At 41.4% G+C, this 144,179-nt stretch overlaps 2 protein-coding genes across 5 annotated transcripts in view; both read right to left on the reverse strand.

The window, feature by feature from the left end:
- Positions 1–7,314: 7,314 nt before the first annotated feature.
- RBM20 (RNA binding motif protein 20) lies at positions 7,315–110,291 on the reverse strand. Of its 2 annotated transcripts, none has more exons than XM_050305330.1 (14): positions 110,164–110,291; positions 33,406–34,585; positions 31,715–31,776; positions 31,467–31,558; positions 31,032–31,123; positions 27,040–27,183; positions 26,002–26,133; positions 24,097–24,176; positions 22,591–23,278; positions 20,629–20,727; positions 18,537–19,206; positions 16,020–16,139; positions 15,160–15,281; positions 7,315–11,408 (listed from the first exon to the last, which is right to left on the reverse strand). In XM_050305330.1, exons 1-14 carry the CDS (start codon positions 110,289–110,291, stop codon positions 11,298–11,300), a joined length of 3,720 nt encoding a protein of 1,239 aa, XP_050161287.1. In that variant the 3' UTR covers positions 7,315–11,297. The 2 variants fall into 2 exon arrangements, with proteins under 2 accessions (XP_050161287.1, XP_050161286.1); XM_050305329.1 differs by having other exon boundaries at positions 31,026–31,123.
- Positions 110,292–137,985: 27,694 nt separating this feature from the next.
- Positions 137,986–144,179, reverse strand: part of SMC3 (structural maintenance of chromosomes 3) — a 24,877-nt gene continuing 18,683 nt past the window's right edge. For 2 of the 3 annotated variants that reach the window (XM_050338652.1, XM_050338667.1), the window contains 10 exons: positions 143,946–144,097; positions 143,563–143,721; positions 143,125–143,232; positions 142,718–142,826; positions 141,962–142,209; positions 141,628–141,840; positions 140,803–140,994; positions 140,470–140,647; positions 138,766–138,872; positions 137,986–138,458 (listed from right to left, as the gene is read on the reverse strand). In XM_050338652.1, the coding sequence (XP_050194609.1) occupies positions 138,387–138,458; positions 138,766–138,872; positions 140,470–140,647; positions 140,803–140,994; positions 141,628–141,840; positions 141,962–142,209; positions 142,718–142,826; positions 143,125–143,232; positions 143,563–143,721; positions 143,946–144,097 (1,538 nt within the window). In that variant the 3' untranslated portion in view covers positions 137,986–138,386. Of the gene's footprint in view, positions 138,459–138,765; positions 138,873–139,406; positions 139,585–140,469; positions 140,648–140,802; positions 140,995–141,627; positions 141,841–141,961; positions 142,210–142,717; positions 142,827–143,124; positions 143,233–143,562; positions 143,722–143,945; positions 144,098–144,179 lie in introns of all 3 variants that reach the window. The other variant, XM_050338660.1, reaches the window with a different exon arrangement.

Genomic DNA, 144,179 nt, shown 5'->3' on the forward strand with positions numbered 1-144,179 from the left:
TCTTAAATATTATTAAAAAACCTGCAGCATCTCAAGTCTCTGAGAAAAAACTTGGCCAAAGGGGATTTTCCTGATAGTTCTAGGGTAAAAACAAGTAGCTCAGTGGAAGAGCAGAAGCAGATTAGTTGGTGTTTGTTGAAAAAAACTTTTTTAACCTAATATATATAACTGTGCAAGTCATCCTTTCTGGTAAACACCCATAAGGAGTTTTACCTCAGCAAGGCCTAGAGACACAGCCAAGGCCTTCTCCTGGCTGGTAAGGTCTAGAGGTCTACCTGCCTCTGTTCACCCCATTTCACATCTGCTTTTTTCTCCATCTGTCCTCTCCCTCCTTTTGCCTTTCCTCCAGGAAGCAGTGCACTGTCACTAAATCCCACCACTTACCTGAAGTTAGAGAAGTGTTGCTTTACAAGGACCTGACATTTTCAGCTCTCTTGCTGCAAAGCCACAAAGGTTTGGCACCCAGTCCCTCCCACAGCACAGCCCTTTGAGCCAGTCAAAGAGTGTAACATCTTACAGATGTGTTTCTGATCTCCTGGCAGGTGACTGAGTGTATATCCAGGCTCCCTGGCAGGCTTGGACTGCCTGGTCTGGAGGGAACCAGTGCTGCTGCACCGTCACTGTAGCCAGGGCTTGGCTAGTGGGAGAGTTAGCAGCCTGGCTGCAGTGCTGATATAAGGAAAACCATCTCTGGTCCTCAGTAGTGCGTTCTGGGGTATCAAGGTTGAATTGTCCCTAGAGATGTCCCCTGTCAAGGAAGGTCCTTGTGGTTTTCCCATGTGCATACAGCCAGTGGGCTGGAGGGATCACGCTGGAGATGGGGGCTGCAGTAGCCATGCTTAGCCCAGGGGCATGGCACACCACACCCTGCCCTCCAGGTCACCGGTATGCTTAGCCACACTCAGCCACACCATGCCATGGCAGGCTGGTCTGCAGCCTCAGGCACAACAGATGCCACAGCAACCCCTCAGCAGTGTGCACAGGGCTCTGGGGGAACCGAGCAGGGCTTAGGAGAGGTGGGTGCTGCTCCCAGCCGGGTGTCTCCAGTGCACTGCCTGGGCTGTGCTGACCCTCTGGGTGGGCAGAGTGCTTCCCCCATCTCTGCAAGCCCCAAGGAGGTGGTCTGGCACTCTTACTCTGGGAGAAGGCGAGGTGTGTCTTCGCGTTGGGGCATGAGCCACAGAGTCAGCACTTCGGGGCTGAGTTCCCACCTCTGACGCCGACTCGCTGCATGACCTAAGGCAAGTCACTTAGCTGCTGCTTTCCTTCCTTTCCTGACTCTGCTAAACGCCAGGGATAATAAGTAACTTTGTGCGAGTACTGCAAAGCTTTGAAATCTTCAGATGAAAAGGTGCTGTATAATTGCAAAGCATTTTTAATAAATGCTAGTCATTCTCTTTGCCCTGCATTGCTTGCCAGTCCCAGGCTGGAGCGCTGCAGCAGCCTCCAGCACACAGTCAGTGAACATCAGGCTGTGCTGAAGTGGAGGGTTTTTCCTGAGTTCGTTTCCGTTTTGACCTCATGCTGGTCCAAACAGGAATCTGAGCTCAGCCCAGGACCTGACAGAAAGCTGCAAACTCAGAACAGTGCCTGGGCCTTGCAGAAAGGAGCTTTCTGGAAAGCTGGGGTATTTGGGGGAAGGGATTTAAACAGCTGTGTTGACAACACAGACAATAGGGATCCGATTCAGGCTGAAGGGGGCTACGTGAAAGGCAGCACGACACTGAAATTAAAGCAACAGTCAAGAGGAATGAGAGGGAAGAAAGGAGGATTACTTGGGCTGAAATGCTCCTAATTTGGAAGCAGCCACAGCCACGTGTCCCAGGAGGTGCCTGGCTGGCACCAGCCTCCTCTGCATCCCAGAGAGGCTTTATCCTTTTAAACGCACTCTGCCAGGGGCGCAGAGGCTTCTGGGGCAGAGATCTTGAGTGTGAACATTAATCCAGAGGATTACAAAGGCAACGCTTTTGTGAAGCACTGCAGCTAGAAAGAGATGAGGTTATCTCCACAGGTTAGGCCTGTAGAGCTCATGTTTAACCACAATGTTATTTTTATTTGACTCACTAAAACGACAGTAGCTAGTGATGCCTGCAGCTCACTGCAATCCTATGCCTCTTCTTCCAAACAGAGGAGACTCTGTGCACTGCTGGCAACTCCTGTGATTTTATCACAACTTTTATGCTTTAGGTATAATATCCTAAAATCCCAGCTCCTTGAAACAAGGGAATTTCAGCTTTCATTTATAAACAAAGTATGTCCCTAGCCCTCAAGGTTTTGTGGATGAAAGATTTGAAACCATGAAACTAGTGCAGTCTAAAAGCTCAAAAAACCTGGGAGGTGAATAAAGAGTTCCTAAAGTTTGTGGGCTAATTAAAAAAAAAAAAAACCTTAAGAAAAGAAATAGTTGGCAAACAACTTTGTCTTGGGAAATGGGGTAGGGCTTGGGATGACTCCTGGTTTTTCGGGACTTGGGGTTGCCAATATGCCTTTGAACTTTTCAGCCATTCATAAATTCTTACATAACAGCAGCCACAACACTGGAGCTCTAGAAATGCTGACACGAGGAAAGTGGTGGGAAAAGATTATTTGAGCAACATATGACAACTCACCTCAAAGCATTACCTGAAGCCTCAACAACCCATATCCCCTTGAAAAGGAGCATCTTCTTGTTCCAGGAACTCATTTTGCACTGCAGTAAACCTCTTGTAGGTAAAGAGGAATTCAAAGGCTCTGCAAGATCACAGAAGGGCATTGAAAGAGGTTGAATACATGACTTGATCCTTTGTGTTTCAGGAAAGTGATTCTTCTTTCTTTCAGTGGGTGATCTTTGCTGAAAACCTCCAGGACCAAACAAGAGCAGATAGGAGATTCAAAATCCTCCTAAGCATCACTCTGCTTTATATTGTCTTCACCTTCAGGCTAGTGCACACAATCACAAGCAATTAAGACACCAGCTGACCCACAGTAACCCCTGGTGCACACCCCTCCCTGCTCCCGCTGAGCTGACATCCACTCGCTTAGACCACCTGCGTGGTGGTTTCAGCAAACAGAATTTACTTCCCACTTTGCTTGGCTAACAAGAAGTGATTAATGAAAGTGAGTTCATGCCATTCCTTGCCATGGTGTGAACATGTCCTGAGTGCAGAGAGATGGAGCAGCTCTGGGGGGAACATATCCAAACTGTATTTCTGACGCGTTTCTTTTACCTCAGGTTTTTTTTCTTTTCCCTGGGCTGGCAGAACACAGTGTTTTCTCACACTGCTAGGCACTGCTTGCACCTGATGTTGTTTTAACTTACCTTAAGGCACATGCAGCCTTCGATTCAGTGAGACTCTCACTCCTGGTTTTGAGATCAGACCCCACAGAAAGGTTTTTGGATGGAGGTTTTGGCGGGGGTTTGGCTGAACAACAGCAGCAGCTCGTGAATCAGCATCTGCCTTTGCAGGAAGAGAAAAGCAGAGGAACATGTAACACACAGCCTCTGAATATGCAGTCACAGGGACATCAGCTTGGTGGTGGGAAATACCCATGAACACAGTCCAACCCATTTATGTCAGATCTCTTGGGTCCGTTTCATACACAGCCTGGCATCAGTCACACAAGGCACCGCCAGGTCTCTGTGCCCCTGTGGCAGCTGGGCTGCCTTCTGTGCCCGGCACAGGAGGGGGATGTCCAATGGCAAATCCCTACTCTGACTCACTAAAATAACGCTTGTCCCCCACCCTCAAGGGTCCCCCACCCCACCCACAGGCTAATTTGTGAGAGAAAAGGAAGGAGAAGTCTTTTGGGATCATTTACAGCATCCTGGATGCATTACAGATGTCTTGGAAGACTAATATCTAGCATATCTTGCCTACCTGAGTTAATCTTTCCCCATTGTGATCAGATGGAAATAAGCACTGTAATAGCTCAGCTGGAGTGGTGATGATTCCCATCAGCATCAGGACAGACCTGGGCTGCTCTTCCTGCTGGTGTCAGTGTTCTTTCTGCTACAAGAACACACCTATTTAAGGTCTTGACTTCTTTCCAGAGACCCTGCACTTGGTGGGAAAGGCACCTCGGGGAACATCAACACCAGTCCCTGTCTCAGTGCAGGGAGTGGCTCAGCAAGCTCCTCATCACAGCACCTACCTACAGTCAGTGCACTGGGAATTAATAGTGATCAGGGTAGATAAGGGGCTTAGAAACTCAGCTTGGGCACACACCAAAACAATGTTATTTGTGATTGTGTGGCTGGTGAGGTATGTCCAATCGCCAGCTGCTGAATGCTAAAGTCCATGCAGGGCAGCACAAGTCTTGCTCATACACACACATGCACACACACAGCCCTCCAGTGCACCCAGTCTTGGGAGCCAGGGCCTCTACAAAACACTAATAGCACAGCTGTGAAACTGGTTTTTACATCTCAGCAGCGACAGAAACAGGCAAATTTTTCCTAGTTCCCCACCACAGGTGTGCAAAACACAGTGTGCTACACCCCGTGAGCTCAAGGTGAAAGTTTGCTGCCAAGAACACGTTGCTATCTGCCAAAGATAAACCAGCTGCAAAAACAGCCCAGCCAGAAAAGAAACCCACAAACAAAAAAGGCTTCCTGTGTTCTCTAAAGACACCAAGACAGTGTTTAAGGAAGGTGGAACTAATATACATGTTCTCAAACAAGGCTCAGGAACAAGGGGAGGACACCTTTTAAACAAGAACCTTTGTTTCTAAGGCACAGGCTGAAAAAGCTGCCTCGTGACCCAGGGCTGTGATGCTGATACTGTCTTACCTTGAGAAATAGTGACCAAAACTCTGCCTGGCAATTATTTAAACATTAAATAGCCTGGATTCAGCCTGCCCTATGCAGCTTTCTAGTTCACAAAAAGCTTTCAGACATGCCCACTCATTCAGATCTCACCCAGTTAATTAACAGTTGACATACAGTCCTATTTCAGTTTAAAGGAAGCTACATTAGGTAGCTCAACACTGCTCCTGACTGATGCTTTAACCAGAACAGGCCTGATGTGAACTGAAAGGAGAGAGCTGCTGGCTTTAATCACCTTGGGTATCTGATTAGAAAACTCACCCTGCAGTAGGCTGATGCAATTGTGTGCAGATGAGCTTTAAGAAAACCATTCTCACAGTGTGGAAGACGGATTCTGATGGCCCCACCACTCCCCTGGCTGCTCCCAATCCCCTGTGACACCCACCAGGGCCCTACTCACCCTCATATTTGCAGTAAAAGGGGACAGCTAGGAAGGAAGAGGTGGAAACTACCTCTGCTTCCTTCACTTTGGCTTGCTGCTGTGACCAGTGCCCTGGGGAGCCTGTTCCAGTGCCCAACCACCCCCTGGGTGAAGAACCTTTTCCTAATATCAGACCTAAACCTCTTGACACTGCTTCATGCCGTTGAATGCTGATCCTTACGGGTATTTCTTTTGTGTAAGGGAAAAGCAGAGACACTTTGTTTCATCTAAGATATTCTACTAAAATGTTTTAGGAAGAATCCCCAGTTCCCATCTTGTGCGCAACTGGGAGAGCTTTTCCTTCACGAATACATCCCACATGCTGTCATGGCTTCATACTGCATTGCATCAGGTGAGCCAAGCACACGAGGAGAGCCCAACCTACTGACACAGATAAGCGGAGATTGGCGGAGTCGGCTGTAGAAAAGGAAGCAGAGGCAAACCTGTTCTCTGGGACTGCCCTCGCTGCCACCTGCACAAACACGGCACAGTCCCAGGCTGTCTCAGTGCTGGAAAGAAGGCAGAGGGAGGCTGCTTCACACAGGGCCAGCCTGTGCTGCAGGAAGCTGCTGATCAGCCCAGCTGATGTACCAGGGCAGTGTCCACCAGCCGACCCCACATCAGCCTGATCCAAAGCAGGCAGAACCATCCTCACCTCCTTGCACACCCCTGCCCTCCTCCAGTCAGTTTCCCAGGGAGGGCTCCTGTTTTTAGACAGCACTGACCTGGTGTGCTCTGTGGGTCAGGCAGGACAGCTGGGTTAAAGCTTGGCTGTCCCACTGAGGTCAATCACAGCCTTGAGTCAAAAGGCCAGGCTGGTGTTTGGGTGCAGGCTGGTGTTCACCGGTGAAGTTTTTCAGACCTGAGTTCCCATTTCCAGCAAGAAAACGAAGTGTGACAAAATCTGCACCTGAAACATTATGTTTGCACACCACGGTTTGGACTTAATTTTTTTTGTTATGGATATATGATGTCAATTTGGCTGATTTCTGGAGTGAGAGATTCACAGCTCCAATGAGATGGTATCACATGAAAGAAGGTTTCAATGAATCTAGGACAGAAGAACCAAAACCGTTTGTGCTTAAAATACATTACATGTGTACCTCACCTGCAAAACAAGAGACACTGATTTAATGAACTGGGGACCCAGAAAACCCAAGTGCCAGCCTTTTTGCCCATGATTAATTTCCTTAGCTTTTCAGTGGGGCAGATGGATCCATTTCCCTCCCTCAGTGGGTGGGTGGGAGTTTGTGCTTTGATAGTGCCCCGTGCCCTGCCTTGCACAAGGACTGGACCTTGCCTTGTCTCAATTTTCCTCTCAATGTTTTCCACTGAATTAATTCAGCAAATTTGGTGGTAAAGACTCCCCTCGGCTTTTGTCCTTATTGCATTCTTTAGATACTTAGTACAAGCGTGTCTCTACATCACCCTGACTTTATTTCCTCCCAGGAGCTCTGGGTAGTGGCAATGGAGGTGGGCCAGAGAGAAGGCCAGAGAGTGGGAAAGGTCCCTGTACAGCTGGGGAGGGGCATCAGGGAGGACGGACTGCTGAAAAGAAGAAAAATCAGCAAAGGCAGAGGGAGAGCACAAGGGAAACCGAGTAATTGGGTAAACAGGGGAGGTTGAGGTGAGAGGTGGAGAAGGTGCCTGGCTGGGGAGGACTTTATATGGTGCTTTCAGAAGGCTGAGAAGATAACCTGGATGGAGACAGAGAAAAGCCAGTGGGGACAGACAGCTTGCCCAGTTCAGTCACAGATTAAGAGAAAATTAAGAGAAAACAGGAAGTGAGGACACATCTAGAGGGACAGGAGTGAGTAACAGCAATTAATAATGATTACAGAATGAACCACTGAGATGCATTTACTTCAACTTCAGCACCAGATGATGGCAATCACTCTCAATCAGTACGGTGGGAGCTGCCTGCTAAGAACCACAACTGATAGAAATTATATTTAAAAGCAAACCTTTTGTACCTCTGTTTCCTTCTTACCCCCCAAAACTATCTTAAATTAATTTGTGATTTTTAATGGATCCCTTGGGAAGCTAGAAGTTGTTGCTGGGACAACTGTCCACCAAAGTATATGCTTTATTATTCTCTTTATTAAAATCTTTCTTTTTAAGAAACACAAATTGAAACACTTTGCAATCAGTTACACAGATCAGTTAATACTGGTGACAGTTCCTACATAATTAAACAAGTACTAACAAATTCCAACTGTTTACAAGCCAAAACTTAAATTAACAAGATTATATAAGCTCAATAAATAGTACATCTGGTCCAGTTCAAGTATAATTCAACAAATCACAGCCTTAATCCTTAGAGAATAGAAAAAACCCTGAATATAACCAGCCTAACACTAATTTAGTGTTAAAGCCAATATGAAACTTTGTCTAATCTTATGGGGCAAATGTTGAATTCTTTCAATTTTTACTTCAAATAAAGTAAATTGCAGATTGACATTAAAGACTATTTGAGATCAATACAGATTTCACAAAGTTGAAAAACATAGTTCCTATTGAAAAAGTGCAATCTTTGGTTGAGATGTGTTGAAATGGTTTGTATATATTAAGGAAGCTCCTTTTTAAATATCAATATTTGTTTGGCTAGACCTGAGCCTGCTTTGTGCTATATATATAGATATATATAGATATATAAATAAACAGCGTGGATTATAGTGATGATGAATTATGCCAACTAAAAAAAGTCAAGATTTTAAATACAATAAACCAAAAGAAACAACACATTTTTACACAAGCTGAGGAAGGTAAGGGGCTGCCTACAGCAGCCTTCTTCCTCAGCAAAATAGGTAGTAGAGAGAAGTTGAGGAGTTGAGTGCCTGTCAGCATTGCATGATGGCCTGTTGGAGAGGGAAGGAGATTATCTCCGAGTTCTCAAAGTGCATCGGGCTGAAAACTGATCATGGGGATCATTAGGAGCTCGTTGAGATTTGGGATTGCTTTTAACTGCTTTCAAACGTTGAGGTTTAGGGGCAGAAAGGACCTTCTCAGAAAGAAGAATTGCCTGTTTTGCCATTCCCAGGATTTTAAAGATTGCTCTTGTGTCAGGACAGAACTCAAAGGGATAGGGTGTCCGATCTATTTCTACAAATGTCTGGGTCTGATCACGTCTACAGGACTGGGCTCTGCTTCTGCATGACTCACCTGAGTCATCTACCTCCAGAAGAGGAAACTGCACAGGGCATAGATGCCATCTAGAGCCTCCTCCTTCCTCAGGGACAAGCAGGGGCCTGTACCCGTGACCACAACAAGGTATCTGGAGACTGGACAGTTCCTGCTGAGCTTGGTCAAGACTCCAGCTTTTGGAGCCCCAGATGGAGACCAGAACTTAATCTGGTCTAACCCTAATCCTAAGGATAGGGAAGGTTTCTAAGACCCACTATATCAAGATGGGATTTTGCACTTCTAATGCAACTGTCCGGGAAAAGAAAGGAGGTTAAATGCAAGCTGTGAATAATAGGAATGAACCTGGTTCAGAGCCAGAGAAGGGGAAAAGTAGTTTGAATCATCTCTCAGAAATCCAAAAATAAGCCCCCTGGTAAACACTCATTTTAATTATTATTCTGCTGCCAGTCAAAATCTCATGCTTACCTGCTGCTTTCCCTGCCTGCCTGTATCCACCTGTTGTCTGTTTTCAGAAAGTGTGATTTAAAGCTCTTTGGCCTGGGAAAGTCTTTGTTGTGGATTTGTGCCTTGCCTGTAATAAAGGCAGTGGACCTGTAGCTTCTACTGCAATACAAATAAAGAATAATAACCGTGATACTTTTCTCATTTGAGGTTACCTGGGGATAAAGTTGCTGGAGGCATATGACTTTGATACACAGTCAGCTATGTCTCACATCCAATTAAGCTTAACCACATGGTCTAACAAGCTCCCATTAGGCCGGTGAGAGCCCCGGTTTGATAGCAGGGTTAGCTTCAAAGATTTGATGCTTGCATTTGTAGTGATTTCCTTCCCCTGTGCTCAGTTTGTGCTGAAGGGCATGAAGGGAACTTCATATTCAGATGATACATGAGAGCTGCACTTTAGAAGACAATTGCACAATCTTTACTGCCATTTTCGTCATCTTTCAGCCTGCAATACAAGCTCTTGTCCTAACAGCCCTGTGCTCAAGTTTCACTGCAATGTGAAAAACAAACAGTCAGAGAAAAACCCAACCCTTGAAGGAAAAATACCTGGTTTGCAATACTCGTTTGATTTTGGGTTGTTTTGGTTTTGGTTTTTTTTTTCCATGGGGGAGAACAACAAAAAATGTAGGTTGTTTTAAATGACAGATGGACCCAAGTCTTCATATACTTCAAGCCTGGACAAAGGAGGATTTAGGCTTTAATGTTTTTCATTTCCCCTTTCTTTTGGATTGGCCCTGTCTGAATCTGGGATGAAAAGAATCCCTCAACTTGCAAGAGGCAGGAATTCCAAATATGAAATCTGAACCTACCTCTGGTAAAAACGAGTGGAAAGCACAGGCCGTGAAATGGAGCAGGGCTTCAGGCAACACCACCAGGCACCTCTGAGACACCCTGCCTGGCTACAGGGTACCTCAGAGAACGAGCATGGCACAAGACATAAGGGCACAAATACTTTGGTGAAAAGAGTTTTGGCAATTTAGCCACTTGGCGATATTTTGCAACATCCGTGTCATTCTTAGGGATAGAATGATTCGATAGGGATAGAATCTGTTTCCTCTGAACAACATCTTAACAGGACATCCAGCACCAGCAATTTTTACAGAACATACTGTGATGAATATTAGAGTCAGGCAGAAATGGAAATGCGCTTGCAACCCCCGTCTGCCCAGATTGCATGGGACATTTTATAAACTCTGGGATCAATTCTGGCAGTGGTTTGCATGAGTATTCACTTTAGTACACAAAGCCCTATTGAAATGAACCAGAAACTTGTACAGTGCATTTCAAAGGGACTTTGCAAAATACTAAGCAACAACTGTGCAGAAACAATAGCTCATAATAATGCCAGAGCTGCTGGTGCATCCTGTGTTCTCAGTGCAGCACTCGTGAGCCATCAGTTGTTGTATTCACCTTAAAAAATTCAGGGAAATAAAATACAAAAACAAAATTAAAATTCTGGCATCTTTCCATAAAAATCAGGAAAATTCAGTGTTGCCAAGCTGAGGAAAAGCAAGCTTTAAAGAAAACAAAAAGACCCCAAAAGCAAGGATCTTGACTAAAATGTCCAAAAGAGACATGGTCCAAACATGTGGCACTTTTAAAAGCCTCTCGTGAGAGTTTCAAGTCTGTAAGACTCAAAGTTGGCACCCTTTAGAATTATCAAAAACAAGAGTTTCAAACACAGTGGTACCTGGAGAGCATCCTGACCACACTATGGAAAATGCTGAAACCAGAGCAGGCTGGCTGTCAGCACGTGCATTCAAACTGCTCTTGCTATGCTGGGTTCAGGCTACGAGGTCCCTGGAACAGACTGTGGCTCCCTCAGTGTTCACAACACCGGCATTGTACAGTCAGTGCTTAACAACACAAACATTTTATCATTTCACCAAGCTCTAAGACATGGAGGTGGATGCTGATGGGGTTTACGTTATGCCATCTACTGACTAGTTTTAACACAATGGCTTTAAATGTCCTATGTAAATCCTACTTCTCACTGGGGCAATGAGTGAAATGGCTGAAGATATTTTAAGCAACATTAAAGCCTATTTATAGTCACATCTCCTTTCCTTCCAGCGTCCACTGGAGGATGCTGAGTGCTTCTAAGTACTCCGCCTGACCTGATGTGTTACATCAGAATTAAAACTTTAAGAATCCCTGAGAATTCTGATTTAATCTAGGAAACCACTCCCAGCACGCAGAGTGTGAGAAAGAATTGCTCCACTTCTTACAGATATGCCAGCATTGCTTCACCGTGGGAAACAGTTTCAGGCATTTTGGTTTTTAATGGCACTCTGGGCATAGATGCATGGAAACATGCTCTTTATTTCCCCTCCTCTGTACAGTGCAAATCGACAGTTATATCATAGAAATTAAAAAAAAAAAATATCAGCATTCACTCATTATAGCTCTTCCAGTTCATCTGCATCATAGCTTTTTCTTTGCAAAGTGAGGAACAATGCCAGTGTCGTCCTGAGGCAGATGGCTGCCTTCTTCCTTCACTTTCAGGCTCTCTTCTGCAAGCTGGGATAGGTACTTCTGCAATCACATAAAAAAACCAAAGCATTGTTACCAAAACTGAAAATATTCAACATGGGATTCTTTATGCCCCTTCAGAGCTCTCACTCTTCCAGCATGTCAAAAGGGAGGAGAACACAGAGAAGCCCCATCAGTCTAACTGTGTAACAAGACCTCACCTATTCTCTACTCCCATGTGCTATAGGACAGGAACTGAGTCAACTGAATTATGCTAGGAAAGTACTGGTATGTCAGAAAATAGATGCAATTTCAGGGCCACAATTTAAAGCATATATATTACATTTTCTGTGTGTCCAGTAAAGAGATACACCTTTTGTACAAGAACATTTTGTTTTAAGGGAATAATCACACACAGTAATAACTGACACAATTTAGCACCTTGGCTGGAGTATTTACATTTATTATGTTTCTCTAAGATAAAGCCTTTCACTGCTTTAAGTACTCAGTGAGATTTCAAAAAACCAGACATGGCCAGTGAGGCTTTCAGCCTTTTGGCAATGCTCTTAGTTGGCAGAGCTGCACACAAAATGGATGATGAATAGGTGTGGGTCTGAAAATGGTGCTCAAAGTATTTATTCGTGGTCAGCAGACATAGAAATGGATGGAAAGAAGCTTCTTCAGCAGCAGCTAGTGTAGAGACACATGGGAAATTCCCACATAATCATGCAGAGATATTCTTATTAATGACTTACACATTTATCACATTCAAGAATAACTGACCTGCACATTATTAGGATCATAAAACTCCCTTTTCTAGTTATACACTCATTTTGATTTGTTCTGAAAAGACCATCCCACATCACTGCAAAATTTTGTCTACTTGCAGGATTCCCCCAGAGTACAGTTTGCTCTTTGGCATTCATGGGGAAGAGGTGAAATGAAAAATGGATGCAAAAACGCTAAGAGCTGTGTTAGGACTGCCAGGTTCTGTCACGTAAATTCAAGTTTTGAATGTGAGAGGTACATCTGAAAGGGTCTCAGTGCTGTTAATGAATGGACATATCCGTGACAAAGTGACGGCTGCGCCCTTGTTGTTCTGAATATAGAGGTTTGGCTGTGGAAATTACACAACCCTCATTCTTGATCTCTGGGTGCAAAATTCCATGTGGCAGAAAGCCAGAGTAAATGTTACAATATTATGCAGAGATATAGGGTCCATAAAAGCTGGAAGACATGTTCTGTACACCATGAGCTGTAATAAATCACTAACGCTTGTCATTGGATTAGATAACCCATGCATTTTTGGTTTTTAATGATTACCAGCCAAAATAAGACTGAGTTTTATACACCACCTTTAGCTATCATGAGTACCACAAACACCAGTTTTGAAGTTCACAGATTCAGATTAATTTGTAGCAAAATGGCAGTCAAGCAAAAATTGTGCATTTTTTTCATTGAAATACAAGTTTTGATGAATGCCACCTAAAGCCAGTGGAAAACAGGATAAAATACTGCACTGAGTTGCCAAGGTAGATTCCACCAGATGATTCTGACAGCTTTTTGTGGTAGTGTTGGCCAAATGATGGATTTTTTTGTACATGGAAACACAGTGAATCTATGAACATAAACACTGACTGGGAAAATAATTTATTAAACTGAAGAGAATTGAAAATTGCAAAAAGTCTGCAAGGCTGACAAAGAAACATTTGATTTTTTTGTCAGCAATTGCTGTTCTTCAAGGGGCATTATACTTGGATGAAGTTGACTTTTTTACTTCAAGACAAAATCGTCATCATATAAAAAAGGCTTTTGGAAGAAAACTGGTGGAACAAACTGTTTAGTTTTGCATTCAAATCCAGACACTGAACATCCATTTTGCATGTATCTCAAGGGGATCACATGAAAGACAACAGGTAGCAAATCAGCTGTAAAAGACTCAAAGCTGTGACAACATTTGGTATTTGGATGAAGGCAAGAGAAGAGAAACACAATCTGCAGCAGCACTCCCATAGCTTCACATACAGTCAGAGTCCTTAGTTCCTATATTGGTGGATACACAACTTGCATCATCACAGGAGAAGACTGACATTTCTTGCAGAGTGCATAAGTGAGCATTATTGCAACTAAAAGGGTTCTAGTAACACAGAACAATTATTTAAAATTTGCTAAGTTTCCACTCGAGCAGGCAAAAGTTGGCTGAGGTATTTACTTCCTGTATTTAGTAAGATAAGAGGTAGACCTCGACAGAACAGTCTGTTTTCATTACCACATTTGACAGATTTAATTTTAACAGCTTTTATAGTCTTTGTTCTTTTATCTCCGCTCACTGTTAGTTATCAACCACAGCCCTCATGGGAAATGTCATAACAGGGAGAAAAAGAGGTTATTTTCATGCTAAGTCAGTTTAGTTGGATTGTTTTTCCTTATGACTTTAACAAAATAACTTAGGAAATTAAAAAAAAAATCCCTCTTCTTCCCATGGAACCGGTTTCCCGGGGCAGGGGCTGGAGTTGCTCTCTTTGCTTTAGTATGAGTTTCTTCAGGACAAACTTGCATGGGATACACAGCCTGCACTGAGTGGTGCCACCTCTGGTGAATCCCTCTGGATTTTTTTGTATGAAGCACAAAAAAGGCATGCAAACCGGGCACCTGCTTTTCAAGCTTGCAGCTGGAGGATCCATTATGAGCAAACATCACAGCTCTATAGGCCCAGTCTTTGTAAGCTGGAGGCCTTCGTATGATTACAGCTACAGAACTTTGGGAAAGTCATGAAGAAAATTCTCCCAGAGAAATTATTTGACTCTGAGCATCACTGGAAAACTCAATGCCTACTAGCCAGCTAAGGAAAAAGAGCTATTACTTGAAGAGAAGCAGAGTTACAGCATTTACTATGGGCAGAGGGGAAGGAACAGAAAGAAGGAGCAGCTGTGCTTTGCTCTTTCATGACTTTTGCTAAGAGTATGAGAATACCAACACAAGTGAGAATGCCAACACAAGTGTCTTCTGCACTGTACACCCCTTGCTCACCTGCAGGGACCGGTGCTGAGAGGCAGAGCCACCTCCTCTGAGGAGTCCTCAGCATGGGGCAGTGAATGCTCATGACTGCTCCTATACACAGTGCATCAGAGCGATAAACGCAGGGTCTTTTCACTGAACTGCAGGCACACGTGGTCTCTGTGTGCTGGTGTCAACTGCTGACATGCTCATGTTATATTCTTATGGAAACAAGTACTGACATGCTTGTGCATGTCCTCACAGAAATCATTCAGCAGTGGTGCTGCGTGTGGCTGCTCTGCAGCGCAGGGGGTGATTTCGGCGGGTCACAGGAAATGCCCGTGCGTCACGGAGCACTCTCTGTGTGCTGAAACACGCTGCACAAATTCACACCAGGGCAAAAATAAGTCTGGCAACACTACTGAACGAGAGGCATGTTTAGTGCTCCTGAAATTAGGACGTAATAAAGGCTGCTGCAGGGCTCACTCCTGGTGACAGAAACGTCTGGGACCCTCAAGAACGGAGAATTAAAGATCTGAGTTGCATGCTGTGCTAGTGACAAGGGTCAAATGTAGATTAGAAGACCAAGTTAATCACCTGACCCCATTTTACTTATGATCCAGAAGTTCATTTCAAGGATCTGGGAGTGAGAAATTAGTGTGCTAACATTTGGAACTACTGAAAGGTTTGCTTATCTGAATTTCACTTCATCCGAATTCTGTTCACAGAGTAAATGCTATTTTTTTGTTGCATCCTCTACCTTACACACAGTCCACCCCATGAGCTCATTGTTAGGTAGCTTCAAGTCTGTTTTTACCTGAAGATTTTTGTAGTGAACAGTGCTCCTGCAGTGACTTGTCTTTGCTGTCTCTTCATTTGTGTAGAAGAGTCCACAGAGCTTGCAGTAAAACCCAGTTCTAGGCACCACAAATTCCACACCTATTAAGAAATTCTGAATTACATTAAAGTGTCAGTTGAAACCCTACCCCTCCCACAATAAACTTGTTTTCAAAGAAAAAAGGTGCTGTTTAATTAAATGACAGGGACAGGAAGACTGAATCCTGGATTCACTTCTGTGATTTCCCTATTTTGCAATACTGAGCTGCAGTTTAAAATCCTGTGCGTTGCAAATACACCTTTCTTTTCTCTCTTAGATATGCATATTTTAAAATGTACTTTCTCACACATAATATTGACTGGAAACTTCACTTTGTAACCTCAAGGGCTAGAAATGCAATAGTACTTATCAGCAGTAAATTAATGCTTAAATTACAAAGATTGCTTTTTAGGATGTACTTCTTCCAGGTGCTTTACTCATTGTCAGTATTTACACAGTAAACCCAATACTTCTGCTTACATTGAAAGTATAGTCAATAATTTTATGAAAAAGACTTTTAAATTATTAAGTGTTTTTTCATGTGCATTTCATATATCGTTCAAAGGAACTTCTTATTTCACCTCACCAGTGACATTAACAGCTACATTTTGCCATTCATTTGGAATGAAATTAGCAATGATCTATAACCAAAAGACCATTTCTTTCAACAGCTGCCCCTCTGTCATATACCCTGTTCCTTCACTCTCCTCACATCTGCTCCGAAAAATAAATATAGCAAGTAGCCTTAAAGTGACATCTTGTTGTAAGCCCTGGGTATTGCAGTGGGCGGCCCAACGTACCCAGGGGAATGCTGAGCTCGGTGAAGACGTCCTCTTGTTCCCAGTCTGGCGGAGAGCGCCTTTGTTTAGACTCCACCTCCGGGTATTCCAGAGATCTCATTTCCAGGTACCTAGAATTTGCTTAACAAATGAATAAATGTATTGAATGAAGGCAGTTTATTAAAGAGACTTTTGTAAGCTTCTTGGGAGCACTTTCTGGGTGGATCTGTAACTGAAGTAAAATTTGGAGAGAGAAAAAAAATGAAGTAAATTTTGGATAAAAATGCTTTTCCATTCAAATCAGAGGCCTATTTAGTGCAACTACAACAACAGTACTACACCGTGCAGTCACCCCTATTTCTCTGAGTACACCATTTTTCTATTTCCAATTTCTTGTTATGTTTAGGTGGTTTTTTTTCCATTATTTTAATCTCTAAGTAGAGCTATAACATTACAGGTGTCTCTGGCACAAGCACGGTCTGACTGCAGCTCTGTAACCACAGCCTGACCAGTGATGGAGCTGGGCTGACAAAGTGGCTGCTGAGATGGTGGGGGCAGCAGGCCCTGGTGACAGCAAATCCCCAAACCTGCCTCTTGTAGGATCCCTGCAGCATCATTGTCATCCTCTCCCTGGATCCACTCTTCTCCCATCCCACAGCCCTCCAAGGGACAGTTTCTGCTGTATGGCTCCTAGCTGCTAAAAGATTTTGGTCCCTGGCTAGAAGGATTGGAACGGCTGGTCCCTGCTGACCAGCATTAATGGATGCAGATTCAAGGTGTGTGAAACACTGGATAGATTTGCTAAGGCAGATATAGCCAGTGAAAAGCCAGGATGCTCTCCTTCCTGCGATTCTCAACATATGATTTACTTTTATTTTAGAAAGAAGAAATTTGTTATCACAAAGCAACAGAATTACAGATAAACTAATTTGAAACCTATTCTTCAGTTCTTAGATCAAAGAATTAGTTCCCTTACCCTGACAAAATTGCTATTGCATTGCAAATTTCACCCAGGTAAGGCATATATTTTCTCATAAAACAAACATTTTTCCCAAACCAAACCCTCCCTTCCTTTCAGGTCTGTAGTACAAAGATCTGCAGTTTCTGGCTATAAGAAGGAATTTTTTCCACTGTTTTAAATATGTTTATTACATGATTGAAAAAGAAAATAATATAAAAGCCTGACTGGTTGGCTTTCAAGTTAATTTTAAACCCATTCCAGGTTTCCAAATCTGCAGCAGAGAACTGGAAAACCTCCAGTAAGCTCTTAAGACATCCAGGGCCTTTGTGGAAACCTAAGTCACACTTAAGTTGATTTCTGCGCTTCTGAGCTGGCAGCTGCATTTGCAGAGGGCCCAGAGTCTTGGACTGCAGATCCCAGATATCAAGTCCATGTCAGAAACCTGGGAGGCATGAGATGCCCTGGAGCTTCCAGGCTCCCTGCTGACAAGCTGGAAGCTGAGATGCTGAAAACACTAAAGTAACTATGCTCCTGAGATACCCAACTCTTTCATCAGCTGGCTGCCTGGGCAGCCCAGGGTAGCCAGCTTTGCCATGCCCAGTCCCAGGGAGTTTGCATGGCAATGTAATCTCCAAATATGCAAAGTCTGGCAAGGTGTCTTCAGGCAAAACAGGTAAGTATGGAAAACCAAGTGAGTTTGAAATTTATCCTGAAGGAAGAAATCAGTTCAAAATCAGACACTGACATTAAATGTTTCCAGCACTGCACCCTCAAAAATCTTCCATCACCTTCTTTTCACAACCCCTTGTCCACCATATGGGCTCTGGTAACAATATAAAAAGAGCATTCCTGGCCAACACAGTCTGCTGTTTTCTACTTCATGTCATTATACACAGCCCATTCACTCAAGCATCATTTGAAAATGAGGAACTGAACTCACTTTCAGACACTCAAGATCCCTCTTTTCCTGACAGCTAAAACATTAATATGTAGTTATGATTATATTTATTGACACAATTTCCCAGCACGTCCTATCAGTTATATTAAAGGCAGAATGCAGTAGATAACAGATGATAAGGCAAGCCCTGACAAAAGGCACTTATTTGTGTGAAAGGGGCCAGAGAACTAACAATCTACAGATGATTTCCATATTACTAATGCTTCAGTACAGTGTGTAAGAATACCCACCTTGTCCAGGAGCCAGCCAGACATTACAGATACTTTTCTGTTGACCTTCAGAGACTGTCACTCATTTCATTGACAATTCAAAATAAATTTAGCAAGGCACTGAAAGACTTCAGCTAAACTCATGTGAACCTTGACATGACAATTATAGCAGCTTATGCGTTTTAGAAAGCTTGCAAGCTGCTTATCATATTTCCTTTACACTATTCAGCTAAGAGGCTCTAATGGTTTAGCTTGGCCAAAGGCACCGTGGTTCTTTTACTGAGCAGCTCCAAGGACAAGTCTTGATACTATTAGCAACACTTATTCTTGTTAGCAATAAATTTCAGTCTAATGTCAGAGCAAACATGCAAGGCTCTCTGCAGGCTGAAGAGAAAAAAAGCAGTAGTTACCCTTGGCCTCTGGACACTCTTGGCTTCCATGTCTTGTTTCTTCACTGGTGTTTTTAACGAGTGTTTCCGTAACTTCTCTGCTCTCAGCTCCTTGTGATCCCATCTGTTTGTAATCATCTATAAATGTATCAGGGAGCTGGAGAGTCTCTTCTTTCAGATGAACAGAAGGTATATGGTGATCTTCAGGCTCTAAATGAGTGTCAGAGCTCTTATCAATTTTTCCTTCCTTCTGCTGGGGATCAGACTCCTTAGCAGATTGGTCTTCTTTCAATTCCAATGGCTTCTGTTCAGGGTCCAGATTTAAGCTTGATGCTTCAGTTACAGAATCATCATTACCATCATCCTCATCATCATCCTGACAGCCGCTAGAAGCCGCACTGCCCTTTGCTGTTCTGAAATTTGTTTCTAAAGCTTTATGGGCAAATTTGTCTTCACTCCTGGTTAAGTGGCTGTGATTGTTTTTCAGTTCTAACACAGTTGACATACAGGGGCACATTTCTGAAGCAGCTTTATTTTTTTGATCAACTGGTACTATTTCTTCAAGCTCAGTTATATCAGGCTCCATAATTAAATCATCTTCTCCCACTTCATCTACTGTCACTAATTCCTCCATGTTAGCAGGATACCAGGTCTCACCTTCTATTTCACTTCCACTCTCCCAGTCTCGGTCCTGTCACAAAGATGTAAAACGTGAGAGATTGGTGATTATAGATCATCACTATTAAAAAGTGGGCTTTGAAACCAGGAAGAACCATGGTCTGGCCATGCCTAACCCCCCTTGTGTTATTATTTCAAAGAACGATATGCCTTGGTGTTGTGATTTTGAACCTTATGCAAGCAATCTCTATTGAATTATCACATAAACTTCACTTTGTGGAGATTCTGTAACTGCCTTGGGGATTACATTCTCTCCGGTTTTCTGCTTCTCACTTTTCTGTAAGCAGTAGAGCAAGGCACAACCTGTTACACTTTATTATACAACTGATGCCATTGTGTGATACTCAAGGAAATGAACCTCTCCCCTTCCTCCACCTCCATATCAGTGCAATGAAAACATATCGAACCCCAGTCAAGCTGCTGGGGTTTTCACTTGGCTGGACTAGATCCTTTAAATTCCTATGGTGACTGAGAAAATGTGGCTTCCTTCTGCAGTCATTTCCTTCCACCAGCAAGAGCCCTCTGCCAGGGACTGTGCTGGTAGAGACTGGCCTAAACCTTCAGACAAATCAGGTTTACAATTATACTCCAAGGTACATATTCTGAAATACCTCATTCATGCAGTTATGGACTTGTAGGACTCAGATACTAATACTGGACTTAAGAAGTCTTAGAATTAAAAGGTATATGTTACTTCTAAGACACACTTGCAGCTTAGATTTCAATTCCCAGACTCCTTGTGTACACATAATCTATTAATAATCCATATTCTCCTCCTGTTTGGCCATTCCCACACTTCCCCTCCTAGAATCCTAAAACAGCATGAAAACTCTGGGAGTTGACACTGTTCTTGCCAGGAGATCAGTTTTCTACAGCAACAGATATCAATAGCTTCCATATCTGACCATCAACCCATGACCCTACAGATATGAAGCTGGAGGAATTCCAAGGACATTGCTCTCCCTGACCGTGATGCAGCAGTGGGGGTTCTGTAAAGGCATTATTTAATTAAAACCAGAAACAATCAGAAGAGGCTACTATCTATAGTTCATAGGGCCAATGCTCTGAAGAGTATTCATCATTAGTCCCCTCTTTCTCCACTAACTGACTGCATCTCCTATTTTTGGGCATGGTTTGCGAAGTTGCACGGTTCACTTGGGCATACGTTCCTTACAGCTGCCAGTGCCAAGGGCTGTGCGTGTGAAGCAATGTACATGGGCAAAGAGTAACTAAAAAAAGAGTTCTGGAGACTTCAGGAAAAGCTGTCCCTTAAAGCAGAGGTCAAGACAAGGCAAGTTAATTTAGACAACCTCCTTCTACAACCCCTTTACATGGCTCTTCACGGAGGGTTAATATTTCATTTGGGAGAATGTGCTACCAAACCTGGGGTTTTACTCATTTGGTCATATAGCTGCACTAACAATGTGTCACCAACCTTCTCTTTTCTTGTGTTTTCCAGAACCTCTCCGTATTCTTTTCCTTGTTTATTATCTGAAGGTGAGCTCTTCTCAGGAACTTGCTGCTCTTTTTCATGCTAAAATAAATACATATACATGTATAGCAACACACAGTGGTGCTCTAGTATGTTTCTATTCTGGGTTTAGAGAATCAAAGTCACTCACAAGGTCACATTCTTTATTTCTAAAGTTTATGCAAGCCAACTAGGCTGTGGGAAAAGGCATGACAATTAGATTCCATTAGCAGAGCTGCACAAATAAGAATTAAGAAAAAGAATTTTAAACAAAATTAGAGAGGTGTAATTTATATCACAGAATTGGCTAGAAGACAGGTGGGGGAGAATGTCAATTCATTAAAATTTCCAGCCTCCACTCCTCTGTTCTCATCTGTTATGTTGGCTCAGACGTGGTAAGGAGAGCAGCAGCGTTAAAACTCTGCAGAAGACCTCAGCAGTTTTGTTTATTGATGTAGGATCAGTTGAGAATTCAACTGCTAGCACGGTTCATAATTTGGAAGAACAAAACCACAGTACTACCTGGCACTTAGTAAAAGAGGGGCAAAGCAACATGTGAGTTCAAGACATTCAAAACTATTTCTTCCTTTTGAAATAAATTACTAGCAGTAGTCCCTGGTGAGGTATGCCTTTAGCAAAGCCACTGTAAAATAACTTGAAAAACATGCAGAGGAGCGTGCAACACTGATGATTTAGGATGCTGTCTGACATTCCTCTCTGACATCTCCTCCCAAGTAACCATACATCATAGTGAAATACCAGCCAAAGGAGGAAGAGGATAAAAGGTAGTACAAACACCCATATCTGTGGCATGAGGCAGTGCTGCAGCTGGTACAGACCAGCAGAGTTACAAATCTAGAGATTTCCATCAATTTTGCCCTCACATGACAAGAACGAACACAAGGTCATCTGAAAACAACTGATGATGGCCCTGGCAGCACAGAAGCACAAGCTGGAGATGGAGCCCTGGTCAGCCAAGCAGCCCTGCAGCCTCCCGTGCCAGCAGCCCTGGGGGTGGATAGTGGCAGCGTATCTCGGGGGGGGCAGCTGGGGGAGGCAAGGTGGCCAAGAGCCAGTAACCAGATCCCCACAGGGTGGGGATATGAGTATGGGCTGTGCTGGGACTGAGCAAATGAGGCATCTTGATCTGTTTCCCCTCCCACTTTTTCCCAGTGGAGGATCAAACCCACAAACATTGCCATTTTACAACTGGAAGTATATCTCCAGAGACCCCGTAATTTTATAGGTAAGCTGATTGTGGTTCTGCCATGGGAGAAGACTCCTGCCAGCACACTGAAAGGAGTGGTATGAATTATCCCTACCACAGTTGAGAGTAGGGACATACGATTAATAGAAACCAATTCCTACGTTGAGTTATCCAGAAAGAAAATGCTCTCATTAAAAGTTAATTCCCCATTTTAGTAGTGTAACAACCACTTCCACGTATTGTCCTACAAATATTGTGCATCTCTGTAAAATATCACTTAATTCTCAGATACCTCAATTCTCATCACTGAGTGGAAGGAGTTTATGGAGAGCAGCTACGGGGTATTCTGCACAGACTTAGAGAGCAGGAGGGCAATTGCCCCTGCACATACAGCCTGCATGCAAACAGCACACTGATCACTTGGTTTTGTTTTCAGTTGTCTGTCCCCATCCCCTCAGTGGTTACCCAAAGATTCTGGGCTTGATGCAGAATGATAGCATACCCAACACTGGGTTAACAGATCTGCATGATCTGGGCAAAGATATGGACGAGAGGAGCTCCAAAGATCCCTTTTTTAGGACTGTGTTCTGTGATTTTATCATGGCAAAACATTTCATGTCAGTGGCACAACACCCACAACAAATGCTCTAAGATATTTCAGAAAATATATTACTTCAGCATTTACTGTCTTTTAAATACACTTTTAGATCTCTATTTACCTCATTCTCTGGTGGTTTGGTTTCCTTCACATCACTGTCTTCAGCAGTAGCATCTTCTTCTTGGTCTTTTTCGCCTTTCTTCACCTTATTCTTCTCACTTAGTTTTTGCCTGGAGCCCTCAGATGCTTTGCTGTGCTTCTGTTCAGACACCTCCTCCCTGGCAGTGTCCTCGCTGTAAGAATGCCTGCGTTCCCTTAGCTTTGCCTCTTCCTTTCTCTTAGATCTCCCAGGTACATCCTGCAGCTGCCTCTGAAACTTGTCAGATTTTGACTTAGAGGATTTTCGGTAATAGTCATCCTCCCTGTTCTTGTAGCCAGATAAAGGGTGAAGGGAGCCAGGGGAACCAGTCCTTAAGTATTTTTCTCGGTGTCCTCTGCCTCCTTCAAGCCGTTCATCCAAATCAAACTTGTCCAGCTGTCGGGAATAATGTTTCCTCTCGTGAACCCATGTGTCAGTCCTGTCCCTCTTCTCATCCCCATTCTCTCGCCATTCTCTGCTATCTCTTTCCTCTTCCCGCCGGGAATACGGGGACTGATCCCATGCCTCTCTCCCATTTCCCCAGTCGGTCCTGCTGGTCCCCATTGGGCTGTGTGGTGAACTGCAGGAGGTAAAGCTGGGAGTGTGGGATCGGGGTGACAGGGAGCGGCTGATGGGACTGCGAGAGCGGGGCCTGTCCATGCCATACCTGCTGCAGAGGGAAAAGGCAGCTGTTAACTGGCTGACCCACAGCTGGCTACCAAGTTCTTGTACACTGGAAGCTCACGGGAACTGCCCTGGAGACTGCGAACCTGAGACCCCAGGCCTTTCACAGACATGCACTGCACAGCTGCAAACACAGTGAACAGGAGAAAAGGCAGTGTCATATCCACAGAGCTTAACTAAATCCCCACAGAACTGTCAAGAATATATTCATTCATTCTTAAAAGCATCTCATAGGGGTTTAGCATTAAAAGCTTATAATACGTTAATACCTTTACAATGACCCTAATGTCTGCACCCTGAATACTCACTCAGCTAGGGCATCTCTGAGACAAAAGTGACAAAGGCCACCTGTTTAAAAGAGATGTTTTAGGACTGTGATTCCTCTGCAATTTTTGCTGGAAGGTCCAGAAGTCAGGCAGATCAGAAATGTACCCAAATACATTTTAATCTGAACCAGTTCCTTCCCAGCAGGTCTCACAGCACCCCCACCCTTTATGCTTTTCACTCAACAGGGAGGAGAGTGGAACAGCTTCATTTCTGCGTTCTTCACATGCCAGGCATACTTTCTGAGTCATCATCATCAGTAGGAAAGAGATCTTTTATTTTCATAACGTGCACATTTTCAATCTGATCTCATTATACAGGTCCTGTACCTACCATTGGACTATATAAAAATATATACTATTCTATAAGTAACATCCAAATTAGAAAAGCAAATTTAATAAGAGAGGGAAGCACAGGGATAATACTTCTTCTACCTACAGGTTTACAGACTTCCAGTTCCAAACTGTGGAGAAACTTTACCTGTCCACTTCACGCAGCAGGTCCCTCTCCCTCTGCGAGTGGATGTCCTGGATGATAGCAGCCACATTCTTACCTGGTTTCTAACAAAACCAAAGAAACTGCTTAGCATGCTGCACTACTCTCCAAGCTAATATATGTGATTTGTCCTTCAAGAAACAGTATCCATGCATTCAATTATATTATTGCTCAAAAATATTTAGTTTCAGTGTTGTGGTTACACTCTTTTCTGCAGCTGGTTTCTCAATAACACGATCAAAGTGGTAAAATGATACAAATGGAAAGTTTGCTCCATTACGTTGTAGCACTGTCTCCTCATACTTGGCTGCTATGACAGGCTTTGAAAACTGGCTCGTCCTTCCTTGTTACACAATCACTACAGAGAATTTTCTAAGAACTAGATCTAAGAGGAGACAAAACAGACAATTTTTCTAGTATAGAATTAAATATGTATAGCAGCCTATCTCATCCTCTGGGAATGAACTGATTCCTCTTCATCTCAGAGTTAGTTAATTCTGGAGTATAGCTTTAAAAGACCATGCTTAGATAGAAGAGCTTCAGAAAAGCCAAGTGCAAGAAAGATGTGTGCTGGAGTGTTGATTACTCAAGATTCAAGATCATTTACGTAGAATGCGCTACACAGGCTGGAGTGCATGCAATTTGTCAAACACTTGAAGCATGCGTAGCTGAGCAACATAATCATGCAGGGGCTCAGCAGTTTGTAGTGGTAAATAGCTCGTGCATATTCCCCCTTCTATATTGTGCTTTTATTTGTTGGCTTTCTTGCTTGTGCAGAGCAAAGTAATTCCATAACCTGAAAAAACTGCCATTGGAAGAGCAGAAAATTCTTCCTGAAATCTAGGCAAACTACCACCTCTCCTCAGTAACTCCTGCCGCTATGTCAAGATGCACAGCCTGCACCACCTAACACCTGAACCCCTCACTGTACCACACTTGGAAAGACTGCCCTGGTTTATGAACTTTTGGCAACTCTTTCAAGTCTCCTTAAACCGTTATACAGATACAGGAGAGAAAGAGACTTCTCCAAAGGTTAGACCAAACCATCTGAGTTCCTTGTTTTACCTCAAGGCTCATAAAAGGCCTCTTAAATTGGAACATTACAGAGCTGTTTTACAAAATAACTTTGTGTCATGTTTGTTAATACAATATGGAGCTTTTAAGCTCTACATTACCAGTTCTGGTCCAAGTTACCATGAAATAAAAATACCCTCTTAGCATGACACATGGCAGTAGATAAGCCTTCATAAATATGCTCATAAGAGCAGTGATTTTTGGACATCACCCAGGTGTCTACAACAGGAGTGTCACACACTCTACAGAAAGTCTAAAGCCTATTGAAAAGCTATATGGAAAAAAAAAAATCTTGTTTTTTTAATTTAGGTCATTCACAAGAAGGAAATAAAAAGAAATCAATGTGGTGGTGTTTAGTCCTGCAATCACTGCTTGGTATCAAGGTTGTACTATGGCTCAAGCATGCAAGCAGTGAAAAAAAACATCGCTTCAGGCTTGATACCTGACTAAAAGGAGCAGACAACCTTATTTTGCTGACATGTTGTATCTTACACATGGCTGTATTTTAGACCTTTTTTAGACCAAGTAATGTGGGGAGCCCATTCAGAGGGAAGTTCAGAAGGGATTTTTGAAATGGTTTGAGAGGACTAGAGAAAATGGGGTCTCTTCCAAGACTTAAAATTTAGAACAAAACCAAGCAGCCAAGTATAAAAGATCATTAACATACATTTGTTAATTTATCTTTCTTAGTTTCTTTTTCCATAATATTAAAGCTTTAATCAGAAATCAGTAATCAGCAAAGATTTTTTTTTTAGATGTATTCTCCAGGACATACCACAGAAACTCAGAAAATTTGATCAGGAATAAGTATCTTACCTTCAGCTGCAATTCCTTGTATCTTTTAGACATCCTAATAAGTAACTTGTCATCATTTATCATAGCAGGTTTTTCTTTGTAGTATTGTACCATGGCTTGAGCTGCTTCACTGTAAGCCATTTCCAGAAAGGCCTAGCACAAATGGGGAAAACTTTACAATCTATTACATTATTAAAAATACAAAGTATAAGAGAGAAAAGGCAGTGAAATAATTTTCCTTTAGATTCCTCCTATGCAAAATGTCTTGATAGTACAAAACAGGGTAGCTTTCCAGCCCTGAAGCTGAAACAGTAACACTCGGTCCATTTCTCAGCCTTCTTTTAACTGCAAGAAATGGTTTCAAACCAGCTCTTAAGGCCAATATGAGACTTTAGAAGCCAGTTTAGTTAAAAATGAAATAACTGGTATCTAATCTTTCTTGACTGTCAGTGTTCAAGGCCAGGCTGGATGGGGCTCTGAGCAACCTGGTCTAGTGGAAGGTGTCCCTGACCATGGCAGGGGAGTTAGAACCAGATGGTCTTTAAGAGCCTTTCAATTCAAACCATTCTATGATTCAGTGATTTTGAAACATTACAACCTCAAACATTGACCACTGGTGTGGATTCTATGTCCATCCATATTGTTTGCTGCAGGTATGTGAGAGAAGATATTCTACTCTTACCACCTTACACTACTGATACACTTAAGCTACTTAGGGTAGACTTCAGCTATGATGAAAAATAAGACAAGTCTGAAAGTAACCCTATGAAATGGCTAAGAGAAGGCAGCCAAGTTATTTCCTTAAAAAGATATTATTAAAAGTACAGTTTTACAATGCTTCTTCATTGAAATTTCTGGGTTTTTTTCTGAACAAGAACTACGAGGTAGTGGCCATGTTTGTGTCTGTTTTCATCTCATCCTGTTAACAACAACTGGTTTTTTTTACTTGAGGAATAGGCTTTATATATATAAGTTTCTATTAAAAAATAAGATATTTTCCCCAAACACTCTGTCTTCAAGCCAATAGATGTCAATACTGGTGCCCTAAATGCACAGTACCTGATTAGTGGATTTCATGAGGATATAGTTGGTGACCTTTCCAAATGGGAGGCCCAGGTTAATGACATCATTCTCCGTGCAGCTTCCCTCAGGGAGGTTGCAGATGTGAACAACTCGACCCAGTGTAGATTTCCTCTGGGCAAACTGGGAAATAAAACAATTCAAACCAATGTTTTTTGTCTTAGATATTCAATCCACTAGATTAGATACTGCATTTCTGCAAAAAATGCTCTGCTCTGTGTACTTGTTATTAAGGACAAATATTCTTCTTAAAGAATGTTTGCATAAAACTTGCATTTTAACATCCTGGTTTAGAAATACAAATGTTTAGAACTACATGTTTTACTGCAGTGCAGGTTGCAATGGAGTCTCCATCTCTAGGTATTACAAAGTCTAGAGAGGATTTCTAGAAGAGATGCTCCCCTTCAAACAGGATTAACGATATTGCTGCAAAAAGTAACTGCTCACTGCAGTCCCTGCTGAATTTATGGATGTTAGAAATCAGTTTAGGTGACTACAGAGGTGTTCAGGACAGCAGGGCCTGAGTTTAAATCTTTCTTCTGCCACAGTGGAAAAGACTGGGCCAGGGGTAAAAGTGATCTCATTTAACTTGTGAGGGGACACACAGCTCTACCTCGAGTCAGAAAACTGTCTACTTCCCCCTCTCATTGCAACAACACACAGTAGGAGGGACTTCTGCCCTTGGGGGCACAGTGACCACTGGACACACAGCGAGGCACATCTCCCAGACTGGGCTGGCACAGGCCCATAGCACCGGAGTGGTAATCGTTTTCCAAGGGTGGAAGTCTATTTTGGAGTGCTGGGGCAGTTCCCAAAGAACTGTCCATCTCTCTGACATGGAAAGCAAGCTCTACACTCTCTGTGCAAAGAAGCCTCAGGGTACACCCGGAGAGAAAGTTAATTTACCCCAGCTAATGACAAGCAACACATCAGTCACACAGGATTAAATCTTTCCAGACTACTTCCATATTTATGACCTCTGCTGTTAGGATTTTGCTGAAGAAGTAACTCTACCGTCAATTAAAATTGTGCCATTCAAGGGAAGATGCAAATCACGTAATCTTGTGGGATCAAGTTCACCAGAGCCATTACAAATGTTTGGCTTGTCAGCAAGTTCACAAGTTACAGAGCTAATGTTATCTTATTTACACCTTCATCCCATTGCCTTCCTTCCAGGCTTCACCACTTAACCATTTGTGTATTTTTACTGCAGCAAGACCCTGCATTATACAGTGGTCTGCTACTTAGCTTGCATCTCACAGAGCCTGCCCACGTGTGTAAGGTAAGTCAAATAAGCGCAAAAGGCCACAAGTAAGATATTTTCTCTAGCAGAAAAATAACAAAGACCTGATCCTGAGAAAAAGATGAAGCAGCTCAACTCCACTTGAACCACAGTGATGTCTGTATGCATCTGTCATGGCAGCACGCAGCACAGAACAGAAGAACACAACTATAGCTAGCAGAGGAAAAGGAAACAGCAAATGCAGTCCCAGTGTATGAACACCCCAGGTTACTGGGCATCTTCTGTTTATTTTGTTAGATGTGGTAAAAGATGGTGTTTAAGAATCTGTGGAACTAGACTTAGCTGTTCTCTGCGTTGGCTCCCGAGCCCGTGTTCCAACACACGCTCCCCAGTACATTAAATCAAACAACTGTGAGTTGTTACCACTTCCCCACAATTGGCAATGGCTTAAATTAAAATGCTCTGCCATAAACCTGCTGTAATTCATGATTAGGAAGTGGTCACATACTCCTGCCAGAAGTCAACAGGCTGTACCAAGCAATGATCTTGTCAGCTGATTGCAGTTAAATTGGATCCATTCATTAAATAGGGCTGTAAATCACAGCCAGAAAAAGAATATACACCTTCCAAATCCAAAAACAGGAAGTTAAAGGAGCTAAAGTCGTGTGCCAGGTGTTGAATGTATTTTTCAATAAGATTCTAAGTTAACTTGCTTTGTAACTGATGTCTAGGGGCATTTACCAATGCAGTTGCATGGCTATTTTGGGAAAAAAAAAAAAAAAAAAAAGATGCACAGCAGTGAAATGGACCTCACATAATTTTAAATATTATTTCACCAAATTATTACAACTTTGTTTGTTTGTTTGCTTCTTGTTTTTCAAGTTCTCTATCCCTCTCTTAAGCTTCACGTGAATTTTTTTTTAAAGATAATAAGAAATGGCCAATCTCGTCCCCCCAGTGCTAATGTCTCTGCATGCCCGAGTCAAGACTGGTAGCACTTGCCTTTTAAAGACGGATAGAGTTATTTGCAGATGGATAGCACAGAGCAAGCTCTTCCAGAAATCTGAACACTTTGTTTATGATTACATGCAGGGTCAAGTATAATCTCCCACTGCTCAGTTAAATGGCAGCAGCTTAGCTGAAAGTGAATACTACCGTGCAAAGGTGTAATAAATTATAAGCCACCTGGGTTGCAGAGTGAATGACAGCTGGCAAACTCAGTCTTAACACCTCTAATATAGCTCCCTGTTCATCTGATGAGCTTCTGAAGAAAAAGAGGATTTACAGGAAAATCAAAGTTATTGTTTCTTTTATCTCTCGTAATACTACAGGTCATTCAGGAGGAGGATTTCTGCAGGCAGCTTAAATGATAAATAGTGACAGATTCTAAGGAGAAATGACACTGGTATTAGCAGTAATTTCATTTGTTGAGAAGTTGACAGACATGATGAAAAGGAACATTCCTCTGCACCCGCTGCTACTCCACCTCTGACCTTGGTGGCAGCTGTCATGAGCAGCTCTGCTCTTTGCTCCCCTGCACACACAGTGTCTGTGACAGGCCAAAATTAAAACCCTTCAAATAACCTCTTGCACAGTAAAACTGCACGGTAGAAAATTGGTTGGATTAAGGAAATCTGGGTGACCTTTCTGTAAGCAACGCCTGATGCAAACTGGAGTGGCACAGGGACACAACCCAGCCTGGCTTTCCAGAGTGTCTGGGACCACATCAGGATATATACACAAAAGCTAACAAGGTGAAAACTTGAACCCCTGGATTACTGCTGCTATTCCATGAACGCCCTAACATGAGTCCTTGGTGTCTCCAGCTTTAGCTGCAGCTTTCTGATATGTGACGAGTTTAATTTTAACCTAACAACTTTGTATTTTCATTATGAATATGATTTGCTTTTATTTTCCCTCTTTTTTTTTTTTTTTTTTCACTTTTAAAATGTTTCTGTTTTGTCAGTGTAAGAACCACTTCTAATGTTGGGGTTTTTTCCTGGCATTTTTTGATTAGAGCTAGGAATTCAAGCAATATAACTGGGGACCTGTATTGAATGCAGGGTGGGGACTACTATACCTAAACCACGGAAGGCTCTACACCAAAGCAAACTTGCTGATAGGCCAGCAGTGGCATCAGTTGATATAAATACTACACTAAAAGAAACTAAAGCAAAGTGAATCCAGTATAATGAACTGATCTGGGACCTCCAGGTGAGTAACACTGAAGCTGCAGCCACTATCTTTGCCACTACTGCAACCTGGGAGAAGGATCCCAGCCTGGGAGAGGCAGAGAACAATTGATACAAATAAATAACCAGAGAGATGGAAGGCTGCTTGATGGGATAGATACTGAGAATAACTAAAGACTAATCCAAATATTCATTCCAAGCTGAAGCTGACCTCCCTGAGTCGAAAAGACTCAGAAAATGGGTGAGAAAGGTCAGTGGGATACACACAAAACCATTTACCCACCTGCCCAAATCTCCCTGACAAGAAAACAGCTTTTAGCACTGGAAAACAAACCAACCAAAACAAAAACTACTATCAAGCTCATATTTGGCCAAAATCAAATGCATACAAAAGCTGCAGGGAAGTTGAAATAACAGACTGAATATTCAGATAATTGTCTGAAATGAAGCCCTCAGGGTTTAAATTCCACTAAGCAGAAGTGACTTCTACAAGAATCTTGACAAAGAGATCAGTTTGCTTAGGTACTCACTCTTACCCCTGATGGAGGAGAAGAAAACGTAGGACCTGGCTGGCCAAAGGCTCTTGCTGGCGTGGCGATAAAAGATGCACCGACATTTGGTGGATAATCTAAACAATGGATTACACACATGAAAATCATGACTAATATTAATCACATTAATGTGCTCGATAAGCAGTGCCTCACTTACATAATAATTAATTTCATAGCCTCTACACCAAATTATACATTGTTTTGCTGTACTGTAAAAAACCAGTCACTGTTTGAAAGAAAAATAAATTCATACTTAGAAAGGCACAGTATTGGCTTTCAGCCTTTCTGTGCACAACCTATCAAAATTTTTCCTTGGAAACTTTTATCACTTTTCATTTAAAAAGTCCACTTCTCCCCAGAGACTGAATTCCCTTTCAACTAAAAGAAGTGTTTTTAACTATTGCACATACAACCATTTACCTTCAATACTAGACGGATTGAAAACTGCTGCATTATTTGGTGATAAATGCAATGTTCCATCTGCTGAGCTTAACATACACCGGATACCAGTGCTGGAAAAGAGAGAAAAGAACTTTAGAAGCATGCATAATGTGCCATAAATATTCAAGCTTAATTATTAGGTAGCAAATTCCCAGTGTAAAGCCACTGAAGTAAGCGATGCTCTGTTAGCAGTTCAGTTTGAAGAGTGACTCTAAAATAATACTTACTTATCTGAAAAAGCCATACATTTTTGGATGTGAAGACTTCCCTTAATGTGCTGATCCCAGTCCTATGTTGAAACAAAGAGATGATGAGCACAGGAAAAATCCTGAGACAAATTTAAAAGAGATTATTCCTCCATTCAGTTTACCTTATTCTAAAACCAATACTGACATGCTGAAGATCAAACCATGTGATGTTGGAGCCAAGCACCCAGTGCGTTATTATTCATCCAATGCATTTCCTGATTCATTATTTGTAGGTTAAATTATATTTTACTTCACAAAAGGAGAGCTTCTCTGTGTTTACTTTAAATTTGCTATATTTCAATTATTAAGTTACTTCACTCCAGCTGAAGAACTCACCCTACACGGTGCTAAGCACCCTCAACTCCTGCAACATCCATCAAGAAGGTGCTAGTACTCAAGGCAGCCACAAGGCTGCTTACTATTTCAATATATTAGCAGCATTTGTCAAGGTACATTCAGCTATTTACACTTCTATGATCCAACTGAGGCAGTGCATTAAACACCACCTAACAGACCCGCTGAAACTCACTGTAATAACATTTCCCCTGCTGTTTTTAAATGTTTAATGAAAAGAAGAACTGCCCAGCATGCCGTACACAGGGGCTGCTTTGGCCCAGCCCTGTAGCTGCAGTAACCACAGTAAACCCTTTTGCAAGCAGTTGCTAAAAGAGTAATCAGGAATTGTGAAAGCAAATATATTCAAATATCCCAAAGCCCCAGGGTGTGTAAGTATCAGGTACTATTTCATTTGCTGTCCATTTTCCTTCCTACACACATGCTGTTGTAATTTTATTGTCAGGCTACCATGAGCATGAGAATACATGCCTTTGTGGTTAGGTGCTGGTCCTGTGATATGATGGAAAAGGTCACAGGGACATGTGCAGGGCTCACCAGAAGAGCAGAACAACTCCAGCCAAAGCCCATGGATTGCTGTGGGGCTCAGAGGGCCACATAAGTGGCCTTCTCCAGACCTGACCTATATAACATGACTTAGCACGCAGGCTCTCTGGGGATCTGGGAAGCTGCTTCTTGAGGGTGAGGCTGAATTTGGAGCTCCCTTGGCAGTATAACAGAGAAGTGGGAACGTGGTGTGCAACACGTGCTAAGCAGCTTCTTTGCTTCCAGGCCAAAGTGGACCTTGAGCCCTAAATTTTCCTGGGACATACTAGGAGGAAGAGATCCCTACAGAGGAATTATTAAAATAATTTTATCCAAAAATGTGCTGATTTATGTAAGCAAGCTGTTTCCACAAGGCTCTTAGGGAGAAGCCCTTGGGATCAGAAAGGCAGAAGCAGATGAAACTGCAGATGTGGGGTTACAAGAGTGGCTTGAGGATTGGGGGATCAGCTTCAAGCTCCTCCCCGCCTCGCTCTGGGCCCATGAGGTGAGCTGTGACCTCAGCCCAGACCTCATGCCAGCGCTGTAATCTCATCATCTTTCACGGCAAGATGCAGAACAAAACCAGATCCCTAAACCCCAGTAACTGCCATGAAACAGATGCACAACACCCTGAGCCAAATTATGACTCTTTGTCTCTGCTTCTCTCAGGGCACCTCGGCTGTGATGGACACTGGCGGCGAGGGGTGGCAGGAGCTGATGACCAGATCAGCCACCGTGCAGCCTGTTCAAGGGTCTGAGCTGTGCCCCAGGGACGCCTTAAAACCACCCACCTTCAGATCGAAGATCTTCTTGTCACACAGGGTGCAGACGTGGGGGAAGTGGAGAGGGGCCACGCCGCGGAGGTCGCCCAGCTGGTGCGGCGGCAGGGAGCGAGTGGTCAGGTCGGGCACGCCGCTGCTCCGCTCCTCCTTCTGCCTCATGCGAGGGCTGCCGAAGCTCTGCGTGCTGTGGTTGAGGCGGCCAAAGGCGGGGGGGGCGGCAGCGCTGAACTTTGTGTCAGGTGTCGGCTCTTCGGGGTTGTACAGCTCGTTTCTTATTTCATACTGCTGCTGACTCGCTGACGGCCACAGGCTGTCACCGGGCACGAGGTCAGGCTTGTTTTGGCTGGGGAAATTAGGGATATTTTCCCACTGGTTGCTTGTACCACTGCCATGCAAGACGGGACCGGGATCTCCTTTCGGATGGGAGCTGGTGTGTGGGTCGCTGGGGAAGGCCCGTCCTGCCCCATGCTGCGCCGCCGCCCCGTAGGACTCCTTGGGAAATGGTGCCGACGCCTCGTGCTGCAGCTGGCTGGGAGCCCCAAAGTGACCCTCATAGCGCGGCCCTGCTGCCGAGGCAGCGGGGTGGGTCCCACCAGAGAGGAAGCTGTGCTGGCTGGACTGGTCCCCCTCCGAGGCATATGCTTGAGGGGTGGCCGTGGCGGTGTTTTGCTTGTTGTACTCGTAAAAGCCCCCTGCAGCAGTGGACGTGGAGGCACCTGCCTTGTTCAGGCCCACCACCACAGGCTGCTGGCCAGAGGCTGGAGCCATGACACCTCCAAAGGGGCTCATGACGATGGCATTGGGGGCCTGGGCCTGGACAGGCCCCAGGCCGCTCCCCGGCGTGGCTAAGGCCGGGCTCTGGGCAGGAAAGGCAATGCCGCCGGAGGGGAACCTCGTGCCGGCGATGCCGGGCCCCTGCGGCGGCCCCGCGGCGTGGCCCTGTGGGGCGTTCATCACGGCGGGGTGCCTCAGCTGGTTGAAGAGCGGCTGGGACATGGCCACTTTGGAGAGCACCTGGTTGAGGACGGTGGCAGCGGCTGGGTTGTTGGTGACGGCCGTCTGAGCCAACTTCAGCCTGTGGAGCGTGAGCTGCGCCTGGAGCTGGGCCAGCTGCAGGCTCGCCGGTGAGGGGAGCAGGGGGCTCGGGGCGCCGACAGAGAACGGGCTCTTTTCCAGGAGCTTGGCAGCGCTGCAAGGGATAAGGATCTGGGTTAGCCGAATTCACCCCCACATCTACCTACACTCATCTCATCTTAAAGCCCAGCATGGGATACACAGCTGCTCCCAGAGATTTAGCTTACCGAAACTCAGGGAAAGCAAGTGGGGTGATTGAGAACACATCCATAACAAGCCATCTTCCCTTCCACATCTGCTGCTGCATCCATTTCAATAAAAAAGCTACAAAGCTACTAGGGGAGAAAATTATGCCAGAGATCTCCCTTTAAAGCCCTCATTGCATCCCTCATCAACCTCTGGATCAGGCCTTCAGCTCATTTTAAGTACCCACAGGATTTATGCTTTTAATGCAGACCAAGAAAACAGAGGGCACACAGGCCCTCTCACACCATCTTTCAATCAACAGGTTTTCCCCTTTTTTGCACTTCATGCAACTTCCAGCCTCCCTGCTGAGACATCACTGCTCCTGACTGGTTTTGTGATGTTACCATTATTCCCTTTTCCCACAGAACAGGGGCTTGTGAGGAAAAGGACATCAAATGGGACTATAAAGCCAACCCCATAGGTACTTCACACCTAGCACATCTGGCTGCATAAAGCAAGATGAAATATACCACAGGCATTTATTTTGTTTACAGTTCTCATGTAATTAATCTCCACAGCAGCCTGTTCTGTAACAAAGTATATAGTTTCCCTGTTGAGCAGATGCAAACATAGAAGAGGGAAAAAAAAAATCTGCCAGAAGCTGAACAGTCTGTCCTTAAGAGTTTCCCCTGTTCAGCTGGAATGTAAGGCAAAATTTCTGCAGTGCTAGCTGGTGAAAATCAAGGTCTTCATACTTTCTAGAAATGAGAGGTACACTCAGTGTTCTCCTTCAAGTCTCATACATGGGATGAATGAATGATGACTAAATTGCCTGCTTGAATTCCAGAGCTGAGAAAATAGGAGATGACATTTGCAGCCATATGGTGGTTCCTTGCTTTGGGAAGCACCTTTGGAACACCTTTGGAGCACCTCACCACTTCACAGCACCACTACCAAACCTTCCTCCTCCCACTCTGTCAAACATTGCAAACATAAACCAGGAAAAAAAATTAATACGGGTAAAGTGAGTGATGAAATATTGCCATAGGTTGGCCTGAGAAGCTGTGGATGCCCCATCCCTGGAGGTGTTCAAGGTCAGGTTGGAGAGGGCTCTGAACAAGCTGGTCTAGTGAAAGGTGCCCCTGCCCATGGCAGGGAGGGTTGGAACTAGATGATCTTCAAGTCCCTTCCAACCCAAGCCATTCTACGATTCTGTGAAAGTCTAGCAAAGTTACAAGCAAGCAAAATGGAAAATACTAGGCAACACTAACTTCCAGGCAGCTGCACCCACCCTGCTTTTACCGCTCTCCCTGCACCCCTTCATCATCCGTGATGCAAAGCAAGCCTGGTCTCCACGCAGCTACACCACCCCATGGCCACACTCCCTCTGTATGTCATGCTCCTGCATGTGGATACCATCAGCCATTTCCATGCCCCTACCAGAAAAATGTTATCTTTCACTTTCCACCACCAAGACCTCTGCTCACAGACAGCACAGCTACTCAGTGCATTACAAATGGCTGTTCGTTCTGACAATGAGAGCAGAGAGCACTTACACAACAGGGATGTGGTCCAAAGCTCAATTAATTTACATTGTAAAAACATATTGAGTTTCAATTGAGGCCTTTCAAAGTAGCAGGAGCTATGCATCACGCAACCCTCACTGTTAATAATTGGTCAATTTGCTAAACTGCATGGATGAAGCTGTAGTCAATGATAAATGTCTTGTCAGCATGCTACATTTGAAAACCACAAATTAGGAAAACATCTGCTTAAATCCAAAGTATGACTAAGAGAAAATGAATGGGTTTCATATTTAACGTTTAACTTCCACTAGCAACTGCAAGGCACATCTGTCTCCCAAAATACAAAATGCTGTTTGGATAAGTGCATCATTATGTAATGACACGACTCCCTGCCAGCACAAACTGACACCAGTGCTCAGCTTCAGAGCTGAGGTGCCTTTTGTTTTCCCATGTGGTTTCCATCGCTTACCCTCTGACTTGCACAACACAGTTTGCTGTAAATTTGATCATGGATGAGAGTCAGGGTGCAAGGACAGTCAAAACAACATGGAAGCTCTCAGAAACCCCAGCCCAAAAAACCTGTGAGATCCTGAGGACCCATAAAAGCTACCAAGGAGTCCATGTGGTGTGAGGGGCTCAGCAATCAGGGGATGTCACGTTGTGACACACATTGTCATGGCTGAGGGGGGCATGGTCTGACCCTGTGCCTGGGCTTTATTGTGCCACCAGCATCTGGAGTGTCCTGATTTATGTTGTGCTGAGTGGGATTTGCCACAGTCCTGATGATTGCTCCATTTTGTAAATGGTTACACCTTTTGTTCTTTAAGTAAGTTGCAAAACTCTTCTAAAAAGTTTTATAGAGCACACAAATAAGAACTGCCTGGTGGTCTTAAAATAAAAAGAAAAGCCAGCAGCATATATTGTTTTCAGGCTCAGGAGCCACAGATGACTCCTGTTCCCAGCAATTCCACTGTGCAAGCCTACGCAGCAGTGAGCATATCCCAACAGCTGCAGCCACTTCCCAACTCTGGCGGCTACCTGCTGGATGGAGGCACAGACTCCTTCTCATCAGAGGAACATCTCACTTGACACTGCCACAAGCTCTGAAGCTGCCTCAGCCTCATATTTTGACCAAATTTGGAGTGCTGTCTCTAAGAACCTCCCAGCACACAAGTAGTGCCCTGTCAGAGCAACCCCTGGCTGGGCATGCCTGGGCACTTGCTGCTTCCCAGCTCTCGCTCCTGGGATCTGCTGCTGGGCATGGGGAAGGCAAGGCCAGGAATGGGCCACAGCTTCAAAATCCATGTCTGTTATGAATTTTCAGATTTCAGGGCGTTTCAGGTTGCAGAGTTTAGCTTCCCACAGCAGAAACAGAATATTTTATCATCTAATCAAGGCAAAGAAGGAAGGGCTTGTTCATGGGTCAGTGGGAAAAGCAGATATGCAGATGGGAGGTTGGGAGAAGAGCTCTGTATAAAAGCATCTTTTAGAGAGACATCCAGATTTGAGGTTTTCTGTTCTGCTATGAAATACATGGCATAAGTGATGCACAAGACCAGCATGCACAGGTTTGAAAGTTTCTTTCCCTCTTTCTGTTCTACAATAATAATGCTTATGTATTTGGTAACACCATTTTGTAAATAACCCTGCTACAGATTTCCTAAACTGCTGGGAAGTGCAAACAAAAAGTGAAGAGAGCACTAAAGCATTTTGTGGGGGCCGTTCACCACTCATACACATACACACCTCCCACCCCAGCTCGTCCTCAGGTTACCAAAACGCAGCCCCCACCTGCTCGTGGGGGGTCTCTGCTGTAAGATGATTGAAAGCAGCTGAATGAAGCTCTCATTCTCCAGGCAGTGCTCAGGGAATTGGCCTGCGTCAGACAAAGTCAGCTCTATCCCGTGTAAAACATTCCCGGTTATAAGGTCAGCAATGCAAAAAGTAAACAGAAGTTGTCCTCTGCAATTATTTATTTAACATCCACTGTACAGCTGGCCTGCACCAGCAGTCTCTTGCACAACTAGGAAAGCCAGAAATGGTCTTTCTTCGCTAAAATAATGACAGGCAGGAGTGCTGCTGTACAGTTTCCACACAGAAATCCATAATCCAGGCAGGTTTTCACACAGCTCAGGGAGATAGGAGTAGATGTGGTACATCGACTATTACAGTACTCACAATGAGATCGCAAACACTGGCAAGGTCATATTGCTATAAATCAGTTCAGCCCACCTGCTATCCCTGTAATCCTTATTATGCTTTTAGCATCCAAAACCAGAGAGCAACACAGTGTCAGAGGTAAGGTATCTAGATGTCTGGATTATTTGAACCATCCTGTCTACAAGAGTGATGAAAAGGCTGACCACAAAACATGTCTATTAGAAAAGACCAACAACCTGGAGCTTGATTTTCAAGTATTAAAACTAAGGGTTTTCAGGTGCTGCCCAGCACCCTTCAAAATTGAGAAATAAATAAAAAATCTAAACTAATAAAGTGATGATGGAACTATTTATTTAGGAATTTAGACCCAAAAGTACCTGAAATACTGCATAGAGTGTGAATTTGAACACTTAAAAAAATCCCACAAAAAGTAATTCATAGCAGTGCAGAATTTGTTTTCTTACATTTTCCATGAATCTTGCACATCTTCTAAGATTTTTAAATTCCCTCGCCTATGTCATATTTGCTTTTACATATAATTACACCTACCTGTCAAATTTTTGCAGGAAAAATTTTTAATATTTTTTGTTCCAAAATGCACACTTTTTTTTCAAGCTGTCTCTATTACTCTGTTAAAATTTCAGAACTAAAGTGGCCAACGACATTAAGAGACCCAAGTATTCTAGATGTATAATCACTTGCACTAGCACAGTACTACATTTGAAACCATGTTTGCAGTAACGTGCTGGTTTCTCTAATGCTGTTTCTGAATCAATGTTTCTAACAGTTAGCAAACTATAAATTTGTAATCCAGGACTCTTGAATACATCCCACAGAGCCATTTCCTAATTATCCAAGCACAAAATAAATTATATTCTGTTATGCAGAAATGTGAATATCTCTTCCCTGCAATGTATTATTTATGCAAAACATACAGGGCTGCCTTCTCTAAACTCACCCAAAACAATTGCCGCTGTATTAAAAAAGCAAATAAGAAAGCCTTAAAAATATACAGATCAACTGTTAGATAGACAAAGTTGGTAAGACAGGTTTCAAACAAAAATATATCAAGTGACAGTACTTCACTGAAATTACATGTTTGTATATGAGGACAGAATTCAGCCTCTTGAGTACAAGGAAACTGCAAAGTCATATTTCAAACACCGGCAGGAATAAAGACAAAGTTCAGCAATCTCAACTACATATATTAATTATAATAGCAATTAGTCACTATACTAATAATTAGTTATTGTTATTATAATTACATTTTATGTTATGTTGTTTTGCTGATCCCATTAATAATACAGGATTTATTTTCATTTTTGCTTGTTGAATAAACCCAGCACATATGTCAACAAAGACTGGAACACTGGTTTAAAAATGGATACAGGAACTTTTTCCTATACTTCTAGACTTTTTCTGGCTGATACTAAATGAGTGTTTACTTTCTCTTCAGCTCTACAGAAGTATTTTCTTTTGGTTTTAGTAGAATTACTTCCTTGGTCAGAAAAGCTTGGAAAGACTGCTGAAAGGAGAAAAACCCTCCACCCTTATAATTTAAGCTCTGAAATCATTTACTACCAAACTTTTTTGTACTGAATTATGGTTAGAAATTATTTTAAAAAAAAAGAGATCATATTTCCCAGCTAATGATGGGGAGTACTAAAAACCTTAAGCTACTTTAATATATGTATAAGCTGCAAGTAAAACCCTTCTTATCCCAAGTAACGATTTCTAAAGCCCTCCATTATACTACTGAGAGAGGAAAATAAAACATCAGCCAATGTATACATGTACTTTGCCAAGTGAGTTTTGCATACGTTTGGCAATGCTAAACTTTATCATCTGGACAATTACCCAGCCTAACAGTTAGCAGGAAGCTGAAATGTAAAATGTTATCACAGAGCTGCTAACCTTGATGTTCACAAAGCTGATAGGAGTTAAGTGCTTGGCTCCTACCAAGAGCCCCTTCTACTCTTGAAACTTTCAATCCAAAATGTTCTCTGCCAAGCAATTTTCACCAAGAAAGGGACAAGATAAAAGGTCAAACACATGGCTCTACCTTGGATAACAGTTCATTGTGAACACAGAAATAAAATAGGAAACGATCTTAGGAGGATGGTTATACCAGTTCCTGAGGTGGGATCAAGCTGAACTCAACTACTCTTGACACATTTATTTCATCTCCTCTTAGGAAGCTTCTTTGGTGGAGATTTCACGACCTCCAGGGATAATTCATTGCTCAACTCCCCTTAGTTTTATAAAGCTCTTCAGCTCCTGTAAAAGCCGATAATGGCTCTCTGGTGACAGCATAACCAGTCTGCCCATGCACACAGAGAAGGGCTTCTCTTACCTTCCTGTAGCTATCCTATCTTCCCTACAATCATCCCAGCTCCTTTCTCTGCACATGTTGTGTTGTGTATTGTGTTTGTTTGTAATGCCCAGTCCGACTGCTTTGCTTCATAAAAGCACAGCCCCTTCTGTGGTTCCCTGTTACACTCAGCCACTTTCCTGAAGGGATATTGCCCAGAGATGCTGGTTAGGAAGAATCTCTGGAGCTCAGCTGGTCTGACTTCCCACACAATAAAGACCAGCTCAGTCCTTGCATCTTTTGACTGTCCAATGGATTAACTGTATCACCATTTCATTTTGTCCTCATCAGTACTGCATCCGGGTTATGTTGGATCCAGTTTGTCAGGATTACTCTGTATTCTCATGCTGCCTCCAGAACACTTGTAAATCCTCTCCTCTTGGCACCAGCTGCAGATTTAATGGATGCTTTGTTCACCCAAATTATCAATGAAAGCATCAAATAGACTAAGGAGTGTTCCCAATAAGGGAACTGTGGTGTACTTTCCATTTACTCTCCAAACACCAGTAATTCAAGGACATCTTGCCCACCTTGCAGCTCTGCTCTGCATGCTGAAGAGACCACACTGTTTCCTCCCTCACAGTCACTTCTGTTCAAAAAAGCAACTGTTCTATATGCAGTTGCAAGAATGAAAGGGTGGATCATCTCTGGTGAGACTGATTTCTTATTAACAGTTCTTGCTCTATAGTTCTGGGAGAGTTGTTTTGAATTGTTGTTTAAAATCAATCCTGGCTCCTTTACAATAACATTTGCTTCTGTTTCATTTAGCTGCTTTCAAATACTGAATCCAGTGCCATAAAAAACATTTGGCACTTTCAACACCAGAACAACAATACCAGGTACCACCAAAGTCTGCGCTGGCTGTCACACTTCCTGTGTATGTTACCCAGTACACACTTTATACTCAAAATATGTCTTCTATATTGTGTAGAACTCCAGATTGTATACTAGGCTTATTTCTGCCTTTGCTCATGCAACACATCTCTCCATAAATATTTAGTTACACCAAGTCCAGCTCTTTTCAAGTAAGGGATATAGTCTAGCAAATGTACCACCTAAACCTAAGGCTCTATGTAATGATTTCCAGAAGTTGGAAGAATTACTATATTGTTTCATGATATTTAAATGTTGTTTGGTTTTGATGATGTGCCACGGTATATTAAAGATGTCTCTGAGAATTAGTGTGCACATCAGAACACTGGTCTACATTTTAAATTTCAGTAGGCAGCCATACTAATTCCTTTAGTTATACTGCAACCATCTAGCTGCAACTGCTTCCCAAGGAGATGAAATTATTTATTTACTGAAGTTAAAAGAACTACATTTTAAAAAATTTTTTTAAAATGTATGCCAAAACCTGTCAGAAACAGCTATAGCACCAGATCAGTGCCCTCGGTAACACGCTGCAAAGTTCTAAATTAGCAGAGAAATCACGTCACAGTTTTGTGGAGCTTTCAGGGTGTGCTGTGACATTCTGGCAGTGCCACACTGCCCGCGCCTGCCTCCCCAGCACCCTTCCAGCTCTTATCAGCCAGGCTTCAAATACCCTTTACCATGCAAAGCCCCCAGATTGGATTATCCCAGCCAACCAGCCTCCCAGCAGGGCTCTGGTAAGGAAGGGTCCCCAATAACCTCATCACCCAAACAGCAGCAGACCCTGTGCAGATGATGGTGTCTGGGTCTGCGCGTCCGTGCCCCAAGACCCTCCTGCAGCCCCCCAGGCTGCAAACTGATGGCGACTTGTCAGGAGGCTGAGGACCACAGAAGACCTTCTGTGGGGTGAAAGACACGAGAAAAGGTGGTATGGACTGGAATGAAAATCCACAGGGTGAGCAAAGAGGCAGGGACAAGGATTAGCGTTGGTAGAGCCAGGGCACTCCGGCTGGAACAGGGCAAGCGGCTCCCCCAAACACACCCCTGCTTCGGGGACAGTGCCTGCTGCTTGGCCACACGGCCCGGTGCTCGCTGTGCTGCTCCAAGCCTCCCCTCGAAAATGAAAGAGATCTGGGCAGAAATTATCTTGAAAGCTTATGTTGACAAAAAAAGAGAACACAGCCTTTAAAAAACAAGAAAACAAGTCAAAAAGCCTTCAAAGGCTTTTTACGTGAGCACATAGGCAAATGCCCAACAGAAAAATAATCCTTGACATATAGTATTTACTAGAAAAGATATTACAGTAATATCTCACTGCACCTCCTGCTAATGTGTTTTCTGCATGGTATTGTTAACCACTACAAAAATAATAAGTTTGAATGTATCAATATCTCACAGTGCCTGGAGGCACAGCTGTTTTCATTTGTATGTTTAAAGTAGGAACCATAATGTGGTAGGCGGATAATTCCTCATTTGAATAAGCCATTTCTATTTCACAGTAACATAAGACAATATAAATGCCCTATTACCAAGGTAATATCTTCAGTTTGTAGACAGGAAAATGACATATAACTGAGGAAGGGGTAAAGTACTAAGAAGGATTTTTATTTCTAAAGTATTTTCATTTGTGCTCAAAGAAAGGATTGTAATTTGTGGGAAAAAAAAAAACCAAACAACAAAAATATTAAACACACTTTTGATTTTTAACCTTTAGTCCCAATGACACGCTTGGAAAGATTAATGAAAAAGCGTATTAATAAATTAAATCTCTAGGAGAACATTAGTGGCACAGGCTACAGAAATCGCACGCAAACCTGAGTTCTTCTGTTTGCACTCCAGATCAGCTGAAAATTGACAGCTTGGGACTCCAAGTCACCCAGGAGCGTCACAATCATTTCATAATTAATCCAGGATCCCCATCTCCTCTAAAAGCTGTTTCCATGCTGTGTGTTACTAACCAACATACACAAGAGCGCACAAAGAGAAAGGCTGAAATAGCTCCTATCTGAAGGGGCCAATATGAGTTACTTTCTCTTTATCGCTAATATCGAAAAGTAGGCAACTTAATAAATCTAACAAACAAACAAACAAAAATAAAAAAACAAAAAACCAAAACCCCACCCCCCACAAAACAACAATAATAAAAAACCAAACCAAACAACAACAAAAAAAATACCCACAAAAATCCCCTCAAAGCTTCAGCTATTTTTCAATCAGATTTCTCATTAGAAAAACAGAACCTCTAAACCTCTGTGGATTTCCTAAGATATATATATTACATGTTATTATTATTATTATGTACTTAGGTGTATTTTTCCATTTTCCTTTTATGTATATTTTAAAACAACATAAATGTTATAAATTCCTATTGTGTAGGTATCCACACGCATTACTGATATATATAAATTATACATGAGCCTTATGAAGCCCAGACCTAAATCAGCTGTTACTGAAGTGTGCTGCAAAGCCTTTCCTGATTTCACTGTAGCAAGAGCAATACTCCTGTATCCCGTTTTGGTTATACTGAATTTAAACATAAAACATCAAAGAAGTTTGCTCTCTTCAGAATACTCTGTGACTCTAATAAACTTTTCATGATCTCTTTGAAATCAGCCTTTAATACTAGGCCATAATATTCACTGTTACACAGAAGTAATACGCAGTGTATTGTAGCCTAGAAGCTTTCATTATCTGTTTTGCAATGAATGTTGCTCACTTTTTTCTTTAATGCATCCCAATTTCTATGCTAAAGAAATTTTAATGTGAATCTTAAAAGATATATAGGAGGTTTTCTTTATTTTTCTTATGTTAAAGGGCAACAGTTGTATGAATCAGACCTGAGCATGTTCCTTCTGGCAGAAAACAGCCTGTGCCAGAACTGCTGCAACTCTTTGGCTTTGAGAAGTTTAATTTATTGTCTTGAATAATAAACTGCCACTCAATCAACCTTGTGAAACAAAACATAAAACAGGACCATGTTTAAATTTTGAACAGTGACCAAAGAGTTTTCCACAAAGGAAACAAAATTGGGAGAGGCATTTTATATTAAATAACGTCAATTATTTTGTTCTCCCTTTCTGTCTGCCTTCAGTATTAATTAGGACTAGCTGACAGTTAATATGCTCTAAGCTCTGCATGGTAAAATTGATTAGTATACTAAGATGGAAAATAAGAATCAGTTTTTGATGAAAAATATCAGGTTTCAGAGCACTGCATGTGGCAGCTGTGAGGAAGGAAAAAGTGTGAAGATATTAACCCATCCACAACACCCAGCTGGGCATTTGCCCAGTGCTGCTGACAGAACTGTCAATGGAGACGGTCGGCCACTACTTTTTGGTTAAGCACTGAGTTATTTCCTCTTAATTTTTGCTTGATGGTTTTGTCCATTTTTACTATAACGAGCATGCTCTGTTGAGTAGCTGTTGTTCCACTGTCTAAGAAGCTTACGCAACTGAGGAAAAATAGCTTTTAATTTATCCCACTGGCCTTCATAACAGATCTAAGACCTTGTGTTATTGACATATCGCAAAACACTCTCAGACTCAGATTCCTTTTTTGTGTGAAAAGATGATTTTTTTAAAAATAAAATAATTATTTTCTTTTAAATTATCATATTTATTTACCAGGCTTTACTTTTGAAAATAAAAAGCTGTCTTGACTATAAAGTATAAGTTATTTAAAAATCCCGAACAATAAGATGACAAAACAAACAAAAAATAGTAATGTTGCTCAGATCCTTCCTTTTTTTTTTTTTTTTTTTTATTCCAAGGAACTATATTCACAGTCTGATGAAGGCATTTCAAAATTCAAACATCTTTGAAATATTTTGGTGGTTTGACTTCTTTCACATTTTGTGAATAATACTTTGCCCACTAGTTGTAAACAACATTAATATTGTTCTGCTTTATGCGTACTCACACAGACTATGAAGCTTATTACAGGGTGGTTAACCATGGCAAATCAATAGGATACAATAGGGTGTGGAATGTCTTTTAAAGTCTAAAAGCCCTGTATTACAAAAAGCTAACCACGATAAGAAGCTACTGCACAAACCAGATCATATCGTTAACTTGAAATCCCAGTTAGCTCTTGCCGCCAGAGCTGCACTTGCCTGTCTTTTCTCTTCGCTATGGAAAGAGCTGTACTTTAAAATTAAATTTTAAAGATCGCTAAGATACTCTGCTTGGCAGATCGGCGTCCCTCCTTGCTGGAGACGGGGGACACGGGCATTTCGGCGCGGTGGTGGGAGGACACGGGTGACGCGACATGATCTTACCTTCTAGCAACATGTAGGGCTGTCGGGAGCAGCGAGCGGGTGCGGAGCAAGCGCGGCCAGGAGCCGATGTCAGCGTGGCGCACATGCCTCCTGGTAACATCCCACTGGCATTCTACCTGCTCTCTGTGCCCCGGCTATTTACGAGCTTCCTTCCAGAAAGTCACAACTTTAGGAATGAAAAAAACCCCACCCCAAATGGAGGACTGGAAGGCGGATCACGTGGCCGCCAGAAGCCGGTCTTGTTGCATTACACGCAGCAAGTGTGGATGGCAAACAATATCAGTTGATGTTTATGCCATATGTTCTCGGTCTCTTCACGTATCGGCACCAAAATCCTGTTTCTGTACAGTGCAGTAGGGATCCTACTGGGAAGAGGGTCACAGTCTAATTAGGCAAACTGTGGATAAAACACGGCTCGCTAATGAAGATCAAGAGGGACTGCCTTTTACAAAGCAAGCCCTTGCTCTGGAAGGCAAGAAGCATTACCCAGCTGAAGGTTTAACAATTTCTTAAAACACGCGCTCAAATACATCGCATCTTATCCCCTGAGCAATCTGTCCACGTTCATGGCTGGCTGCCTCCTAAGGACAGTTGAGGTTTTGGGAGAGACAGTGTTGATATTTGGGCAATTGCTCGAGTCAGCTGTCTGCCTGCTCGGAAACGTTCGGTGAAAAGGAAACTCCTCATCCAGCGCTAATCCACTGCCCTGAAAGCGCACGAATGCTGACCTGTGCCACAGGTTCTGCTGGGACTCCAAAGCAAGGGCAAGAGGCAACACAGAGCCTGCACATCCACAATGCAGTCTTCAATGAGTAATCTCAGCAGGTCTTTTCTTGTTGCAATCCACCTTTTCCTTGAAAACCAAAGCTTTTCAGAATAAGTTCTGCACTTTCCTAAACCAAAATGTGTTGTGCCTTACATCTGGGTGGCAAAATTAATCATCCTTCCCATATTTCATACTATTCAGAAATTAACGTAGACACAAAACCTGCTATTTTCCTGTTCCCGTTTCTAACATGCAAAAGTATATATGTGAATTAAGAAATAAATTCTGTTATTAGGAAATAAATGAGCTGTTCTCTCATATCCAAAGATCAAAGTAAGGCAAATATTCCTATTTTTGCCAAGGGTACATAAGCCTCTTTAGTCCATCAGATGATGCTCCTTACAGCAAGAGCTTTTTAAACTTCCTTTTCCCAGCATTAGTCTGGAAACCTTTTGTAATAGCAGTGGCATTTTGTATGTGACATGAGCCTTCTACGGAAGATGCCATTTCTGAAATTACCTTGCCGTAAGGCAAACTAAATTGGCCTGTGAATATGCACCTCTTACCTTTATAAGAAACTTAATTTATAATTCTGCAATACTTCACACTCACTCAAAGTGGAGCCTGGAAGGGTCTCCATCCATGTTTTCTAATTTTCTTCTTGCCTTCTTCCTTCCTTCCCATGCCACGTCAGAGAGTTCTCCCCATCCCTCCAAAGGAGAAAACTACTGTTCAAGTTTCTGGCTTTTCTCCAAACAAAAACCCACAATGTTTGAGAGATGGCAAGGACCGTGACTGAAAGGGGAAAGGCGCCCAACAGGTGGTCCAAGGGGTTCCTTCCACATACAACTCCCATCAGGAAACAGCAGAAAATTCAGGGGAAGTAGAAGGAATTAGTAAAAGCTACAGGGCTTTTCTGCAGCCTCTCACATCACCCCCCGGCACAGACGCCCTCACGCTCTGCTCTGCATCTGCATTTCATTAAACGGGGTGAAGAAACACAAACCAACTTTCACTTGAACTCTCCATTTCATGTCAACCTCAGGACAGTCATGTGAAACACATGTGGCGAGTTCAGCCTGGGAACCGTGTTGGGACCTTTCCGGCCGGGAGCGGAGCTAATCCTCCCCGCTGCCCGCATATGGCTCGTGACCGAGCGCTGCAGGTTCCTCCCTGCCCGCAGCTGCCGGCCCAATCGGCGGCACGGGCCCTGCTGGCCAACTGCACTGTGTCAGCAGATGGAATTGCATTTTTTCCACCGAGCTGAAGCGGGCCAATGACGGAAAGCAAGGCAAGTAACATGGGTGATTTGATTTCAGAAAGCGCTACCTAGCGCATGGGCTGCGTGGTCGCTGATCTCTCTAGAGAGGGAAAAAATCACTCTCTCAGTTCTGTGGAGTTCCCTAACCTGCACTTTCATCTGTCATCAGATACTTGAGTTTCCCTTCACACCCAGGGAAAGATCTTGCCCCAAAACAATGGCGTTCCAGGCAATCTGTCAAGTCTCATCCCTGTGGCATGGTAAAAAACAAAAATAAAGAAAAAAACCAGCAGCTAGTCCTTTCCCTGCCTCCTCACAAGGAAAGACCTGCCATTCACATTAAATGACTTAACGTTCAGTATTATGTGCTTTTTCAGCTCTTTTTGCAACCTTAATAGCGATCAAAAATAAATATTACTTTTGAAAGCTAACGCACTTCAGAGAGAGACAGTGAAGTCTCTCAGCTGGCTAAATTTCAGCTGGGAGCATCTTCATTGTTCTCAGATAGTCTCAACACCCACCTTATCGGCACATGCAAGGTCTCCCAACTGCCTGATGCCCTCTGCTAAGGTAATATAATGCTCCCAGGGTCTGGTGAGAGGAGAAAGGCTCACTGGCAGTCTTTAAATATTAGTATGGGTAAGGAAAAAAATCATTCAGACTACTTGGATCAAAAAAAAAAACCCCAAACCATAGATGAAGTAATGCAGCTGAGAACAGATTTTAGCTGAGCAGTTGAGAAATCATTGAGTCAAAGGCAACAACATATTTGATGAGGAGCACTAAGTCCTGTGATGCAGCTTTTCAGGAAATTTTGCTCTCTAATATTCTCCTTTGAGATTGTTTAAGCATGACTTTCTAATTGAGAGGTCAATCTTTTCATATAAATTGCCCAACACACCAGATTCTGCCCCTATCTTCGGAGCTTCTGGATTATAGTATTACTATTACAAAAAACATCAGTACGTCATTTGGAAAACATCCTGAGAAGTCAGATGCATCAATGCAAGCCAAGCAGGAATGTGACGGATCAATTTGAATATTTAAACAGCAGAATTTAGAAAAAAAAAATGGACTGAGATCTCCAGATATGGGAGCATCCCCTCTCAGAGAATATTATGAATAATGACACAGCCTGATATTTGGATGGAACGTGAGCCTGAAGATCTCTTGGCATAAACCACCATCTACAGGGTGGGGTTTTGAAAAAGCTTATCTCCATGTTCCCCAAAAATGAGCTTTAGAGTCATGCTCCTATAATACCCAAAAATGAGATGCTGGCAGACAGAACTGCGGTTGGATCTGCTATAAGAATTCCTGTATTTCTGTAACAATCAAATAAGTTTTTTTAAAAGGAGTTTACCTCATCCATCTCAATCTCTATAATGTAATGCACAATAAAACAGTGCAATTATCTTCTCTGCCCAAGAAAGAAAAGCTGAAGAAGCTGTCTTCACAGCGCATGCAGAAAACTCATGTATTTTTTCTGCTCTTACTTGCTCTTTAAAAAGAGATTGGACATGGCCCTTAGTGCCATGATATAGTAATTAGAGTTGGATCAGGGGTTGGACTTGATGATCTTGGAGGTCTTTTCCAACCCAATCTATTCTATGATTCTATGATTCTATATAGCAGTATTCAAAAAAGTGATCTTAAAAAAGGCAGCTGCAATTCTTTTTGCCGCAGCATTACAGCCTGGTTTGGCCAGGACAGGAAACCAGCTTCCTTACTGGGACTGGAATCACACAACTTCATCTACAACTTCTTTATGACAGACAGGAAAACCAAACATCTGTCTCACATGTCTATATCTAAACTAATAAACTGAAGACCAGAAATACTCCACAGATCTGTGATTCCAAAATTTTGGGGCGCCTGGACACTGACATTTTTGGACAACCACCAGCAACCCCATTCAAAGTTCGCAAATATTTTTTTAACATGACATCAAGAAACAGTAACAAACCTTAGCATAGTCTTCTGGGATTATGGGTGCAATTACTGCTAGATACTAAAACAGGCCCACATCACTAATTCTAATTTTTTTTTAATTGCTCAAGTGTCTGTAGAGAGTAAGTCTTCAGAGACTGGCAGCATGAAATCTAACTGCCCATACATACTACTGAGATTACAGCGGAGTGCTGCTGCCAGGGTCAGGGTCACTCCTGCTCCCTGGTATCAGACCTGCTAGGATGAGTTGTAAAAACCTGGTTTGGGGAAGCTAAAGGGTGGCAAAGGAGTTACACCTAAGGACAGAGTCGATTGGCTTTTTCTAGCCAAGAAAACCTCTACTGAGCTGAGATTTGCTCGTATGTCCAGCATTCACACTTCTTCTGCAGCTGGTTCAAGTATTGTGCTAATCAAATACTCTAACCCAAGTATTTCAGTTCCATAGAAGATATGATTTACTGGAGAAAATAGTTAAATTTTAAGCAGGAACAGCAAATCCCCAATCACCCATATGTATAACACAAGCTAAAGACCTTTCCTGCAGATAAATGTGGGGCTTCTGCACTACTGCCAGCTGCTTCCCATCTAAGGGCAGAGGACAGTCACCTGCTTTAATGGTGTTTTTCATAGTTTTCTGTTGCTCCTAGGGGGTTTTGTATTGTAGTCCACAGTGAATGCAGTGGTTCATTATCACACAGAAAAATAATCTGGTGGATGGGAGAGCAGCTGAAGACAGTATAAGTGTTCAGCACAATTATAAAGGGATCTTGAGCAGTTTCCATAGGTGTGTTGGTTTTCAATTGAATTACCTAAAATCTTCCAGCACAACAGATCAGTCTCAAAGTCTCTCTCTCATCAGATTAATTAAGCCTTCAGTCAGGTCTTCTGGCTGTGATCTGGCCCGTGGTCTCTGTGTCCGTAACCCTTTCAGAAGCTTTCACCTCTGACTTCTCCACTGAAAGCAAAGTCTTTGTTCATCACTGGAGCTTGAAAGAGAGTAACACTCACGATAAGTTCTGCTGCCTACTCCAGCATTAGCATAAGGATAACTTAAAGAGGGCTACTTAGATGTAATTGATGAAAACTTAGTAACAAAGCATTTAGTTGAGTTTTGTCCCATCTGACCATACCTCTGGAAAAGGATACGGTTAGTGAGGCTTTCACTAGTACAGTGGTGTTTACTGCAGGCCACCTTGTCCTGCTCAGTTATTTTCATCTAATACAATGCAGAGATGTTGTAGAAATTAAAAGTACTGCAGAGTTGCCATTAATTTGCAGCACAGGAAAGAGTTGTTAATTTTCTCCTCTAGGAATGAGTGTGGCTCAATACATGGGTCTAGGACAGCCCAGCTCTTCAGCAGCTCCGTCTGGAGTATGCAGAGGTACGCAAAAAAGCTCTTTCCCTGTCTTGTATGTCGGTCTTGAGGGGCGTGATGGAGACAGCCAGTCCCAAGCGGCATCTGCCACGCTACATGTGAGCATCACACTCTGCTGCCCCTTCACATGCCTGGCTGGATTAGCTGATGCCAACAAGATAGTTACACCCTTCCCTACATGGGCACATGCGGGGCGTCCAACTCCATGTGCTCCACGGGGGAGGGACTTGAGGATTGGGACAGACAAAACCGAGGCCTGAAGCCTCGGGAAGCAATGCCAATCAACTCCTGACTCTTGAAACAGGATCAGAGAACCTGGGAGCAGAGCCCTGGGGCGGAGGCAGACACGCTGAGCAGATTTTGTCCTGAATAAAAGTCCCCCAATAGCAAGGTGTAAGACAGCCCAGCGTTTCAGTCCTTCCAGCCTTTTTTGGTTCCTCATCTCTCATTCTCTCCAGGGTCGGCAGAGTTGGCGTGGTGAGTACAGTGGCCCTTGAGCATCCAAAACTGATGCTGAGGAGGAAAGCCTCAATGATCTGCCCAGTCTGGAGCATCTCCAGGTGTGGTGCATTTCTCACCAGCACCACAAAGGCAGGAGACAGTAGGGAACAAACCCAGATTGTATCGGGTGCATCCCCTGTCCCTTGCATGCCGTGTTTGCTCAGGAGAAGGCTGTTGATCTGTAGCATGAGCAAGGATGTGCCAGCAGCCCTTCTGCCCTCCTGATCTCCAAGGAGGTAAAGAAGACAAGCAACACCAGGTCTATATACAGATCGTGGAAACAAGAGAAGTATTTCAAATTAATCTGAAGGTGGGCCCCAGGGTGGTAAGTCTGGGCACCGAGCAGAAACTGAAATTGTCAACAAGAGCGCAAACAGGGCGGTGAGTTAGAATGTGTATTCTCCCATCTGATGCATATACCTTACGGAAAGAAAGATACTAAAGTATTTTCACATAAAGCAGCTGAACGTAAATGTGAAATGCTGCATGAAAATCAACAGGAATAAGCCTGAGATTTAAATGCGAATAATAACATCTAGGATGAGCCGTTTTAATAACATCTCCACTCAGCTTCTACCCAGCAAAACATGCTGATGCAGGCTGGGAAATCTGAGGAGCAGCTCATGTGATGCAGACTCCTGACATTCCCCCAGACATGACTAAGCTTAAATAAGTGGCATTATCTGGTGCATTTGAAAGCAAGACGTGAACAGCACGATCGTGGGGCTTTTTTTGGCACCACTCAAAATGTTCCTGTTCAGATGGGGTTTGTGTAGTGAAGGTTACTACGAACAAGTTAAAATTTGCCTGCAGTTTTCACAGTCTTGCCAGCCTTGAACTCAGGAGAGAGTGCTGAGAGCTACCAGCGTGAACATAAAGAACAGGAGTTCTGTGAAAATGCCTATAATCAAGCTGACACCATACCCATGACAAATATAACTACAATTCCTATTACAGAAAACACATTCTTAGCTAGAAATAGAGCCTAAAACAGGCACTCTTAGTCAGTTTTGCAAGTTTTACATCATTACAAATACACTGATATTTAGAGTCTGCTGCTTCCAAAGGTAGAATTAAATAGTAAGTCATCACAAATGCTATTTTCCAGTCATGAAGCTGAACACGTAAATGAGCTTTTTATTAGCTGAAAAGTGAACAAAAGTAAAATGAAAATAAATGTATGACATGAATCCCAGATGCTGTCACTCTGATGTGTGTGCACAGCTCAGGACCACCAAGCTCAAACTGCACTTAAGCCCCTGTGCAAGCACACCCTAAAGGCACAGAGCTCCTGCTTCATTTTATTCTACATCCATAGGTACTTATTAAAGAAAAAAATTCTTGATATTAGAAATGAAGACTTCTGTTTTTGAAGAAATGAAAGCAAAGAGATTACACTTAATTTTGAAAGATTTTCAAAACTTACATGCTATGGAGTTAAACAGAGCTCTTCAAATACAAACTGACACATGTTTTCCATCTAAAGAAACCTGTCATTTCTAATCATTCCTACCTAGACTTCTGCATTTAGCTCAGCAACTAAGGGAGGTGCTTGCTGGCTGATACTGCCACCCAATGGCTTTTTGGTCATTAACAGCTTACCAAAAAAGAAAAAAAAAAGAAAAAAAAAGGAAGAAAAAAAAAAAGGAAAAAAACACCACACAAACCCCCACCAGATGTAATGTAGAACCAAATTAATTAAAAGATTGAGAAGGAACAGAAAACTCTGGCTCCATTCCTGCAATCAAGTCCATGAGAAATTTCTTTGCCCACAGGTGGAAGTGACCCCACGGTGGAGAAAGCAATATGAAGTTTCCTGTGAGGAAGAAGCTGGGGGTTTGCCTTGCACTGCTCCTGACTCACAGCCACCAGCAACACCCATCAGCAACATAACAGTGAGCTGTGGGGAAACCTGCAGGGAGCAGGGCTCCAACAAGAAAAACAAGGGATTATGTTCTTCTCTGAAAGGCCACGAAGGGTTACGTGCAGCAGAAATATGATTCTGCATTATTATACACACTATGAGGTCCCAAAGATTTTACTTTAATGCCATAATTTAATTTGCAAAGTAGTGTCTAGTGACTAGTTGTTTTTGTCATCTTCTTGTTAACAAACAAGCCTGATCCTGCTTTATTTTCTATATACAATTATAATGACAAACATCCTCGTGTATTTGCCGTGTCAGAAACAGCAGTAAAACAATTCCCTTCCATATAGCAGTAAGTTGTTTCCCACATGCAAATTATATACAGTAAAAACCCTTCCTTTTGGAAGAAATTGTTAAGTACTTATTCTGTACTCACAGCATTTTAAGACATCCACAAAGAAAACACTAAGGTATCAGAGGGGCTACAAGTGATCTTACTGCTGGCATCCTTCCCCCCAGACTGGTACTCGGTGAGTGAAGGCGGAATAACCACTAGATGGGGATGTCCGGCTTCAGAACATAACAGACCCAAGAGCAACAAAGTGTAACAAACTGCGATAAAGCTTTTTCAGAGTATTAAGAAAAAGAAGTAAAGAGGAAAGAAAAAGGTGAAAAAGAGGAACAAAGAGCCCGTGCACTTGCCTTCTCCATGTCTTTCTCTGGATTGAGTGAGTGAAAGACCAATGGATTGATTCATACTGTGAAAAGGATAAACAGTGCAAGAGAAAACGGGTAGAAAATGGTATCAGATCAATGAGTGTATTCCCAAACTGACCTGAAAATAGTTTCAACAAACATCAGACAAGAGCAAACTGCTGATGCATCTCCCCTGACTTCCTGGCAGGTTCTCACACTTCTGACAATCTGTCTTCTCTGACAAGGGACCTTCTGTAGTTTCACCTGCTCTTTGTCCTCCTCTTATCTGCTTGTCCTTTTTCCCACCCTGCTAACCTTATGGCTCCTCTCCTCTTCCCTCCAGCACCTGGTGGCCAAATTCTGCTGATCCATGCATTTTTCTTTTCAGATTACAGCTAGAACTTCAACATGCATCTCCTGTCTAAATTAATGGAACCCTTCCCCTTCATAACATGTGCGTGGCCCTCACCCCTTCAGCCCACGACAGAGCTCCTGCACCTACATTCTTCCTCTTCAAATGGCTCTGCAGGTGAGCAGAGGCTTTGTTGAGCATGAAGGCTTTGTTATTAGTCCTCACCCTCTTCACAACACTGGCAATGCAATTTACCTTCCCACTTAATCAGCTTTGTGGACCACTGGCTCACTTGTCCCTCTTCCTCCTCAACAGTGCATTGCCTTTTACATTAAAATCCAAGGCCCCTTTTCCTTCCATCTTCAAACCCTCTCTTCTAATACTACCATTCTCCCCAGCACCTAAAAGCAAGTGGCCAAACAATCACAGAGAAGCAGAGCAGTGGGCAGTGGGGAACTACTCAGAGATATCTACAAAATTTCATACATCACTTTAAAATTCTAGTATATGTCAAGAGAAAGAAGCACACTGAAGTCAGACTCTTCTGTGTTTGGTCTTGGCTCATAATTAATTGCAAGAGAATTTGCTTACACCCTGCTGTAGATGCAGACAATCATATGTAGGAAAGACACATATCTGAGCCTAAGTATTTTCTTTGAAGGAGTATGTGAGAGATTCACAACAGCTTTCACATTAAGAACAAATCCACAAAAGACACCTGGGGAACCCTTTTAGGAATACAGAGAGATTTGGGGATATTTCAAACAAACTGAATCTTTCTTTTTCCACAGCTGGAAACCATTTATTCACATGAAAACTTTCTAACCGATACTTGTTCGCACTGAAAAAGACATGAAGTCTTTTAAACTTTTCATTAATTGCTTTTCCTTGTCCAAAGGAAAAAAGATCACAAACAAAACACCACTGTTTACTGCTTTGAAAGTAGCTGGGCATGTCCTTTTTAAACACAATTGTGTAAGAGTGAAAAATGGTAAAAAACCTAAAGAAAATAGATATTAAAAAAGTTTCTTCCAACTTAATGTGAAAAATCTTGAATTTATTTCTCAAACTGCATTTCAGAGATGGCACATATTTGATCAGGTTTTCAAACTCTCAGAAAACAAACAAAAGAAACAGTTAATGTCCAAAATGTTTTGTCACAACTTTCAACTTAGTGAAAAGTAAAGGTAAATACAAAAAGCACTGCAGGCTGTATTCTTGATCTACCATTCATTTCAGCCAAAGCTAAAACACTTCTGATTTCAGCTGTACAGACTCAGCCCCCTCCGGGCATTTTATGCAACATACTTGAGATCTGAGAAGATGCTGTTAATGGTCACATGGGAGCCTCAGTGCATGTAAATACAATTCTATCACACCACAGTGACGGAATAAAATTTTTCCATGTAATTCTAAAACTTCCATACCTCCTCACTGATAAAGGTTCAGTCAGGCTCATTACAGACTCTGACATGCTTCACATCTGACTGGTAAGGGGCATTTTGCCATTTGCAAGGCACAGTGTTCCCCGTGTTCTGGTCCTGCTCAGTGCTCTGTGCAGCCAATTAGGCTGTGGAATTCCCTCCCATCAGGCATGAAGAAAGTAATTCATTGCATTATGCTCGAGCATACCAGTGTCTGGGTGGGCACTCCCATTTACTAAAAGAATAATTATATGTGCACATCAGAAAAGACTTTAACTACAGCTCCATGAAAGACTCTGTGCAAAGATCTCTTGAGGAGCTGCGGACAATACTCCCAAAAGGAAACCTGAGACCATCCTTGGAATTACAACATCATCCACTACAGCAAGGAAGCATAAAACAGCTCATTAGCAGCCCTATCGAGTGACAGACCTAAAGCCAGCTCCAAAGTTGTCCACACCTGTCTGCCTATAGTGACTGCCAAAAAGCCAAATTCCTCTGGGGAAAGAATCCCTGCCCCTTTTCTACATCTGGATACTATGACCCCAATATGCTCCAGGGAATCACAGGTTTTTAGAGCAGCAGGGTGCACAGTGAGGGTGAAAAGATAAGCAGATGCTGTGAGATCCCTCCTCTAAATGAATGAACTCCACACTATTGTGTTTCAAACATGAAACCCCAAAATGCCATTAAAAATATCTGTCAGTTTTAAGTACCACTATTGTAAGTTAGCAGAACCTTAAGTAGTCCAGCAAAAAATATACATTGGCATTTCTAACACATCTGGTTCACTTATAAGTGAAAATGCACAAGCCCTACTATGATCTTTGGAACTCATTTACAGTAGGCACCCTGAGGTGTTCTTTTGATGGAGCAAGAGCAAACTGTATTAATAATACAATAGTTATTGTACACTGAACTCCAATACCATAGCAAAAAGTCTAATTATGATAGAGCTGAGTAGAACTTCAAAAGCAAGCCAGAAAAACCATTCTTTCCACTTCATCCTTCACAACAATCTGAATACCTCATTAGTGTCCCAGGACCTGTTTTCTATAGGCATAGGGATTTTCTTTAACATGCTTTATATGTGCTTCATATACAGGACTCAGGAAAGATCTATCAAGAAATTTGACAATGAGTTTACAGAAATTAACAACTGACATGCACAAATATCCATCAGATATTCAGTGACTGGACTACAAAGATGACACCCACATCATATGACATTCTACAGAAAGATGGGAACAGCCTCAGTTAGAAACCAGACATATCTATCCTTGTGGAAATCTTCTCCAATTGTTGCAAACTATTAGAAAAACTACGACAAATAAATGATTACACAACATGGTAGAAAGGGTGAGAGGAGAGAGATGCAATTTTTTTCCAGACAATTTAGTAAGAAATTTCATCTCTCTGTAATGATGTCTTGAAAGTGTGAAAAAGGACTACTCCTTAATGCCAGTGCTGTTTGTTTTCTCTCCTGATATAATTAGCATTATTACTATCAGAATTTACTCAGCTTTACACTAAAAGACATAAAACTAGATGCAATAGAGCTGTGGTGCTACATGGTTGTAATAAGACCAGCACCACAGATCCTGCACAGTAGAATAATATTATACAGCAGAAAATTAGAACTCCTCACACTGCCAGAACACTACAAGGTACTGCACTGAGTCACCTGCAAGCCTAGGTATAAGAATTTTTCAGAAGAAATTATAATCTTGCAAGAAGCAAAAGGTAGAAGAAACCTTCCTAGTACTTCCCTAAATGATTCTTGTGCTTCCACTGCAGGAATATAAAACTACAAGGGTTTTTTTCCAAAATATTAAATTTGGTTTTAAGTTTTGATCCCAAATAACATTGAACCTACATAGGTGAAGACGTGAAAAGAAAGCCCTGGATTTCTGTGCTTAGGAGAGAAAAGGATTTAACAACAGTCTGAGTTCCTTGATCATTTCACTAAAGCTTCCCCATTGTCTAGAATTGCCTTAAATTCTAATTCTAACTCTAAGCTTAATTAATTATTAAAACAAATGCATGGTTTTGATGTAAAGAAAAGATGCAATATTAGTGGAGGATCATTTAATCTCTCTTAGATTAGAAAGACTTGTCTAGCAAAAGTCTGAAGCACAATAAAGATCCCAAAAGGAAACCCTCAATGGCAGCATCCACATCTGAACACCCACTTGCTTCTCTCCACTGGACAAGTTGCTAGGGATTCAGCAGCCAGCACAGGCACCCTAACCAGCCACTGCATCTTCCAAATGTTGGAACAAGCCTGCAGGAATAGAAGGCAAAGCCTGAAGCAGGTTTAGGGAGGCAGACAAGAATTCAGTAATCCAAAGGGCTGCATTCCTGGTCCTTGTGAAGGGACCTACTGCCCCAGCTGCAGGATGCAAGTGCTCAGAAGCCCACTCAGTTATGTACCAAGCAGAGATTTACACTGCAGTAAAAAGTCACATACCATGGGAAAACGTGTGAGAGAAGTTCCGAAGAGTCCTCGTTACAGGTGAGAGGGCAGTAAAAAGAATCTCCTCATTAAGTTTCCCTTCCCTGCCACAGCATTGAGACACTTTTTAAATATTTCTCAGTGTTTTGCCTTCTACCTCAACAAAAGAGGCAGAAATTTTAAGAAATCCCTACCTCTGGACAGGAATCTTTTTAGTACAAATCTGCTAAGAGGTACCACCTGCAGTAGGGATTTTAATTTCATTACCTACCTTACAAAGATAATAAAAATCAGATCCACTACAAACAGCTGGGTGTTGTTCAAGCACTTGAAAGACATCTTTAAAGAAACGATTGGCATCTGTAGCTGAAGGCCCTGTGGGACAGCCCAGGGTTGTACCTGGCTACTTGGTCACACACGGTCCAGAAGCTGATGCACAGGCTTCTGCTCTGGACCACTGCCCTGCCATTGCTCAAGCAGAACTTCAAACCTCACCATCTGCTTGGGATAACTCAAATCCTAACCCTTACCCCTCTTCAAAACAACATACATTAACTCAATTCATCACATTTTTTTAAAGTGTGTTATATATAACCGGTGTTCAGCTGCACAGTAGATGGCAGTAAATCTTCACTTGCCATGTTAGAAGCCCTCTGGCCTCCCTTCAGAATTTAAACAATCTGTGAATACATTTATGACATTTTTCAACATGATGTAGAAGTAAACTGCTGCTCAACTACATGTCTTCAGCTTTCTCCAACCTTTTCCCTGGGTGTGCACACACAATTCTATTATTTCACATGTGGTTCACTCTCAGAGTTCTTTTATTCTGGAAAAGCAGTGGGATGCACATGCTCTTTAGCACCCTCAGATGAAGACTGGCTTATTTCAGTGTAATGTAATACAAAAACATACGAAACATAAAACAGGATTCTTCATCACAGCTGTAAATATGTTGACACACACAGGGTGAGGAAGGGAAAAAACACACTCAGTGTTGCTGACAGTATGTCAAACAGCATTACCAGAAAGACAAGCAAGCTGCAGCATGTGATTTGGATGACACTTTGGGATACAGAAATATATCTCGATTTAGATTTTCTGTCACAGAAAAGCATCCTCTTCCTGTCAAGCCTTTGCAAATCCCTGAATCTCCCTTAAATTCTCAAATGATAAGCATTTAACCTCTTCTACCAAAGATGCCATTTCAAGCTGTAAAACACTCCATGTGTCGGTTTGCAAAAGGTACACTTGCTAAATAATGTTACAGCTACAGATGTCAACTCCCAGTAGTTTATAGGGCACATGAACAGAACACCAATTGGTAGAAGTGTTCCCAATTCCCTGCCTTGGTTCTTGGATCTTCATCAAAATGAACAAAAGTTCTCTAGACCAGCTTTTTGATCAAGTTTACCGTTGGTTAATTGGCCATAATTCCAGTGAAATTGTAAAATTCACACCAGTGAGGAAAGCAGCCCTTTAAGTGCCTTCTCTTCCCATACTGTCCAGTGTACAAATAAAACTCATCTCAAAAAATACTATTATGCCTTGCTGTGTTTCAGAGACTTTCATAAAAAGCAGTGAGGAAACACAAAACGATCTCTCTTTACATTGGATGATGCTAATTAAACCACATTAATATTGTACTAACCTGTAACAGTGCACAGAAATCTGTTTTACATCACATCTTTCTGACGGACGGCATTCCAAAATAATTTTGGTGCCAGCTCTCACATTCCCAAAAGTGTTTTAAAAAACCACCTTGCAACCATCTGTAGAGGTCTCATAACTTGCATGCAGCACTTGAACACTGAGTCTCAGGGAATTTTGGGCCAGCATTCAAGATCCGTACCCTGGCATCTGCACAGGGCAGCGGTGAAGCGTGAAATCTTTGGGACTCAAAAACCCCACCAGAAACATCTTCTGACCACATTTAGTCAATCAAACCACTCCTGCAGCTCTGTTTCTCATGAGCAGCAGCTGAACTGCTTACAAAAGCAATTTGCCTGCTGCACTAAAGCAATTGCCTCTGCATTGCTCCAGGGTGCTGGGGCAGCAAGGACAGAGATTTACGCCAGGACTCACAAACAATACGGCCCTTGTGCCCTCTCTGTTCCAGCACGGGACTTGCTTGCAGGGAGTGGAAAATGCTTATAAACAATACAACTTTTCTTCAGCAGAATAATGTTGTAGATTCATTTCTATTGCAATTTTGAAGTGCTCTGTACACATATTTGCCCTTTTCTACTTTTAAAAAGGCTCATCAGGGAGGCCCAGCAGCCATTTACTGAAGAAACAGAAGGGAAAAAGAAAGCTACGTATGAACACTGGCTGCCATGCAGATGAGCTGCATGCTCAACCTGGACTTGCTTGAATCCAGGAAAAAAGTTAAGAGGAAATTATTGAGTGCTGGGGAAAACCTGTAAATTTTGACAACCCACCTGATACCATCCAGAACAATGTATGCTGAGATTCTCGTAACAAGAAGTCTCTGGAGCAGTGAAAAGGAATGAGCCCACTTAAAGATGGTATCAGTAGTATGTGTGGAGGTAAAGTAAACTCTAAAAATGTCCGATATATGTAGTTTTAAATAGTGGAAGTTATTTTAGAGGTCTTTTTTTTCTTAATACTTTTTGACATACACAAAAATGCGTAACTGAAATTAGGACAAACACCTCTTAGAAACTGTAGAAATGAAAGAGAAATGAAAAGTCTCTGTGATGAAATACACACATATATGTGGATGCCTCTGTGTGAATATAAACAACTACACATATCATACACATGTTAAGAGACATACACCAAATTCATGAAGACAATTAGATTCTCCAAATTATTTTTATGACTTGGCGTAGCTGCAAACCACATCTCATGGGCAACCTTGGGCCTCCTAGATAGCTTCACCCACTGCAGTTTACCCAAGGGCAACGATTTGTAGAACTGTCATGTTCTCTGAAGGTCAGGGATCCTGCACCTTCACCATCAAACCTGCCCAACTTCGGCTCTAAGCCCCTCACCACCACTGTGGTAGATCCCTGTGCCTTCTTTTCTTCCTTTAGATGTTCATAGCATTGTTAAAAGAAGGAAGAGGAAGAACTTGCTAGAAGTCTATCAGTTTAGTCCTTGTTAAGAAGTGCGGTACGAAAAAAACATCAATGTTTTCAAGAAGCCTAACAAGAATACGGAGGTTGTACCTGTGAAGGGTCTCAGAGCTCTGAATTAAAACTCACCTCACTGGTCTTCCAATAGCAAAAACATCACCTCTTGGCCCCAGGGCTCTACACCACCAGAGCAATTTCAGCCCAAGACTCCTATTCAGCTCAATGGAACTTGCTTTAGAGGTGAAGCACAGAGGAACCTTGCCAATTGTAATCTGATGTTTCACAGCTTATGAACAACTATCTCCCTTCTCAAACACTGAGCCGAATACCCTAACAGGGCCACAAACTTAAGATTTCCTTGTCAAAGTTTTATAAACCTCCCTCAAAAGATACTCCGGTATCTTCGAAGTGGCATTATCACCTGCAGTTAGAGCTGAAAACTTGCCAAAGAAAAAGCTGCAACACTTTATTTAAAAAAAAAAAAAAATCACATAATTATTTTCTTACCCACTAATTCCTCCAGGCCACTGAAGCATGTGTTTAACATTTAGTGGGCTATTGATGGGTTTAAGGCAGAAGAATAAATCAAATAACCACTTCTGTTGCTTCCAATGTAAGCAATACTGAAATTCTTTGGTGGATTTAGGCCCCAGACACTACAAGTCAATGAAGCTCTGTAGTATGGTATTACATTTACGTATTTACTTCAGGGCAGCATTTGCTGCACCCTCACTGTAGGATAAAGTGTTCAGGAAAAGAAAGCAAAAATCCTTGCTGTGACATGGACACACTCACTTTGGAGGAGCTAATCTTTCAGTATGAGCAAAATGACCTAGATAAACATCTCTTCACACTCCATTAAATTATGAGCCTCCTCTACATCAAAGACAACACACAACAGCTGAGTCATATACAGTATTTGCGTGACATCCACTTGTCCAGTACAAATGCCCCAAGAGAACCTAAATATCTTCTGAGAGAAAACTAAAGACAAGCCTCTGATACTGCAACAGTGAACACACAAGATCCAGACACTCAAAGACCTGTGACCTTTATTAAACCCCATCACAGGCTGCTCACTAGCGTGTGGACAGCCCTATTTATGGTAACATCAAACCACTGCAAGTTATCCCCTGTCTGAGAGCTTGGAGACTGGCATACCTGAACCATCAAATATCTCAGCATTCCTCACATGGGGCTTGCTTTGCTCTAGCAAGAGACAAATCGGGGTCATCCCCAGCCCGTCTTGGTTTTAGTTCTGACATGGCTATGGGCAACACAGCAGGACATGATGACATGGCATGAGCAGGCAGTACTCAGTGCTGACTACTGGTGATCAAGCTGTTTCCATGACTCTAAAAGGAACACAAGCAGAAATTCAGAAAAAAAATCTTTGCTCATGAGCCAGAGACCAAAGTCAGTGAGAGACAAAGCAGTTGGGGATGATGAGAGATTTATACCACTTTTTAACCACTTCTCCCCTTTTAATCTTTTCATTGCCTCCCCCGTGGATAAATGCAACTTGAGTTCCCTGTCTCTATCTGGAAACTGCTTCTTCAAGCTTTTTTTCCTTTTGCATGGTTTGGTTCAATCCTGACACTGCCTCATCTGCCTTTTCTACTTCTCCTCTCATAATGCTGCATAAAACCAGTTTTGTAAAGCTCAAGGCTGGACACGCCACGGGGTCACCCTGCATTGCCCTGTGTGCCACAGCCTGGGATGCTTCACCTCGTTAACCCAGTAACATGCATTTGCTCAGGAGCAAGAATTCCTGCAAAACACCACTGTCTTGATCTAGGTTAGTCACAAGAGGGAGAACTGATTGTGTTTGTCTCCTTTTTTCAATGTGCTGCAGTGGCTAATTACCCTTACTATTGAAATGGAATTTTATTGTAACTTAAATACGTGTTTCTGAACTCACTACTTGGGATTTGGCTTCAAAATATGTTGTGTTAACAAGGACTCTTCTTGCTGCATAAACTGAGGTTACAGTCTTATTCAAAACTCTGGTAATCTTTATGCCTCCATAGTGGACATAATCTAGATTTACTCCAAACTGTTGGTGAAAATGCTGAATAAGACCATTTCCAAGTCCGGGGCAAAAGTCTCTAGGAACTTCGGGATCCAACTTCTCAGATCTTTGGTGCAGCTAACCAGATGGGATGATTTTCAGTGCAGTTCTACCAAGAAAAACATTACCATATCCTTACTAAATATTGACTTAAGTGTGTACTGTATCCTCCTCATTCGATACAACAAGGTTATCCTGCTCTTTTTTAAAGAGAAAATGAAGTATTTGTTGAAAAGTGAGGTATTTATTGAGCAGTTCTGCTTTTTTTTTTTCCCATTAATTCTAGCTCATTTACATCTGGTACTGGGTCTCATTCCTTTCTAGTGTCATTCTCCTGAAACATCTAATTCTTCCATCAACCATGGAGTTTTTTTAACTTCCCAGCCAGAACACCCCTGTTGATTTTTCAGTTTTTGAGTGGGAAGAGCGCAATAGATATTTTGCAAGTGTTTCTTAACAAAACTCCAATTTAATTTATTCTCTTCTATTTTTTCTTCCTGATCAACTTTGCTCAAAAGATTTTCCTGAGAGTGATGAATTCAACATTTCAGAAACACCAAATCAGCGTGTTACCCTTGCAAACCAGCATAAGCCTCTTCATTGGGAAGTAGGTCATGCTCACTGGTCCCTAGGCAACCACCAAATCTCACTCCCTTGATCAATTCATCTCCATCCCTGTTCATGACGTCTGAAATGGGTTCAGCTGGTACTGTGTGCTGTGGTTTTTGCATTAGAAGATTATTATCTGTTTTTAGCAATGCTAAGTGTGCTACTATTTGGCTGCGTCAGATCTCTGGCATATTGAATGGCCCATTTTTAAATATTCCCTATCTGTTTTCCTTCTCCTCCCACACGCTGCCATACAATAGACTAGTTCCCATCAGTCTCTGGTTTTATTTAATGGGTTCTTTTCCAGAACTTGATTATCAAATTAATCCTTATGCAGTCAAAACTCAGTGGATATGAGTTATTCATCAATTCTTTAATACTATAACATCCAGCATCATTTCTCTTCTTTTTTTTTTTTTTAATCTAGGAGTCTGGATGACAATGTGAGCAGAGAGGGAAGTGAATGGGCACCACATAGCAAGTCAAGGACCACAAAGTATGATGACAGAGCCCTGGCTTAGGCAGATGTAAACTTGCTTCCACTGGGACTGTGTGAGCTCCCTTGCAAGATCTGCATCTAGCGCTCAAAGCCACTGCTCAGTCACAATAACCTGCCCTGGCACTGGTTTGACCACTGACATATCTCATGAGCTTTATGACCCTATTCACACAAACAGCTCCCCAAGGGTTCAGCAACATTTCTTAGAATGACTGAGAATATCAGATCCCTCCTGTTGGTCTCCCACAGCCCACCAGTGCTATGTGAGCAATTTCTCTCTCATATATTTTGTAATAGGGGATCAGTCTGTTCAAGCCACCTGAGCTCAGTTTGTACATCTGACTTAGCAATAGCACCCAACCTTGTAAATTAAATGTTAATTCAGTGCCTTCATGTCTGCTGCTTATAATGTCCAGACATGCTTTGCCTTCCAGGTTGTGAGGTACGAGCTGCTGCATGCAGGGAGTTCTGCAGCTCCCTGGAATCTGGTCCAAGAGTTGTGCTTGGGCTCTGCTAATAGGATGAATTTTGTTGGCTTACAAGGAAATATTTATAAGATGCTGCATATCTTTCTTTCTTTCTTTCTCCTGAAAATTATCTTCTGGTTATGGATCAGTACTAAGATGAAAACCAGGATATTTTTCGTAGCTACATCTAGAGACATCTTGCGCGGGTGAGAGTAGAAAGCTAAAAAGGTCCAAGCTGTAAACCTAAAATTAGATGATGATGGAGAGACTAAAGCCAACTACCAAAACATGGATGTTATTTTGTAAAGGTAAATAATTGTATCCCACTGTTACATACTTACAGTGACTGCACCTGTATGGTTAAAAAAAAGGCGGCAAATATAAAGAAATTAAACATATATTTTCCTACTGAAATGATCTATGCTTTGATTTAAAACTGGTGTGAAGGAAAACATAAAAACAAAATTATGTAAAGTCTAAAGGAAAATGAGAACAATGTATTTTTAAAATGTTCTTGCAGATGAGCAATGGGCATGAAATTAAATTTTTCCTATTCTTGGCTGGAAAAAAACCTGTCGCTTCTGGTTATCTGTCTTAAAAGATACACAGGAATAAGGGAAAATTTCTTCATATTGATTAAAACTGCCATCCAGATCCCAGTGCCTCAGAAGAGACAACCGTGACACACCACCAAACACAACCACTAACCCTGGTCATCGCCTGCCCTGGCCCAGCTCACAGGAGGAGGTCACAGTCATTGCAGACAAGCAATGTCAAGTGACAGCAGTTTTTCCTGACACATACTCAGCCAATGCACCAAGAACAGAAGTGAAATAGAGGTAGCTTGGGTTTTCATTGAGGAAAGCATGAGAAATATATCTAGACTTCGCTCCTCACCTCAACGAGACTGCTGCTTGTCTTGGTACCAGCATCTTGCATTAGCTCTCCAAAGCAGCAAGCCAAGAAGCCTAACAATAAAAGGCATTTAGGGAAAGCTGTTTTCATTCCACCATATCCCACCAGTTCCAAGGCCCAGAGGTTTGGGGCCTGGACTTTGCTGTGTGACTGGTGTTCACGTAAGTGCAGCCTTAAAACCTGCTGGGCATGACCGCCTGCAGACACAGCAGATTTCCATCTGTCTTCATCATCAAGCTGTGGCTGTCAATCCCACCAGCCTCACGGGAAACCTTGGTGTTACCAATCAGCTTAGCCTACTGTGCACACGCCACACAGCTATAAACCATAAAATTATTGTTTTTACAAGGGCAGTGGATTTAAAATTGCGTAAGCCTGTCAGCTGAAGAAATGGGAGGCTATTGGACCACCTTAAAAACATATGCAAACAGATAAAACCACAGGCACCAGTGTCTTGGGATATATATGAGCCCTGAACCTACAACACATATATAAGTACAAGATAGGAAAGGTATTTTGTATTTCTCACAGACTGGCAGATATAAGAGCTGCCCTTGGAGGAGCAGTTCACCACGTGACCTCTGAAGCAGCAATGGCAGCAGCATCTTCTACAGATACAGAGAGACAACAGGTGGGAGAAGCAGATGAGACAAGATTTCTTTTAGGTGTACAAAGTTTGTATTTCATTCATGCTATTTGTGAAATAGAATAACATCAGCAAGTAGTCATGAGGCCACAAGTTAGGAAATTACATCATATATTTGGCAATGACTGCAGGATATAAATAACCTGGAACATCAAACCTGCCATAGAAACAGATGCAAAAAGGAATTCACTTGCCCCTGTGCAATTTGCAGTTTGTAACATTTACGTGGGGATGGGCAAGTTGTTTTTTGTTTCCAAGGAGTCAAGACAGGCCTAGCAGAACTGGATTGCACATTCCCACACGAAGGGCAGCAGGTGATTGTTACAAGCTGCAGAGCACAGCACAGAAGCTAATTTGGTACACTGAAAAAACAAATCCAAGAAGGAATGTAAGGAACCCTTTTCTATCTCTCCATTTGCCCATTCAAAGTAGTTATAGAAATAAAAATTACTCTGAGTGCAATAATTTAGTATGAGTAATTCTTATAAAAAATTCTCAGTAGCCAACCTTACAATAAAAACAGTACACCTCCCTTCTTCCCTTTGGGTTATTTTAAACCCATTTGTGATGAGTTCAATGCCTAGAGCCAGACCCTGCAAAGATAAGAGCATAAGAATGATTTTATTCCCATAACCTGTCCTAAGGTCCTTCTTGGAGCGAATGTGCACACATGCTTTCAGAACAGGGAATAGTGAATCATATGTGATTAAATTAAACTAAATTAATTCTATAAAAACTAACATTTATTGTGTCTTAATGCTTAATGACTTAATGACTTAGCTCTCTGGACGAAGGTAGACATAGATAACTGAGATCCACAGGACACTGGACCACACCTATTCAGAACTACTGGCATCCCATACCATTCACTAAAGGGGACAGCATGGATGAACTTCTGGACAACGGAATGAACACAACATCAATTCAGCACCTAGAGAGTCTTCAGAATAAGGAATTTTAAGTAGACAAACCTACCTGTGAGGCCAAACAACTTGGTCAATCTTAATTTCATAATAATGCAAATAAAATAAAACCACTGTTTGGAAATACTCTCTTCACCATGCTCATCTTTAGTAACTTACCTTCTTCCTTCCCACTCTCTCCAGGGGATAAGCACCAGCTTCAGTGCGCTGCTGAAGACAGATGCGAGTGAATCCCACCCCTTTCGGTAACATCCTTGCTTGCATGGGGATAGCACCTTCCAGTGAAATTATAAAGCAGATTCCAGGCAAAATACTTTGTGTTTTAGTGCCTACCAGTCACAGCAAAATGTAGAGGTTTTGGTATGTACTGTGCAAACATACACAGAACTAATTCTTGCTGTTTAGCTCCTCCCCATCTTGAACAACTGTAAGAGCTTGAGAAATCACATCAGTCTGGATTTACTGCATTAAAGATCTGTATTGCTGGCCTTACCTCCCCAAAATGATCCTTTGGTGTTTCAATCTGCAGAGTCTTGTCTTTTTTCAAGAACTCCAAGGTGCTTTAGTAATTCTGCTTTGTTATGTTTTGTGGGTTTGGATTGTTGACTATTGAGCGTGATGTACTTTTCACATGTGAGCAAAGAGAGGGAAGGCAGAGAAATTGAGCAAACCCATCATAGGCAGGACCACAACACTGGCATTTTCTTAAACAAATCATCTTAGCAGACATGCTTAACTAGCAGGAGGTGTGCCCATGGGACTTCAGTAAACCTTCAACAAGTTAAATCAATAGTGCCCTAAAGCACATTGCTCATTTAAGCTTATTGACTGAAACAATGCACAGGTTAAATAACTGTAACTTCTAGAAACGTGCCAGGAAAGGAGGACTGCTTGTCTATTTTAAGGCTTGATGCATTTCTTTGTCTTGCAGCTACAATTCATAACCACAGGCAGAAGTCCTAAGATTTCTAATAATTAATTGGAATCATGATCACATAAAAATAATTATGCTGTAGTATAAAAATAATCTAAACACCAAGGAACAATTTCGAGCATATGGCAGTCGTGCTGATTAAGATTTTACAGATGTTGCAGGGATATTGCTTCCTTGCTTATAGCACTGACATAATTTTAAGATACAAATATAAACAAATCTTTATAGTATTAGCCATCAGCCTTCACACACTGTTGCAGCAATCGCTCCTCCCCTAAACTTTTCTTATTTTCCATAAGGATTTAAACTATTTTGATCATGCCCTCTTACTGAGTCCCTCTTGCAGTGCAGATAGTAAAACACAAATGTTATTTAAGCACAGAAATCCTTAAAGTAGATTTCAGTGGGGTTAGGGCCTATTTTTAGCCCAGCCAGCACGGAGATGCACTGGAGTGTTTACTAGCTTGAACATAGGTCATAAAGTCTGCATTTGTGGTTACCAAAGACCACCTGCAGTTGAGATAATTTATGATCAGTGACAACTGTTTATTACTTTCCAACAGGCAAATAAATTTAACCCTTCTCTATCAGCCATAAAGCTTCTGAAGGAACACTACAGCAGTGGCCTTTGTGGTGTCTTTCAAGTGTGTCTTTCAGTCCTTGTGCCTACAGAAACACACGGGGGACTTGCTGCCCTCAGAGTTACAGGCTTTCCACGCTGCTCAGGTCTTCAAGTGGGAAGTACCAATCAGACATGCAGAGCCAAACACCCCCAGAAACCTCCCAGAAACAGCAGGCAAGTTATCCAGAAAATGTAAGAAGACCTTCTGCAGCAAGAAAGAAGAAAGAATTCAAGAACCCAGACCTGAGAATTGGACACATTACAGAATAACCACCACTTCGAATTTTATCAACTTCAGTGTTATTTCACCTCAAATTAACCCTGCATGTATTCATAAACCCCTTTGAAATATTCAGATATGAAATGCAAAGCCATTGTTTTTGCACAGTATTTTCAAATATCTCCCCTTCTGCTTCTATCATCTATTATGTTTGTATTAGTTTCCTGTTGTCTGTCTTCTTTCTATGTCCCTACTGCAAAATTCATGAAGAAGTTTCTAACAAAGTCCCCTGGCCCACCTCTCCCTTGCTGACTGCCTTGGGTAGGAGGCTGAGGGACATTGCAAAAGGCAACAAGATCCAAATTGACCAGGTTTGGGCAAACACAAGAATTTGATCACAGGTAGTGATGTACAGGATCAGGACTCAATTGCTTCTATGATGGGTCATTTCTGCTCTGTTAAACAGTGACAGCAGCTCAGCCCAGAAAAGCTGCTCTACTGTTCAACCTGGTAAGAATACAAAGGATGGAGGAATTGCATGTTTTTCCAAATCAAAGCAATTCTCCCTGGAAATATTGCATTATGATATTTGCCTACCACAACACAAATACGATAAGCCGAGATTTATAGTCACCTTTGATTTCCTGTACAGTCAATATATAAAACTGATGGTCAACAAATAAAGTCATGTGATGGTTATAATTTGGATTTTGGACTGCCTAGATTGGGAACAAATGCAACATTTCTCTGGCTAATGACTACAAGAAACTATAACAAGTTTGGTCCTTTTTTATAAGCCTAATTAATAGAATTTGAGCTTCTGAAGTCAAAATAGACACCCATTTTTTTTTTCTGTTCATAGTGAATTAATGCTAAATAATGCATAGATCATCTTGCATCTAAATCAGGTAAACAGCCCCACCTGGAATCCATTCTCTAAGCACAGAAAACAAATCTGAAATCTGACTTTCAAAACAGAATGATCACTCCATTCCTCACCGATTCCAGTTTACCATGTAAATTATATTCTGGACGAATTCTCATTTGTTATTTGTGTGCACAGAAGTCTTCTAGCAATTAATGTCCATGAGAACCCAAGCTTAGTCTGCATCACTTGTCATGCTTAGATGAATTCTAATGCAAATGATTTTACACAGTAAATTAATATCTACTACATAAATAGCCACCATGACCTCCTCAACTTCATTCCCTAGGATACTCAGAGCAATTAAAAACAACTATCCTGATGTTATTCCAAACTTTGCTGAAGCCAAGAAAAATATTTCTATTTATTTCCATAGAAAATAATAAATTCTTTTAACCATACACTCATGCCTTTCAAAGTGTTGTCTCTGAGTCCTTAATTCATTTGCCATCAAAATATTCTGTGCATAAGTACTGGGCAAGACAACTCACTGGCAGGTCTCCTGGGGTTTCCTGACAGATTATTATAGTCTGCAGTCCCCAGGGTTGGGCTTCTGGTTCTCCACCATCCAGCAGCCAACCTGGCAAGCCCTGGGAGAACTGGCCGTGGACAGGGCTGTCAGGGCTGGTCTGCTGGATCATCAGCAAGGTGCTGGGCAGTGCATGACTGAGTTTCACATTTATGGAGGCAGGAACCTGAAGCACTGGTTGCAGCTGAGGCTCAGCTCCTGGCTCCATCCCAGGCTGGGTGCCCTGGGAACCTGGGCTTATGCTGCTGAAACCACCAGGAACTCCAGCTTCTCTGCAGGGAGTTCCTCCAGCTCAGCCTCCTGAGCCAAAGGGAGCAACTCAAAAATCTCAGCTGTGAACGATGCAGAGGCAGTGCCTCTCAAGCAGGGAGCTCCTGCTTGGATCATTTGAGAGGAAAAAAACGTGAGTCAGACATTTTATGCCTTAAATGCTTGCAAGAAAAAGCCCATTAGTTCAGATCACACAATATGTGATGTGTTTTTTCACAGAGGGACACTGCTCTCAAAAGCAAGCTGACACATTCTGCACTGGCTTTATCTTCTAAATGATTTCACATTCTGTGCCAAAACCAGCACATTATAATAATCTTGTCCTGGAATGGAACGCGGGAGAAATTATTTATTACATATATTCACACACATATGGACCTCTCAAAATAATCTGATGTTTGCTCATATTAGTAACTGGGACAATAAATAGATTAACAGTTTATTATCTCCCACATCTGTGAAGATTATAGTTATCTACCCCTTGGCAAGCACTTTGGATTGTGCAACAACATAATTATGCATCATTCTCACATACTTTTGTGCAATGGAGCTCTTGTGCGAGGTGTCAAATTTGTTTAAAAAAAATCTTACAAGGGAAATAATTTTTAGGCTGCTTCATTCAACTGCTTATTGACGCAGTTCAGTATCTCCAAAATCTGTGTTCCTGACAATGCAGCTTGAACTGCAGACGATTTTGAAAAGTAAGATTTGCTCACAGTCCTCAAATTAGCTTACTCTGCTGAGCCAAACTGAGCCCAAACTTCAGCCTGGTTGCACGAAAAATACATGTAATTGAAATTAAGGATGCCAGATTTACTGCTGGGATATGCTGCTGCATTCCCACTGATCTCCATAGCATTAGTTAAGAGCGGAGGTCACTTTGCATTCCAGCAGGCTTGAACAACCCCCTGAAGAGCAATGCCATGGGCTCTAGAGAGCTTCTGAAGACTAACAGAGCACAGGAGAGGTGCACAAGGGCAAGAGGTCTGATATCTTGAGGTATATCTTTACAGACAAACAGGGAGACTCTGAAGAAAGAGACTGAGTTCTAACAGGTTTTCAGAGATCTGATTCATCAAGAGAAAAAACAGGGCACTTGGTGCTAATTTTGTCAGAACTTACTGATTGCAACTACCATTTAATCAGCATACTTAATGTCATTCAATGAATATTAACTTACTGATGAACAAACCTGTCGCATTTGCAACAACAGTCAGTTCTTCAGAGGAAGGCTAAAAGCCTCAGAGCCCTCTGATGAACATGCTAAAACAAGACACCTTCAGTCAGTAGGAAACTGAAATTGGGTGCTTAAAAACCATGTTCAACTGGTATGCCTCTTTGGATTCATGATACCTGAGAGACTAAAAACCCTTTTGGGAGTAGGACCTTTACATGTGCAGGGCAATCTGGATCTCCTGCACATCAGATTCCTGCCTCTCTTGTCCCCCAAACTCATTTTCAAGGCTTTCAGTTTTACTCTGCTAAAGATAAAGGGAGTTCAATGCTACGCAGGTGAACATGCAGAGCTCCTGCTGCTTTTGGGATGTGATCAGAACAACAGTGCTACTCCCACATGTTCATATAAAATAAAAGCAGTAAAACTTGAAAGAAAAACTATGGTAGAGGTATGCTGTATTACAGGAAACAAAACAGCAGATAACCCCCAAATTTAGAAGGTTTATCCTGTCATGCAATGAGGCCCCAAATTTCAGGACAGACCAAGAAAAGCTGCTACCAACCCAGCAGAAAGGAGTTCTACAGCTCAAGTGCTGCAGAGCTAGGGCTCTGATATAATCCAGGATTAAGCATTGGGTTTATAGTACTCCTCCTGAAGATTAGTGTAAAATTTCTCTCTTAGATAATGCAGTCACGTCAAGAGTCAGTCCCATTTCTTCTACTCATCAATATCTTTATGTACTGTGATTAATGTATTTCTAATTTTCTGATTCCCAGGGAAAACATCCCATTAGGTTTTGGCGTAACCCATTTTTCTCACACAAGATTATTGTATAACTTGCTGGCTAATGTATCCACCAGGGAATGAAACACAGAATTTATCTGACGTTCCTACATCACTGCCCTGGAGCAGATGCTCCAGCACAGAAGATTTTCAGATTATCAAGATGGGGTAAGAGGAATGTCACGGCCTCTGGTAGTCTGTGTAGGGACACTTATCAAAAAGACAGCTGGTGTAAGGCTGCTATGTTCTCTTCTTCCAGAGCAACAAAAGGTACTTTAAAAATGTTTTCGATAATAAGGTTGAAGCTTATTTTCCAAAATACAACAGACCGAGAAATTCATTGCCCCAGCTGAAGAATTCGTTTCCTTGATGCTGAAATAGCCTCAGTAACATAGTATTATCCTTCCTCTCAGCCTCCACATGTGCCAGCAGGTACTTCCATTAGGTACACTGCTCACAGAGCACTCAGACAAGAGGCCAGAATCTTGGTTTACTGTCCCAGCAAGTCATTAGGCTGTTCTTGAGTCCCTTCTCTGGTAGGGTGGAAGCATCTGGGGTATCTCACTTTGACAAGCTACAGAACAATTAAACAGTTCAGAATAAAAGTAATCTGTCAACTTGTGCAGTAGAAGAGATTCACATTCTGTATCTCAAAATGCAGCAGTGGCAGAAAGTTGTGCAAACAATAATGAAACTTCAGATTGCAGTCCTGTGGTTGCGAGCAAGAAATCACACCTTTTATCTAACAACAAACAAATGCAACTTGTGCAAGAAAAAGGAATGAAAACCACGTGAGAACACAAGCAACAAGGAAAATTAGCCTGCAAAAGCCCAATTCCTAAGATACTTATGTATGTGGCACAGATCAAGCACTAGAAAAGAAGCATGAAAGGGAAAGGTTGTGAGGGGCAATCCGTGTCGCCACAGCTCTGGAATGCTGCAGTGCATGTTTAAAGAAAGCCTCTCTGAGAGAACTGCAGATCCACATGGCACAGTGCACACATGGTGCATAGTACAGCATTAACTGAGCAGAGGATCTGAACAAGGAAAACATCTGCATCTCCTCCTTTTTACATGACTACAATTTTTCATTCACAAGGGAATTAGGTGCCCCATCTGCATCAGAGCTAGCGCTGGCCAGCGCACAACTTTCCTCTGGAAGGGATTCTTGTCTAAGGACAAAAGCTGCTTTGAGAGCTGAATTTGAAGCTATTCTGCTCACAATGTACCTCAGTGACATAAAAAAAAAAAAAAAAGGACAAAGGAACAGGCAAAGAAAAAAATGAAAAAAAATCTATTCTGCTATGACTGTGAGCTTATTAAGGTAACCTTTGCATTTTTTCAATGTGTTTTCAGTGCTGAAAAGCCGCAAGAAGGTGAACAAAATTGATCATGCATATAAGTACCATGACAGACCTGACCAAAATAACGTTTAAGCAATGAGGAGGTGCCCGCAGGGCACATGCACATGGGGTTTACCCATTTCACTGTGCATGACTTGGCTGTGTAATACATATTTTGCCTCATCCTCTGCCCCAATTTTGTTCACATAAAACCCTTGTAAAAAGATCAACAAGCTCTTAGGAGGATATGAAATTACTCACACAACAGAACACACATAAGCCATGGCTTAATTCAGCAGTGTCCTTAGCTGGCCACCTTTTCCTAGAGTATTTCCAGCTTCCACAGAATTTCTGGAAAGCAAGAGACCAATATTTAAGAGTCAGCAACAGTTTAGCTTGAGTTTTACACCATTTACATCTATTTATCTTCTTTTCCTTGTAAGGTTTCCATGTGACAGAAGAGCAATTTGCAACTGATAGCACTGAGATGCACGACTTTGCATACATTACCCACTATGGTGCAGCATAGAGATATTTCAAGATAGCTTAAAATAAACTGGCTTGAGCACAAAAAATGGGTCTAGATGTAACAACCCAGAGCTCTGCCACAGCTTCATCTACGCCAATAAGGATCAAAAGCAACTGGCACAGCTTGTAGATACGTTAGGCTTGGATCAGCGCCCACCTCTGAGCTCAGCTTTGTGAGCAGGCTCTGCCACTCCTACCCCTGAGCAGGCATTTTATTCCATTTTAACAGCACTTCTGCAGAGAAAGTTTAGCCTCCTGCTACCCATGTCCTCATTGCACAGTCACTTGTCACCAGCCCTTGCAGCAACACCCACATCCACATCAAACAGGCAAACTGGCTGTGCCACATATCCCAACAGCAGCTGTGGCATCCACAGAGAGCAGGAGCCTAAACACTCCCTTCCTAACCCTATGGAGACACTGGAGACGCTGCACTGGAACAGACAGCATCCTGCATTGCTGCCTCACTGAGCAGGGGCCTCTGCAAAAGTAAGGAATAGGAGTTTTCATGCTCCTCAAAGGTGATTTACAACGAATAGAGAGGGGGACACGGGAGAGAAGAACATGTTATTTTCCTCCACATTTGTATGGCACATGAAATTGCCTTCTTAGCATTATCTGGTCCTTCCAGGATACAAAAACTGTGGCAACTGAAAGAAATAACAAAATGATAACATAAGAATCAAAACAAAAATTAGGTGTCTGAGACACTAAAGGGTTTTCAAAACTATATTAAGAGTTTTGAATTTAAAAAAAAAGTTTCGTAAAATATTCAACATCCTCTCCTTTTTGGCAAGAGTAATTATATGCTAAAAGTTCTTAAAACTATGAACATCAAACAAAGAGAATCAGACAAGAAATTCCTTATTATGTAGAAAGAAAACACCTAAATCCCAATGAACTAAAAGATCAAATGTTTAGTATTCTTTCAAAGATCAAGCTTGTACTCAATCATTCATCAAGTTTAGCTCTTCCCTTATTCAGGGATCCATTTTTTTTTTGGCTTTAAAGCACTTCCTAAACATCACTTCCACACCACCAGATGACCTAAACAGATGATGCACTTGTATGCATAGTGCATATTTTATGATCTGATAGACCAGGTTTTCCTGAAGTATGTTCAGAAAAAAGGCCACATGGAAGAGAATTTCCTTCCACATACATGACCTAATTTAATTTTCAGTTGCTTCCGTATTTTATTTTTTTTTAATGCTTCAGTTCAATTCCTATTCTATTCCCTCCTCCACTCAAGAAAGGAATCTAGAAATTTAAAGGGTAAGTCCAGGAAAAACTTACAATTTATTACAGAGGCTTACTTAAAAGAAAAAACAGCCGCAGTGGATTAATGTATTTCCTTTCCCACAGCTTTTTCATTTAAACCATAACTGTGCATATTTACTGCAACTCTTCCATCTGCCAGTGGCATTGTGCTGACACATCCAGCACACAGGCTGGGCACTGATGGTGAGGAGACAAGTCCCACCCCTGCTCTCAAACTCTGTGATTAATATGGCAAGAAGCCTGGTGAAAAGCCACACTTATGGACATTGCTGACTATCAACAGTGACCCAAATCCTTGTTATTTCAGCCCTTTATCCTAAACGTGAGTCAAGTCTTTAACAACATAAAATGCTTAAGAACAAAAACCAAACCAGATTGTCATCAAAAGCTTAAGGGCTATAATCAGACTTGCTCCTTTTTCTTACAAATCCTGCATTGCCTGTGTAGGGGGAAGAAGAAGCAGCTAATGGAGGCATTTGCTTTTTCTTTTATGAAAAGTAGTACAGCCAAGGAGGAGGTACTTACCTTTTTACAAGGTCAAATAGAGTCCACATCACTGTCACAGTTTATCCTTTGAACCCGATCCTTTCAGCAGGCATATATATAAACACACACACTTGACAATATGGGAAGTGTTACTGATAGATAAGTTATGTAAATGATACAGCATTACTACAATCACCTCTAAACTTATTCTCGGAGTTCAGAGGTTTCTGGAAGAGATCAACCAGCCACGTTGTCACTCCAGTGCCCCAACATGACAAACTCACTAACTGCAGCAATGTCACAGTAATTCTTCCAACAGCCTGGTAACCTCTTTGCAAGCCTCTCTCTCCAGCCTAACACTGGCCTGAATAAACCTAGCTCCTCCCCAAATTGAAAAAAGTGTGTAAAAGCCTGTATGTTGCTTCCACATAGTGAGCCTCAAGAAGAGGTGATGTTTCTTTTCTTGTCTGTTCTGGGGAGAGGTTGTTTCGCAGATGTCACTCCTAATTACTAATAAGCAAGTTGACTGCAATTCTGACACTAACTTCAGAGGTCTACTGGTTTCAACGGGGGTTTCATCCCTCTTTCATACACTCATAATTTCTACAGGAGTAATGGTGAAGTCCCAATCGCAACCGGCCAAGACGGGCACACTCACAACAAAATGTGGCCACTTCAGCAGCTTGAGAAGGCCACTGAAAGCCACTCACGACCCCAGTTGCCAGGAAAGCTGAAATTCAGAGGTCTTCAGACTACTAGAAAATACAGCTACCCCAGCCACCTGCTTCCTACTGATTCACCAGACAGCAGCAACACAGCCAGAAATGGATAAGTAAACCCACATAGCTGACACACAACAGAGAACACTGGCTCCTTCCGAGAGGTTAAAGCAATGCAGTCTCCCTTTGCTGAGAACAACAGGCAGGCTTGGTGAGATAGATGCTTATTCACTGGGAATCCAAATCACACATATCAGTTTGCTGTGTAAAAATCACCGAAAAGTCCAACCTCAGATATTTCCAACCAGGCTTTACACTAAAAACAGTGGGCCTGAACACAGTCTTTCACTATCTCATGAAGCTTCCAGGCAGGTGTTTTTTCCTTAGAGTTGACTATTACCACTGATGACGCACATCAATGCTTTTCATGTTCATTAAAAAAGAAAAAATGTGCAAGCCTTCTTAATTCTCTGCTATAAAACTTCTTCATTTACTTCTTAGCACAAATAATATTCCCATATGCAGCACTAATCTCATCAGTCGTCAAGCCATGAAAAAAAACCCACCTACTGATCTTAGACTAGAAGGTAATAAAATGACTTTTGGTCAAGAGTGTCAGTTAATATGGCAATCTCATCAAGGAATCTTGTAAGAAATACCACCCATTGCTGTTCATAAACACAAGCCTGGTTTGGATATATTCAATTACAAGCAAAGAAGGATAATTAAGCAGTTCATGATATGGAATGGCAAAAGCATGTGCAATCTTATTTATGTTCTCTGCACCTGTGTTTTCTATGGCTTAAATTATAATACTGATCTTAAACTGCACTCAGGGAGTATCCCAGTTCATTCACATGAGGGAGAGTAATATGTTCTATTTTTAATCAATATGTAAATGAAAAAATATGCAAGGATATTGCAGAGCCTTCCAGTAGCCAAATATATACTGGCAAATCGCTATTAAATTGTTTACTCAAGGCAACCCAAGTACTCCCAGAACAAGTCTGTGTGCCTGGTTTACTTGTCGGTGTCTGTGTGCCCTGTTTACTTGTCGGTGTTATTGCTCTCCTTTGTTCTCTCCACCTTTATCTTGCTCTTTCTGGTGCTTCAACTCACACCATTTAATTCACAGTGTTACAGGGACCTCTTGTAGCTCAATTTTCACACCGGGCTGTAACCTCTACCCGCGTTAAGCCACAAGCACATTTTCCAACGCTCGCAGCACCGAAACCACGCAATCCTTGCTAAAGCCCCCTAATCCTTAACAAAATCTTTGAGGTAGAGGCGACCACTGCTGCTAGACGTGCACAGCACCACGGGGAATGGCACGGAGACCTCTGGGTCCCTGTGCAATCCAGCCCGCGGCGACACCGAGGGTGAGAGCTCCGGCTCTGAAGCGTCCGCGGGACACCCGCCTGCCCTGCTGGGAGCCTCGAGCGGTGCCACTGTGGAGCCAGGGGCAAACCATCCTCACACCTCGAGTCCCACGCCACACGCCTAGGGCCAGGTGGGTCATACTGCAGGTTTACCGCAACTGCCCACTCTTTTCCCAGCGGCGACAAGACCGTGCCATCCCCAAATATCGTGGGAAAGACAACAGCCTCACGCTTTTACTTAGTTATTACATTTTTAATTAGTTATTGCGGTATCATGGCAGATTATTGCACTGTCTGTAATTTCATCCTCCCTGTATTCCAGTCGTCACTCTCCACAAATCTTACAGGAGTTACCGGATAATTTTCAGATATTTTTGTTTTGCGCATCCCTTAAAAAGTACTTGAAAAGAAAGCACCGATACTTGGTTTGGAAATAAAAATTGAAAGGAATCCAAATACAAACTCTGTTTTCTAAAAAAGTCAGCTAGTTTCAAGCCTCCTAAACTCACCTCCTGATGTGTGTGCGTGTTTAGACAGGAAATTCATGATGCATAAGCCAGCTCTGTATTTTACATTTTAAAGTGAAGTGGTAACACACTACAGTATTTTTGTGTGGCAAATACTTCTTCCTATGCTACAAGAACAAAAATGGCTTCAGGAAGGAAAAGTACAGTTATACAATTGAAAGAAAACTAAACTCTCTTCAAGATATTTAAACACATGCAAAGGGAAACAAATTTATATCCTTTGCAATTTTAAAATGCAACATTGAGAACACTGTAAGAGTTAATCATTAGTTGACTTGTCTATCGTATCATGTGGACTAGTAGTAATTAACAACATTTATGTAATGATCTGTTATATATATCCACCCCCCAAAATTTAATGCCAAACACACTGAAGAATTTTCTGACGTGAAAAGCTTATATTGTTCAACCTTTGTAATATACTGACATTTAACTATAACATCAAAATTCTTTTGCTTTTCCCCCCTGTTTCCTCTGGACAGTACAGAACTTACTGAGCTCAGTGAGGATTTCAAGTAAATTTCTTCATTGCCAGTATTAATATATTAACTTGAAAGAAGCAGAAATTATATACTGCTATAACAGCCAACATCTAGGGAAATTAACATTGTACTATATTGCAGCAAGACAACAGCAGAGCAACTTCCAGCTGAATTGCAGCTCAAACTTCTCAGAACAGCAATATAGAAATGCAAATTTCTTATATGATGAATATATGGCCAGCAGTACAGTAATGGAGCATTATTCTAAAAGTTATCGCAACTATGGTACTTTCTCCAAAGTGATTAGAAAATTTGGCTTTTTGTCTATAACTGTTACTCTTTCTTTTCTTTTTCCCTCTAGATGATATTTTATTTCACAAAAAAAGCAGTGCATGGCCAGTTTTATATTACGGAGGATTACACAGCATTAAGACTGTCGGAAGAGAGTGAAGGCAAACTGTGAGCCAGATTAACACAAATGCTGTCATCAGGATTTTCCTTCCACCACTTGACTTTTTACATTTAAAATATTCTCAATTTTTTAAATTTAAAACTAAATCTTGAAACATTCTTATCATTATTTGAACTTAGGAAGTAGATATGTCCAGTGCTATAGTTCCCGCATTTCACAGACTCCTGTGTTAAGAAAGATGTATCCAACCCATCTGAGACATTAAGTGTTTTGTAGTTTGTGGTAATTTCAAGATTTTTTTTTTTAAGAAGAAAATTATACAAGAGATGAAACTGAATATTCGTTCTTATTAACTTAAGCTGACTTCTAAAACAATCAAATTTTAAAACTCTGAGCACATCACTCAGACTTGTACTCAAGAAAACCAACAGAAACTCACCTGACAGAAAAAGCTGCAAACATCTGTAATTGTTGGGATTTATCATAAAAACGAAACAAGAAAAAACATACTCAGTTGCCTTTCATTAAGTACTGCATAACTCCTTTAATTGCAGGGGGGTTTCCATATAAAAACATCAAACACAACTTGATGAACTTTTAAAATTATGTGCTATCCTAAATGATGAGTAGGGACTATAAAAAGCAGTCATTAACATACTTACCTACTAGTCTCAATAACACATAATTACAAATATGATTGTCAACCCTTTGCTTTCAGAGCCTTCCTGCAAACTTCAAAATTCCAGAAATAAAGATGACTGTAACCACATTTTTTTATTATGACTGCTTTGTATAATTTATTGTAACGTATTCTGGACCAGATTCTTTATTTTTGTATTAGGAAACTTTACACTAATTAATATGCAGGCAATTAGGCCACTGATTTAAAAAAACCACAATATTTGAAATAGAAAGCAGATATTTTATAAGTTTCCCAGACAAGTTTTGCTATTGTTCCTTATTACTTGTTATTGTTCCTTAAATCTAGCAGTGTTAGAGCCAGGGAATGGCTCCAACATTATTGTTTCCCCATTGCAAACGAAACAAAAAAACCAGTAGATACCCAACAAATCTTTTTTACATGATACACAGAAACCAACCCCAAATTTAATCAAATTAAACAGCACTAATTATTTCAAATCGACGGAATTCACCAACAGCATCTTTAGTAGGAAACAGAGACAGATGAATAATTAATATGAAAAAGTCTAGAAACAATTTTCCCTTGATAAATTATCTACCAAAATATTTCTTCTTCTTTTCATTAGCTAGCCAATTATCTAAGGAAACTGTTGAAATCAATTCTGTTAAAAGCTGACTGATAATATGATGTACCTGGGCCATTTTTACTGCACATTGATCAGAGGAAACACTTTCATGCTCCACTGAAAACGCACAGACAATTTTTAGCACTTTTTCAAGCATAGATAGAACTTCCTTAAACAACCTGGTTGTGTGCTTAATGTTCTTTGCTCCACTGGACATTTACACAAGTGAAATCAAGTAAAACAGAATGCAATTAACAAAAATAATGGCATAAATTTGATGCACTTGCTTACAAAATTCTGAGCAGGTAGTGAAATGCACTAAAAACTACTCATTTTTTTTATTATTATTATTTGGGGGGTTGTTGGTTTTTTTCTTTAATAAAAGCTAGAAACAGACTAAACAGTCTCCCAGAAGCTATTTGTTGAAATTATTTTACAGTTTTTCAAGTGAGGGCTGGGTTCAGATTTTAGGGTACAGATCCTCCAGTGGAAAATCTGCCTGAACAACAATCTCCCACACAACACAGAAACTCGGCCTCTAAAGGCATTTGGTCTATCAGAAATCAGCTCCAGTGATAAGAATCAAATGTTGGGTCTAGTAATTCCAGGTGTTCTCAAAGCTGCGTTAGCGTCACAAATGGAGAGGATTTTTACCCTTCCCCACATCCTGTTTTAAAAAGCAGATGTAGGGGTTCCCAAGACCCTGACAGACAACTCTTTGTTCCCAGTCTACTGGAGGGCATCCAAGCATTCTCACTAAAGAAAACGGGGTTTCTGTGTCCCAGTTGTGTTATGAAAGAAAAAAAAAAAAAAAAAAAAAACACAACATTAATTCCATGAGCACTTCTCGATGAGAGTGGTCAAGGTTACCAACATCTCCACAGGTTGGACAGTTGGTTTAGTTTAAGGTAGCTTTTGCTTTGGTTTTCTCTCAAGCCCAAAAATGTAAGTGAATGAACTTCCATGAATAACAGCTCTAAAATTTAAGATCTGTTGATGAAAATTAATTGGGCCTGGGCTTCAAACTGTCCCACGTAAACTACTCATAAAGGAGTATTTGGAATCACTAACTGAACACAGTGCGAGAGTTTTCCTGCTCAACAAAGCCAAGATTCCCATTCTCTCTTTACCTTTTTTATTGAGAAATAGAGCATTTATTCATTCTGTGGGCTCTTTAACAAAGATGTTAGTGTCCACGTAACGGATGTAATGTCCAATGTAATGTCCAACTGGACATTAACATCTATTTTGTTTAGATACCAGAGAGCACATGGAGGATTCCCTGACAGGTTTCATCAAAAAAAGATTCAGAAAAAGAACTGCTAATCCTAAGAAAGAAATCTGCATGTTCCAGGAGGACTAATGAATAACAGAGAAAATCACAAACCGACTGCTTTTGGCAATTTTGCATGCAGATAAAATTCTGAGAGAGTTGAACGGAAGTCTCTAAAATATTAATTTTTGGTACAAACTCACTGTGAGATATGAAGAAGATACAGAAAGGAATATAAAATGTATTCATGTCTTCCTGAAACAGAAGAGTTCATGCTTCCTCTGCTGCTCTTTGGGGGTAACAGGATAGGACATATTTATTGGCATAATAAGATTTCTAAAACTGCATGATTTGCTTAGTTTTATGCCTATAATGTATAAACAATGAGTAAAAAGGCACATGTAAAGAACTCTTCCAGAACTAATTATTCCTAAGGAATATAATTCCATCCTGATTTAATTAAGTGTACTTCAACAATGGCTTTGGAGTATTTGAACAAGACAAACAAACCTCATATCCCGTCAACGTGATATATGATGTGTTGTGCAAACGAGTAACTTGCAGCCTAAACTTCCTTCACAGGTTTGCTTACAGTGCTGTACACAGCAGGTTGCTGTCAGGACCGAAAAGTTTAGCTCATAGTGTAGCAACAGCTACGAGATCGGTCCTTCTCTTTGCCACTTCATTTACCGGGAAACATTTTACTAAAACCCTACTGAAGATGAGCAGTAAGGTCTGATAAAAAGTAATCTCTCCAATTTTCACTCCAACTAAAATTAAAAAATAAAACAAAAAAAAAAACAAAACAAAACAAAACGGGTGTCATTGCTTTAGAAAACAAACTGCAAGAGAAGGACAGCGAACATACCACTGAAGGAATGGGTTACATTCAGCATGGTTCTAATACCCTGCTGACTTGTATTACCTGTTTGATACACGGAGAGCCTGAAAGCTGGGCTTTGGGAAACTCAAAAAGTCGCCGTGACAAATTTTAACATAGAAAATATCAATGTGTTGCAGATATTAAGCCATTTCTACTACTCAGAGCATTTTGGCTGTTAAAATCCTTGAAAAGAGGTGGCTTAAAGAAGAAATCCCAACTCTCTAACTGGAGAAGTAGAGAGGATCTGGCTGGGACCAAACCAGCTTTACCATAGTACTTTTTTCTTCTTCCTTTTTAGTTTTTCTTTTTAAGCTTTTTTCCCTTTTTTTGCAATTTCACAACAGGAGAATGACACTACAAAAAGATAAAAACTTCCATTCAACAACCCCACAGATCTCTAACCAGAATGTTTAGCTGTTAAAAAGTGTGCTGTCTGTTTTCCAGTGGATTATGTGTAGTTTCTGGTTAGAGATCTGTGGGGTTGTTGAATGGAAGTTTTTATCTTTTTGTAGTGTCATTCTCCTGTTGTGAAATTGCAAAAAGCTTAAAAAGAAAAAAAAAAGGGAAGAAGAAAAAAGTACTATGGTAAAGCTGGTTTGGTCCCAGCCAGATCCTCTCTACTTCTCCACTGGAAAACAGACAGCACACTTTTTAACAGCTAAACATTTTTGTATCTACTCATCTAGTCCTAGGAGTCACTGGGGACTAATCTACACCTACAATCCATAGGATTACAAAGTGCTTCAGAGCAGTCTGTGCTGCTCAATTTATAATTTTTAGAAGACCACGTAAAAAAATCTGTGAAGTCAGAATTACAAACTCGCAGGGCACAGAGTGTCCAAGTTATCTGATTCTGATTTTTTTAGTTAATAACTAGGACTTTAGTTAATATGGGAGTATCTCTCCTGAGGATGACTACAGCAGAAACCATTGATTGTAACTGCAATTAATAAGATACGCTGTCAAATTTCTCCTAAAGGATATGAAGGTCTTTGTTGCTTCAGGAAAAACAGGAGCATAATTAGGCTACGATTTACTCTGCGCTTTCAACTCCTGGTTTTCACCTCACACTGTAACTGAGAAGCTATGTACAATGATATAAGTAAGAAGTATGATATCAAGGAATATCTGTTCAGCTCTTCTAATTACTTTTCAATCCTACTCAATACCAGCTTGTAGCACTTTTTTTCATTTGTTACAGAAATACTGAGTTAGATTTCATAAAACTCTTTCCAACCATTTTAATAACCCCATGAGATTAATATTGCAGATAACGAATATTTATATATACAGCAGTTAACATATTGAAGATATTCAGGGAAACATTATAAGTGAGCTACTGGACTGTGTGAACTGCCTCAATCATGACTGTTTTCTCTGATTAAGGATTTATTTGGAAAGAATTTCAGCTTTTCCTCATTCACAGCAGTATTTTCTCCTCATACAGAGGCTTGCATCCATTGCCTAATAAAAGTTATACACATGCAGGCATTAAATAGGAGCTTCTGCCAGGCTTCATTAACACAAGTTCAGATATTATTTGTCACCTTCATTTTCTTTGTCATATATAATGCACCACTACTGCCAATTACACAAGGATTGCTCATGTCAGGAGGCATGTCAACAAATAACATAAAAACCCCTCAGTAACCAGTGAAAAGAGTATTCCATATCTTCCATGAAGACAATATTCCTGAAATATATTTTCCATGGATGTTTAAGGTGAAAAGACAGAGGCAACTTAATGATTATGAAGAATTACACTTTTATACAGTCTGAACACACTAAAGAGCATTTCATTTTTCTGTTAGCACAGAACCTCATGAATTTTCACTTTCTCCTTCAAAATTCTCCTTAAATTTTGCAAATGTGTCTTTAGATAGGGAACCATTTGCCAGCTAAATGCCTATATTGAATAAATTGTTCCTTCTCTTTCCCTTTGCTCCTTTCTTTCTAGTAAAGGAAGTTATGATATAAAAGAGAGTGAAAACAGAGGAAAAACTACCATCTTGCCAAACCCACCTATATTTATCCCTAGTGATACCATAACAATGAGAAGCTTTGCACAGTCTCTGATGGGATTTTCTTCAAGACAATATTCATAATTTCTTAAAAAAAAACCTGTGCATTATTTATAGCTGCAGATTTCATAAATTTTCGCAGTTACAGTCTGTTTACATTATTTTGTTCTGGTTTTAAATCCCAACATAAATATATCAGTAAAAACACAGAGTTTCTCAGATATATAATTCTTTATTACTATCCCACAGAGACAAAGTAGTAACTCAGCAATTAAACTGCTCTGCTCTTTTAACACTGCAGGTTCCAAGAATTTGGGGCAGGGGAACAGTGTCAGCCCAAGACACTAAATGGTTAGAAACAATCAGTTAACATAATGTGAGTGAATCTGCCCACTACCACACTCCAGCACAGACCATATCCTTCATTAAGCGTTCTAATGGTTTGCACAAAATTTGATGTGTTCTGTTTGTTGTTTTAAAGCTTCCTTCAATGCCTTACCTTTATGAAGGTATAGAATTGAGTTTTCACTGCTTATCTAACAATAAATCTTAAAAAACAATGCACATATAAATAACTTCTCCTTAAATAAAACACTATGCAATTGCAGTGGTCCTTCTTAAAAACAAACAGAAGAATTAATTGTTTCATTGTAAAAATCCCAAATGCACCAGAGAAACACCCTTTTCCTGAAAGTAACTATTAAATAAAAACAATAAATAAATTAGTCATGAAGTTTATAAAATATTTTGTACTTCCAAGTTAATGCTTATGTAACAGTAATTCATGCTTTTGATAGATCTCTATTTAACAAAGCACTGCTGAGGGCAGCATGATTTCCTGTGGCTTCCTGGCCTCACTAGCAACCTTCTGCCCCAGTCTCATCCCACAGCCCTGCAGCTCACTGAGCCTTACTAGCCACTTTAAAAAGTGCATCTTTAAAAATAGACAAAAGTTTGTGACTTCTCCTATCTAGGTGTTTTAAATACCAGCACTATCAAGCAGTCACCCCAGGACCCAGGAAGGATAATGATATGTTGTCAACAAAGGAAAAAAGAGATAAGGTCTTCGGTGCCCACCCCCTTGACCTGGCAAAACCCAGGGCTTGATACTAGTCTCCAGGTCAAAAATAGACTGTCTGCATCTGAAAGCAGCAGAGAACATTTCCACAGTTATCTCATTCTTAGTTGTTTTTCAAACCGCATTAAGCACTTCATGTAACAGCATCCATATCTGCCATGGAATCATTTGGGAGCAACAACTCTGAATGATGTTTGAGAAAAAGCACGTTTTTCAAGAGCAGTGGGAACAATTAAGAAAAATAAATCCTACCCTGAAGTCCATTCTCTTGTGTCTGTGCATTATGCTTTCAACAGAAATAGGTGTCTTCTTCGCAAAAGCACCACCACCCCATTCATGGTAAACATTAAAATCAAAACACATAGACCTTCCTCTGCCTTTGTTACTTAACACGATAATATTACCCATTGGAGGCACAAATGCTTCTAACAAAAGATTGGATAGCCACACACAGCAGTGAGATACACTGCGTTCTCTTCTTTTTTACGTACCTCGGAAAGAAACAGCATTAACCACCACATGTTACTCTAAGCAATTACAACAAACCAACATCATCACGTTAAATGAAATACGCTACCTTTTCTGATTCATTATCTTTGCTTTTGAGTTTTTCCTCTTATAAAATTTTGTCTGCTTTCCTCTGACACAAAATCAGTAATTCCCCATGTTCTCGCTGAGCACTCACGTAAGTTCGCACAGCTCGACTGCATGCGTTGTCCGAGCCCGTATAGCTTAAAACTCAGCCAGCCAGGGAGCCAGGCAGATAAGCACTGGCCTATGGAAAGTTTATCTTTTGAAAGGGAACAGGGTGCTTGAAACAGAACTTCAGGCCAGGACAGTTTGTAGGTTAACGCTGAGTTACTGTTTGTAGATTAATGACCAAGTAAAAGCGTTGACAACAGGATCGTCTGCCAGGTTCCACCAGGAGTTACTAATTACTGATCAATTCATTTCACCTCTTTCAAATAGGCAGATTTCGAACCCACGCTTTTTCCACCAAGGAGTTTTATAGTTGCATAATAAAATTAAATAAACCAGTTTCTGAGATTTGCAGTTTAATTAATAAAAAAGTAGTGGGTTGCTTTTTAGCCGAGACGTGCAGATTTCTTTGCAAGCCAACAAAACAAAGCTTTTTCCAGTGAAAGACTCTCTTGTGTAAAAAGCTTTTTTCTTTTTAAAGGAAAATTTTTGCTCTTATTTTAAATTCATATATTCTAGAGTCTATAAACTGAGCACTGATAAATTTTTTTCAAGACTACACAAAACATAAATTTTGTCATGTGTTTTAAATTCAAGATCAGAAAGCTTTCGAAAATATTTAATATCTGCCTTTCAAAACCTGTAGTTTTAGTGGAATTTTAAAGCACTGAATGGCTGCGGAGAGAGCAAAAATTTCATTAAATCAAAGGGGGAAATTATGTGTAAATAGTATCTGAAAGGATGAGTATTATTTGGTAGTACTTAACTAGTCACATTTGACAGAGTATCAGTATACAGACCAGGATAACAATCACTACTAAGCCAGATGAAATCAGCATTATTACATTAAATTTGTTCCTGAATGAGCACTCCCTCTTATTTAAAAGACTTGTATTCACAAATTTAAATTAAATTTAATTAATTAATTATTTCCAAGCCTTATCTAAAAAAACCCAAACAAACAATTAAAAAACCAACCAAAATCAAAACAAACCCAACATAATTTAATGGAAAAAAGTTTCAAGATTTTTCCTGTATGTGACACACACATGTATGACACACAATCTTTTTCATGGGATACAAACCAGAATATGTACTTTCCTTCTGCCCTACATATATAAACAAGGATGTTAAACAATTTTAAATAAGAATAAGCCAGTATCTCTCAAAAAGTAACTTGAACTAATTATTTAAATTTCTGTGCTCAACATATCTGGAGAATAAGTAAAAAAAAATGGGATCTTTTTGCAGTTGCCTTGGAAAGAATAAATACACTGATGTAGTACACAAGAATGAGCTACAATATGAGCAAATGTGAGATGCTATTTTGTTTAATCTACCTAGATAGGAAATATTTAATTACAGTAAAACTGTCTGATGTGCCACAGTGTATTACTGTTTACTGATGGATAAACTTGAGTGATTTTCTGTTCTGCTTGTCCCATCCACACTGCAGTGCCCCATCGCTCCCCACGAACCCACTCGAAAGAGTGTCTGCATAGGACAAGACTTCCCGATGGTTCTAGGTTTGATCTTACCTATTATCGATAAGAAGAAAATAAACAATACAGTTTTATATCCTGTTCTATTATTTCTGCAAAAATTATTATTTTTTTTCTGTTATTAGAACAAAAGTCTGAACAGACCATGTCACGTGACTGCTTCATAAAACCTTTAAACAGAAGAAGGGCAAGGTTAATATGTACAACCTGATGTTTAAAGAATAATTTTATGCAGGAGACGTGGTTTATGGTTTGCTCTGTAGCTTTCCTATAGAAGTCACAGCTTGACACAGCAGATTTAGATAAAGAACAGCTCCTAACAAAACGGCTCCTAAGAAACAACAACAAAATATGGTCCCGCACTACTGATTAACAGAAATTGCCCCATTGGGATTGATTAGAAATCAAGGGCTGAGGTGAGAAGAAAAATGTAATTAAGAATACTAAGGGAACATGTACATTGTAAAAAAAAAAAAACCTTGCAGCTGAATAATTTTTTTAACCTATTGCTGCTAAAATGATCTTTTACTATTCCTGCAACTGAATCATTCCATCAAAGTATTTTAACCATATTATGCCTAAAAAATTTACTTCTAGACAGACAGGTTTTACAATTACAGATAATTTTTTTCTTTTAAAATTAGAAGATGACTGTTAATTCACCCAAAAAAAGCATAAGAGGAGTAAAACCTGTTAAAAACACTGTATTTTAATCAACTAACTTTCGTTCTGGGAGTACCACTTTAAACTGTGAGGGAATTTTAAAAGCTGTCCTGAGCTATCAAAACCAAACTCAGGGTTTCCTAACAAATTTCTCAAGTTTCTATGACTAATAGTGTATCACAGAGTTGATAGTTATGGGCTAAATGTGATCCTGACCTTTTGCGCTCATGGCTACGAGACCTGCAGTCTGTGCACTGAGCCAACACAAAATCTACGCTTACAGCAGCGCCCTGCACGCCAAAAATCCTCCCAGGCAGCATTTCGACTCGTTTTATAGTCTCTTTAAAACACAGGAAAGGGTTCCCCACTCCTCCCCAGGAAGGTAATGCCTTTTACAGTTGCTACCACCTTCATCAAGAAAGTAAAATCTTTTTGAGTGGAGACCCTATAGTGCTAGAAAGCTGTTGTTAATAGAGCATTTTCAGGTTTCTGATAAATGTTACACTTCCAGAAGATAAAAGTTTTCTCTTTCTCTCAAGTCTGAAAATCTCTGGCCTCAGTCCATCAAATGCTGAATTTCCATTCCCACCATCTCAAACCAAGTCAGTGGGCTGGATTTCTGAGCAAAAACCCTTCCAGGTGTCAAATCTGCTGTGATTCTCTATGGCATTTCTTGCAAACAGGAAGAAGCAAAGCATAATTCTTCTCTGTGCTTTATACACAACTTTCAGCTGTTGAGGAGGAAGCAGCCAATTATTACACACACACACGCAAAAAAATGTTAAAACAAAAGAAGGTTTGGTAAAGGAGAAGAAATCAGGGGTATGGCAAATCAGAACACAATAGGACATCAGAAAGACTAAAAGATTTTGTGTGAGAGAAAAGCTGAAGGAAAAGTTGCTAAGGAGAAGAGGAAGAAAAGGAGAAGGGCGTAAAAACACCATCCTTTCAGGATTCTTCCCCCTTCTATGTCCCCTCTCCCAGCCCTTAAATCACCAGCAACCTAATGATTTTCCACATACTCAAAAGATGCCCAGAAAGAGGCAGAGGCTACAAGAAACTGAGCATTACAGCTCTTCCCCTGGTCTCAGAGGAATATTTAATGAAAAATGTAATTAGGTCTCTGCTATTCTTCAATTTCATAAGCCACTGTTATTAATTTTGTTTCACAAGACAAGCTGTAGCAATCAGAACAGCAAAGCACATTAATCACCAGCAACACTGTAGTGAGCAAAGATAGCCTGAATCAATAAACAAAACCAAGCTGAGTGACTGTGAACAACAAATGCTCCTTACAAGCAGCCAAACTGAAGATCATCAGGAAACTGTAAAATGAGAGGCACACTATGCAAAACTCTCCTCTTTCCCTCCTTCCCTACAAGGGGATGTTCTGACACTGAACCGTGGAATTCCCCAGAGACATGATAAAAGAAAAATAAAAAAAGCTACCAGTCAGTCAATGCCATACATGATAAAAACCAGATGAGGGAGTCACTGGGACAAACAGCAACACAAGCAAACATAGCACAAGCATCAGAACGACAACTGTGTTGGACACTGCTCTCCTTTCCAGTGTTCCTCAGCTCCTGTTCCAGCCCTCCTTGCCTGAATGCCTACAGTCAGGGTAGAGAGTGCTATGCCAGATCAGATCAACCAGCCCAGTCATCTGAACCTACCTATGGCAACCTACAGGCAGCTGCTCCACAGATGATGAGACAACCACAAAGTACTAAACCCACTTTAGGAAATTTTCTTCTTTCCAGAAGCTAGTTAATACCATATACTTATAACTCTTTTGTTATTCTCTCCTTCCCATTTTTCTGGATTTAACCGAAGGGCAGGATAGCCTAAAGATGTGCCTACAAAACCCACTCTGCAGGATAACTGCCAGCAAGACTGAAACCTCCAACCCCAGCTCTAATCTCCTTTGAAGACTTCTTGCATGTGGGTTCAAGTGAGAAATCCTACACAGCTGGATGTCAGGATGCACAGGGAGTTTTCGTTCCCCATGTACTCCTCAAATCCTCCCTCTGCACTGCAAGACTGCACCTGTCCCAGCACAGTACCCCTGGCGCCTTCAATTAATGCTGAGAAAATCCTGAGTTAAGTGCCTACTTAAATTTGATGGGTTTGCCATTCAAATGATGGTCTGTCAGCCTAATAAAAGCACCAGTTAGTAAACAACATTACTGCACGAACACTGGCGGAATTATGAGCAACTGCAAGCTGCAATTAATTTGACCTTAGCCACCATGCCCACACAACCAGTGATGCTAGTGCTGTGGTTTTAGATCAGATCAATGCAAACAACAACAAATAAACATTCCTGCCACTTCTCCAGAGAGGAATCAAAACTACCCAGTGCAGCTAGGGAAATCTGCAATTGAACAGATGTAAACTACTTCACAGCCCTGAGGAAAATGGAATTCATTCACCAATGTGTAGCTTGAGCTAAGCTAATCCGAGTTGCATATCCAGTTCTCTCAGAGCTTTGAGTGGCAATCAATCTTCCTGAATTCACCAACAAGTGATTTGTTATTCTGCAGTTTTCCTAATGTAAAAAGAACATATGGATTAACCAGCTTTCGTCATAACATCCTGATGAGCTTCTTAAAGTCTCTTGGTTACTTATTTGGTATAGCACTATACAGTTCAGTGAAACAAACTGGGCAGTATGGATTACATCATGTTCCACCATCTGGAAAACATTACAAGATAATCACTAATACTGTGAAGCCTCCTGAATCCGTTCTTCATTTATAACGTAACTGTTTGAGCTTCAGAAAGAGCATCTGAAGAGTGATTTGTAAAATATGTTACTGAAATCCTAAGTAGGATATTATTCTTAATAAAAGCCATATCTAAGTACAAACTTGAATTTCAGTTTATATCCTTAACCAATTATATCCCAATGCAAATCTCCACCGATAAGTTGTCTTGCTAAATCCATTCTTGCGGTGGATTAGTTAGCTCAGAGAAACCACGCTGGGATACAGCTCTCCAGGACCAGCCAGGTGAATGGAAGATTCCCTAGTCACTGGTTAGCACCTTCTATTAGGTATGCAGTGAGATTCAAAGGGGTGATGGCCTTAGACAACAACACAAAGTTAGGTCACAGCTCAGTGGGTGGGTGGGACAGGCTGGTAGCAGGCAGAGCCACTGCAGTCACAGGGGCTATAGGTTATTCCTGGGCTATAGGTCATTCCTGGGCTATACACTACTCCTGTGCTGACAGGGTCAGAAAAAACTGCTCATGGTCAACTGTTGAAGAGAAATGATGCCCTAAGAATTCACCAGAGAAAAACTCAGAGACAAACATTGTGTTTTGTACAGTCAAAGCTGCCTTTAGTATCACCCACTTTTCCCATCAGGAAGGCACAGCATCCTAGCTTATTCCTGGCCCATGATATGCGTGCTGCAGGGCTCACTCTCGCTACAGGATAAGCCAGACCTCTTCCTTGCCAGCAAGGGACTAGCACTGCTTCTGACATGCAAAGCAAAGTTTATACAACACCACTTAGATCCCCTTCTGTGAACCCTGTTCCACGGCTGAAAGCCAACAAGGGTCAACACCACGAAGCAGTTTAGTTTCACAGTGGATCACCTTTACAAATAGCCCTGGGCTGACACATCCCACCGTGCTCCTTCAGATATTTTTTTCCAGGAAGACAAAGCCAAGCCTTTGACAGGGCAATCTGCAGAGAGCTCAGTTATTGAAAACTGGGGACTGGCTTTCGCAGGTAGCCATTCCCGTTTTAGTTTCAAGACTTAAGTATCCCAAAGGAGATATGCAACAAAGTTATTAACCACAGCTCAAGAAAACATTATCTATCTATCTATCTATCCATCTATCCATCTATTCTATGCAAAGCCATGTTCATACAACATTCTGAACTCTTTCACAATCCCCAATGCTCCAAACAATCAGGCCAGGCTAACATCATCACAAATGTATTAATAATGTGGTAAAACTTAAAGAAGGAGTACCTTCTAGAAGTTGCTGTAAAAGTTAGGTCCTGTCACAGCCTATGCAATAATCTGAAATCTCAACTGACAGAAAAGCCAGACCACTAGGGAGGATTTGGAACAGTTCTGGTCTGTTTGTTTTTAAAATCATGCCCTGAAAATATAAAGGCAGTTTCCATCATGTCAATGTTCTGACCCAGGCTACGCCAGAGAAATGGTAAGAAACCAACAGACCTTTTGGACAATATAGTTTATCATACACATCATCATCCTAACACTGTTTTTACACAATTCCCTGGTGAAATGAGCACAGGCCTTTTTGGATGACACATCAGCCGTGTGGGAGACCACAGCAGAGTATTTATATGTTGGGAAAGGTTAGCAATATTAATAGCTAAAATCCTGCATAATCTCTAAAATAGGAGCTCCTTAAAGAAATAGAACTGTATATAAGTGCACAAACACACATAAACACCAAAACACACATGCACACATAAAAATACGAATACATTACATACATCTTAATTATTAATGTTGAAATAGATGCTTTCTATTCCATCTGCATGATATGTTACACAAGAAAACTATTTGCTCTGATTTCCTTATCAGATCACACGACAGGAATCTTGTAATTATTTTTGTTGGTTTCAGTGAACATTGCTTTATGACCTGGCTCTTTAGTTTTACTATCCACTTAAATAAATACCTTGCATGTGCCATTTTTGGAAATAAAAATGAGGATGCTTCAAATTCTTCAGATTACAGCTATTTAAACTATTTAAAGCCATAATATTAAGCAAACATAAGAATTTTTATAGTCATTTTAAAACCAAATATTTAGCTCAGCTAATAAATCTCTTCATGTGAACTCTGGAGCATTCAAACAAATGTATAAATGCTCAAGCTGCTGAAAACCAGATACAGTTTCTAATTCTCCAGTTATATGACCCAATCTATTAAAAAGGGTATTAGAGAATTTAAAGCGTCTGCTTTAAAATAAGACAAAACTGGTAAGGTATTTTTAACCAGGCACAGAAATTACAAAATAGTTCCTTTTGCCACCTTGAGAAATGCACTTTTAAGATTATCTAGAAGAACAGCCAGCAATTCTACTAGATTTGCATCATACCCATGAGACTCTCCTTTCCCTTTCAGTACTCTTCAATCAATTTTAAAGATAACTGCTGTGCTGATCGCCAGCTCAGATTGAACAGATGAGCGCCAGTAAATCAAGAGCTGTCCAACTCTCCTACTGTGGATCAACATATACATAATGGCTGCTTGCCCATGACTGGAAATCCTTCTGATAGCTTAATGCTGTCAGGTGCTTAATTTCCAGTGGCCAAAACATAATGTAACATTCCAGAGGACAAATTCTTCAGGCTTCATTTCAAGCACAGAAGTATGTGGACACCATTAAAACCCACTGATTTTGCCAAGACACTTTTGTCAAGAACGTGTTTCACTAATCCATTTACAAAAACAAACATATAAAACAATCAGTTTTGAAAGCTTAACTGCAGCAGAAGATGCAGACAAAGATGACAGAAGCAGTAGAAGTTCTGCAGACACTGTTAGCTTACCATTTCTAATATGGGACTACAGTCTCCAGCTGGGGAAAAGACAATCTCTTAATATATTTATCATTATAAACAAAACCCCAAACCACCAGCTAGGTGAGTATCACATCTGCATTTAAGTCTTAATATGAAACTTTCCGTTTTTGAAAGAACAAGGGGTCTGTGTATTTCTTTACAGGATGCAAAATGCTCATATAAATCTTTGTGCTGACAAATTTTCAATCTGAAGTAAAAATTGGGCAACAGGACAGGAGAGTATGAACAGAGGAGGCAGTGGCCAGCCAAGGCAGGAGGATTTACAGAAGAGATGGTTTGCCAAGGGTTTTCTGGAGAGGGCAGGGCGGGGGTGGTAGCTTGGAACAAATTAATGAGCAAACTGTTCCAAGCACCAAGATTGGCATGGGAAGATGTGTCCAAAAGACTGGCTCCAGGTTTGTGTTACTTAACATCACTGTCTAGCTATCTAACTATACTGCCACTAAACACCGTGAATAGCAACATGTTTCTCACCAGTGATACAAATGCGCTGTCATCCAATACCCAGATCTATGAAATCTCCGGTATTTCTGGTAAGCAGGAGGTATGTGAAAATACAGCAGTCAGAACAGCAGGTGGGATTTGCCTTGAGGAGATGTAACCACACTTACTGTCGTCCTCAGGTACCAGCCATCCTAAAGACAGGCCATTTACTCATTCAGATATCCAAGGCAGGACTACAAATAGAGTCCCACATGCACGCCTCAGGAGAATGTGGATGTTGAAGGCAATGCCTTTCAAAACTCCCCACCTTACCCAGCTTCGTCTACCTGACAGAACACAAACGACCCAGCACAGTGGAGCCTGAACACTGCTTGACCAGACATGGGAAACTTCAGGAGAAATTCTTCCCAAGATCTCCACACTGACAAAAGCAAAGGAACGAGGGAAACACTGAGAAGGAAAGAGCATCCATTTCCACGTTGTGCTGTGGATAGGATCAACAGCCAGTCCCAAAAGAGTATGCAAAGGAACGCTGTGTTCTCTCAGGAGTGTCCTTTTTCAGTGAAAGGGGTCAGTTGGGAATTAAGTCTTACAGCCTGTGATCCAAACAGCTGAGAGTCAAAGAAATCAAGGCACAGATGCCACAGGGGACAGAGGTGGACACACACCCTTGGTACCTCTGGGTGCAGCGCTGTGCCCGGAGCACAGTGATCATGGGACTGGGTGTTGAGGGCGCTGAGCTGGGAGAGGAGGGTTTGCAGGAGGAAGCACACCCTCTGCAGGCTGAGACTGCGGCTCTGGAAAACACAACTGCTCTATGTAAGCAAAGACAGCTCAATTTGAAAGGCAGTTGCAGGGATTTTTTCTTAGACTGACTGAAATGCAGGAAGAATTCAGTAGATCCAAATCATACATTTGTACTGGTTTTCTGGTTTATAAGAAGTTCCACTGCACCTCCAGTTCTGGGACCACATCACCCCTTCCACACAAACAAAAGAAAATCAAAATAAAATAGGAATGAGCTTGCAGAAAACAAAATATTTGACTAAATGAAAGATTAACAAGACATTTGTTTTCATTTAATTTGAATATTCTCTTTTTAGTGCACTTCCTCATGATATTTTTCAGAAGAAAACATGGAACATATATACAAAAACATTACCCCCTTGCTAATTTTTAATGTATCAAAATAGATTTTAAACACTTACCATGAGGTTTCCATCACTGTAAATAACTACAGAACTACAAATTAAGCATAAAACTAATTAAACAAACATCAAGTAGCAAAAGTGTGTCTACAGAAAAGATTAATATAATTATAGCTCAGCAATTTGAGAAGAGAATATTTTGAATAAGTAGGTAATTAAGTTAAGAGAGGCCTAAAGAAAGATTTCACACTCACATTCATATGCTGAAGCAGTTTAAAAATAGAGAGCAAGAACTGCCTGACTTCACGTTTTAATTTTAGCTGGGTGATGAGCTGGTCCCAAAGACAGAAAGGGACAGCAGGATTTTTTCTCAGCAAAGTGCCCTTCGTATTTTTATGTGAAGGAAATGCAGTATGTGCTATTAATATCCTGTTGTAGCCCTAGATAAGTCTAGGCACCCTTTCAATCAGGAAAAAGTTTGTTTGCTCCTTCAAATCACTTGCACTCTCAAAGACATACAAGTTGGAGAACGGTCTGGCTGCCCTGGCCACTTCAGAGGTAAATAACATCCATACAGGAAAAAACACTTAGTTTTCCCATCAGTCACCTCTTGCAATCATTAAAGCTGTAATTTTCTCTCATGAGCATGGGGAAAAGCAAATGATTGAGTTGGCACCTTGGGATAAGTTTAACTTCATTCTCATTTGAATTAACAGCTGGGGAAAAAAAAAAAGTCAATACCAACCAGAAAGGCGTGTGGGTGTGGGGGGAAGAAAAGTTGTTTGACTTAATCCTGGCACAATGCCTAGGCTCTCCCAAAGCAGCTGGGGAGAAGTACATAGGTATTCCCACATAAAGAAAGATTCTTCCCCTGGGTATGGCTCCCTCAAACACTTCACCTTCCTGACATAGCTCTGATCAACCAGCACAAGCTTTGCCACAGCAAGACCCTGCCCATCCAACACTGTTTGGGGCTGGCAAATTCTCACAGTGGGGTAGGACTGAAACCCTTCCTGGTCAATTGCATCACACAGAGAACTTTTCCTGTCCTTCAGGGAATGGTGGAAATGGAGGACAACCAGCTTGTAGATTATTTTTCTGGCATATTCCTCCTAAAGTGTCAACTATCCAAGTGAAGACCAGATTTTCCCCAAAATCCTCAACTGCCTCAAAAGCACCTTTTCAGCTAAGACTAATTTTCTTGATAGATGGCAACAGTTAAAACCTAGGCAGTTCATCCTGTGGTGAAAACAAGCCTGCTAAACTCTCCCCTCATCTTCCACAATTTCATTTACTTGCTTGTATTTTGGAGCAACAATCAGCAGGAGAATCTTCCCATCCACTCAGCTCTTGAGGAAATAAAGCAGAGCACAGCACTCACACAGCTGACCCTAGGAAGATGTATGTCATTCACTTACACCCACATAACTGATACCTTTTGGTTTTAATCATAACACTGCTTTGCATTTTTAATTACTGTATTTTTTTTTCACAATCCAGCCTATCCCAAATCCATGTTAGAAGTTCCATATAGTTCTAAAACCATTTTTCCATTATGATATATAAATGAAGGGCACCATCTTTTCTCCCAGCAGAAGCATGTTCTGCATTTCATTTGTACACATGAAATTAGCTCATTTACTCATATCACTCCTAGCATTTCTAGTTGAAGTGTCAGATAGCAAAACTGGCCCAGGCATCAAGAGCACTCTACTCCCACCACAAGAATGACAACTTCCACTTGACTTATTGCCTCAAATGAAGCCAAAGCACTTGAAACTAAAAACTGAAGAAATGACCAATTACTTTTGTTTTACTGAATATCCCTCCATTTTAATCAGAGATGCCTCCTTGCAAGAAGGTTGTTGGCTGGTATTTTAACCTTCTCCTGCTGAAGTTCAACACAAAGTTTGTAGGGAGAGATCATCACTCACTGTATCACTATTTATAGTTACTTACTCTACCCTTATCCTAACAAGACCCTAATCAACAAAGCTTCTGATCCTCCTAAATTAAAACTGCAACATGAAGTCATTTTTGTTTGAAGGAGCTGTTAATACGAACAAAACTTCTGCTTTTCCTGCTCAAGAGAAAATTTTGAAAATTTTCAAAGACCAAATCTGCTTAATTTGCTTTCCGAAACAGTTCAGATAATGCTTCTCTTTCATCCTCCTGTGTAAACAAACCATTCATGGGCTACAGTTATGAGAGGCTGGTAGAGGACAAAGAGATTCAATTTATCTTTCCATCTTCTAGAAAAGGAAAAATAGCCCTTTTAAAGAGTTTCCCATGAAGACACACTCCTCCCTTCTACACAGCCCCCTTGTCCCTTCAGCAAGGGAATGCACCAGACTCCACCAAGTGGTGAGTACACCCTTGGCAAAGCAGTTCAGATTTCAGAAGGAAAACTACAAAATACTCATTACTTGCTCAAACGAGCAGCCAAATCTGAGTTTGCTTCCAGAGCCCATATAGCAGGATCCAAATCCAGGGCAATGATAGGAACCTCTCCTCCAGCTTTCTTAGGCTGTCTGGTGGGGCACTACAATGTAAGAAGCATTCTCCAGGGTCTATGGAAAGCGCAACATAGTCACTACAGTACTGGTTTTACTGCATGGGTAAAGAGCAATGAACCCAAGAGGGATGTGTTCTCGAAGCCAGGCTTCCAGCTGGTTCAGACACACTGCTACCATCAAACCCTGGCACCCAAAAACAATGCCTGTTGCTCTCACTGCTGCCACCCATGCACTTCTGTTCTTAGAGCAGTGGTCACTCCTAAAAGCTGGTTACTCTGCCAGCTTTGCTACAGATAAATAAGTACAATTACCTCAGGGAACTTAATTTAAGAGCTGCCTCTCTGTCTCACATGGTTACATACAACTCTGTCACGTTCAAGCTTGAGGAAGCATTTTTTCTGCCTCCCTTAATGATTTTTGTTATTTCTTGAGAACAGGGGATGGAGATGGAGGGCAAAAAATTACGTACTCCAAGTCTCCTCAAATAACAGAAATGTCTAACCCCAGATCTGGGGTCCATTTGTCACAAGTCACACTCTTGGTCAGTCTCTGCTTTGTCCACCGGGAGCCAACCAGTGAGCCCTCCTCCCACGCTGTGCTATTTGTGCTAACTGCTAACTTGGGGAAAAAAAGTATATACAGAGCTGGTTTGCTTCTAGTGAGGTCCCCCTGGCATCCAGCTAAGAGGTGAGAAAACTAAATATAACAAACTTAAAACTACAATTATTGTAGGGGAGTTTGCCAGAGCCGCTCTGAAGCTCCTAATGGTCTGTTGGGGATTTATGGATCAGCTGTGAAAATTTACTCACAGCTAAAACTTGCCAATCAAGTCCTTGGCTTTGAACACTGCTACCAACTTCCACATAATACAGCTTGAAACTACAGAAAGATTAAAGCAAAGTAGTAGGTTTTCATGCTTCATAGAAGGACATGCAAGAAAAAAATCTATCATACTAAACAGATTAATAAGAAATGTGTGGGGAGTCTTTTCTGCATGTTTATATCCTTTGTGTAAAAGAGTCTTACATTGTACAGAGCAGGAGGAGATTACAAGTACTGCCAAAATGCACACTAAGAGACAGTATGTTGTACAGAAAAGGCTACAAACTGCTGTCTTGCAATTTAGAGCAGATTCCCCCCCATAAATTATGCCAGCAATCCAGTAAATAATATTAGCTGCTGATATTTTATGTCCTTGCCGTATGGATGGGGATAAAAAGGGATCTTTGTAAAATTTATAAAAGCTTCTTTGAATATAGGGAGAAATTATATCTGTTATTTTCAGGTTATTCCATTAAAAACTGCAGCAAATGTAACAAACTCAAGTCCTGAGAACTTACAGGGTAAACAAAGCAAGTAGCAAAACTTAGATGAGAGATGTAAAGCCATGCCTTATTTCTCCCAAATGCTCAGCACAAATTGGAAGACAGCACTGATGGCCACCTGTAAGTGCAGCGCTGTGCAGAGGAGCTGATGGGCTCTTTGTAAACCCCTCTCCATCTCTGACTCTACAAATCCCTACAGTCAGTGAGGCTTCAACACTCCAGAGTACTTGTTCTAAAACATGTCAGAGCACTAATATGCTATTAAGCACCACAAAGGAGCACGGATCCACACTTCTTCCTACACAGATCCATGCTCTTTTTTAAAAGAGAAGTTTCAGTGCTGGAACACTAGGTAACTTTCTGTTATTTTCTTTGGCTTCTACTCCATTAGGTCTCTCCTATTAGTAATTACCAAAAAAAACAAGCAGTCATGAAGCCTTGCAGACTTAGATGATAGGATCTGATCCTCTAAAGCCTTATACACATAAATAATCCTCATGTCTATGAGTAAGGCTTTGCAAGATCAGTCTCATAGTATATATACTATATCCAAAGAGGAATTCAAGTCTTATTTACCACTGGCATGCAAACTCTCGGCCACCTAACATATTTATGTTATGCTATTTATTATGTTATAAATTTATAACATAAAGACACATTGCTTAACCCTGCCCAGATACACTTTAATCATCTACATAAAATTACAAAATCACTTTTAGCCCTTGCAAATTTCGATTTAACCCCTTTTTTTTATTTGGAAGAAAATCCAATCCTTTAATACTTTGCAAAGCAGAAAACCTACAAAACCTAGGTTAAAAAGCAATGATCCTACGTCTTTTAGAAGCCTGATCTACCAAAGATACATGGTATGTGACTAACTTAAATTTCATTGTCAAATTTGGAATATTTAGTACTTTTTACTTCTCCAGAAGCTGGAAAAGAGAAGATATGTCCAAATAATATCCAGACCAGTGCAGGAAATACAAGAGCTAACCTGGATTCAAGTACCACAGAATTTCTATTCTTTTGTTTACAGCGCTTTACCTGTGAACCTGTTTGCACATGCTGCCTACAGAGGAATCTATAAACACCATCCCAGTCAACCACTACTCTTCTGCAGTACTTAAAACAACATGCTCACCTAAAGACACATCAGTGACACTTCCCTAAGCGTAATGCACATCCCAGTGACTTGAGGCAGACCCCTTGGGCCATCTCAGAGAGAGACAACAGAAAGATGCCAACAAAAGGGTAAGCCCTGCCTACACCATGAGAATGTGTTGCTGCACAATAGAACAGTGACCTTGAATGAAACAGTAAATAGAGAAAAGAGCCCAGTGTTTGGTTGTGAGTTGGCAGGATGGTGGAAAGCTGTAGATGACCTTACAAGAATGTGCCACGAGTGGGACACAAATGGATGGTGCAGAGGACATGGATAGCAAGGGTGTGAATGTTAAGATGTGTTAATGGAAGACTGGAAGATAAGAAGAGCCTAGGAGTGAAAAAAAAAAATACCTCATCCTAGTTTGTTAGTATTTCTCTCTGTGGCTTCAGTAGACAAGAGTCCTCTTTCCTCTAAATCCTGTCCTCAGTCTGAATTGTGTACAATCGCTGACAGAATTTTATGTGGGGGAGCAGAGGAAATCTCTGATAACCTCTGGAGTAGCATCCAGACTACAAACCACACAAACACACACACACACAGGTGTGCACAGCTCTGCAGGGACTGGAGCAAACTTTTCTGTATCAAAGTTAATCTGCTCTCACTCTATTTCCAAGAAAAACGGAAAGAAGGGAGAAAAATACACCATTAAAACACTACATGACACTTTGTTCTCAATAAGTATTTTGCAATTTTATCTTGTAGTTTTTTAAAAACAAGGCCAAAAAGCGAACAATAAAACCTGGTCAGTGTAATAAACTGTATGTGTCATCAACCTAATAAAATTATTTTTCACACCTTCCCCTAAGAGGAGAACACGTTATTGAGCAGATACAGAAATAAGATTACTTACTGCACAAATAAAATGCGGTCAACCTACTGATACTTTTGAATCATACAACGTGCAGAAGCTCACAGAAGAGTATTTGTTATCTCAATAAAGGCAACATCAGCTGTCAAGACACTTGTTGTAGAGGTACTTAAAAGTCTGTTTCTTGAAACAAATATTAAAACATAAGTAAAAATGCAAGCTCAACTCCTGCACATTTCCAAAGCAGCCCTAAAGCACAGACACCATCAACTCACACATCTCCCCCACCCAGGAAAAAAGAAAAGCCACAATGCACAAAAATGTAGCTTTTGACATTACCAAATTCAAAGCATTTGACACTGCCTGAATTCTAATACTCTGTGTCCTACTTTACAGAAAATAACAAGATCTACAGCAAGCTGAGGAAAGCTGAGACGAGATAACACCAGATGCTTTTGTTATCTCAAAAGTCAGCAAGCCAGGGAAGGGACCAGGTGATCAGAAATCAGCCAGGGAGCTTGCTCATGACCTGCCCACAATATCATTTTCTCTGTCCATTCTGGCCAACAGAAGACATTACTCAAGGGAATGGGAGTTAAACACTTTCTTATCCTGTCCCTGTCTTTTTCTAGGAAGAAGAAATCCAGAAGTGGTGAAGCAGAATCCCTCTGAAGGCGGTCACCATCATTAACGTTTCAAGTAACACAGGCTGTGGCGTTAAAACCATGCGGGAGATGGGCTACACCTCACAGCCAGCAGAGCTACAGATTTGTATCACCTCCACAGCCATGGCACCTTTGGAGCATTCTGCAAAGGCTGCTGAGAAACTTGTATGCTTTTAAACAACGGAGATGATGAAGGACAAACCTGAACAGCATCATTTCTTGCAACAGCCACGCGGTGCAGCTGCACCCTGGCCCTGCTCTCTGCCTGCTCAGCTCATCTCCCACCAGGGACACGCAGAAAAACAACAACGAATTCATCTTCCTTGAGGCTCCTCAGATGCATGTGATAAATACACAACTTGTGCTACAATTAATATTAGCTAAACTCACAAGTTTACATCCACACACACGAAAATGCAGTTAGCCTGGTACAGACTAACCACTCGTGCGCTCACACTGATCCTTTAAGAAAACAAGCCTTTGCCCTCTTCCTGCAACAGAATACCCAAGGCTTTTATTCGGCATTTTTTCTAAATAGGCAAGAGGCATTTGTTAAAATAGGCTAGGCTTGAGCTGTCAGAACAGGACAGATATTAAACGTTTCCAAAACCCAAAGGGGCAGGTTTTCTGGTTTCACCCTCTTCCTCAAGTGACAGTTCACTGTGACGGGTCATTAGCGTGACAAAGAGAAAGCAGCTGGACACAGAGAGGGGCAGAGGCTAACAGAGAGATTACATCCTTAAATCAACTATAAAATGTTACAAAGGATGAAGAGGAGGAAAAAAGGGGGGAAGTATATTCAGGGGAATAAAGTCAGTCTGATAAAGCGTCTAGCTGCAAATGAGATGTAATGAATTCATTTAAATAAAAAAATAATCAAGACAGCTTACCCTTCTGAAAAAGCAGATTCTATTTGAAGGAGTATTTTTAAATCACTATTATTATTATTACTTCATGCAAACAATCCATTTTTTACCCTCCTAAATAAATTTCTCCAAGTAGAAATACAAGTAGAAATACATCTTTGAAGATCTAGTTCCTCCCATTTTGACATCCCCCACAGAGGATCAGAACTAGAAATTATGGAGATTTTTACCCATCTCCATTTTCCTTTCCTCCAAATGAGATCAAAAATATTTTAGAAGCATCACCACAGTGTAGAAGTGGCTCAGCAGGTCACACATAACTCTCACTGTTAGGCACACGCAGCTTTGGATGGAGAAGTCCTCATTTAAGAGGAAACCCAAAAGAACGTATTTTCCAGTATTCCCATTGACGGGAACAGTAGTATTAAGTTTCCAATAAAAGACCAATATCCAGGCAAGTGAGTCTTTCTAAAGAGAAGTCCGCTGCCATGTGTTGTACTCCAAAAGCCAGTTACTACATTGCTTCTTATAAATTTCATATTATTTAACTTTTTTACCAAAGGTGGTATCACTACTGTTACTTGTCTCTCCACTGAAATATTTGAAAGAGTATTTGACATTTATGGGCAACTAAGAACTGATTGATAACTGATAAGAGAAGTCGGATTACATGGAAATGTTTGCATGCAAAGCATTCCTCCTGAATTCTTTTGTTTAGACTCTTTTCCACTTTGTACCTCTATGCTCTCTCTTCAAGCCTTAAATTCAATCTCACTGTGCTTTTCTCACAACAAGCTGTTGCGTTTTAAATGAGAGATTAAAGAAAACAAACAAACAAACAAACTCAAACCCCACACTTTCATTCTTTTTTGTTTAAAACAGAGAACATCCATATGATTAAGTCATCTTTAAGCTTAGGATCACACCCGATTTACAGGAGGGATCAATGTTTTCCATCAAAAAAGAAAATAAATAAAAAATAAATTAATAAAAAAGAAATTTAATTAGCTAACTTCAAGCTAATCATCATCATCGCTGCTGCTACTTTTTGAAAACAATTAAACTTAAAAGTGAAGCACCCTCCAGGGGTTCCTGTCCCTGCCCCACTCCATGCACACACAAATTTGGTACATGCATTTTAAGTCCTGATTCTTAACCTCAGGTGAGGTGTAAGAAGAGTCTTGATAATTACACAGCAAGAAGCCAAACAATTCCAGGAAAACTGCAGTTCCCTCACTGTGGTGTTTCATAACGTGCAGAGACAATGAATGGAAAACACAAGGAGGAGTTCAATAATGGGGGTTTAGTTTCCACATTCTCTGGCAAGTCCCACACCATCCAATCTGCTTTTGCAGCTCTCGTCCCTGGTTTCAGTAAAGCTGCTCAGCTAAAACAGCTACAGCCCCTTCTGTTTTGTTTTCATCTCCATTCAGGGCTGTTACAGTTGTTTCAACATAAACTCCTTGTGTTTGCAGGGCTCTGTCAGGCAGGGAAGCAACTCAGATTCTGGAGATGTACTTTAAAAGGTAAATAAATATGGAAAGCCTGTATCAGTAACAGTAAGAAGAGAAACAGTAAAACCAGTGTTTCTCCTAATGTCCCCTTGTTAAGTATCAGCTTAGCCTTTGCCATATATGCCAAACTATTTGCCATGACTAATGTATATAATGGGAGTACATTTCATATTTTATCTCTCCTGAGAGACCTTGAGTTGGGGGAAAAAAAGAAAAAGAGAAAAAAAGAAAAAGGAAATCCCACACTAGAGAAAACAAACAGACAAGAAAGCAAACAAAAACAGCACATGTTTAACATAACGGGTTTAAGTTTAAAAAAAACCAAACAAACAAAACACACAAAAAAACCCTACAGAAATAAGTTGGAGATAATTTTTCCTGACAAGTTTTCTCCTTGCTGCTATAGGAAATAAAGGATTCAAAGCATTCAGCACCAGCCTGCTTACTCCTCTCTGCTCCCAGACCTGGCACAAACTGATGACAACTTGGGCACAGATGTTGGAAATTCCATCTTCCTTCCAGAAGAGCTCAAAATCTCCAGGGCAAAACCCCTTAGGAAAGAAAAAATTAACTTTGGTTCCCCCCCCATTGTTTTAAGGCGTCTTTATTCAATTTGTAAAACAAACATATCTTTCTATATCAACACAGGGAGTTAAAAACTGCTCCATTTCCACTGGACAGATATTACCCATGACAAATGATTAGAACCAAAAGCATACAAAGAGTTGCATTTCAATACAATTAGGTATCCTATAACTGTGGAGTTTACTTGTGGCATGTTTTGAGCAAGAACTCTCACAAAAAGCACTCCCCATACAACACCTCTATAGTTAACCTGCAGCAACCACTCAGTCCTTTCTCTCGGTTATTTCCAGCTAGTTGCTCCATCACACCTGGAATTATTAATAGGAGTCTCCACTGTCTCATGCTGCTTAGGCACTCCAGCCAATCTAACAGCAGGTGGTAAAATTTGCCACACACTAATCTGTCATCTAAATATTACATTTTGTAGTGCAACTGCAAATTATAAACAAAACCTCCAAATCATAAACAGAAATTTTCTCATAAGAGCAGACTTACCAAAAGAGGGGAAAAAACCTCCAAACCAGCAGTTCCAACCACACATTGTTTTTTTCAGAGATTTCCCATACATGTTTCACTTGCTGGCACTTCAGCCCCTACCCTGCATTTCCACTCTTTCCAGACAACTGCAGTAGAAAATGGTTTATGAACACTGGCCAACACCACCACAACTGTTCTTCTTCTCAGCCTTCTGCTTTATTTCATGTGCAAGGGTAGGTTTTTGTAAGTCATCCTCTGTAACATGTAAATTCAGGTCTCCCTTCTCCAGCAATTTCTAATTCTCAGCTCCACAACTTGCAGACTTTGACTGCAGTAAAGCTTTCAGTTCTGGAAAATAAGAAGTATGTTCCCATCACACACCACAACAACCTGCATAGATAGAATGCTTTAACTGCTCTGTAAATCTTATTGTTGGACCTTTGTTATCAACTGAATTGACACTGTCACTCAGGGGGAAAAAGTACGACATGTACACAGCATATTTCAATTTATATCTTATATTTGCATACTATCAGCAAGGAATTTCAAATTAGGGATTTAGTAATATTTTTATATTAAAATTACATTATAAAAGTTAAAGCAGAGAAACATATAATGGATATCGTATATGTTACTGTGTTTCATGAGTTCAGTCAATGTAGCTGCTACCAAAAACATCTCACATCTTCAGTTTTGCTAAATTTGAATCCTTATTCAAACTCAGCACTCACGGTGAATGTTTACCAGCTGTCCATCTAGGAAGCCACTTTTTAGAATTACATTGCTCTTCACCTAAAAATCTGTAAAACGTCCTAACAAAACTACTGGGGGGAAGAAAGAAAGGTTCCAGAGAGCTTTTAAAGTTTAAATGGTATAATGAAAAAGGTATATTTTATGTAATATTATAATGAAAATGTTGAAACAGAGAGGTGTTCTGTTAAACACCACAGAATATTCTGATCTACTTGACTCTGAATTAGCATTCTGCAGCTGCACACTTGTTTACTGCAGCTTGCAAAGCAAAAAGATGACAATTGTTTAAAAAGAAAAAAAAGGTAAGAAAATCAAAATGCTTAGGAAACGAGGTCAGTGTTTTCTTTCCTAGTAATGAAACCATGACTTCATTTTGTAGAAGAATCACTGCTTTCCTTTTCAACCTATTTTACCAGTCATAATACCTGTTCTGGCATACTAGAGATTAATTCGGAAGAGAATTTCGGACATTTCCCAACACATCTCTTCCTAAAAATCACTGATATCCAATTCAGGTTAACAAGTACCAAGTTCTTATCAGCAAAACAAAATACAAATTGCCTGCATTTCCAATTCAATGCATTTACTAATGATCAGGTAAGCAGGGAGGCTCGCACCAAATTGCACCACGCGGTTACAAAGCCATACGATCAAGTTGCAGGACCTTAGATGGAGATGTTCAATGTTTGCCATCCGGCATCACATAACCACGACAAAGAACGGTCAGAACATGGCACCTCTCTCAAACCTTTCCATTAAAGACAGGCTCGAAAGGAAACCATTTCAAGCTTTCCTACCTATAATTTGCCAGGAAGCGTGACCAGCAAGGACGTGATGCCCTCGCACATAACACGCGCCGCACCAGAAATACGACCAAGAACTACTCTCAGCAGCTCTACCTATCTGACTCACAGTACACATCCACGTAAAGTCTTGAGAAACATGAAAAAATAAAGGCTATCTTCAGAGACTGTAGTTTAGAATTTAAAACTGATTTTGAGCAAGCCTAAAGTACCTTGTAGTTGAACAATAATTCATATGTGCCACTGCAGCTACCCATCGGACTTAGGAAGAGACCATTAGCGTTTCAGTTTCAGTGCAAACCCCCAAGTCTGTACTTCCAATTAGAAATTAAAACGTAGGTAATGAGAACCTTGAATGTTTTCATGATTAAGTTACAAACCACGATTTAAAAGCAAACAGACTAAAAGAAAACCAAGCACCAAATTTATGGGCCTCACTCTGCAGCAACTCTAAAAGCCCAGTCACACACATATTTATAAAAGTTGACGCAATTCCCAACTTAAAACAACGTTCCTGACTTCAAGTTTGCTGTAACGCAAAAGCACACATGCACATATGTATTTATACACACGTACGTATGTATTTTGCAAATGTGAGAGAACTGAAATTATTTGCCGTTAGTTACATGGTTTGGCTCTGTTAACAAACTGATGACGGAGATGGCTAAGCCAGCGCCTTTCGTGAAGGGGTTTTGCAGGGCAGCAGCGCAAGCCCAGCGGCGAGGCCGCGGCAGCTCCACAGTGCTTTGTCATACTCGCGCTCTGCTTGACGGCCGGACATGGGCTCAGTCCAGTTGGTGGTCTGGGACATAATATCGAAAGCGCTTCTCAACCTACACCACTGCGCAGCACCCAGCCTCCTGCCCGTCAACACAAACAGCGAGCCTTAAAGTAATAGAAGGCAATTCTAACAGCTCCGTGGCTGGGCGCTCTTTAGGAGACCAAGTGCTCTGTTAAAAGCCCTTACCTCTTTTAATACAGTATGGCTTGGGAAAAGTCAGACACAGTGCACGCAACCACCTTGATCAGCACAGATCAACTTAGGCGTTACTCATGCTTCACGTACTAACTACAGAGCATTCGGCTTGTCTTCAAGCTTCTCGTTTAGCCAGAGAAGTATCGCTGGCATCACTGCATCTTTGTACCAGAAGTGCTTTTTCCCCCTCTTTCTGGATAGAAAACGAAACAGCAAAACGCCATTCGCACCGTTGTGCTCGTTAATAAGCCCTCCACGCACACACAGGTTACTTTTCCCGTAACAGTTTTGAAGGGATGCGATCGCTCCTGGCACAGCAGGAGCCCCTCGCCCCAGGCCTGCCGGGGGGACCCGCAGCAGCAGAGCGGGGCCGGGCCGGGCCGGGCAGACCGGCGGCTCACGCCGCCCCGGGGCAGGCAGAGGAGACCTGCCCGGCCCAGCTCCCGGGCGGGGAGAGAGACGCGGTGCCAGGGTGAACCACCCTCGGCAAACCCACACGGGCGGCTTTTCGGGCAGAAAACTTCTGCTGGGGAGCGGGGCCGGGGCCGGTCGTTGGGGCAGTCCGTGCCCCCATCAGAGGGGACGGCCCCGCGGCCACCAGCACGGCCAGGAGATCCCAGCCCCGCGGGCACCGCTCGGCCGGGGCCGGGGCCGATGCCGGGCCGACCCTCCGCCCCGGCTGTCAGTCTGGGCGCGGGGGAGGGAAGGGGGGCACCGCCGCCGGGGAGGGAGAGCGACCCGCGCCTGCCCGCCCGCCCTCCCGGCGCGACGGAACGCGGGGCGGCTCTTACTTGTGCAGGAGCTGGGGCAGGCTGGGCGGCGGCATCCCTCGGCCGGGGGCCCCGCTGCGGGCATCGCTCTCCGGCGGGTCAGCGCCGCGGGGAGCCGGGGCCTGGCTCATGGCAGCGGCCAGGACCATGCGGGGCGGCCCCGGAGGCGCGGGTGGCCGCGCAGCCCTCGGCGGCCGCGGCGGCGGGAGGGAGGAGGGGAGGGAAGGAGCGAGAAGGGAGGGAGGGAGGGGGCAGAGGACCGGCCCTGGAGACAACCGCGCTCCCCCTGCCGCCCCCCCGCCGGGCTGGCGACGGCGGGACAGGCAACCCCCTGCGGCTGAGCCCGCCCTGGGCAGGACTGCGGCCACCGCCGGGGGCGGCCGGCTTTGCGCGGAAACCCCGGCGGGGCCGGAGGGAGGGGCGGGCGGTGCCCCCGGCCCGGCCCCACCTGGGCGCAGAGCCCGTGCCCTCCCTCCTCCGCCGCACCTGCCCGCGGGGAGGGACCCGCAGCCCAGGGGCTCTGCCCCGTGTCCCCACCGGGCGGGGTGGCCGGGGAGCACCTGTCCGGGGCACCTGTCCGGGGCACCTGTCCGGGGCACCTGGCCCTGCCCGCGGGCGAGAACGCGCTCAGCACAGAATGGGCTGTGCAGTAAAGAGCGAGCGGCACCGGCCCCTGCGCGCTCCGGCAGCGGTTTACAAACATCGAATCTCTCCCTTTCCCAAGGGCAGGGGGAGAAGCACGCGTATTGTTCTAATCCCTCGCCGGTAGCACCTCTGCAGAAATGTTATTAGTCATTTATCAGACATAGACTCTGTCAGCTGATACAAAACGGGAGAGGAGGGTGTCCCCCAGCCAATAATATAAACCTTCTCGAGTAACAAGTCATCTCTACAGCAAACCCCAAGTCTGGGCCCAATTAATATGGGCTTTTAATAAAGGATGTTGATCCTGGGCTTCCCCCTTCCAAACACATACGTTGGCAGGATCAAGACCTACCCGGGAAGGCTTTACCCACTGCTGTAATAACACAGGATTAAGGAGTGGAATTGCTGCGTGATGACAGAGTGGGACAAAGAGTTATACCTGCACATGTTTTGGGAGGAAATTTCAGGTGCCCAGTGAAGCAAAATTGTACTCTTGTACCAAATAAGTAACACTGAAAATGTTCCTTCCAGGTGTTCTTGCTTTCTTTGTAATGTGCTCAGTCTCTTAGAGAGGGCTGAGTCAAGAACCGTTTCAATACTTGCTCCTGATCTGCTTCTCCTTGCCGTGCACCCTCCCCCTGGCACACACACTCACACGCACCAAGGAAAGCAGAAACATCCTGGCTTCTTTCAAAAACTAATCTTAATTCAGGGGAAAGATGAATTTTAAAGCGGGTCAGGTTTTCACTTCCTGCACCTGGCATAGTCATTTACAAGTAAGTAGCCTCCTAAATGGGAACAAAATGCCACCTCCAGTGACTGGAAAATTTTAAGTTAGTTGCATTAATCACGTACTTTGCACTTTGCAGATGGAGAGCACCAACCAGGTGCAGGGCAGCAGAGAATTGAGCCGGATTTCGGCTGCACAGTTACTTAATGGTAACATAACACCAAATGCACCTTCTAAAAATGAATGGCAATTAGTACTTGTTTAGACATATGGACTTGCACACACTATATTCTGAGAAATACAAACAACAGGGCTTCACATTTTTTTCCCCCAAGGGAGGAAATTTTGCAATATTATGGGTTTTCTGGTTCAGCAAGGACCAGGTGGTGGTCAGCACTGTGTAGCTACAAAATAACTGATCTCCCAGCAAAGGAAAAATAAGGTCTGACAGACAGGTGAGACAACGCCTGGGAACAAAAAGTTTAGCATGTGGAGCCATCTCTGCCCGAAGTTCAAAGCAAATCTCAGGTGCCCACTGACCATTCACAGAAAAAGTGGCTATGTGTGAATTTCCTGAGAGGCAGAGAAAGCTCTCGAGAGACCAAGTGACAGCCACTTTCTGCTGCCTGTAATTATTTGAGGAAGTGAAAGATGGTGACTCATGGCTCAGAGGGCAGCAGGAGCACAGCTATGACACTAATGCATGGCCCTGGATTAGAAGGTGGATAGTCATAAGAACGTGTTACTTCGCACAGACATATTACATCACTTGTAAAAATGGATCAAGTGTGTTTTACTAGGCACTACTATTTCTGCACTTAATACATACAGTGGACAACTCAGCATTCAGTCTCAGCATGGGGTCCTAAAACTCTGTGAAAGATTTTCTCCATTCATTCTAATGCCACAGTCCTTATCCCCATGTCTGCTTCTTGTCAAGGTTTTTTTCTCTTTTTCTGCCATACCCCAGTGTTTGGCTTGGCATGATCTGCTGTGGCAGATCAGGAGCACTGACCCCTCACAGCCGGCTGGTCCCTGCCTTACCTCAATGCACCAGCTCAAGGCTCACTCAGAGGGTTTCCTACGGTGAAATAAATGGGTGGGTGTGAGCAAGCACAGTCTGACTGAGGTTCATGGACTCTCTTATTCAAGGAATCAACATAAGCAGTTTCTGTCCAAGCCTTACAGTATTTCTGGAACGCTGCCACAAGAACAGTGGCTGGGCCAAACAACATAGTTTTAGTGTCTGGATTTGGCAGTAGAACTGAACAAGTGCAAACTGCTGTACAAGATCCTGTTCTCCTCATAAGGAACATGGTTACTTATGCACATAGAGAAATTGTATCTGTATGTTTTTTCCCTCAGCTAGAGTCATATTCTGTATTTGTGTAACTGTCAGCTAATGGGAATTTTGTCAGTGGTATTGGAAAAACACTGATGTTCCTGTTGCTGACTTCCTATGTATTAAATATTTATTATTTTAGATTAAAACTGTTGATTTTTTTTCAAAGTATCTATGCCATGGATGAGTGCTCATGCAAAAAACCACTCCTAGCTAATAATTTCAGCTGAGATTAATATGCTTACTGCATCTCCAAATACAATTTAATAATCCCCATGTTTTATGATGTCTTTTTGGGGTTTCCAGTTGTAGGAGTCTGCATGCTAAAACTGAAATCCTGATCTAACTGCTGTTCTAACTTGCACGAGGATAAATCAAAAGCAGCTCTCTGGTATAAATGAACTCACACCCAGAATACTACATTTTTAGGAAGCAGATTAACAGGCAGAACCCAGAAAAAAGAAAGCAAGCATAAATTAGAAAAGGGATGGAGAGGGGAACACACAGGATACTGTGTCCCCAAATAGTTCAGCATCAAATAACAAAACCAGCTATAATTTTGTTGCTTTAAGAGCTCAGCTAACCATAGAGTTTCACAGCAGCAAGGAACCACATCTAAGAATAAAAGACTATAGCAAGTCAGTCTGCCTATTAGTCTGAGTAAGACCTATCATTGATTCGTGCCCGAACCTGTTATTGTGTGACCTTAAATTTAATATTTAGTGAATCAGCTGCTTTAAATGTGATCTTTTGAAAATTAATATATAATCATCTCTCCATTATCAGGGAAAAGACACAGTTGAAAAAAAAAAGGTGGAAAACCTGGGTCACACAAGTAGCTCTGGGCCAGGGTTGGCCTGGCCATAAGCCTTGTTCCCAGTGTAAGGGTCCTGCTCACTTAAGCTGCAAAGTGCAGAACTAGTTTAGGTGCCACTGCCTGTGGAGCATGGCTTATCCCCAAAGTGGGTGAGGCACCCAGACATAACAGAGAATAAACTCTGTTTTTCACTGTTACTACAGTGCACAGGTATCTTAAATCGTATTTATAAAGCGTGATCTAGATAGTGTTGTGATGGTTCTATTGCAGAAGCAATAGTCATTAAAATACAAACATGATTTCATATAGAATGAGATGTTGTCTCTTAAATAGGATTGAAGTAATATAAGTATCCAGTTGCAGGAATAAAAGACTTCATCTAGGAAGAATGGTAACATCGTACTCCTTAACACAGTGGAAGGCGGCAAGAAAGCTCTCTCTTACTCGACTTCCAAAACTAATGAAGGAAAACATCTCCAAAGTCCTGAAAAATAATATGAAAAAAACTTCAGGCCTGAAGGTTATGATTATTAACATATTAGCTTTTCCTAGGTGATGCTGAACCCTTTTGTTTCTGGAGCTTGCTGAACATGTTTTCTTGTTGTTCTCTCTGATCATTATTTGGATAGAGAAGCTGAGACTGAAGCAGAAATTCACAGTGCCTGGGTATACGAAATCTGCCTTTTGGGTAAGTCTCTATTCACTTTTTTTGGCTTCTCCTAAAAAAATATTTCAGTCAGCACCACTTTTCACTTGTTTCTTTTCAGTGATTTTCTTTTCACTGGGTTTGAATGGCAACAGGTGGCCACAAGTGGTAGGTTCTTTTGCAGTTACTTTTGCTTTGCATTTTCCTGCACCTGCATGGGCGGTGCTGCCCATGACTACTTGTCAGTGGAATGGTGGGGCTCAGAAACACTCAGGGTACATTTACAAAGGACCAGGTAAAATTCAGCTCAAATTGCTTTATAAGCAAACAGGCAAAATTGTCTGACACTTGAAAGCAGCAGAAAGTTTTCTAATGGTTTGAAAGGAACATACAGGGGAGATCTAGTCCTTTAGAAGTATTTGGCTATAAAGCAGATGATTTTATAGGAGAACAGCATCACCTGAAGAATTTGACTAAGCAAAGGTTAGAAGCAAAATAATCACCCCTGAATAATCAGAAAATGAAGCTTATGAATGATGTACCTCGTTACAGACCTGAGAAAGGTGAACATCAAGACTCAGGGGCTGGGCTGAGTGCTGCAGCGTGCAGATCATGTGCCTTCAAGATTCAAGCAGATCAAGATGCAGAAGGATAAGCTGTGGAGAAAAGCTATCAGACACTCAACCATGGGTAGCTGAGACTCTCAAGTATGCTGGGGTAGCCAGCTAATGAAAGACAAACACTGCAGATTTTTAGTCCTGATGCAGAACAACGTGGAATAAACTAATGTTGTCTTTTTGCGGTTACTGTGAAAAGCTGTGTACTTCCTCAGCACCTCAAGCCAGTGACAGTATAATCCTCAATTCGCATATTATAAATTTAGAAAACATTGGAATGTGCAACTGATCATACCTAGGATGTTTATACACACTGTTTGATCCCAGAATACTGGCTTATGTCATTAAGGGCTTGTATCATGCTCCTTTCTAGCTTCAGAAATGGCAAATGTTTACCATTTTAACTACATTAGCCAACTTCTTAAAGACAAGCAAAAAGTAATTAAAGAAAGAAAAATGGGCACAGTAAAAAATGAATGTTAAACAACTCTGAGGAACAGCAGAGTTAAAAAAATCCTTGATGTTACTTTCAGCTCTTTGGATAACTGAAATATGCATGTTAATAACTCAGTTTTATCTTTCCCTGCCCTGGCTATTACACACTTCCATTCATATCATGGCATAACTGGTCTGCTTCCAGTCATCCTCACTTCTGTTTCTCATCATTCATGACACCAGAAACGCAAGAGAATTAACAGTAATTGCATGTTTATTTGTTTACCCCACTGCTTTCTAACGCATGGGTGGGGACTTTTTCTTCTCATCCCCAAAGTTGGAGTTAATAACTAATGCTCCTTTATTACTAATAAAAATACCTGTAATTAATATATTCAGTACAGATTTTACTTCAGTCTTTTTGATTTATAAGAGAGTAGATTACAAATAATATCCAGCCCTTAAAAAGCTTAATTTGCAAGCCTTTAAATATTAATTCCTCTTTATATGCATACAAGTTCAATGGATATATGAATTGCTGGAGCCAAAGTCTAAGCTTTAATGGTTTCCTTCCCCATGGCAAAACACTGATTTCTGCATAACTGCTGAGTACCATTTGATAGGGATAAATACTACTGATGCACAAGGACAAACTGGACATAGATTACAAAGTATGGTGGGTTTATATTTTATATGAAGACAAGTGATTTCTAAAAGTATGCCTAAGTAGAACAGTTCCAAACACTGCACAATTTATGCAGCTATAACTAATGTTTGGCTGTGGTAATTTTATCAATTTGTAGAGCTGGCCCTTATTCACCAAGAAAAATTTTAATTTCACTGTCAAAGTCCTGCATGAATTTTGCTTCTATTTTAGTATTAAAACAAAGCTCGCTTCACTTAAAGATGTGCTTGATTATTGATAGTCCTTATACACCGCTACTGATGCTGGAACTGCATGGACTAAGCTGAGCTTTTAAAGCATCCGTGGTTTTAAAAAAGAGAGCGTGTAGTTACCAATAAAAACTTGTATTTCCTTGAGGAGCACTGTCCACAGGGGTTTGTGCTTGACACGCTGTCTCCAACACAGAACCAGATTTATTTTTTCATTATTATTTTTCTGAGTAAAGTTTTCTCAGCACCACTTAGTGGAAAGATCTGGTGACTGATAAAGTTATCATACCTAAGCTCTGCTTTGATGTTCTTGGAGCCCAGCATGTGGTGGACAGTAGGAAAAGATAAATATCACTGAAAGTAGCCGGGGATGAGAGACCGTGCCAGGAAGGCTGGCCCTGACTAAAATGACTGACACATGCCGATCTGGCCTACGGCAAACAGATCTATTCCTGGGACCTCTCACTTGTGAAGGATGTTGTGCAGGACTGAGTTTTTTGACAGGCCACTTGTGCAGGGCTTGTCTGCTGGCGGGGCCTGCCGTGCGTGCTCTGCCCGCGGGAAGGTGCAAAGCCCGTGCAGAGCGAAGGGCAGGGCTGCAGTGCCTCCTGACGGACCCACTGCCCTGACTGCAGGGCTCCTTCCCCTTGTCTGCTGACAAATTGCACAGCTGTGGTGTTACATGTCAGCACTTGCACTGCGGATCTCCGGAGACAAACCAGGAATGTTCTGCATGCCAGACAGTGGCGCTGAGCCATTACATTGAGACAACCTTCTTGAGGGAGCCGTGGGCCCTGGATGAACAATGAGAGTGGGGAATCCACTGATGTTCTGACATGCAGCCCTGTAAAGAGAGGCGGCCCAGTGCAGCAAGGGCAGATCTACAGCTGAAAGAAAAGATGCCTTGCAAAAGCGTGCCAAATCCACGCAGCATTTGCTGCACAGATACTACATTGATTTCAAACTCGCGTGGCATTTAGATAAGGTAGGTAAGACTATGTGTTCCTGAAGTCTGGGGTATGCTTTCATCAACATTCACGCTGAGCCTGAAGTTGTTTGATGATGTTTATCATCATCTGGAATGCTTCCAGTGGAAAACATGATCTGACTGATCTGGAATCTAGCTCAGCTCCTGCAATCTATATATTCAGAGTAGGAGTCAACAGGGAAATTCACATTGACATTTGATGCAGAGAAGCAAAGGACTCTGAAGTTACCTGAAATGATCTGCTCACCTGTTGAGGGCATCTTCTAAAATTAGACTTTCTGCTCATAAACTACAGTTCTTGCTTGTCTCACAGAACTACCACAGCTGCTAACCTGGTCCTTCCCCTTCAGAAAAACTAAAAGGGCTTTTAAAGTCATATTCCTACTGGGATTCTGAAGAATATCCATAGGACTGTGGAATTAGGTTTTGTAAATAATTATCATAGGGACTGAAATATGGCAGAGCAGTCTTGAGAGACAGTTGTGGAGGGGAAAATTGTTATCTGTGATGACAGATTAGTTTATTGAAATTTCTGCCACCCAGGATATGGAAATGATAAGAATGAAAAACATTGTGATTTGAATTCTGGAGGGCTTCTCCTTTGTTACTCCTCACTTTAATAGTGAGTTTACCTCTTTCTTTATTAGCATCTTGTGAGAAAGGGCTTAGAAAACAAACAGCAAAGATAAATACTGGGATAAAAAGAAACATGAATTAAAGAGCAAAAAATCATGGCCCCAGGTAACACAGCAAAAGCTTCAACATCTCAGAAAAGAATCATAAAAAAAAAGTAGTGACACATTGTAAATGAGGCTACAAGAAGATGGTTGCACAGCTTCTTGGAAACCTGCACTCACAGCTGGTATGAGTAGTTTGCTGTCAAACTAGAAAGGCGTATAATTTGGGAATCTGCAAGGGTTAAGTCCTTTTCCTATCTTGTTATTCAAGAGTCTGGGTAACAGAAGAGATCACACATCTGAAACGTGCATGTGGGGTAAAGTGCTGTAGGCAAATCGGAGCAGAGCAGGAGTTTTGAGAATGATTTGGAGAGATCAGAGAAACTGTCTGAAAAACACGGGATTCAGCTGAACAAGGACAGGTGCTAAGTCCTGTACTTAGGAAGAGAAAATATTGTCTGGGAAAGTACAGGACTAGACAGATAACAGTTGTTCTGAATGGGACTTGGGGAGTATTACAGAGGATCAGAGCTGAACATGAGTCAACAATATCATGCAAAGAAGGCATCCATCAACCTGAGCTCTATAAATAGGAGCTTCATCTGATGTAATTCCCTTATTTTTCTTGGTGGTCTAAGGCCTCAGTAAGAACACTACATCCAGTCTGGCAGTGATACCTTAAGTAGGAATTGGACTGAGAAATTTGGAAGAAAGGATGGAACTAACCAAAAGGAGAGCCCACCCCCCCCTAAAAAAAAAAGGATAACAGAAAGGTCATTGTTCAGTCTAGAAATGAGAAGACTGAAAGCAGAAAAAAAACCTTTAAAGAAGAATGGAATAAATTGGTTATGATACCCAGGGTGAAGAAGATGGAATAAAGCAGACTTAAATCACAGTAAGAGAAGTTCAGATTAAACCTGCTAATGTTAAATGAGACAATATCCTAAATTTTGAAACACCTGGCACTGTGAGTTTTAAAAATAGGTTACACAAAATATCTGTCAGGAATGATCCACCTTTGGGGCAAGAGATGCTCCTAGGTGTCCCATTTTCCAGGACTGCAAGCAGACTCTGGGATGGCAATGAAATATGCAAATCCCTCGGAAAGCAAGAATTGCAAAAATTGATATATCTTGTGTTTATTGCAGGTCCAGCAATTCTTCACAGTCCTCCCTTGTTCATGAGGTTTGAAGATGGCCAACCATTTGTGTTAATAAATGGCATGACCATGAATCTGAAGAGGGCCTTGACAGCGATACAGTCAAAGTAGAGAGGAAGAAAGGGCCATTTTATTATGGAGAGAGACAGAAGGAGAGATCACACAAACATTTTGAGTGATTGTATTTGTACCTGGTGAGAAGGGAAGTCACAGAGTGTCTCTAAGAAATGCATCACTCTCCCAGACAGAGAAGCCATTGCAGGCATAGATCCTGATCAGAAGACAAGATTTCACACATGGAGTGTGCCTTAAATTCAGCCCCACCCAGGAAGCCCTGAACTGGAGACTGAGGAAATCTCAGCGTAACTGATGCTTGTTTAAATCCAAATTATTAAATGTTTTGTCTAATAGGTAGTATCTGTTTAAGCAAGAGCCTCAAGGAAGACGTCTCCACACACAAAATATAAAATAAACATGATCATATCAGGGTACTCCTCACTTAAAGAATCTTTTCTGAACAGAGTCAGATGCTTTAATATAGTCAATAAACCCAGCCCCTTTTCCCTCCACTGTCAAAAAGAGATGTGTGATGAGAATGTATCTAGTAATCCCAGGGTGAAAGAAGTGGCACAAAACCCACCCATCAGTCACAGTCCACAAAGCTTTGACTTGGACTGCCCTTGGCTGTGATAACACATCATTACTAATCTTCCAAATATTACACACATACAATCTGGAATGCAAGAACTACCATACAGTCTGCAAACAGACCAAAGCAAAGCCCTTGGATTACATCATGCTTGGGATACAAAGAAAAACAAAACCAGACTTTGGCCAGGGAGCGTCTTTACCTAAAATCACTTATGAAATTAATTCTGATTTTCAGAAATGCTCAGTTATAAAAGTGGGAAACCTCACAGTAGTTTCCTTGAACCTAACAACACACACAGTTGATTTTAGGCACTGAAGCTCCCTGAGTCAGTAGTTCACAAAGAAATTAATTAGGTTGTAATTACAAAACACAGACTTTTCGATTTATTTCTCTTTTTCTTTAACAGGGCACCGACAGAACAAAAAGCTATAAAAAAGGAAAAGGAACTTTTAAAATCATACCTTTCCTCTTCCTTTTTCTCCCCTTTCCAGTTGTTTTTTCGCAGAGAGCTTGACATTTCACACAGTTTTTTCCAGTAAGCAGATCACTTGCCAAATATGCAGCCTTGGGCAAGCTTTATCAGTCAGCTCGTGTAGAACTCGGCCCATAAGAAAGGTAACACTCCTGAAAGAATCATATCATTTATCTTGATTTTCCTCACAGTCCCAGTTGCGTCCTTACCCTCCCAGAACACACACTAAAAGGGTAGCAGCGTCACAGACATTACAAGTGAGGTCACACGCTCGAGAGAAGTGAGGAAATTTCTCAGGACCTCTGTGATATAAACAAAAGCCCAGTGATAAGGACAGGCAGAGGGAAGGTAAGACAGAACCCAAAGGGAAAAATTAAACCTGAGTAGTTCCAGTTTGATAAAATAAAGTAAATAAAAATAGTAAATAAAAAGAAGTTCTTAGTAAAGAGAAATGTCAGGAAAGTTCAAACTCCTCCTCTGCCTTTTCAGACGAAGAATTTGAATTACAGGTTCCCATCTCTTCAAAGTTACCTTAATTTCCAGTCTTCTGAGTTTCTGGGACTCTCACTAGGTTTCTTCCTTTTGTATTGAAGCTACTTCAGCTAATATAAATATATAGAAGGCAAAGCAGCAGGAATTCGGTTCATATGCAAGTCACCTCTCCCTAAATCTGACTCTGGTGAAGCTTTCACAAGATCAGTGATTATTTTTCTTTCTCTTTGTTTTGGAATAAACATGTAAGTGTAAAACAACTTCCATCAGTTCTCAAAATATTCTCATAGAAGTTGTTTCTTGGGTTAAGCTGAATCAAAATAGAGCTTGGCCAATGACCAGAAGCAGTTCTTTGGATGCAATATTTTCTTCCAGATGACCTTTTTTAATATCTTCAGCTAAACTATCTGTCCTTTCCTAGGGCATGATTACAGGACAATGTATTATTCAGTTCACATTGTGAAAAACAAGTTTTTAAACTTTTCACCAAGAAATTCTCACGGTGGAGAAGAGACATGAAGAAGGCAGGAAATCCAACCAGATGCCTTAGATTTGCTTTTTCAGTGCCTACTGCAGGGTAGGAGGAACAATGGGGGGACAGCAGTTTGTCAGTATGGAAGAAACACGCAGTCCACGTCAGTACAAATGGCTATCAGGAGTCTGCTCAGCATGGCCCGTGTGATGCCTCCATCTGCCTTGGAAACAGCACCCAGCAGACAAGGCAGCCATGGAGCCTTCCTAGAAGGCCCAAATTGCAAAGGGGATACAGGATTTGTAGGCAGTGGGGACCAAGGCTGCTCATCTCACGCTGGCTGCAGCACACCAAGCTGCACCTCGCTGATATCCCAGGGAGATGGGGACAAGGCAGGGAGATACAATCACTCTTAATCTTAACCTGAGGTTCAGTGGAATCATCGCTAGAGACGTGTCAGATTTAGGCAATGAGGTCCCTGGAAATTCTGCCTCACTGGCACAGATCATGGTGCTCAAACTGTCTATTAAACATTGCAGTGTGATAGCATATGTTTATCCTCTTCTCAACTATATTTTCCAAGAAATCTCTACTGCTCTGTTCTTGATGTAGACAGAAAAAGCCAAAAGCCGTAATTAACTTCTCACTGATCTTTCATTCACTTCAATGTGTAGCACTTGCAGCCATTACCACAGCCTGGAAGACAATATTTGTTAGATATGTTAAAGTAAGGTGACACCAGCCTCACATAGGTAGCCTCAGACAACCCAGGAAAATGTCAGTAAACTCTCCTCTAGCAACAAAATAATTTCTAAAGAGGAGACACAAAAAATTTCAGAATTTGGTGGCTCTTTCCCCATGTCCTCTGTGACTAAAAGCTTGGGGGAAAAAATGCATCACCCATGTTGCATTTCTTTAAATTCCATTTTTTTTTCCTGGTAATTCCTCTGCCTTACTAGTACCCTGTAGAAAAGTTTTTCTGAGACATCTGAGCCATCTCCTGCTTTTTGCACACAGGACTTGGATGAGCCATCAGTGATCCATGTGATCCATGCCCAGCCCAGGCTGACTGTTCATCTGAGAGCTGCTAACACTCATCCCAGCTTCCCAAACTACAAGTGCTGCTGATGGTTAGGGCAACACAAGGCACAGGGACCAGTGATCCCACCTCCTGCTAACAGCAGCAGCCTCCCTGTAGGGCCCTCTGAAGGAGAGGGGTGCTGCATCAGGGTGGAGGAGGAGGTAGAAAGGTGCAGCTTTTGCACCTTCCCCTCTGGAGCACTGAAGAAGGAAAGTAGGACTGGGAGCCAGAGAGAAGGAAACAATGGCTAAAAACAGACAGAATTTTTTAGGAAGTGAAGGGTGGAAGGAGTCAAGGACTGGTTGGAATTCCAGGCTGGGGTCTCTGAGGTATCACTTGGCAAAGGAGTAGCAACAACCAACCTACCAAATTGTAGGTAAGGAACCTCAGCTCTTCAGAGCCTCGAGAGGCATCCAGCACTCACCCCCAAGGGCCCTGGGCTGAACAGTGATGAACTATCAAAGCAGCAACACCACCCTAGATCTGGGATTCAGCACACAAATAGGCAATTCCAGTGTGACCCCAGAGATAGAGGGATATGTTCATATTTTTTAAACTGGAACAGATGGCTAAGGCTCCATCCCACAAGGCACTGCCCGGCTCCTGTAGCTTGCAGAGCCTTCTTGACAGCACCAGAACCACTGTGAGAGCTTATGAGAGGTTAAAACAGCCAGAAAGACCCAGCCCAGGGGATCTGAGTGTGCAGCACTTACCAAGAACCTCCATCACCCCAAGGAAATGGCCCCAGTTACACAAGTTAGAGACGGCTCTGCCATTCCCCAGGCAGTGAGAACAGATCCCCTTTCCCAGGGAACATCCACATAAAGGTAAGGCTGCATGACAGCATATTGCAAATGATACAATAAATTGCTTAACAGTAACATATTGTTCCTTTGAGGTATCTGCTTCATTATTCCAGCTGGTGGTGAGTTTATGCTCTGAAACATGAGGATTGGTGGCCCCCCGCATTTTATCCAAGATAATCTGACTACAGATGCCGTTTTAATAATCCTAGATGACCAATCCTAATTTTTAAAATGTTTTGAAATTGTCTTGACAGCATCCTACAACTGTAAGGACCGCAGGTTAGGTAGAAAATATTTGTTTTACATTAGCAGCTCGTAACACATTTCTGGAAAGAGCCCTAGTGTGAGGCTGTATTGGAGAACCTTTCACACTCTCCCCATTTCAAGCAATCCCTTTAAAACTTCTGGCCTCCATTCTGAGTGACTTGCTTTAAGCCATTCAAAAAAATTCATGGTAAACCTGGGTGTTGAAACCAGCTCTCCCAAGGGCTCACCCAGAGCTTATTTAAGTCAACAGAAGTCTTTCAAATTGATTTCAATGAACTTCTGAGCAGGTTCCGAGTCTCAGGGCACTGCCCTTGCTGTGGCAGCATGCTTTTTATACTGCTCATTTTATACACCTATCAGATTTCTCCTAACAATTCTTTCCAAATTAAATTGCCTTAGGGTGTAAGGGAACATTTCAGAGAGATGAGGGACCATAAGCTATCCTATTCTCATTGAAAACCAATGTGACTTGGATACCTATCTGCAGAGGGTGCCATTTAAAATTTTCCACTTAATCAAGCCAGACCTTCCTGCAATGCCTTTCCCCGTTTTTATCTCTTTTCTGTGGATCACTTTTGCTGTCTTTTCTGATGCATAATGGGAAGATAACAGGAGATCCCAGCACCAGGTATCACTGAAAGACTGACGTACAAGAAATCTCTCTCAAAGAGTACAATCTCAGAAAAAGGATTTATTAAAAATGAATGAAATTGGTTATTAGTTTAGTTAAGATTGGCTCCTCCAGTTTTATCCTCTGATTCCAGTAGTACAACAAAAAATAAGCTGGCATGCTGCCATGATAAAATAGGTCTATCATTTTTCAGTGGTTTTAATATGGGTCAAAACATTTAATCAGCCAATATTAATTTATTTTAGTATTCCCTGGGGAAACCCAGGGTGACTTTTAATAGAGAGCTCCTTCTAGCTTTTGAAACAAAGAAGAAATGGAAGGAAGGACATCCGCTGTGATTTATTTTCTCTGGATCATCGGTGGAGAAATTGGATACGCATGACACATTCATTTAGTCCTCACTTCCCTTTGATGATTAGGGCTGAATTTTCATTCTGGTCTATGGGGATTTGTGTGTGTCACTCCAAACAACAAGTGTCATACATCTAAGTCCAAATGTAACTTTCTAAGAGTGAAGTTCAGAGAAACAAAACTCCAGTGTAAGTGGCCAAAACAGGATATTCTATTATAACTGCATGCAAGCAATATTTATGATCTAATGTTGAAGCCTGAGCCTCACAGAGGCTTGACTGAATTTGTAATTAAGATCCTTTCCTTAGCTTTGGTAAAAAAAGCACATTGGAAAGATGTGCAGGCATCAACTTAATTAAATCTATAAAAATTGATTAGCCATTTCAAAACATCTGTTACTTGGTCCTTTGTACACTATTGCAAATAACCTCAATAATGAGGTGTGACCAATTGCTTTATAGTGGGGGCACTGCAGCCTCAGGAGAGGAAGGCTGAAGTGGCATAGCTTTAGCTGAAAGTGGTTGCAGTGAAATGCTAGGTCTGTGTAGTTAAGTGATGCAATTTCACTGGTTTACAATAATAATAATTTGTTTATTAACACAACCTTTTTATAAACTGTCAGAATCAGATAGAAATGTCAGAAAACGTTTTACCAAAACAATCAATTTACGCTTCAGGATTACTTGACATTCACCAAAAGAAAGAAGTTCTATGGAACTAAGCTAGTGGAATGAAGAAAAAAAAGCTGTATAATGGATTATGAAGCTTTGTAATCACTGCTTGCAAACCCAGAGGCAATTTGAAAGACTACTGCTACGGCATAATATTTTACATAATATTTTCATGCAGTCCCAGTGTGAAGTGATACAACCAATAAAACTCTCCCTTACCTTCCCCCTGTAAGACTATTCCATACATCACATTGTGAGCAAGTTTTATTTTTGGAGTGTGATGAACACCTCACAAGATCAGGCCAGCAGCAAGGCACCAAGCACGTGGTAGTGATACATCACATGGATTCAAAAACTGCCTTCCACCACTGCAGCACGGGCTGCACTCATTGCAGTGACCACAGAATTAAAAATACAGCACAATTGCGTCGCTGTTTAAAACCCAAAGAAATATAATCTTCACCAAATAGTCACACTGCACTCAGATACTAAACATCTGGTGGATCTATTTCAAGATCAGACATATGGCACCCCCGGACAGGTCTCAGCACTACAGGAAGAATTCAATCCCAAGGAATCAGATGCGAGTGCTCACAGCCACATTCTGCGCTGCAAGAATGGGAAAGAGTGACCTTGAACGTGCCGAGTGTATCCAGCAAAGGAGGGGTGGCAACAGCAACTGAAGCTCTACTTTGAGGAGGCAGCAGCTGTGAAGCTGCCTCAGCTTCATTTGCACATAACCATCCTTGACCCAGCTCAGGAGAGGGTGCTAATACGCTCAGTATCTGAAGCACCTCAGTCTCCTGTGTGCACATATTTTATGTGTAAATCTGAGGAAGGGAAAATAAAAGCAGCAAGACAAATATAACTTTTCAGTATCCAAGCTGTATATGTCTTTATGGCCTTTTAAGAAAAAAGAACAATTCTGCTAAGCTGGAAAAACTCTATGGCTCTGTTTCAGCTGGGAAGCTTAAAACAAATTGCTTGAGGGAAGAGAGAGAAGAGCAAAGGTTTTTAACAGGGATTGTCATGCGGAAGGAGTGAAACTGAGAAAACATTCTCTTCTGTTATTCCTCAGCAGAGTTCAGTTTCCTAATTCCAGGCATTAGTGTTTGCAAACCTTTGCAGTGCAAGTTCCAGTGCCAGCAGGAAGCCCAGACTGCAGTACAATGAGAAAACTTAAATCCAATAATCCTCACACAAAATTTCAGTGCGGGACCATTTAATATTGTAATTTCCAGTACACATGGGTAAACCTCTGCTGGAAGGATAACACAAAACAAGCCCATTCCCACTGGATGGGCTATTTCAGTTCTAATTCCACATAATAGATTGCATAATACACTCAGGGAAGCTGGTTTTTTCAGCATCTTCACTGAGTATTCCACTACAGTGGAAAGTGTAGTACCAAAAACATCCGATGCACAAAAGCAAGGGATGGGCAGGCCTAAAGCTGATGACAGACACGCTGTCTGGCTTTAAGCCTTCCCCCAGGCTGTTCTCAACCTGTATTTGCCCTCCTACATCCCAGACAATTGTCCTGACAGGCTAAGTTGGTGAGTGATCTTTTCCTCTCACCAGTCCAGCTCAAGGGCTACAAGACAGGACTTTTGCCGCTATAAAAGGGACTCCTTTAAATGAACAATAAATAACTGGACTTAAAACTTTTTTGAATCTTCTATGATGAGATTTTTCATGAGGGCACAGTTTGTGGTGCTGTTACAAGGATGACAATTTTGGTGCAAAGAAGTTTAAAACAAACAGAACACCCAAGTCCCGAACTCACATGAGCCATCTCAGATATTCTGCAATGGGGATCGCACCAGTGAACGTGATTTATGGACCATGGATACTGTTTAAGTCTTACTGTAGGAATTGTTAACCCCCATGAGTTTTATTTGGCTTTAAATGTGTTTTTTAAGGAGTTGGGCTTATGGGTCATAGACTAGATATGAAAATGTGGAAAGAGTTTTGCCTTTCAGACCAGTCATTGATACAGCCCACACAGTTTTACATTAGATTTTTTCGCTCTATTTCCCTACAAATTCTACAACTGGATGGGTAAGATGGCACATTTTCCATGAATGATTACACTGAAAAGGGTTGAAAGCACTTGGCCCACAGCCTTGTATCTCACTGTACACCCAAGACCTCTGATAATCCTTCCAGAAATACACTGTGCAGTGAATCTTGTCTCCTCATTAAAGGCATACTTTCTCACCCTGCTTTCCAAAAATCTTTCGGGGAAGCCCTCAGTGGTAAAGCCACTCAGATCAGAGGTGGCAACGGACCAATAAACCACTCTGAAGTAAACTTCACTGGCAAAACTCATCCATGTTTGCCTGCAGCTGATCTTTTACTGCAGCCACTTTCCCTCTTCGGGGTTTTTTCCCTAAAAACATATGACCCAGATCAACGTGTAGAAATTACAGAAGGGTTGAGCTCCCAGTGGAGCATTTAGACACTTCCACAGTGTTTAGAGAGTACTTCTTCCCCTTGTGTCCATTTCTGATTATTCTACTTTCTTAAATATTTATAAATAACTGCTAAAATATTGCCATACCTTTTTTTAAGACATCAATAACAACCATAGATCAAATCTGCAAAGATATGGTGAATTGATATGATGAATATACCAAAAAATGTCATTCAGGTCCTCACGCCAGTGTGGACTTGAACTGGAAAATTGCAGTTAAGTATCCTGGATAATTTACCTCAAAACTGGCTGCTATAAAACATTTCCATTTCTTACAAAAGCCACCTATCACCACTCCTTGCACACCCACCTGGCTGAAAGATGAGATAAGCTGAAGGAACAGCTCATGCAGCAGAGTGAACTCACCATTTGAAAGGTCTCTGGGAATGGGTCTGTTTCAGCAATCTCTCACCCACCTCGCAGTTATGTCTCTCATTTCTGAATGAGTGCATGAAGAATTGGTTTTTTTTCCCACTTCTGTTCTCAGAAAAGGGTTGTATTTTTTCCTAAATCCCAGAGTTTGTACAGAGAAAACTCAAATTAAATAGAGTTATTTTTGCCATTTTTTTAAAAACAAGCACACAAAACTAGATATTTTTCCAACTCTTTTTTAGGATACAAGTATTTGTGTATTTCATCTGAATGTTTTTAAAGTAAAATTTAGATATCTAAATTTAAGAACTAATTTAATTCATTTCAACAGTACTACTATAAAGAAAACCAAAGTAAAATTTCTGCACTTTTGAGCCCTTAACACGTGCAGTACAGACAGTGGAATTAACTTATGGTGTGTCCCAGAAAGCTCAACTTATGTCTCTATCACAGTTCACAGCTTCAGCTGTTATACCCTTATCCAGGCATAATGCTGCTCTCATTTGCAGTAAAGTGACATGAAAACACCTGTCAACATTACAGCCACGTGACAATTTCCAATCTATTCCAAAATTTAATAAGCCCTTTTCCATTAATTCTTTGCTGTCATCTAATTTTCTGCCAGTTGATAAAATCAGAGACACCAAAGTCTCAAAGTAATCTGAATTTTATGGTTCCAAACTTTTCTTCCTTACAAGGAGCAAATCATCTTCTGCTTTGGTCTTTGGTGGATTACTAAGACATAGAAACTATTACAACAATGAAGGGAATGCTTGATTCTCGTATCAACTCAAAAGCTCATCTCTGTTCTTGACACTGCGATCCCTTGTGCTGCAGTATACACCGAGACCTGATCAAAAGTTGCCCAATCTCAAAGGCTCATTAACACTTCAAGACTAATAAAAGCATTAGGAAAACACAGTTAACTTTCTATTAGTCACCCCAGCACCAAGCCCCCTTTTCCTCACACTGAGGTTACATGCAGTGGATTCATTTTTACTTCCTCTAGGTCCCTCCATAATAACTCCCAGTAAAGACACAGAGAAAGGTTTAAGGTGGTTTTTTTTAAGCTAAATCCCAGCAGGAAAAACTGAGGCTATGTTTGTGCTGCCTCTCATGGAAGAGCCAAGGCTCCCTCATGGCAGATCTACTGATTGTCTGTACTGTGGTCCTACAAGTGCCTGTAAATGGGTGCTCTGGGCCACATATGAGGGGGTGGCACAGCATCCACCTTGCTGTGCCAAGGCAGGCAATCATGGGGACCCACATGCCTGTCACTGCCCTAAGACCAACCTTTTGGTGCAGCACAGGCAGGATCTCATCTCAGAGCAGCAGTCCAGTCTGCTAATAGACAACCACAGCTGAGTCTGGACAGGCTCTGATCCTTAGGAGAGGCTAGACTCTTCTCAAGGGTGAGAACAGCTTATCATCCTTCAGCATCAACTTCTTCAGCTGCTTCTTGTCCAGACAGGACTGCTTGTACCCACAAGAACAAACCTCTCACACTGCAGCCAAAACAGGTGCAAAAACATGGAGTCAAGTGGGGGAAAAAAAAAAGGGAGCTGAAAATTAACAACCCTTTGGAATTGCTGGGTTAAATAATATTGTGCATAGAATTTGTAAGGCACTACACATAATATTTCCTTGTCAGAGGTAATCCTGATGTAGAATCACAAGAGAGGTACTCATTTCCAGGCATGCTACATCTGTTCTGTCATCTACTTTCCACATGCAGGAATTTCCCTTTCTTCCTCATTGCTGGTAAACTGCATTAAATCTCCTTCCATTGATTCCTCTGCTAGCTCAGTATCACCTCTTCCAAAGATGTTAATACAAATCCACAATACTCCATATCATCTTTTAGTCATGTCACTGCATGGCAATTTCAAGTTTTGATTAAGAAGTTGTTCCTGGCCTTCTTGGATAGCCAAAACTGCTTTGAAGTGTGGTTTGCAGGCACCTCTAAAGGCCAAAAGGGAAGAATCGAACAAAAAGAACCTACGGCCTTCTGTTTAAAATCAAAGAACTATGATTTCCACACACTTTTTTTATTTAATACTTGACTCATCATTTCATAACACCACTGGCAATACTGCACAAGTCCCTTCCCTGCAGAGCTGCCCAGGCACTCATATATCCCTATGGTGGCTGCCAACAGCAGTAAATAAGCTTTCCAGTCTTACACTCATGCTAAAGATTTTCTGTTTACAGAAAAGCTTCCCAAAGATTCCCCAAGTACTTGCAGAGATCTTTACCACTGCAAGCTCTTACCTAAAGCCTTTCACATCTACGCACTTAATCCAAAGCCCAACAAACTCCATAGAATTGCCATTAATCTCAGAAATCTTGGGAGCAAGTTCTACAGTTATTAGTGCTACCCCAGTTTTTAAGGATACACCTTCATACCTGTTTGGCTGCTCATACTTATGTCACTACTATGTTTTCATTTTAGGCAAGAAGCACAACTGACCAAGCCAAGACAATTTTACTTGGCTTTCTATTTTTGTTTCATCAAAGCTTCCCTCTGTCTCAGTAATGTCGAAGTGCATCTGCATTTAACATTTTCAGACCTATGTTCAGTTCATTTGGTCAGGTGTCCTCTGCCATTTTTGGTGCGAATCAGGAAGTGTCCCATTTATGTTTTGGAAAACTTGCCTTCTTGTTAACTTTGGGCTTAAATAAAGTACTCTCCAAATATTGGCTACACGCACGCCTGTTATCCCATTCTTAATGTTACTGTAAGTGGATCCCTGCTCCTTGCACGGCATCTCAGACCAGTGGGTGCATTACATAGTGGAGAATTACCCCAGGAAATTGAGGACTGAGCCATCGAGGTCTCAGCACTGAAGGTCACACACACAGGTTCCAAACCTTGACCTTGGCTGACTGGGTGTCAGTGCCAACATACCAGGCAAGGGGAGAGTGGGGGGAAGGGTGAGCAGACATTGGAGACAGATGGCCTAATTCATCATACACCAGAAATAAATAAAAAAAAAGCTGTTCCAAGCATTACACATACAGCAATGATTGTAAATTCCACAACTGTGGAGGGCTGCCAAGCCATTATACACACACCCATACTGCAGTCACTGTGTATAGCTCCTGAAAGGTGAAGTCAGGAGAAACTACAAAGCATGAAGGGTGCTCAGCTCTCAGGAAATTGCTTCATAAAATGATTATCCAAGCCCTAGTGGAACAAACGGCATGCATAAGTTAGGGACTGATGCGATACTACAGTTGATTTATAAACAATTCACTTTTGCAATGCATAACTAAGTTATCCATGGATGTGATTCTAGATATTATACACCTAATTAGCTTCTTTCAATAGTATTTTTCTTTATTTTGCTCTTAATAGTTTCCCAGTTGGAGCTACTTGATTGCGTGTCCTGCTAAATAAAGTTCCCTAGTCACCAAGCAGAGTAGCTCACAGGAACTGGCAAGGCTGGTGACGCTGCTTTGGGATGATGGAATGCAGACCAAATGGAGCTTTCCCCCAACCACGTGATTTGGTTTCTCTGCAAAGAGAATGATGGAGCATCCTGGATGCTGCCTTGGAATTTTTGGCATCTAGAAATCCCCAGAGAGCAAGGAAATGAGTGGCATCAGTAATGCTGTTTCTAATATAGGCTGAGTGCTCAAAGTGGTTTTGTGAGCACAGCTTCCCTACAGACAAAGACAACAGCAGCCATTGAGTCGCTGAATGTCACAAAGCAAGTGCCAGAGTGCTTGATCGTGGCCTTTGTCCAGCCCTTTAGTTCTCTTTCTACACAGGCCAACAACTATGCACTGCACAACAAAGAGTTATTAATACAACCTTCACAATCAGCCAGTGTAAGAACCCACACATAGATCCTGGGGCTCCATTCAGGAGCTCCTTAGGAGTGCACGGTATGAATAACTCTGCAAATTCTTGCCACCGATCTGAAACTGCAACCCATGGAGCAGCCCTTCCCTTTATTGCCAGGTGACCTCAGAAGGATCAGAGAGCAGAAGGAACCCATTCTGTGCAAGTAGGTTCAACAAGCAAACACATTGGACAATTCAAGTATCCTTATCTGACTGCCAGTCCCCACGTCTGTGATCCTGGGTTGGTCTCCTGGGAGCTGGTGGTATGTCAGAGAACCAGCACAACACACCCTCTGCTGCCTCAGAGCCACCAAGGGCACTTCTCCTGAGCTCTTACATAGGCAAGATAAGCACCCTGAAAGCCTGGCTGTCCTGGGAACTTCCCCTCATTTTATCGTACCAGCTGTATCCATCCACGCTTTCCCCTTGTCTCACTGCACATTCCAGAATTCAGCCCAAGCTGCCTCACTCAGTAACTCAGACGGGGGGATTAGACAATGAAGCACAAGTGTACTGTGTTGGGTATCACTGGCTCATCTCGTTCTGATAGGGAACACTTTATTCACTGAAGAACTGCTCTGCATTCAGAGAGTGCCCCAGCCTCCTGAGGAAGAGGGAGAAGGAACTAAAAAGCAGAAAGTAGGCAAGTATTCTCCAGTTATCCCTCTTACTCCAGCTATCCAACAGATTATTACTTCGTGAAAACAAAGTCGTGCTCCTCCATCCAGCATGTGGTCTCCCTGCTTTACCCTTACTCTGGACACTGAGGGAATATTTATGTGATCCACCTGGAGCATCTGATCAAGGTGTGATTCTCTTATGGCTTGAATGCCCTTTATCTTATGTAGCAGACGAAAATGTCTTCCCAGGAGACAATGTCAAATGGTCTTGAAAAGACTATCTCCTTAATATGCCTTTATGTATTGTAGATGTATTTCCATGTATTATATCTTAATATCTTTTAATATGATATATTTTACTCTCTATATATATTCTAAAATTTAGAAATCCCTCTTAGCAGTTGGAAGCAACACAGAGTAACCCTAGCGCAGTTTTGGTATCTGCACTGTCAGACTGCAGGTAATTGCAAAGCAGTGGGAATGCAATTTATTCCCAAGTAACCAGTGCTGCAAACTACAGCTGTACTTGAGAGTTTCCAGCTACTCACTATTTACAAGCTTGAATTCTAAAACTGGCCAGAAATTCATTCACAAGCTCAGGCTTTCCCCAGTTTAAGCAAGGGGTGAAGTGTTTTCCCCTGCACTGTGAGGGCCTGCATCCAGCTGGCCAGATGCTGTTTGGGTGATCTGAACACTGAAAGTCATGGATACATTTTTTATCCTTCCAACTTTAAGCAGAAAAACTTGAGCTCTTGTTTAGAAACAGAGGCAGATTCTCATGGCGTTCAGAGCTCCAGCAGCATCTGCCTCCAACGTGTAATGATACCAACAGCAATTAGATGTTGTACTTCTGACTCAAACACATGCTCTGTCTGGAATGCCTCCTATTTAAAGCCCAGCACACGCAGATTCTATATCATCGATGTCCTGTAACCCAACAAACATCCAATAGATCCTCTCGGGCATAGCTGCACCAGGGAAACTTAAATGCTCAGCCTACCCCATGTAAACCTCATTTCTAGAATGGTGGGAACTGTCAGGCATCAGAACCTGAGAACATGCACGTCATTTCTCATCTTTACATTTCCACACAGAGAAATTAAGCCATTAAGCCCAGACACGAGCTGTGACTACACTAAGAAATTAAAAGCTCTTATTTGCCTTTGCAAACAGAAGAATAAATGTCATTTCTACTAAAAAAGGTACTAAAAGTAAAGTACAACATGAAGTGGCTGCAGATTCAGAAGTGCTAAAAACTGATGCAGGACTCAGCATTATCACAAAAATTCTGAGGCTAAATGTAATTTATTTGAAAGCAGTTAACACTTGGCTCAAAGTGCAGCAACAGAAGAACCCGAAGACTACCGAACAATGATTTTGTCCATCACTGCTGCTGCAGTACGTAAGAAATACCTGTCTGAGACAAAATACGTAGGTAGAAAACTAAAATTAGAAAGCTGATCTCGAGGCAATCAAGGTGATCAAACCCAAAAGATGCCCCCTCATGGCTGCAGACAAAAGGCTGGGAATGAAAGCGATGGAGAAGGAAAGAGTAAAAACTATATTAAAGGATGAGCAAAGCAGAGTAACTAGAAATAAGGATCTCAGCCTAACTGGCTTCTCTCTGCAGTTCAGCTGACTGAAAAAGGGAAAAGAGAGATGCGATGCCAGGAGCTGAGGTGAAAAATATCTCCAAATAAAATAATCCCCAAATACACTTACAATCAAACTAGAAGGAAATGTTATGTATTTGCTTTTCTGTAAAACCAAGTTCCCTCTTTCACAACCCCCTTGGAAATTAACAGTATCACTGGTGAAATGAACTTCAGCACACATGTGAAAAGATTTTAATTTGGTTACTGGGAATGCTTTTACTGGTTATTAGGGAGACAGTAAAAGCATCCATTATGTCTAATGAGGAATGAAAGCAGATGCTGGAAATAAAGATCATCCATGGTCTAAAGGTTACCTTTCCCTAGGAGAATATTCTGAAACAATGTTTGAAAACTCTCAGCTTGCAAAATCAGCAGGGCTCTAGTAGGAGTCAATTAAAAAGTTGCCATTTCCCCCGAGATGAAGGGCTGTTCTCTATTAGAACCAGGTGCTCCAAGCACAGAGCAGCTGTTCCTCAGCAGTGCTCTCAACAGTCAGGGAACCTCACTTCACACCTCCAATCTGAGGGAAGAATTTTAACAGAAGCAGCCCATCACCTCTGTTCATCCCTGCCTTGGGAATCATCACCTCCCACACCCACAGGTTCATCTGCATGGAGAGAACAAGGACTTAATTTGCTTGAAAGAATTATTGGCCATTTCTCATAGAGGAACCAGAATCCTTTACTTTTGTGACAATTTTTTACTTTAGTTGTACAATGTTTATTTTTACATAAATTTATTTATACATTTTCCTGGATTGGCAAAGTTCTACCCAATAACATTTTAGCAGATTATTAAAATCTTAAAGGCTTTATAAATTTTTAAGCAAAATCTGTAATTTATTTCCATTTACTTACATTCTTGTCCATGTAAAACTATTTATAATTTGTGTTTCTCTACTTGTTCAGGATCCTCACAACCACTGTAACAGTCTCTGGAACTCCAAAAAATCCATAGTAAAGCTTTGATTTTACCCTAAACTTTAAAAAAGAAAGAAAACATCCTTTTTGCATGTACTCCAGTTTGGCTCCATCTCCTGCCCAAAGTTACAAACTACACCTTGTAACATTTAGATAAGTTTAAAACTATGAAACTCAAAGGTGTTAATCTTACAAAGTACTTAAAGAATGTTTGCTAGAGATGAAAACTATCCTAAGATATCAGAAGTGATCAGGGATTCAGCTGTTAAGTTTCACATGCTGATAATTAAGAAAAGAAACAGCTGAACACCTGTACTGGTAGCCCCAGTGACAGCCCAGATATCTACAATTTCTGGGATGTCCTACATTTCAGGGGAAGTGTGTAGTTTTACTGAAGTCTGCCTTAAAAAGTTTCAGGCGGAGAAAATAGGACACCTGTGAAGAAATTCCATGACACAGTAACTTTCAACAAAGCTTATTTTTAAAACTTTCAAATTTAAAGCACTGACAGACAGAAAAGGCAACTTGTAAACCATGATGCTGAATGGAGCAGACATGAACCATCACAAGTAGAACACAAGGAATATGCACCTCAGAAAAGTACCACTCCAATCACTGCATTCCACAGTGGCTTTGTCGTATCTTCAGATTTATGTAGCAATCTGAAGGAAATCATCACGGGGCAACAAGTAAAGAACACTCCTTTGCTCCTACTATCCTTCACCATGGCCAAAAACAGGCTGGGAAAAAATCCCTTCCTTAGGTTATATGTACTGGCATTTTTCTCAAGACCATTCTCTTCAACTTTGCATAAGGACTTTCCTCAGCACAATCAGTTACAGACGAGGTTCTGATTTTCCTACTTTCACACAGCTCTCTCCCATGCAATTTACTTTTCAATCGAGTGAGTTGGTGTGGATTTTGCTACGTAACATACCTGACTCCACCCCTGCCTGAAGGCCTCAATTGTAACCACAGCTCCCAACTTAGCGACCCAAGCTCACCGTGGAGCACTCACAGCGCCGCACGGAGGCTGTGCTCTGACAGCTGGAGGAGGTGCTGTGTCAGTTCAGCCTTTCCCATTCCAGAGCCACGCATGCCAACATTACTGGCAACACTCAGTGAGCCAGATGAGGGAACTGATGCCATTAGGTTTCTTCACACTTGCCATATATGGCAGCACGGCACTGAGAATGAGCACGTGGGAAGGAGTTGTCAGCTTAGAAAGTACCTCTCTAGAAGTGCTACTTCCAAAGGACAGAACGAAGTTTAGTAGTAATTTAAACAAACAAAAAATCACCATCACCCTCCAAACTTACCTTGGAAAGGGATTCTGAAAATCGTGATAAATCTCCCAAGTTTTGTGCAAGTAGGTCTAAAGCTTGGTCTTTAGCAGATGAGAAACTGAGTGACTAAAGGTCTGTCTGTTCTTACTCTGTGTTGTATCAACACAGTATTCACTGCTTTCCACCACCTTGCTAGTTAATCTTTTCCTACCCCAACACCACAAAAACAATCCCCCTTTGCTCTAATCTACCTCCATTTTAAAGAGATTATGTGAGAAAATTCATGAGCAGTCTTGGATGGATTTAGTATGACACTTCTTAAAAAGCACAGTAATTAGCTCCATAGGGTCATAATCAGATGGGTTGGAAAGGATCTCTAAGATCAAGTCCAACCCATGACCTGTGAACTGCTTCTCTCTTCCAAAATTCAAATTAACAACTGCCAAGCTGAAACCCTAGCACTGGCAAGCCTGAGTTAACTGAGAACAGAGCCTGCTACTTCCAGAGCAAGTTATATATTTGGTGGTCATGGATTACAGACACTTCCAGTGCATCCTTACACACCCTGGACCAAATAGCATGAAATCAGTAACCCGAGGTATGAACCTTGGGTTGGGTTCCTTAGGTCCTTCTCTGGGCTTCAAACTTGCTGATTTCACCTGTAATTCAGAAACTCTTTGGTCTGCAGCCACATTAAATGCATATTCAGAACTCTGCATAAAGAGGACAGATTTCAAGTTCTTCAGGGTTCTCAAATATAGTTTATTCACATAGTAAAAATTTGGGGGATGTTAGGGTTACTTTGTTTGTTTTGTACTCAAACCTCTCATCACTGAGAGAAGTCCTCTATACAGCTAGTGAGCCTCTAGAACTACAAAAAGCTTTGTTAGGTCACAATTCCCTCCTCCTTTTGGTTTAAGACTTCTGCAGGTAGTAATTTCCTACATGTTTATCGTTCCCTGGGGAAGTTGCTCCACACCAGCTTCAGTATTCTTCTCTCACTCTGCCTTGTGACGGAAGGATATGCACTCCTGAACCCAAGAGGTCTGCCATCAGTTCATGCTCTCCTTTCCTACACTTTCCAAAGCTCTCGGGGGAAGGAACAGGGATGCTTGCAGACCCAAACCTATCAGACAGCTCTACTCCTCTGCTTTGCTGAACGTGCCCTACAGAGTAAATGCAATATACAAGTTCATTGTTTATCACTGTACTATCTAAAGTTACTTTAAGTACTGTTTAAAGTTATTACATTTTGATAAATGTACTATGGTAACTCCTACTGATTCTGTTTTTACAACTGCTTTGCTATCTAAGAAATACATGGCTTGTGGTAAATCTTTAAGTATTCCAGGAGAACAGATCAAATTATTCAATACCCCTTTGCCAAAAGCCTGGACAGCAGCAAAAGACTTCACTTTTTGCATAGTGACTGTCACTTGGCCCAAGCTATCTGGTCTCTCAGGTTGAAAGGATGCAATGGAGGAGTTACACTGGCCAGTGTGTCAGGAAAAAGAGGGGGCTGTGACTTATTCTGATATAGTTCCAGGGTCTTCTCAGACTTTTCAGTATTTTCTGATACTTACCTTTTTTTTTAGTTCAATAACCAGAACACTGTGAATTTGGACAAGCATAGATTTGGAGCAGCTGGCTGCTGGCATGGTGCAAAAAAAAGGGGGGAAAAGTAGTAAGAGTGGCTTGGAAGAATTGCTGTCTTGTCTTTCTGAAACATTCCACTCAAATATGACCAAATATTGCTTACTCCAGCTCAGTGGATTCCCCTTAAGAAAGACAATATAAACCAAAAATTTACTGCATACAAGTTACGGCAATAAAACCAATCATTTTAATTGAAGCCGTTAAAAAAAACATGTGAGGCAATATAAATGATAAAACTATGCTTAAGAAGAAATAGCTAGCACTTTCTGAAAAGCTTTAAAACATCAACAGACACTTTACAAAAGATTTGAAGGAAGAGAATAAAATTTCTGAACTACAGGTACTGTATAAAGGTAACATTAACAATTATCTTATAAAATACAGCAACAGAGACAAAATGGATACTCAAGCTCATTTGAAACTAAGCCTTCTGGGGTCTTGGTTAAAATGTATGTTCAAAAACTATTTTAAACAAGGACTAAATAATTCATATTTTAAATGTACAGGTCCCTGGCATAAACAGCACTATACACATCTTCCAAACAAGCAGTAAGTACAAGTTCCTTTAACCATGTGTGGTGTCATCTTCTACAAAGTCTTTGGCCATTTCTGCTGTGATCACATCAATATGACTGACCTGGTGGAACAAAGAAAGGTGCAGTTATTACAGTATTTACCTCCTGCACAGTAACACAAGACATTTCTGAAGGCTTCAGAACTCAGCAATGCATCTAAAATCGATTTCTAATTCCCTTTAAAGGAACATGACAAAGAACACATCTAGATATTTAAATTTTTTTCAGGAAGGAACTTTTTATAGAAGACTGCAACATAACTAGAAATCTATCACTGAAGTGAGCCTGCTTCAGTTTGAACTCTTGTTAAGTCTCAAATTCAGCTATTTTAGTTATGGTGTTCACTGAGAACCTTATCATATTACTTACCTTGTTTCGGAATTTTACACCATAGAACTTGTCAGCTGACTCAAGCAGTTCAGGTCTAAAAGTTGTTGTAATAAACTGAGCATGTTCAGCTAATTCCATAATCATATCTAAAAATGAACACAGAAATTCTTTACTAGTATAATTTTTCAATAAAGTGGAACAGACAGGTAAAGAGTTTGCTATTCTTTATTTAGAATGAGGTTTTGTTTAATTAAAAAAAAATATAAACCACCCACAAATTAAGACAGAACCCATACCAGGTTTTAAGTACTATAATTAATTTCAGTATCAACTCTTGACAAATCCAGCCACTCTGCAAACATAAGTGTGATATTAAACTTCTGTGATGAAAAACAGAGTAAGTAAGTACTTTTCCACCGACTTCTGAAAACAAACTAGACTTCCAAACGGACTATTTACACCACACTGAAGTGTAGTGAGGAGACCTTTTACACAGAGTAGATAGCACAGAGCTTCTTCCTAAAACCAAGTTCATGAAAGCTTCCGTCAGCACAAAGTTAAATTCTAACACACACTGCACTTCTCAAAAATGCGCTTTTATGATTAAAAGCTTTGATCAGGCTTGAGAAGACAAACTGTTACCTTCAATCACAATGAAGATAAGAAAGGTAGACATGTACCTGAGACAGCTTTTCTGTGCTGGGCATCCAAGGCTTGGTCGATTTCATCAAACAAGTAAAATGGAGCTGGATCACATTTCTGGATGGCAAATATCAGGGCCAGGGCCACTAAAGATTTCTGTCCACCTGAGAGTTGCTGCATTTCTCTCATTTCACCCTGCTTGCCTGTGAACGATACCTAAGAAAACAATGTAACAGAAAGATGATTTCAAAACACTAAACCACGTCCTCACTTGATATTAAAACAACAGGATCAACTTAAAAGGCAACTTAAACAAATATTTAGAGTAATGAAACACAAATACTTTTCTTTACCCTTATGCCAACTCCAGTGAACTGATCTACAGATGGGACACTGCTCTGAGATCCAGATCCCCTATCACTCTCGGTGCTGCCTTCACCTTCATCCTGGGACTGACTGCCCTCCACATCTCCCTTCTTCATCACTAATGTGGCCTTGCCACCAGGCACTAACTTCTGGAATACTTCACTGAAATTTTTGACACCTGAAAAAGAAACAGTCAATAAAGCAGCTCATTCTTACAGAGTGAAATCAAATGCAAACAACTGTTTTTACATGACCACATAAAGTATCTAGTTCAAAGCAGAGATCAACATTCATTCTTAAGCAGAACTGAAAGCTGTACAGAGCTTGGCTTAAAATCAACAGAACCCATACCAGGTTTTAAGTACTATAATTAATTTCAGTATCAACTCTTGACAAATCCAGCCACTCTGCAAACATAAGTGTGATATTAAACTTCTGTGATGAAAAACAGAGTAAGTAAGTACTTTTCCACCGACTTCTGAAAACAAACTAGACTTCCAAACGGACTATTTACACCACACTGAAGTGTAGTAAGGAGACCTTTTACACAGAGTAGATAGCACAGAGCTTCTTCCTAAAACCAAGTTCATGAAAGCTTCCGTCAGCACAAAGTTAAATTCTAACACACACTGCACTTCTCAAAAATGCGCTTTTATGATTAAAAGCTTTGATCAGGCTTGAGAAGACAAACTGTTACCTTCAATCACAATGAAGATAAGAAAGGTAGACATGTACCTGAGACAGCTTTTCTGTGCTGGGCATCCAAGGCTTGGTCGATTTCATCAAACAAGTAAAATGGAGCTGGATCACATTTCTGGATGGCAAATATCAGGGCCAGTGCCACCAAAGATTTCTGTCCACCTGAGAGTTGCTGCATTTCTCTCATTTCACCCTGCTTGCCTGTGAATGATACCTAAGAAAACAATGTAACAGAAAGATGATTTCAAAACATTAAACGACGTCATCACTTGATATTAAAACAACAGGATCAACTTGAATGTTGCCTTTAACTTAAAAGGCAACTTAAACAAATATTTAGAGTAATGAAACACAAATACTTTTCTTTACCCTTATGCCAACTCCAGTGAACTGATCTACAGATGGGACACTGCTCTGAGATCCAGATCCCCTATCACTCTCGGTGCTGCCTTCACCTTCATCCTGGGACTGACTGCCCTCCACATCTCCTTTCTTCATCACTAATGTGGCCTTGCCACCAGGCACTAACTTCTGGAATACTTCACTGAAATTTTTTGACACCTGAAAAAGAAACAGTCAATAAAGCAGCTCATTCTTACAGAGTGAAATCAAATGCAAACAACTGTTTTTATATGACCACATAAAGTATCTATTTCAAAGCAGAGATCAACATTCATTCTTAAGCAGAACTCAAAGCTGTACAGAGTTTGGCTTAAAATCAGCTAAGACAACTATTCTTGTAGTATGAGAATTTGCACAATTAAAAAAAAAATGCTAGAATTATAACATAAAACTGTAGCAAAAGTATGATTTCTTTCAGTCACCTTCTGTTAATCAAAAGACCTTTTAAGAGAAGCCTTCACACACTTTGTAGTTAAGATCCTTTGCTACCATTAGAATTACTTTCACTAAATCTGGAGAATGGATTTGGTGCAGTTTTTTACCAGACATGTCCCAGAAAGGGTTGTAGCTAGTACAAAGGGACTCACTTGAAAGGAAATATTTAAGAGGTTTAAAGCAAAGCTGGAGTTGTAATAGAGATGGGCACCTGTTTAAAAGGTTGTTTCTCAGCATTTAAAAAACCCACAAGCCTCGAATTACATGACATTGCTTTCTGTTATTACAGACATACTTAATGGGACAATTTGATTGATTTCAGCACCAGAGTCTTTACAATTTTTCCCATTTTGTTACCTGTTTGAAAGTCAGCTGAATAGCCTCATATTTCCTGAGCTCAAGGACATTCATCAGCTCCATGATGGATTTGTAGCCCCTGTCCAGTTCCTCTTGTCTTTTTATCAGTTTTTCTTTTTGCTCTGAGAAATTCACAAACTGATCTAAAGCTTTTTTATTAACGTGACTGTATTTCTTCAGTTCCGTATTGCACTGCTCCAGCTTGCGGAATAGCTGTAAATGGAAAACATTAACACATCAAAGGGACTTGCAATTCCAGCCGCATTTGACACTCAAGATGAAGGTGACACTGATATTTCAGGTCAGGAAACATGAAACCAAGCACACTACTTACCTGCTTTAAACTTAAAGTCTGATACTTTTCAAAAGCTTCCTGTGGAAGTGAACCCAACTCTCGGATTTTCTTCATGCATTCCTCTTTCTTCTTGAGAAGCATGCCTTGCCTGTTGGTCATTTTCTCAAGTTCTTTTGTATCGTGGTTAATGGCATCCATATGCTCCTTTTCCATGTTCTTCCAGCGTTCCATGCTCTTCTGAAGTTCTTTAATTCCTGCTTCTGTTTTATCAATAGAGTTATCCAGATCTGCGATATTGGGTGAGAGTACAAAACCCGAAGGAGTAAGTCTTACATGCCTGCATAAGATCAGCAATTATTCAGAAAAGTATTTAGGCAACAAAAAGATAAACTAAAGAAGATGATCTATTAAGGGCCAGAACGTTAAATTTCAGGCAAAAGGCTGAAAATTCCTCTTTTTCTTCTCCATAAGCATTATGGCTTAAAAAAAACCCCAAATGTACCACAGTTATACTGTTAAAGACTGGAAAGACAAGCAAAGAAAGTTTGGAGCTGTACAGGTGCAGTATCTTATTTTACAGCAGCTGAGTTTTAGAAAGGTTAGACAAAGTTCAGGAACAACTATACAAGATTTTGCTTGTAGGAAGATCTGTACTATGCCCCGAAGCCAGAAAAGCCCATTATCAGCAAGACAAGTTAATTACTTCTCACACTGTGGTCTGTTTCTAAAACAAAAGATATTAGGTGTGGACTTTCAAAACACTGCAAAGTTTTCTTTCAAAAAAATGCTACCAACCATCTGACCGTGCCAGTGTGTCCTTCACTCGTTTGTTGATGGCCTCAAGTTCCGATGTTGTGGCAGTAAGAACTGTGCCACCTTCTGTTTCTCGAAGCTCATTCAGTTCCTATGGAATAAATAAATGCCACCAAGCTTCAGCACGAAGGGGAACAAAAGTATAAGCCAAACAAAGAAGTTATCTTTTGCTACTCTGCATATAACTGTGTTCAGTATTTAGTAAAGTTTCAGAGAATAGGTAGGTTTTCAAAAAATCTGTCATTCTTATGATACTATTCACAGACTGTGTATTCAAAGCACAGATAATGCAGGGTAACAAATGAGTATTTATCAAGTGATTAATACGTGTTGGCCCTGAAATAAATCAAAACCAGACTGCAAAAGTACATTGAGAAGAAAATTCTTACTTGTTCCACTTGGTCTAAGCGTTTTCTAAGATTCTCATTGAGATATGTTTCAACTCTTGTGATAATGCCTTCTAGTTTAATCCTCTCATTCAAAAGCTGTCTGTTTTCCTGAAAAAAGTAAGAGTATATTAGTATATTGTACACCCTTCAGATGATGTCTAATTGTATTTACTGCCATAAAGCAAAGAAACTCTGATGATTTCACCACAAATAATCTTAATTCTCACATACTCAGCTGTCAAAAATCCCCCAGCATTTGAGAGAAACATGCGAATACACTTTGCAAATGAGAGAACTTCAAACACGCCTACCTTGTACTGATGAACTGCTACTTTAATGACATGTATTCCTAAGTGACTTTTCATATCAAAGAACAAAAGTAAATTTATTGCAAAGAAAGGTACCACATTTAATGGCAAGACATTTTCATTTCCTTACTTGCTGTAGTTGTCGAATTTCATCATTGAGAGCATCCACACGTTTCTGATCTTCAAGGCTGAGCTGAGACAACAAATCTGTCCCCAATTCTGCTTTTAATGATTCTCTAGTTGACTCCATAGCATGTAAACTTGCCTCCAAACTCTGCAAACTACGTTGCTGTGGGACAGATAAGTCAGAGTCATTCCTCAAAGCAATTTGTAGATTTATTTGAATTTCACCTTTCTGTTTATATCAACATATTTTTGTGACACACCTCTAGTCACTGCTTAACGTTTCATATCAATATGTTACACAGAAAGGAATTCAAGTTTATCACTAATATTAATGAAACAATTAACATACATAAACACAGTAATAGCTTTCAAAAACTCCATACCAACCTTAGGCATAAATGTCTTCTCAGACTGCTGCCTTTTCTCCTTCAGCATTTTCATCTCTGACAAAATACTGTCTCGAGAGGCTTTGAACTTCCTCTGCTGTGTTTCAATTTGCTGCATTTGGTTCATTAGCTGGTCAATCTCATTATTGATCCATACTGTGGGCTAAGGAAAACTCTGTCCTCGTTTTAAGAGGCATTTTATACCTACTAGTACCTCTGTCATCAAAACGAGAAA

The sequence above is a fragment of the Myiozetetes cayanensis genome, unplaced genomic scaffold (assembly GCF_022539395.1).
Source record: "Myiozetetes cayanensis isolate MyiCay16 unplaced genomic scaffold, myiCay2020 scf10, whole genome shotgun sequence".
In the NCBI taxonomy this organism is placed as follows: Eukaryota; Metazoa; Chordata; class Aves; order Passeriformes; family Tyrannidae; genus Myiozetetes; species Myiozetetes cayanensis.

What these genes read in the sequence shown, in the direction of transcription:
- RBM20 (XM_050305329.1), bottom strand. Translation starts at nt 110,291, where the DNA reads ATGGTCCTGGCCGCTGCCATGAGCCAGGCCCCGGCTCCCCGCGGCGCT. An exon ending in ACAAGGAATTGCAGCTGAAG is followed by an intron (nt 24,177 to 26,001) that starts GTAAGATACTTA and finishes TGGTTTTGTTAG; the next exon opens with AAACCAGGTAAGAATGTGGC. An exon ending in CGAGCTCAGCATTCCCCTGG is followed by an intron (nt 15,282 to 16,019) that starts GTACGTTGGGCC and finishes ATTTCTTAATAG; the next exon opens with GTGTGGAATTTGTGGTGCCT.